This window comes from Oncorhynchus mykiss, chromosome 10, assembly GCF_013265735.2.
Source record: "Oncorhynchus mykiss isolate Arlee chromosome 10, USDA_OmykA_1.1, whole genome shotgun sequence".
Lineage (NCBI taxonomy): Eukaryota > Metazoa > Chordata > Actinopteri > Salmoniformes > Salmonidae > Oncorhynchus > Oncorhynchus mykiss.
Window position 1 is genome coordinate 19,056,765 of NC_048574.1, and position 144,179 is coordinate 19,200,943.

The 144,179-nt window shown below is 41.5% G+C and overlaps 2 protein-coding genes and 1 non-coding gene across 7 annotated transcripts; 2 read left to right on the plus strand and 1 right to left on the minus strand.

The window, feature by feature from the left end:
- The first annotated feature begins 589 nt into the window (after positions 1-589).
- cenatac (centrosomal AT-AC splicing factor) lies at positions 590-9,644 on the plus strand. Of its 4 annotated transcripts, XR_005053596.1 has the most exons (12): positions 592-1,165; positions 1,305-1,471; positions 1,659-1,757; positions 1,855-1,921; positions 2,257-2,319; positions 3,450-3,514; positions 5,762-5,879; positions 5,991-6,021; positions 6,110-6,208; positions 8,483-8,511; positions 9,071-9,203; positions 9,312-9,644. XR_005053596.1 is itself a non-coding variant. In XM_021617664.2 (11 exons), the coding sequence occupies exons 1-11, from the start codon at positions 1,049-1,051 to the stop codon at positions 9,430-9,432; spliced, it is 1,080 nt and encodes a 359-aa protein (XP_021473339.2). In that variant the 5' UTR covers positions 602-1,048; the 3' UTR covers positions 9,433-9,644. The 4 variants fall into 4 exon arrangements, 2 of the variants coding, with proteins under 2 accessions (XP_021473339.2, XP_021473340.2); XR_005053595.1 differs by having other exon boundaries at positions 590-1,165; positions 8,483-9,203; positions 9,312-9,327; XM_021617664.2 differs by lacking the exon at positions 8,483-8,511 and having other exon boundaries at positions 602-1,165.
- LOC110533448 (glutamate receptor ionotropic, kainate 4) lies at positions 9,474-105,383 on the minus strand. Of its 2 annotated transcripts, none has more exons than XM_021617662.2 (20): positions 104,981-105,383; positions 75,461-75,594; positions 73,703-73,867; positions 67,912-68,009; positions 51,798-51,963; positions 50,274-50,452; positions 43,790-43,843; positions 43,186-43,350; positions 41,588-41,740; positions 30,460-30,564; positions 25,639-25,746; positions 21,769-21,951; positions 18,631-18,744; positions 15,929-16,038; positions 13,535-13,708; positions 13,083-13,248; positions 12,667-12,892; positions 11,965-12,093; positions 11,390-11,508; positions 9,474-10,949 (listed from the first exon to the last, which is right to left on the minus strand). In XM_021617662.2, exons 2-20 carry the CDS (start codon positions 75,540-75,542, stop codon positions 10,584-10,586), a joined length of 2,862 nt encoding a protein of 953 aa, XP_021473337.2. In that variant the 5' UTR covers positions 75,543-75,594; positions 104,981-105,383; the 3' UTR covers positions 9,474-10,583. The 2 variants fall into 2 exon arrangements, with proteins under 2 accessions (XP_021473337.2, XP_021473335.2); XM_021617660.2 differs by having other exon boundaries at positions 21,748-21,951.
- On the plus strand, positions 28,869-28,921 carry LOC118937063. Its single transcript, XR_005034461.1, has one exon. It is a non-coding gene; the product is annotated as a U7 small nuclear RNA (small nuclear RNA).
- Positions 105,384-144,179: the final 38,796 nt, after the last annotated feature.

Here is a 144,179-nt window from a genome sequence, read left to right on the forward strand (position 1 = left end):
TAGTCTGCGGTTGAGAGGCCGGTTGGACATACTGCCAAAATTCTCTAAAAATCACATTGAAGGTGGCTAATGGTAGAGAAATTAACATTAAATTATCTGGCAACAGGTCTAGTGGACATTACTGCAGTCAGCATGCCAATTTCATACGCCCTCAAAACTTGAGACATCTGTGGCATTATGTTGTGACAAAACTGCACATTTTAGAGTGGCCTTTTGTCTCCAGCACAAGGTGCACCTGTGCTGTTTAATCAGAAATATGAAGAAAAAAAATAGCATATAATGATGAATGTGTTTTGATGATTTTCTACTATAACATGGGTGACCATTGTTTTTAAGTTGTGAGTGGTGAAACACGAGTCATTATCTGTTCTTTTGATGTTATCTGTTCTTTTGATGTTGAGTCTTTGTCCAAGAAAGTGATGTTTGGGTATATACGTTATACTGTACATGCTTTGGTGCTGAATACATTCTGTTGTTACAGGTGTCAAGCTTATGGGCATATGGCAGCAGTGTGTAGAAGGGAGGTTCCTAGGTGTGAAAAGTATGGTAGGTAGGACTAGATATATTTAAAAAGTGGAGTAGGGTGGTGTTTTTTTTGTGAGTGTAGGATTAGATGGTAGGGTGTTTGTTGCATTTTTTCTAGTGTAAAGGGAGGTATACTCCAGTCTAGTAAGTGGCGGTAATGCAACATTTATTGGATGCCAACCGCCGTTAAACCTTATCGAAGAAGAACGAAGTTCAACGACAATTTGACACGGAAGTGATACAACGGTCTAAATTAGCATTTTGTGTACACACTAGTTCTTACAAAAGCTATTGTAACTAGATATTTTAGTAAGAGCATGGTGTGCAATTGCACCTTATCGATCAATGTATGATAAATAGACGCAATATATTGCACGAGACAGGGCAGGGAGAGCTCGGTTAGCAAATCAACTACAGTAACGTAATCTAGCTAGCCAGATAAACAACCCTGCAGCTTTAGATCAATGCATATTTTGGGGATGGAGTTGGTCTAACGTCTAGAAAACAAAGGGACGTGTCGAAAATGGGTGCATTTTACTGTGCGATATGTAGGCAAACATCTTTCTCCGGAAAAGCACACATCTTCGGAAAAAGTCACCAGAGCAAACTCAAAGTGGTCCTTGTTAAATTCCTCGAGAAGGTAAAATTGGCAACTGCCTGCCTCATCAATGCCAGCTAGCTAACGTTAGCTACGCCTAGCTACTACAAATGTTTGTATCCTGCTCAATGAGATGCAAATCATATAAACTATTCCTGAAAGACATGCCTGTGTTTTACAGGTGAAAGAGGCGCGTCGAACGATAAAAAATCCCCAGGTGGAGAGGTTCGATTGCACTCAGCACAAACGCAAATGTTGGTGTTACTGCTGCGGCCTTGAGGTGGAGAGAGACGTCACTGATGGCGACATCACTGTGTTGTTCGGGGGCTTGTTGGAACACATGGCCAGGTAAGATGCAGTACTAACTAATGTAATTAATGTTCATGTTAATATAAAGATGGGACGCTTTCACGCAGTTTTTATTTGCTTTTCTCTATTAATTAATGGACTTTTCTGATGGCTGGCATTATTATTGACCAATGTGCTTGTAAAAATGTGGTTTGGCATATTTCTCAGGGGTCAATTGTCATTTCAGGCCTGACCACAGGAAGGGCACCCACACATTCTGGTGGGAGAACAAAGCTGATCCCAAATTGAGGGACAAGTTTATAATCACAGAAAATGAAATGGAGAGGTAAGAACTCCTCTACCGTTAGCTAAAAGTTGTTTTAGCCTACAAGTTCACTTTGGAAAATGTGTAATATGCCTCAACCTTTTTGTTTTCATTTTAGATTTAAAACGGAGGTGGCAAAAGCTTTAGGCTCATTTGAGGATAAGGAGGATGGGCTTATCAAGCAGGTAGGACATGAAATAACTTTTAAAGAGTGATATAATTGCATTGTATGACTTTCTAGAGGAAAAAGGGCCACATTCACAAAGCGTCTCAAAGTAGGTATACTGACCTAGGATCAGGTCTCGCCTCTTATTCATTGACTTAAAAGGCAAAACTGATCCTGGAAAGGCACTCCGACTGAGACACTTTGTGAATACGGGCCCTGACGTTTTCCTCTAGAAGACATGTAATGAATGCTCTTTTAGTGACTGAGATGTATTATTAATACTGGTCCATACTGTGAATGTGAGAACTCTGTTCTAGCCATGGTGACATCTGACTGTGGGTGTTTGTCCCCTAGCAAGCCACTCATATCCGAGCTCAGGAACAGCATCGCCAGGAGGTCCTTCAGTCTCTCATAGAGGTTTGTTTACCCAGGATGCAACAACAGTATCCATATCGCTGTGACCTCCCTAGTTTGATCAAGTGTGATATTTGTAGTGCGATGGTATCAAAATTGCACTGTATTCCCTACATGGTGCACTACTTTTGACTAGGACTCATTGTGCACTACTTTTGACCAGAGCTATATGTATAGGGTGCCATTTGGGACAATCTGATACACCTTTTATATTCAATAATGTTTTGTACATACACTGAACAAAAGTATAAATGTAACATGTAAAGTGTTGGTCCCATGTTTCACGAGTTGAAATCAAAGATCCCAGACATTTTCCATACGCACAAAAAGCTTATTTCTCTAAAATGTTGTGCACAAATTTGTTTAAAACCCTGTTAGTGAGCATTTCTCCTTTGTCAAGATAATCCATCCACATGCCTGGTGTGGCATATCAAGAAGCTGATTAAACAGCACGACCATTACACTTGTGCTTGGGACAATACAAAGTCCAATTGTGTTGTGACAACTGCACAATGTCAAGATGTCTCAAGTTTTGAGGGAGTGTGCAATTGACATGCTGACTGCAGGAATGTATACCAGAGCTGTTGCCAGATAATGTTGTTCATTTCTCTACCATGAGCCGCATCCAACATAGTTTTTGAGAATTTGGCAGTACGTCCAATCGGACTCACAACCGCAGCCCATGTGTATGGTGTCGTATGGGTGGGCGGTTTGCTGATGTCAACGTTTTGAAAAGAGTGCTCTATGGGGGTGGTGGGGTTATGGTATGGGCAGGCATAACCTTGGGACAACAAACACAATTGCATTTTCCCGATGGCATGAATGCATCGGTGTGACGAGATCCCGAGGCTCATTTTTAAGGTATCTGTGACCAATAGATGCGTATCTGTATTCCCAGTCATGCGAAATTCATAGATTAGGGCCTAATGAATTTATTTCAATTGACTGATTCCCTTATAGGAACTGTAACTCAGTAAAATTGTTACATGTTGCATTTATATTTTTATTCAGTATAGATGCTCTGATGTAAGTTCACATTTTGTCACATTATTGGAAGCTATGAGGTAAAGTTACGCCATGTTGTTGGAGTCTGGTGTATGAACCACTGTTGGCTTTTCCTGAATCAACCTCAGCCTAAGGCAGAGCTGGAGCTATCGAACACAGAGGGCCCTTGCAACTCAGTGGACGAGGCTTCCAGGTAAGACGTTGTTGTCCTTCTATAAGATGGTGTTAATGTTATTGTACTGTAGTTCTAATGATATACTGGGGTTTGTTCAGTAGGACACTGTAGCAGAATGTTTTGAAGCAGTGAACAAAAAATTGTTTATTGGACAAGTCCAGGTAGTCCCTTCCTGTTTGTCGATTACCCAATCCCAAATTGACCCCTAAACCCCACCCTACTGTGGTTGTTCCACTAAAAGTTTTGTGATTATGCTGAGGTAATTTGTGGTTTAGTATGGTACCCTGTGTCACCACTTCATTGCTCCAGACCAGCGCAAGGGGGAGTTAGAGCACTGATTATGCTTTTGTGTCCTACTGTGTCTCTAATTGATGGGAGATATAAACCTAAATAGAAACTGATAATTGTACATGACTTCAGTATTACTTACTAAAACTTTTACACTAAGGTTTTTATTTTATTTTGTTAGGATTATTTGCTCTTACTGTAGCCCACTCCTGACCGGTCACGTTGTACAGCGCCTGAGTGGCTCAACGTTTAAGACACTGCTAAGCAGTGCAAGCTGTGTTGCTACAGATGCTGGTTCAACACCTGTGCCGGCTTGACTGGGAGACCCATGAGAACTAGGTTTTTGGTTTCTCTCCCTCTAAAAACAGAAATAATTAATTCTAAATAACAAACAGGCTTTATTTACAAATTAGTAACAATGTCTCACCCCATGTTCAAGAATGGCCTTTTTCCTCACTCAATTTCCGTTATTTGAAAACAAAATCATCTCCAAAATAGTATTTTTTTTAAACAAAGTGATTTATTAATTTAGAAGTATATAAAAGCCCCTTGGACATTCTCACAGATATTAACCCTGTTATTAGCAGGACAATAAATATTGGTCATGGCTCCAACTTTCCAATATTCTTTCTGTTGGTCTTTTAATAAATACATTTTTGGGTATCCTGACCTGGACACCATGTACAGTATTATAATATCCCATTATGGGCTATTAGCAGGACAATATACCTTTACCAACACCTCTCTGTATTTATACTTTGTGGATGGGGCCTCCCCAGTGGCGCAGCTGTCTAAGTCACCCCAATGCAAAATGCGTTGCCACAGATGCGGGTTTGATACCCGTGCCGGCTGCCACCGGGAGAACCAGGAGGCGGCTTTTGGTTTTAATTTAGAATCCTCAAATCCTCTATTATTGGCGGAGAGTACCGTAGGCGACATGAGTCTCACTAGTGTTGAGTAATGTTCTGTTTTATTTATTTAAAGAGCATATTGAAGTTAGAAGCAATAGGATTTGAAGCATTTTCCTATAACTATTTCGCGCTGCTCTAAGACAAACATGTGGACTGGTCTCGATAAATCAATTCGATTTTTATTTTGACTGAATCTGTTTGGGTATTTGTTAGACTAAAATTATGGTAGAGAAATGTTATGCTCTTAGTGTAACCTTTTTTAACAAGGCAAGTCAGTTAACAGCCTACTCCTTTGGAAACAGAGGGTTTTTCTTGGAATAGAAACACCATAATATTAAGCAATATTTCTTAATCATTCCCATTTACTATGTTCTTACAAAAGTTTTCTGCTATTGAAGGCTATCAAATGCTTCTCAAAGATGCCCTCTGGTGGTCAAATTAGCACTAACTAGCATTTAATGGTACCAGTGGTTGGCACTTAAATAATGTGCCATAGAATTCTGCAGCACCATGCAACCTGTGCTGCACTACGCTGCAACTTTTAAATGACAAAGCACTGTATGCACTTGTGGAGACCTAAGAGGATATGTATAAGCAATATGGTTAAACGTCCACCTAGCCTATCAGTGAGCAAGTGGAGCTGTCAAATCCTCTGATCCTTAAAAGTGATAAGGGTCTAGTGGTCGATTTGGGATTTCACCTGTTTAGTCCTTAGTTAACATGGCCCAGATGTTTTCCCAAATTGAACCTACAACCTCTAAATCCCATTGCTCGAAGGTCTTTCCAAATGGCTGAAATATCCCCCTATATGTTTTGCCTCACTTAGCTTAGTAAACTAATTTAACATTATTTGCATGGATATTGTAACATACAGTAAAATGTAAATTCAGTTAATCAGGTAGAAGCTGTTGGTACACCATGGACCAGGGCAGATATATTATAGACATCAGGGTCTCCTTGCATTTGTAAAGCTTACAGAATGCACCTGTAAATGGGCTGTATGTAATATTATTCAAGTAATCTGTGTCTTTGTGAGTTCTGTATCACCTAATTTGAACTTTGGCAGTAGCTCTCACTTCAGGGCCCCTGGATCCGATGAGCAGGCCAGGTCTGGTCGGGTCGACCAAATGGTGGCCAGGCAGTGGGCAGGCCCTGGACAGGGCCTGACCTTCATTGGCTACCAGGTACGCTGACACGTTGCTCGTCAATCATGACAACTATATTTTCTCTTCATGAGTAAGTGACCTGTCAAATAATAAAATACTTTACTAATATTATTTCCTTTTGGATGGCAGGATTCATCCAACAGTGGAAATGTTCACACAGGTAATTGAAAATGAAAACGATACTTCAGCATCTATTAGTCACTGTATTGTTGTCTAAGTTGGTGAATAGGTTTTGATGACTGTTGTAGGAGCCATCCCTCCATGGTTACAGGAGGACCCCAATGAGGGCAGGTCTGGGACAATGGAGCAGGCGATCGGTCCATCACTCCAGGACTTCCTCAAACAGAGTAGGTCCTTTAGGGTTCAGACAAACACAGATGAAATCGTGTATGACATATCATTGTCCGTTTTAATCCGACTTAAGTCAACTATTTTTCGGACGAGTTGCATATGTGAAAAGACGGACCATTTTTCCCTTTGTGTCGTTCAATCATTTTCATTGTCATTACTGGATGGATGGATGACACCCATTGAAAAAGCACCGACTCAAACTACCATTTTACAAATCCACCCACTAATTACTTAACTCCTCAAGTAGACAGTTAATTTTTGGGACCACCTGGTGAAAGGGCTCTAAATTCAGTCCGTACTAGGTTTGGTTTTGACCACAGCCCATTTAGTCCTTGGTAGATCAGGGTCGTGTGCAATCTGTAGACCTGGGCTCGTATACCCGATAGCGTTGGAACTTAGGCTTGAATGTTTTTAAAAATGCATCTTTCCCACAACAGAGTAACATGCGTTTCCCAAAACAGCATGCAGAGAGAAGTCAAAGTGCGTCGTTGGAGCATAAGATCAAAAGAAAGGCAGTGCTGCTCTCAGACCAGCTTTGTCAATTAAAATCTTACCTTTAATATAAGAATGCTTTCAATATTTAATGCAGTCATCTCGATTTTCATTTGACATATCAAAATTGCAAAGACATTGGCCATGTATTTATAGTTAACTATGTTCTGAAGTTATCGGTGGTCAGAGAAACGGGTAAACCTTGTGGATCTTCCGATGGCATTGAGGAGTATACCACCTCAGTCACTGGCTTTATCAATAAGTGCATTGAGGACGTCGTCCCCACAGTGACTATGTACTTACCCCAACCAGAAGCCATGGATTACAGGCAACATTCGCACTGTGCTAAAGGCTAGAGCTGCCGCTTTCACGGAGCGGGACCGACGAACCATCACAGGAAAAGCGCCAATACAGGACTAAGATCGATACTACAACAGCTCCAACGCTCGTCGGCTGTGGCAGGGCTTCCAAACCATTAGGACTACAAAGGAAAGCACAGCCGAGAGCTGCCCAGTGACACAAGCCTACCAACACATGCATGTTCCAGATGACTGATCACGCTCTCCACAGCGAGTAAGACCTTTTAAACAGGTCAACTTGTACTCTGAGCATGCGCTGACCAACTGGCAAGTGTCTTCACTGCCCAAGAACACTAACCTGCCTAAATCACTACCGACCCGTAGCACTCATGTCTGTAGCCATGAAATGATTTGGAAGGCTGGTCATAGCTCACAAACACCATTATCAACAGATCCACAGATGATGCAATCTCCATTTCACTCCACACTGCCCTTTCCCACCTGGACAAAAGGAACACCTATGTGAGAATGCTATTCATTGACTACAGCTCAGCGTTCAACACCATAGTGCCCTCAAAGCTCATCACTAAGCCAAGGACCCTGGGACTAAACGCCTCCCTCTGCAACTAGATCCTGGACTTCCTGATGGGCAACCCCGAGGTGGTACGGGTAGGTAATATCTGCCACATGGGTGCCCCTCAGGTGCGTGCTTAGTTCCCTCCTGTACTCCCTGTTCACTCATGACTGCACGGCCAGGCACAACTCCAACACTATCGCTAAGTTTGCTGATGACACAACAGTGGTAGGCCTAATCACCGACAACGAGACCACCTATAGGGAGGTGGTCGGAGACCTGATCGTGTGGTGCCAGGGCAATCTCTCCCTCAACATGATCAAGACAAAGGAGATGATTGTGGATTACAGGAAAAGGAGGACCGAGCACGCCCCCATTCTCATCGACGGGGCTGTAGCAGAGCAGGTTGAGAGCTTCAAGTTCCTTGGCGTACACATCAACAAACAAACCTGGTCCAAGCACACCAAGACAGTTGTGAAGAGGGCGTGACAAAACCTATCCCCCCTTAAAAGACTGAAAAGATTTGGCATGGGTTCTCAGATCCTCAAAAGGTTCTACAGTTGCACCATCAAGAGCATCACTGCCTGGCAACTGCTCGGCCTCCGACCGCAAAGCACGAGAGGGTAGTGCGTACGGCCCAGTACATCATCACTGGGGCCAAGCTTCCTGCCATCCAGGACCTCTATACCAGGCGGTGTCAGAGTAAGGCCCTAAAAATTGTTAAACACTCCAGCCACAGACTGTTCTCTCTGCTACCACATGGCAAGCGGTACCGGAGTGCCAAGTCTAGGTCCAAGAGGCTTCTACCCCCAAGCTATAAGACTCCGGAACATCTAATCAAATGGCTACCCATTGCATTATTTTACTGCTGCCTTTAATTATTTGTTACTTTTCTTTTTTTATAGGTATTTTCTTACGAGCCCTAACCAACAATGTAAGCATTTCAAAGTTCTACACCTGGTTGTATTCGGCGCATGTGACAAGTGCAATTTGATTTTGTTTGTTTAGCGGAGATCTGTGTATAATGTGACGCAGGAGGGCAAAAAAAAAAGCATCTAACGACGCACTTAGCTGTTCTACGAGTGGTCTGAAGCAGGCATTTAGATTACGAGCGTTTTTAAAGTGCAACGTTAATAACTTTGGTTTTAGGAAACCGCTCAGATGTAACGATGCTTTTAACGAACTTGGCCTTAAGATGCTTTTTGGAAACTGGGCCCAGGGCTGTAATTTATTAGTCCAAACAGTTGCAAAATGGTATGATTTACAACTTAAACAAGTCTATTGGACAAATTGAGGTAGGTCCCTCCCCGTTTCGTTTTCTTCCGTTTGAAATGTTTTGCAACAGAATCGGCAAAATGAATACGCGACAATGTTTTGCAATGAAAAAATAACAATGAGCATTTCTTATTGGACAAGTCCAGGTTGTCCCTCTTTTGTTCAGTGCCAAATGAATACAACCCCTGACACTCATGTTGCCATCTCTCCCCACACAGAGGAGCAGGAGAAGCTGAAGAAACTCCCCCCTAACCGGGTGGGGGCAAACTTTGACCATAGCTCCCAGACAGATGCCAACTGGCTGCCCTCTTTCGGCCGGGTGTGGAACAGCGGACGCCGCTGGCAATCCAGGTGATGTACTTGTCCTGCAAAAACTGACTATACAGAGTTTCAATTTACATGGCACATGGAAGTGAAATCATCATCTTGTGTGAATTTAACTTTGTTTTGCTCTACTAGGCACCAGTTCAGAGAGGAAGAGGGACAGACCAACAGACAAAAGAGAAAGAGGGATCAGGGTGCTGAGGGAACAAAGAAACCAAACCGCCTGAACAGTGACTATAGTATGCATTGTACATAGAAATGTTACAGAACAAAGCAGTTAAAAAAACATGACATTTGTTTGGAAACCATGAAAAGCCTTTATTTCAGGATATAATGAACTAGGCTCAATTGTAAATTACCTTTAAATGTCAAGCTCACTATGCCCGTTTCAAATTTGATTCCCGGCCAATGTTTTTGGTACTTGTTTTAAAATAAAATAATGAACTGGACTACAGCCACGCCCCTGTGTCTCACATATGTAGTAGAATGTGGGGAGCGGCATTAGCCGTTAGTTGGGGCTGGGTCTAGTGAAATACTGTCCTAGTGTAAAGCATGCTTCCAGACTGGACCCTGGGGCCTTAGCATGGACCCTGGTCCACTTGTTGGTCTTTGCACTTTATTTCATTAGATGGCGTTTCGCCATCCTCAATCTTTGGGTTCCGTGGTTATTAACCTGTCTGAACATTAATGAAATAAAGTGCAAAGACAGCACTGACCCTGGGCCAGTTGTCCAAGGCCCCAGGGTTCCAGTCTGGAAGCACGCTTTCCACTGAAACCAGGACACTTTCGGTATTGCATTTTAGCTGAAGTCAAGTCCAAAAAGATGGCCGCGTAGAAGTCAAATGTGCAAATAAAACTTGTCATCATTGTACAAAAAACATCCATTAAATTATTCAAGTCATTTTTTTTTGTCACTCACACAGGCAAAGATACATTTTATATTCATCCACTGTCTATAATGTTTCTGGATGATGTGATGCCGTCAGTGCGCAGGTGTAATCGGCTCTCTATAAAACCCGATCTAGACAATCACGAAACGGCATGTGTGTAGAATACACAGAAAACAATGAACGCTGTCACTAGTTCAAACATTCACCTCAGTTGTCAGTGCCACAGCCCCCCTAAACCAGGGATCATCAACTAGATTTTATGTTGAGCAATGGTCAGGGGGCCGGAACATAATTACACATTTGTAAACTGCAAAAACCCCAAACAAATATTTCACTAAAATAATTTCAAACCTTGCTTTTACATGTGTATATGATCACACATCTCTACACTTTAGAACAGGTTTCCAACATTAAAATCACTTGGAGATGTGTTTTCAGTCTTATGTCCAACAAATAATATTTAGTTTTGCTCAAACTTGGGAGGGCCAAATAAAATCACCAGTTGGGGAACCCTGCACTAAACATTCTCCTCTCTGAGGTTTGGTGAGTGTTTTCTGGGTAGCAGTGTTTGCACCCGCAGTCCTTTATATCCCCTGCACTCTGGGCAGATGCGGACGTGAGTGCAGCCCTGTGGACCCAAAATGGCTTCCTGTGCCAGTCTATGAGACTGTGACTCCATAGGACCGCTGCCGCTGTTGTCCATCCCGCACACCATGCCGTTACTGAGGGTGCAAGTGGCTGTCTTGGTCCTGCCATGCTCCTCTGGGAGTGAAGTGTTTGTTTGTAGTAATATCCCTGGGCCTCGTAAACCATGCAGTGCCATACTGTCCTCGCACAGCAGGATCCCATGGAGAGCCCTCAGCATCTCTGTACACATGGACAACTAGAACAGAAAGGGCAGAACCATAAGTCCATCTTTTGAAACGAGATGGATTGCTGGTTATCAGTGCTTTGGTTTAAAGCTTTTTTCCCCTCCCCTTTACATTCTTTGCGAGGTCTAGGTTGAAATTTGTTTAACTTCAGATGTAAAGTTGCATTGTCAAGCAGGTGTGAAACCTTACATACTGAAGAACAAAAGCATAAATGTATGCAAATTGTAAAGTATTTTTGTCTGTCTTTCATTAGCAGCTTTTACCATGAATGCGAACGCCAGGGAAAATGCCTTTAAAAGATGTGTTGTTGGCTGTATAGTGCGCTGCTCTATAACGCTCCTAGGGTTGAATCACGGCCTGAGTGAAGATTGACTTAAGTGGGAGTTAGGATTTGACCCTAAGAGGGCAGCTGGCTACTAAGCTGGGAGAGCAGCTACAGATGACACCTCACCTCTGACCTCGGAGAGTGTTGCTGCACCCAGACAAACTCCAGCCCCGCCATGAACACAGCCAGCAGTAGACCAGACAACAGGACAATAAAGACCCCACCTATATTCTCCATGCCCAGCCCTACCACAGAGAGAAGAGCTCTTAGTGGTTTAATGGTGATAAATTAGGCCGTGATTCAATCCAATCGCGGGTTAAAGGCAATGCGGCTTTTAAAGGCTATTTCAAATTGAGCCAGCATATGCAGTGTTTACCGTGAATGTAAGCTCCGCAAACACAGGAACATGGCCTTTAAAAGCTGCAATGCCTATGACCGGCGATCAGATTGAATCCCAGCCTTACTCTTTTGACATTGATGTGCATCACCATCGCTGTATATAGTTGTTGAATGCTTGGAGATTTTCCCCACAGTGTTGTCTTCTGTTGTGTACTATGTTAAATAAATATACTTGACTTTAAGTCAGCAGATTGTGGTTCCAATTCCAGCAGTTCTATAACTTCAGTTTAGAGACAAGATGCACTGATACTGTATATTTTCTTGTCTATGGACAGTAATTAAGATTGTGTATGAAAGTGTACCCTGTGCTCGACGGTCATCCTCATTGGAACACTTGTCTCCCTGCCACCACTTCCTCTTAAGGATCTCCAGCCTGTTGTCCTCTTGGAGTTTGAGTACGGCCAGGTCGATCTCGTCCCGGTACACTGAGCCTGATAACATAGAATACAGTTTATTATGAATAAACTGCAAATGACTTCAGATCACCTAATTATAGACATTCTGTCAGCAGGGTTGTGTTCAGTTGGCACAAAACGGGAGAAACATTTTGCAACAAAGGCGGTACTATGAACAGAAAACAATGAGAACACTGAAGGTAACTTTCAGATGTTTTCTTTCTCAAAGAGCTACATAACCCGTGTCTGATAATCCTATTATAGACTCAATAAGGCATTTAGAAACTGCACAGATTTATGAAATGGAATAACCCTCTATCCCCTTATACAGACTGTTGCAATAATCAATCTCTCCCTACAAAGGACAGCATATTATAGTCTTGGGCAGAAAAGGGAATAATTTCTTTATGACAAGCGGTCACTGCTCTCGTTTGACCAACTACAGAAGTATGGAATCCCAGCCTCTCAGTTCTTTGTATTTGCAGATATAACACTTTATTCTCTTGGTGCAGCAAACACTGGACGATCCAGAAGGTTCAAAGATTGAAAGTATTTTAAGGCAGTCTGAAAAAAAGTTACATTGTGCACTTCTGAAGATACAGGTCTTACCCAGTGGCATGCCGATGCCGTAGCCTTTGGTGTCCAGCATGCCTCCTATCTGGGTGAGGTTACAGTTGCGCTGGCGGTAGTACTCATTCATGGTGCTCTCCAACAGGTAGGCGTAGTTGGACTTGAGCACCCGGTCGATGCCTTCCTCCGTGCTCTTCACAAACACACTGGTTTGCTTGGCATGCATGAAGTTCCACATGCGCTGGTAGGTCTGGTACTGAGAGTTCTGTGGGCAAGCAAGAGAGATAAAGACAAGGCTGTAAAAAAAAAAAAAAAAAAATCAGTGGGCTATAACCCAGAAGGAAAACTGGTTGAAACAATGTTACTGTGATAGAAGTTTTGTCCGCTGGGAAACTAAGTGTGAGATAGCAAGCATTATGACTCCTTTCTCACACACACACTCTCTCTCTCTCTACCTGGAAGAAGGTCATGGTGGACCCTCCCTGCATGGTGCCGTACTCTATGGTGGTCTGGTCCGCCAGGTCATCCACAGACTCGATGGGCACCTCCATCCTGTGAACGGTGAGGAAGGCAGCCAGGTTGGCTGTGTAGGAGGACACTATGATCAGGGTGAAGAACCACCTGCAGCAGGAAGGAACAGCACAAGCTGCTTAGTACACAGGAAGGCTCTCCATTAAGCGCAAGCTCCATTTGCGTATTGAGGTGCAAGTCTTGTTTAGCGCGAGACAGTCAAATTGGTTCATACAGCGTGGTAAGCATGGAGTGCATCAATACCTGTGTGTGTGTGTATCAATGTGAATGGCCAATGGTTATTTTTGTGTTGGCAAATGTACAACGTCTGTGCGTATTTGCGTGCCGTTGGGTCAATTCAGTCCCTATGTAGGGGTTTCTTGTGTAGTCTACTCACCAGACAGCGCTGAGGCAGCGTGTGGACAGGGCATGGGGGGTGATGGCTGAGCCTTGCTGCATGAACCCCCCTACAGGGAACCACAGACTGTTTCCCAGAGTGTACTGGTTCAGCACCAGTTTACAGGGCCCCCGCAAGCATGGCTCAGAACTACACCACTCATATGGCGTTAGCCTTGGGAATAAAAACCGTGTTGTCATTGTAGGGAAAATTATAGTATACATCTATGATCATGTTGAATAAGCACACAACAGAAGAAAACGATTTGAAAACACGTGAGATAAGATACAACTTATCTAGCTAATTTTAATTTGCCGTTTTCAAATGATTTCCTCCCTTTTGTGCCTACCAGACAGGTCGCAAAATGTGGTGTGGAAAGTAGACAGCAGCTTCAGAATAGAGCACTTGTTGCACTTCCACATCACTGCCAGTACAGATGTGGTCAAATATTTTGGCACCCTTGCACTTTACAATGGAGTGGAATGGTACAGAATGTTCTGTTTTTTATGTCCTTTTCAAAACTGGTTGAATACCACAGTTGAGATATTACAGAGTAAACGAGAATCATTGCCTCTAACCAAATGAATTCGAACTTTGAATAATTTAGTCCAGCCCATTTTTGACATGAAAAATCTCAATTTCAGTTCAGATACATTTGTGTGTGTGTCCTGTGTAGTTGTAAATCAAACGTGTCAACATCCAATGCTTTTTCAATTTCAACCTATTTTAGAATAAATAGTGAATCATGCAAGGGTGCCAGTATATACAGTTGAAGTCAGAAGTTTACATACACCTTAGCCAAATACATTTAAACTCAGTTTTTCACAATTCCTGACATTTAATCCCCGTAAAAAATTCCCTGTTTTAGGTCAGTTAGGATCACCACTTTATTTTAAGAATGTGAAATTTCAGAATAATAGTAGAGTGACTTATTTCAGCTTTTATTTCTTTCATCACATTCCCAGTGGGTCAAAAGTTTACATACACTCTATTATTTGGTAGCATTGCCTTTAAATTGGGTCAAACGTTTTGGGTAGCCTTCCACAAGCTTCCTACAATAAGTTGGGTGAATTTTGTCCCATTCCTCCTGACAGAGCTAGTGTAACTGAGTCAGGTTTGTAGGTCTCCTTGCTCACACACGCCTTTTCAGTTCTGTCCACACATTTTCTGTAGGATTGAGGTCAGGGCTTTGTGATGGCCTCTCCAATACCTTAACTTTGTTGTCCTTAAGCCATTTTGCCACAACTTTGGAAGACCCATTTGTGACCAAGCTTTAACTTCCTGACTGATGTCTTGAGAGGTTGCTTAAATATATCCACAATTTTCCTTCTTCACGAAGCCATCTATTTTGTGAAGTGCACCAGTCCCCCCTGCAGCAAAGCACCCCCACAACATGATGCGGCCACCCCGTGCTTCACGGTTGGGATGGTATTCTTCGGCTTGCAAGCCCCCCCGTTTTAGCCTCCCCCTTTTTCCTCATAACGATGGCCAAACAGTTATATTTTTGTTTCATCAGACCAGAGGACATTTCTCCAAAAAGTACAATCTTTGTCTCCATGTGCAGTTGCAAACCGTAGTCTGGCTTTTTTATGGCGGTTTGGAGCAGTGGCTTCTTCCTTGCTGAGTGGCCTTTCAGGTTATGTCGATATAGGACTCGTTTTACTGTGGATATAGATACTTTTGTACCTCCAGCATCTTCACGAGGTCCTTTGCTGTTCTGGGATTGATTTGCCCTTTTCTAACCAAAGTACGTTCATCTCTAGGAGACAGATCGGGTTTCCTTCCTGAGCGGTATTAAGGCTGCGTGGTCCCATGGCGTTTATACTTGCGTACTGTTGTTTGTACAGATGAACGTGGTACCTTCAGGCGTTTGGAAATTGCTTCTAAGGATGAACCAGACTTGTGGAGGTCTACAATTATTTTCTGAGGTCTTGGCTGATTTATTTTGGTTTTCCCATGATGTCAAGCAAAGAGGCACTGAGTTTGAAGGTAGACCTTGAAATACATCCACAGGTACACCTCAAATTGACTCAAATTATGTCAATTAGCCTATCAGAAGCTTCGAAAGCCATGACATCATTTTCTGGAATTTTCCAAGCTGTTTAAAGGCACAGTCAACTTAGTGTATGTAAACTTCTGACTCACTGGAATTGTGATACTGTGAATTATAAGTGAAATAATCTGTCTGTAAACAATTGTTGGAAAAATTACTTGTGTCATGCACAAAGTAGATGCCGGTACCGACTTGCCAAAACTATAGTTTGTTAACAAGACATTTGTGGAGTGGTTGAAAAAATATTTTTAAGGAATCTTATCTAAGCGTATGTGAACTTCTGACTTCAACTGTACAGTATGACCACATCTGTAGGTGTCAGTGTTGAGCTGCACACTTACCTGGCCACCAGGAAGAGCACACAGCTGACGATCAGGTAGGCCAGCAGCAAGAAGAGCCATACGCCTGGAGAGAAGGGGTCTAGGAAGGACCAGTAGCCTGGTCGACGTGTCTAAAGAAGCAAGAACATAAATAATTTAGCTTGGACAGTACCTACGTTCACTATGTTTTCACTTCGTCCATCTATTGTTTTGAAGCCAGACTGAGAAGCGGAGTGAAACAAATAGTGAAAGTAGTGTTCAGTCTGGATCCACCAGGCTATAAAGCCATTCCATGGAGATTCAACAGTTGCCAGGATAGTTCTATTCACTCATTGATATGGTTGATGAGAAACAGTGAATTGGGGTACACTCAAAGTTTCAGCATAGTTATATATTACATTTATGAGTCAGTATTATGATCTAGTGCCTCTTACAACAGTTGCCACCAACCTGGAGAGCCCAATTGTCACCAACCCTGGTCCTGGAGAGCTTCAGGGTGTGCAGGGTTGTGTTCCACCCCAGAACTCTCACACTGGATTCACCCAATCAAGGTCTTGAGAATTAGTTGATGATTCAAAGCTGGTGTGTTAGCACTAGGTTAGAAGAAAAGGTTGCACTACCTGTAGGCTCTCCAGGATGCTCCGGGTAGAAGTTGCAATATGATCTAGGACAGGGATTCCCAAACTTTTTCACTCGGAGCCCCTCTTCCAGCAATGAGGAACATAGTCACATATTTTTCCATGGGCACAAGCACGGTTCAAGAATTGTGTAAAATGTTGCAGGTTTAAACCGTATTTCCTGCAATTCTACACATTTTGTCATGTATAAGGTGAATTGATGTGATATTTAAGTGACCAAAAAAATTGCGCAAAAAAAAAATGAAATAGAAAAACGTTAGCTGACATGGGCTAGTTGATCTGGACATTTCTGAAAAGTTATAAATAGCTCTCTAAGGTATGCAATGACTAACATGACAAGAGGAACTGATGATGCACTGCCCAATTTTGAAATTGTACCTTATGCATTCTACTATGACAAGAAGAGTAAAAAATATATATACATACATACAGTGCATTCGGAAAGTATTAAGACCCCTTGACTTGTTCAACATTTTGTTATGCTACAGCCTTATTCTAAAATTGATTAAATAGTTTCCCCCCCTCATCAATCTACATACAATACCCCATAATGACTAAGCAAAACAGGTTTGTCGATATTAAAAATAAAATAAAAAGTTAAATAATGAAATATTACATTTACATAAGTATTCAGACCTTTTACTCAGTACTTTGTTGAAGCACCTTTGCAGCAATTACAGCCTTGAGTCTTCTTGGGTATGATGCCACAAGCTTGGCACACCTGTATTTGGGGAGTTTCTCCCATTATTCTGTGCAGATCCTCTCAAGCTCTGTCAGGTTGGATGGGGAGTGACCCTGCTCAGCTATTTTCAGGTCTCTCCAGGAGATGTTCGATTGGGTTCACTCTGGCAGGGCCACTCGAAGACATTCAGAGAATTGTCCCAAAGCCACTCCTGCGTTGTCTTTGCTGTGTGCTTAGGGTCATTGCCCTGTTGGAAGGTGAACCTTCGCCCCAGCCTGAGGTCCTAAGCACTCTGGAGCAGGTTTTCATCAAGGATCTCCCTGTACTTTTCTCTGTTCATCTTTCCCTCGATCCTGACTAGTCTCCCAGTTCCTGCTGCTGAAAAACATCCCCACAGCATGATGCTGTCACCTCCATGTTTCACCGTAGGGATGGTGCCAGGTTTCCTCCAGACATTCAGGCCAAAGAGTTCAATGTTGGTTTCATCAGACCAGAGAATCTTGTTTCTCATGGTCTGAGAGTCCTTTAGTGCCTCCAAGCAGGCTGTCATGTGCCTTTTGCTAAAGAGTGGCTTCAGTCTGGTCACTTTACCATAAAGGCCTGATTGGTGGAGTGCTGCAGAGATGGTTGTCCTTCTGGAAGATTATCCCATCTCCACAGGGGAACTGTGGCCGGGCGGCCAGCTCTAGGAAGAGTCTTGGTGGTTCCAGACTTCTTCCATTTAAGAATGATGGAGGCCACTGTGTTCTTGGGCACCTTCAATGCTGCAGACATTTGCCTTCCCCAGATCTGTGCCTCGACACAATCCTGTCTCGGAGCTCAACGGACAATTCCTTCGACCTCATGCCTTGGTTTTTGGTCTGACATGCACTGTTAACTGTGGGACCTTATTTAGACAGATGTGTACCTTTCGAAATCATGTCCAATCAATTTAATTTATCACAGGTGGACTTTTAATCAAGTTGTAGGAACATCTTAAGGATGATCAATGGGGGCTGCAGGTAGCCTAGTGGTTGGAGCGTTGGGCCAGCAACCGAAAGGTTGCTGGATCGAATCCCTGAGCTGACGATATAAAAATCTGTCATTCTGCACCTGAACAAGGCAGTTAATCCATTGTTCCCCAGTAGGCCATCATAAGAATTTGTTCTTAACTGACTTGCCTAGTTAAATAAAAAGAAATATATGGAATCAGGATGCACCTGAGCTCAATTTTGAGTCTCAAATATGTTTGCACACAGTTTGAGAACTGATCTAGGATCAGCTGCAAAAAAACTGACCCAAGATCAGAGTCTAGGGGCAACTTCATTCTATATTTCCTCCTGGACTAAAGTTGGTTACCATTGTTTAAGATGTTCTCTAAGCAAGGTTTTGTGTGTGTGTGTGTAGGTGTGTGTGTGTCTCACCATGTGTGCTGTGTACATGATGCTGATGCCCAGGGTCATGAAGGGTTTGGAGAAGTCAATGACCTTCTCTCTCTCTGAGGTGATGGTGAGCCCCGCTACAGCCAGGTCAGCTTTCTGGAAGAGATAACATTTAGCCAACTGCAGTGTTAGCCTACTGCAGTTAGCGAAAGGTAAATATGGCAAACCGGTCCTGTGTGGCTCAGTTAGTAGCACATGAAACGTCAGGATTGTGGGTTCGATTCCTGCTGGGGCCCACCCACACAGAAAAATTCAGCATGCGTACTGTTGTTTGTACAGATGAACGTGGTACCTTCAGGCATTTGGAAATTGCTCCCAAGGATGATCCAGACATGTGGAGGTCTACAATTTTTTTTTATGAGGTCTTGCCTGATTTCTTTTTGATTTTCCCATGATGTCAAGCAAGGAGGAACTGAGTTTGAAGGTAGGCCTTGAAATACATCCACAGGTACACCTCCATTTGACTCAAATGATGTCAACTAGCCTAACAGAAGCTTCTAAAGCCATGATGTCATTTTCTGGAATTTTCCAAGCTGTTTAAAGGCACAGCCAACTTAGTGTATGTAAACTTCTGACCCACTGAAATTGTGATACAGTGAATTCTAAGTGAAATAATCTGTATGTAAACAATTGTTGAAAAAAATACTTGTGTCATGCACAAAGTAGATGTCCTATCCGACTTGCCAAAACTATAGTTAGTTAACGAGAAATTTGTGGAGTGGTTGAAAAACGAGTTTCAATGAATCCAACCTAAGTGTATTTAAACTTCTGACTTCAAATGTAGTGTAGTACTTTTACCAGGGCCCCATAAGTGCCATTTTGGGCGTAGCCATACTGTTACCCTAGTGCAGTTTCCATGAGGCAGTAAAAATTCCCATGGCCTCCCATTGGAATGGATCACAAATGACAACACACACACACAGTGCAGTGGGTAGCAAATGAAAGTGCAAAGCAGTGACCCCCATAGATCTTAGTATCAGACCTGGGTTCAAATACAATTTTAAAATGTTCATATACTTTGAGAGTTTGCTCTAGCCTGCCTAGTGATCATAGATGGGCAGGGTTTACAGTTTTGAGGCTATTCTATTGGTTCCATTGCACCAGGCAAACTCATTCAAGCAAAGATAAAGCGTTTGAAATTATTTAAAATAGTATTTGAACACAGGTCTGCTCATTAAAGGATGTGTCCATAAAAGCTTCAGTGATATTACAGAGACCTGGGCCAATAAGTGGAGAGATTGAGGCAGAGGACAAAGTCCTACTGACGTCCCCGTCCTTCTTCTTTATCCTCCGTCACCTCCTCAAATCTGAATTTCCCTCAACTCTGAAATTTCCCTCCAAATTGGAATTTCTCTACAAAAAATTGGAAGGAAAATTGGAAGGAGCGGTGGACAGTATCAACTATATACTGCAATGTATACAGTGTCCTCATAAAGTATTCATACCCCTTGACTTATTACAGCCTTATTTCAAAATTGATTACATTGGGGTTTTTCTCACCCACCTACACACACACACACACACAATACCCCATAATGACTTAGTGAAAACAAGTTTAGACATTTTTGCAAATTTGTGGAAAATTAAATACAGATAATCTCATTTACATAAGTATTAACACCCGAGTCAATACTTTGTAGAAGCACCTTTGGCTGCAATTACAGCATTGAGCCATCTTGGTTATGTCTGTATCAGCATTGGGGACTTTCTTCTTTAAGTTAGATGGGGAGCGGTGGTGAACAGCAATCTTCAAGTCTTTCCACAGATTTTCAATGGGAATTCAAGTCTGGGCTTTCAGATTCTTGTTCTGAAGCCATTGCAGCATTGCTTTGGCTGTATGCTTGGGGTCATTGTCATGTTGGAACGTATATCTTTGCCCCCAGTCAAAGGTTGTTTGCACTCTGAAGCAGGATCTCATTAAATATTTGCCTGTGTTTGGCTCCATTCATTGTTCCCTCTATCCTTACCAGTCTCCTAGTCCATGCCGCCGAAAGACTTCCCCATAGCATGATGCTGCCACCATCATGCTTCACAGTAGGGTTGGTGATTGGGTTCTTAGCACCTCCCTGATCAAGGTCCTTCTTGCCCAGTTGCCCAGTTTGGTCAGTGGGCAGCTTTAGACAGTCTGGGTAGTAACATATTTTTTCAATTTCCCAATGATAGAGACCACTGTGCTCTTAGAAAATTTTAACACTCTAGAAATAGTTTTATACCCTTCCCCAGAAAGAATTGTGATGAAGCACATTTCTCTGAGCTCTACAGACAGTTCCTTGGACTTCATGGTATAGTTTCCACTCTGACATGCACTGTCAACTGTGGGACCTTATATAGACAGGTGTGTTTCTTTTTAAATCATGTCCAAACAATGAAATGGGCCACAGGGGACTCCAGTCAAGTTGTAGTGACATCAAGGATGGTCAAAGGAAATTAGATACACCTGAGCTCAATCTGGAGTGTCATGGCAAAGGGCTGTGAATATTTCTGTAAATGTGATATTTCTGTATTTCATTTTCAATACATTTGCAAACATTTCTAAAAGCATGTTTTCACTTTGTCATTATGGGGTATTGTGTGTAGATGGGTGAGAAAAACATATTTAATACATTTTGCATTCAGGCTGTAACGTGGAGTACGTCAAAGGTTATAAATACTTTCTGAAGGCTGTTGTACCTCAACAGCTAATTCACAATATCTTGATTCTTCATTCAGATTCAATTAAAAATCAAGATATCTTGTTTGGATCCTAACATGAATGTATGTTTATTATCTGTAATGTTATCTTTAAAGGACAATCCCCTTCCAATGACTATTTCAGGAGGATGAGTAGTAAACATATCTTGTGGAATCAGCAAAAACATACTCAGCCATCACCATGTTTTGAGACGTCTTGAGACACAGGTGATGGCTGGGTATGAAACAATAACACTACAACAGGGTTTTTATATCATTTATCTTCTCCTACCTACAGGTGGTATAACTTGTGACTGCAGTACCTGTGACATCAAGACATCACCTTACCCTTACTATACAAACATAAGTGAATAGAGAGGGAGAAGATTTTTAGCCACAATCACACTGCAACACTCACTCAGTGCTCACCCTAGAGATGAGCTCACCCACCATGCCCGTCCAGGTGCCGTTGGCACTGGGCACGCCGTACACGCCGTCCGCCACCAGCCGCAGACGGTAGCTGAAGTGCAGCAGCTCGGCCAGCTCTCGCAGCAAGTCTACACAAAATCCTTCGTAGCGCTCGTTGCCCTCCAGGGCCTGGTGTTCGGGCCTCAGCATCACGTAGGGGTTCTCCTGCATGAAGGGGCATCAGACTGGTGCAAGCTGAGATGTGTGTATATGTGTGTGTGTGTGCAGGGGGGGGGGGCAGTTTGTGCATGTGTTAACGTGAATTCGCATGCACTGGTGTGTCATCACGAAGTGCTTCCGTCATCATGAAGTGCTTCGAGAGGTTAGTCAAAGACCATATCACTCCTCCCTCCCCGACACGCTCGACCTTCTCCAATCTGCCTACCGCCCTGACAGATCCATGGATGATGCAATAGTATTGCACTGCACACTGCCCTTACACACCTGGACAAAAGGAATGCATATGTGAGGACGCTGCTCATCGACTACAGCTTGGCCATCAATACCATAGTGGGTTATAAGCTCATTACAAAGTGCAGAACCCTGGGTCAGAACTCCTCCCTATGCAACTGGGTCCTGGACTTTGATGGGCCACCCTCACTTTACACTGATCCAAAACACGGGGGCCCCACAAGGCTGCGTCCTCAGTCCCCTCCTGTACTCCCTGTACCCACAACTGCGTGGCCTCACACAGTTCCAACTCCATCATCAAGTTCGCTGACGATATAACAGTAGGCCTGATCACCAACAATGACAAGACAGCCTAGAGGGAGGAGATAGGTACTCAGATGACATGGTGTCAGGGAAACAACCTCTCCCTCAACGTTAGCAAAACAAAGGAGCTGATTGTGGACTTCAGGAGGAACCAGGCTGGACACGCCCCCATCCTCATCAACGGGGCCACTGTAGAGCTGATCAATAACTTCAAATTCCTTGGTATACACATCTCAGAGAAGCTGAAATGGTCTAACCCCACGCACCAGGTGTCGCAGGAAGGCCAACAAGGTTATCAGGGACCCCAGCGCCCAAGCCATGTCCTGTTATCCCCGCTTTAATTATTCAGACGGGGGCAGTACAGGAGCATCATGGCAAAAACTGAAAGACTGGCCAATAGTTTCGACCCTTCAAACCATTTGGGTGCTGAATAGCCACTACTCCCCTTATGGACCCTCCCCCACCCCTCATTACTCCCCCTCATGGAAATGTACCCGCCCACACACTCAACTCTCATTTACCTTACCTGCTGCTCCCCTTATGGACATTCTTTCTGCTGCTGCCCTCTCCCCCACCAAAACAACATTCATCACTGTCACAGTTGTTAATATGTGGATAATCTTGTGACAAAGCTTAAATTGAAATTTGTTTTTTATTTTCGTAATAAGGCTTGCTTCCCGCTTATGGCTAGAAAGAAGCTTTTTCAGGCCACTTCTCTCTTTAATTGATTATGGTGACTTGTTGTATATGCATGCAACCTCCTCCGTCTTACAGAGACTGGACTCTGTTTATCATGCATCCTTGCGCTTTATTACAAATGCCAAGTCACTCACCCACCATTGCACATTGTACCAAATGGTAGGTTGGACCTCACTTTATATGCACAGAAAGATACAAATATGTGTTCATCTACAAAGCCCTTTTGGATAAACTCCCTCTTTACCTCTGTAGTCTGGTCTCCTTCACCACCAGCAGTTACCATACCCGGTCTGCTAGGTGGTTGCTACTTAAAGTCCCCAGGACATTCACAGTATTAGGCAAGACTGCCTTCTCTTCTTGTGCACCAGACGCATGGAATAATCTACAATCCATGCTTCATCTAGATATGTTAGTGTCACTGAATGAATTTAACATATTGATGGGAGACTGTTACAGAGAAGTGTAAATGCTTTTTATATCCTGTATCATATTGTTGTATGTTCTAATTATTTAATGTTGTTGCCATCTTGGCCTGGCCTCCCTTGAAAAAGAGACTGGGTGTCAATGGGCTTTTCCTGGTTAAATAAAAGGTTAAATAAAATAAAAAAATATCTAAAAAAAATATATAATAATTTTGTTTTGTTTTTACTCAATGGTCATGCTGCTGCTCCCCCTATGGTCATCCCACCCCCTCAACAGTCTAATCTGCCTCCACCCCAATGGACATTTATTTATTCATCACTGCCACTAAGCTGTCATTATGTATGTATTATGTATCGTGCTATTTATATAGTTGTTTTTATGACAATTTTCCTAATTTTATTTCACTTAATCCTGCATGTTGGAGCTCGAAGTCTAACATTTTCGCTGTACCCTGCAATCAAACCTGCAACCCTGTACATGTGAATATTAACACTCTGAATATGAATGTGTGTATTGTGGTTGAGTGTATTTGCATGGTTCAGACTCAGCACCAAATAATAGCTATCTTGCAAGAGGCTTCAAACTGATGTAACCTTGTGTGTGTGTGTGTGTGGTGTGCATGCCTGTGTCAGAGAGAGAGTGGGAGTGTGTGTGCGTGTCTGTGAGAGAAAGAGAATGGGAGAGTGTGTGCGTGCATGTGCATGCCTGTGTCTGTGAGAGAGAGGGAGTGTGTGCGTGTGTATGCATGTTTGTGTCAGAGAGAGTGGGAGTGTATGTGCGTGTCTGTGAGAGAAAGAGAATGGGAGAGTGGGTGTGCACGTGTGTGTGTGTGCGCACGTGCGTGGGTGTGCACGTGTGTGTATGCCTGTGAGAGAGGAAGTGTGTGTGCGTGTGTATGCATGTCTGTGAGAGAAAGAGAATGGGAGAGTGTGTGTGTGTGTGTGTGTGTGTGTGTTAGGCTAGCCGTGCTAGTGTGATTCATAGGTCTCTCGACCATGACTCCTGCCCTCCCTTGGGTCTCCCTCAGTTCTTCTCTGTGTTTCCATCAGTTTCTGACTAGGCTGCTTTATTAAAGCTCTGAGCCAATGCGTTTCTCTCTCAGTTGAGCCACACACAGTCGTTAATTCACAATATATTTAACTCACTTCATTAAGATAATGACTCAACATTTCCCACCTGTGTTAATTTGAGACTTGAGGTAATGAAGCAGCCTGCTTTAGGTTGCCTGGGATGCCAGATGGGCGGGGTCAGCAGTTTCGCAACTATTCTATTGGTTCCATTGTGCCAGTCAATTAATATGCAAGCTGAAGGCCATGTACAGTAAGCCTATGTATGTAGCCAAGACAACCAAATAGCAATGCCGCACACACACACACACACACACACACACACACACACACACACACACACACACACACACACACACACAGTGTCTACCAATTAAAAATTAAAAACAGTAGCTACCAACTACAGTATTCTGGCTGAATCTACAGTTGATTGAAGGGAAGAGGTTCATTTGATCATTTTTCTGTCTCCATGTAACAAAATGATGAGAAAATTCTAGTCATGCGCCGGTATTTCATACCCAGTGGACCAGGTCAAGCAAACGCAAATGAAGAAGAGACAGAGTCCATGGAGAATGAGCCTTGAGGAATTTCAATTTTTTTAAGGGCACCAATTAGGTTGTACCTCAAATAAGAAGACACGCCAGTCTCTCATCTACCGAGGTCAACGGTGAAAGCGTCTGGAACACTTGGTATGCTTGTGCTTAATTGAGTTGGCAGATGGATTAAAAACAAGAAGAAGGTAGTAAAAAAAGTAGTAGAGCCAAAATCAGTGTCGTGTTCACTAGGAGCGAAAGCAAACAGGCTGAAACGGGGCGGGACTACCTGAAATTGTCCAATAAGAAATGGTTGTTTTCGCTTTCCGTTGCAAAACCTTTTTCTACAGTGTGCACTAATGAATACACCCCTGCAAACGTTGAAATAGTGTGGCGAAAAAATAAGCTGCACTCACCAAGATGGTGGTGATGGTGAGGGTGGTGTTGAACATGGTGCCGGCCATGATGAGGAGGTTGATGTTGCTCTCCATGGACAGACCGTGCTCCGAATGCCACTTACCAACCTGGGAGGGAGGGAGACAGAAAGAAAAGAGGAGATGGGTAGAGGGTTGAAGGAAAGAGATTGAGAGAAACAGGGTGGTGCTGTGCTTTCAAACCAAGGTGCATGCACAGCAAAATGAAGGTGAAAACATATTCAGCAACTCAGTAGTAGAAATTGAGGTATGTTTGAAAAATTCATATGTTATTGTTAAAACCAAAGTGTTTCGGCAAATACCTTCATCAGGATATTTCAGAGTTGCTGAATTTCTTTTCATCTTCAATGTTCTCCTCAGAATAGAAAGTGCAAGCTCATTCAAATTGACAGCTTCCGTCTGAGTGGCCATGGTTGGATTTGAATCAGAATTGAAGATACAGTTGGCTGTCTCATAGGTTTCATCCCAAATGGCATGGTTTCATCCCCTATTCTCTGTGAAGTGCACAACTTTTGACCAAAGTAGTATGAAAAGTAGTGCACTGTTGGGGATTAAGGTGCCATTTGAGAATATAGGGTATGGCTCCTTTCCTTCTCACACCATGCTTTGTGCTGAGTGAGAGGGAAGTGTTACAGTAGTCTTCTATACTGTTAGGGTTGCATAATTCATTTAACTTTTCCAGAATTTCCAGGTTTTCCCAAAATCCGGGTTGGAATATTCCTGGAATCAATAGGGAATAAGAAGGAAATCTGTGAATCCTCCAACTGGGATTTCTGAAAAACTTGTGAATGTTTGTTGAATTTTGCAACCCTAGACACATAAAAAAATAAAAAAAATACTACAGGACATACTTTAGAAATCTGTAGCATACTACACTACACACTGTAGTAGCCCTCGATCATGTGTAGTACTTACCATATAATTCTGTATTAAACTGTAATAAAACATTGTATATATACACTACAGACTGTATTGACATCTTAAGGAGATGATTGTGGACTACAGGAAAAGGAGGACCGAGCACGCCCCCATTCTCATCGACAAGGCTGTAGTGGAGTAGGTTGAGAGCTTCAAGTTCCTTAGTGTCCACATAACCAACAAACTAGAATGGTCCAAACACACCAAGACAGTCGTGATGAGGGCATGGCAAAGCCTATTCCCCCCCAGGAAACTAAAAAGATTTGGCATGGGTCCTGAGATCCTCAAAAGGTTCTACAGCTGCACCATCGAGAGCAGATGAACCATTTGGTTGCGTCACTGCCTGGTACGGCAATTGCTCGGCCTCTGAACGCAAGGCACTACAGAGGGTAGTGCGTACAGCCCAGTACATCACTGGGGCTAAGCTGCCTGCCATCCAGGACCTCTACACCAGGCGGTGTCAGAAGAAGGCCCTAAAAATTGTCAAAGACCCCAGCCACTCCAGTCATAGACTGTTCTCTCTACTACCGCATGGGAAGTGGTACCGGAGTGCCAAGTCTAGGACAAAAAAGGCTTCTAAACAGTTTTTACCCCCAAGCCATAAGACTCAGGTAATCAAATGGTTACCCGGACTATTTGCATTATGTGCCCCCCCAACCCCTCTTTTTACGCTGCTGCTACTCTCGGTTTATCATATATGCATAGTCACTTTAACTATACATTCATGTACATACTACCTCAATTGGGCCGACCAACCAGTGCTCCCGCACATTGGCTAACCGGGCTAGCTGCATTGTGTCCCACCACCCGGAAACCCCTCTTTTACGCTACTGCAACTATCTGTTCATCATATATGCATAGTCACTTTAACCATATCTACATGTACATACTACCTCAATCAGCCTGACTAACCGGTGTCTGTATGTAGCCTCCCTACCTTTATAGCCTCGCTACTGTATATAGCCTGTCTTTTTACTGTCGTTTTATTTCTTTACTTACCTATTGTTCACCTAATACATTTTTTTGCACTATTGGTTAGAGCCTGTAACTAAGCATTTCACTGTAAGGTCTACCTACACCTGTTGTATTCGGGGGACATGACAAATAAACTTTGATTTGATATTTAATTTGCATATAACACATCCATTCCCCTCCCCCATATCCCAATTTCAAATCAGGCTTTATTTGACAAATGAAAATAATAGAGTAAAAATATTTACTACACAACAAACAAGATAAAAAAAGGAAAAGCTAAACATTTGTGTTTTAAGATCTCTTTGAAATAAACTCAGCAAAAAATAAACGTCTCCCTCTCAATGTCAACTGCGTTTATTTTCAGCAAACTTAACATGTGTAAATATTTGTATGAACATAACAAGATGCAACAACTGCGACATAAACTGAACAAGTTCTACAGACATGTGACTAACATAAATTGAATAATGTGTCCCTGAGCAAAGGGGGGTCAAAATCAAAAGTAAGTCAGTATCTGGTGTGGCCACCAGCTGCATTAAGTTCTGCAGTGCATCTCCTCCTCATGGACTGCACCAGATTTGCCAGTTCTTGCTGTGAGATGTTACCCCACTCTTCCACCAAGGCACCTACAAGTTCCAGAACATTTCTGGGGGGAATGGCCCTAGCGCTCACCCTCCGATCCAACAGGTCCCAGATGTGCTCTTCGCTGGCCATGGCAGAACACTGACATTCCTCTCTTGCAGGAAATCACGCACAGAACGAAGAGTATGGCTGGTGGCATTGTCATGCTGGAGGGTCATGTCAGGATAAGCCTGCAGGAAGGGTACCACATGAGGGAGGAGGATGTCTTCCCTGTAATGCACAGCATTGAGATTGCCTGCAATTTGGCCTGTTGACTGGAAATGCTCAACTAGTGTAGTGACACCTCTAACACTACGATGCAGTGCCTTAGACCACTGCGCCACTGAGGAGGACTGGTCTTGGAGGAAGTTGTGAGCATCCAAGCATTTAAATCACTAAGTCTAATTTATCCGTGGAGCTAGAATACTCTGGTGACACAGAAATATAGCAGTGAAAATAAATGCAGTGCTTTATGATAATGCTGCCAAGGGGTAACATATATCAACTGAACAGTATCGGACCCAAAATCGAACCTTGTGGAACGCCATATGTGATATGTATTTTCTCTGAGTTATGTTCACTAAGGGTGACATAAAAAAACTCTCAACCGGTTAAATAAACCAATTTGTGCCAACCATGAGTGAGAAACCCACATGCCAAGTATAGACCATATTATTGTGTTCCCTACAGGTTATGGAAAATGTGCTCTTTTAGTATTTGTCCAGTAGGTTTCCTCAAGGGGAAAGCCCCCACTTCTAACTAGAAGATAATAAAACAAAAACACTATAGCAAATACTACAGTAATGTCTGCAAAAATAACAGTAAATACTATAGTATACTACAGTAATATCCATTAAAAAAACACTACAGTGAATCCTACAGTAATGTCCACAAAAAAACTTGAGTAAATACTAGAGTATATACACACACACAATAGCTTTTAAACTATAGTATTTATACTATAGTAAACTATAGTATTTTTATGTGTGTACCTGCAGGTTAACTATACAGTACACTATACACATAAATAGATATTGGATATGGGTTTGCAAGAGTTTAAGAAATGTATTAATTTGGGTCACACATAATATTCTGGTAGCTTGGGAAAAAATGCAAATGACATTACATCATGCAGTATGCTCCATCCCAAATGTAACCCCTGGTTACAAACACTGCAGAAAGTGCACGTCGTCATACATTTAATTTCATGCGCAAAACACTGCTTCAAAGCCTAAAGATAAATTACTACCTTTACAAGTCATGCCCTGTAGACCAACATTGAAGTTTCCCCCTTTCGACATTTGGATGTCTGATGAAATTTGGCCTGTTGACTGGAAATGCTCAACTACAAATGCTTGCAATTTCATACTTAATCCTTTCACTATTCACAGGTTCCTATTGTAAGATACCTCTGAAAAGAACACTGGCAGGCAGACACACAATGTATTTGTGTCCTATGCAATGCTACAGTATCTAGGGAGGGCACAGCAAATCTGACTTTCCGTGACATCTTTTCATATCACAGAATCAATAATATTGATATTGTCATGTATTCTTAGCCAGAAGGAGACATCTCAGTAAGAAACAGAAAAGTATACATGGGAACAATTAAGAGAACATCTTAAAAGTAAAGAAAACATTTTGGGAAAAAACATTGATAAAACAACAACTAAAAGAGTGATAAAATCCCTGACTACAGGCTATGCAAAAATATTTTTAGAACCTAAATGCCGTCTACACCTCAACCCGACTATGTTGTGAAGCTTGGTTTTTGAAAGCTCTGCCCTAATTTATCTTAATCTTAGTATATAATCTAAAAGCAAATCTAAAAGCTATTAAAAATGTAAAATTAAAATGGTGGAGTCAAACATGTCACATTAACTGGAGGCAGGCATCGTGACAGAATAGCACTGGGCCCTGCATCTATGTCTGCCACGGCTTGTTTACAAATGCACTCTTCATGGTGAGGGATCAAAATAAGTTATTTCAAACATCGTTTCATATGGTAACTTCTTTTTCAAGATGCCTTCATGAAAAATGTACGAGCTAGAGCTCCATCTCACAACTTCCCCTTTAAATGTCTGCCAAATGGCACCTTATTCCCTATTTAGTGCACTACTTTTGACCAGGGCCATGGTCAAAAGTAGGGAACTACATAGAAAATAGGGTGCCATTTGGGACTCAGCCTAAACCTTGGCCTCAGACTGTAGCTCTTTATATATAGTTATACACAGTAAATCCCAGTCTGTTACAAAGTCAGTGGTTATTGTGTGTGCAGTGTAGCTTTACCTGCCTTATCCCCTCTGAGCTGCTCTGTACGACCCTCAGGGCGTAGTTGAAGCGGTGGCCTTTGCTGTTGAACTCTATGTGTCCAGTTAGACCTTCCAATTCTACCTGTCAAAGACAGAGCAAAAGGAGAGGACATACTGGGCTGTGCATCTCAATGAGAGCTCCAAATGGTATTGCATTAAAACATATACAAACACAACACAGTATATATAGTCTCTGTAAACAGCCATTGCTGCTGGGCAGGTCTGCCTCTATGCTATTGGGTAGAGAGCAATCACCGCAGCTGTTCACCCAATGTTAGTGGGTAAATGGACATCATCAAATCAAAACCCAACCTTCAATTTACCTAGTGCGACGCATGGATGTTCCAAACTCTGTTTTAGACGAGACTGACTTTATGACCAAAATGATCAAATTTACACTTCGTAGTCAATTTTGACATGAGAATAACTGTTTCTGACTCATATCGAGTTCATGTTCTTAGGGATTTGTTGCTTTTTAAAAGGCAGTGGCTCTTTAAAGCTAAGGATCCAGATCCTGTTCTTGCGCATGTGTTATTTTACACACACATTCATTTTTCTAATGTAGCTGCTGCTCACAGTCCCCCTCCCTTTACACTCTTCTGAACCATGTTTAGCCAATGTTTGCAATGATGATGAAAAAAGAACATTCAATTGCTAATTAGACTGCAATGGGCAAGTTAATTTTGCATCGCCGGGTGCCATAGTTAATTGCCATATGCTGATATCGTGGCGAGAGTAAATAGCTGCATGTACCTCAGCAGCTAAGAACATAAAATCGCTAGACTGCCTATTTGTGTCATGCTTATGTTTGTACGAACATGTATTTTGTGTAAAACATGTAAATAGCTGTATGCTATGTTACTCCGCTCCTGAAAAAACAAACATGCAATTGTGCTTTTACTTAGTAAGGCATGGAAGGCAATAGTTTGAACAGTTTTGTGTGCAACATGAAGTTTGTAGGATACGCTAGTGACGAGACAAAGGCAGTCAAGTAGGGGGAGTGGCAGTGGAGCACTCAGCACAGCAGCTAATTGGGCAGCGGTGTGGGCACTCAGCTACGTAAAAACAAATATTGTGTGGTTGCTGAAATATCTGTATTTTTAGCGTGGGCAAATTGAGATACAGAAATTCTGTATAGGTAGCCACTCTGTAAAATGTTTACACGCAAAGTAGTGTCTGGACAGAAAGGCACTTCAGAGAATCATGTTTTGGTTGGGAAATCATTGCTTTTAGTGCATATGGTTGACAGTGTGTACTGAGCTATTCTGGAGAGAGCATTCCAAGTTTATGACTAAGAACAGGACAAAGTCAACATGTTGCCGACGCTCATAATCGTATCTTGGCTTGGAGACCTTTACTCCAGGAGCAGTGTGATTCACTAGGGGACAGGCAAATGACAGGCCTGGATAACAGCCCAGATAGAGTGCATACTGTGTGAGAGAGACAGAGCACATTGTGTGTGTGTACATGGGTTGTGTGTGTCAGGGTTGGGCTCAATTCAAATTGAAGTCAGTCAATTCAGAATTGATTTTAATTTAAAATCCCCAAATTTCAAACCTTTTTTTCTCTCAAAGGTTTTTTTACTTGAATTTGTTTAAATGGTTCTACAGACAACAGAACAGGTAGAGGGCAGAACACACACGGATCCCCTACCAAAATCAAACCCACCCCAACCCCCATGCGCTAACAGAACACGCTTCCCCTACCAAATCAAGCCCCACCCCAAAACCAGACTTAAAGCATGCATGAGACAATGAGTAATATAAATCAAATAGTAATTTTTTATTTTAATTTTAATGGAGTTCTGAAATTAGCTGCGTCCATGTCTTCTACAAAGGATAGGAAAGGTTGCCAGATATTATAAAATTAAATTGTTGATCCCTTAACGAGTAGCGTATTTTCTCTAGCTTGAGATGTTGCATAACTTCCTTTATCCAAATGGATAAAAGTAGGAGGAAACCGATTCTTCCACTTAAACAGTGTAAGACGTCTAAATAGAAGAGTAGTAAATGCCAGCATGTTGCCCATAGAACTGTTTAGAGGGGTGTCATGATGTGGCCCTTTCTGGGAGTAGATCGTGGCTTTCCCCTCTCTCACTCTCTCCTACGCACAGGGTCTGTTATCTCAGGTCGTAAATTCCTGGCGGAGACTCTCTTCCCCTTTTCATGCAGAGAGGGAGACCACAGAGTGAATAAAGGATTTCACGTGGCCGAACTCCTACAGTGCCTTGCGAAGGTATTTGGCCCCCTTGAACTTTGCGACCTTTTGCCACATTTCAGGCTTCAAACATAAAGATATAAAACTGTATTTTTTGTGAAGAATCAACAACAAGTGGGACACAATCATGAAGTGGAACGACATTTATTGGATATTTCAAACTTCTTTAACAAATCAAAAACTGAAAAATTGGGCGTGCAAAATTATTCAGCCCCTTTACTTTCAGTGCAGCAAACTCTCTCCAGAAGTTCAGTGAGGATCTCTGAATGATCCAATGTTGACCTAAATGACTAATGATGATAAATACAATCCACCTGTGTGTAATCAAGTCTCCGTATAAATGCACCTGCACTGTGATAGTCTCAGAGGTCCGTTAAAAGCGCAGAGAGCATCATGAAGAACAAGGAACACACCAGGCAGGTCCGAGATACTGTTGTGAAGAAGTTTATAGCCGGATTTGGATACAAAAAGATTTCCCAAGCTTTAAACATCCCAAGGAGCACTGTGCAAGCGATAATATTGAAATGGAAGGAGTATCAGACCACTGCAAATCTACCAAGACCTGGCCGTGCCTCTAAACTTTCAGCTCATACAAGGAGAAGACTGATCAGAGATGCAGCCAAGAGGCCCATGATCACTCTGGATGAACTGCAGAGATCTACAGCTGAGGTGGGAGACTCTGTCCATAGGACAACAATCAGTCGTATATTGCATAAATCTGGCCTTTATGGAAGAGTGGCAAGAAGAAAGCCATTTCTTAAAGATATCCATAAAAAGTGTCGGTTAAAGTTTGCCACAAGCCACCTGGGAGACACACCAAACATGTGGAAGAAGGTGCTCTGGTCAGATGAAACCAAAATTGAACTTTTTGGCAACAATGCAAAACGTTATGTTTGGCGTAAAAGCAACACAGCTCATCACCCTGAACACACCATCCCCACTGTCAAACATGGTGGTGGCAGCATCATGGTTTGGGCCTGCTTTTCTTCAGCAGGAACAGGGAAGATGGTTAAAATTGATGGGAAGATGGATGGAGCCAAATACAGGACCATTCTGGAAGAAAACCTGATGGAGTCTGCAAAAGACCTGAGACTGGGACAGAGATTTGTCTTCCAACAAGACAATGATCCAAAACATAAAGCAAAATTTACAATGGAATGGTTCAAAAATAAACATATCCAGGTGTTAGAATGGCCAAGTCAAATTCCAGACCTGAATCCAATCGAGAATCTGTGGAAAGAACTGAAAACTGCTGTTCACAAATGCTCTCCATCCAACCTCACTGAGCTCGAGCTGTTTTGCAAGGAGACGGAGTCTACAGCCCACACAAGTGGCTCAGGTAGTGCAGCTCATCCAGGATGGCACATCAACGCGAGCTGTGGCAAGAAGGTTTGCGGTGTCTGTCAGCGTAGTGTCCAGAGCATGGAGGCGCTACCAGGAGACAGGCCAGAACATCATCAGGAGACGTGGAGGAGGCCGTAGGAGGGCAACAACCCAGCAACAGGACCGCTACCTCCGCCTTTGTGCAAGGAGGAGCAGGAGGAGCACTGCCAGAGCCCTGCAAAATGACCTCCAGCAGGCCACAAATGTGCATGTGTCTGCTCAAACGGTCAGAAACAGACTCCATGAGGGTGGTATGAGGGCCCGACGTCCACAGGTGGGGGTTGTGCTTTACAGCCCAACACCGTGCAGGACGTTTGGCATTTGCTAGAGAACACCAAGATTGGCAAATTTGCCACTGGCGCTCTGTGCTCTTCACAGATGAAAGCAGGTTCACACTGAGCATGACAATCTGGAGACGCCGTGGAGAACGTTCTGCTGCCTGCAACATCCTCCAGCATGACCGGTTTGGCGGTGGGTCAGTCATGGTGTGGGGTGGCATTTCTTTGGGGGGCCTCCATGTGCTCGCCAGAGGTAGCCTGACTGCCATTAGGTACCGAGATGAGATCCTCAGACCCATTGTGAGACCATATGCTGGTGCGGTTGGTCCTGGGTTCCTCCTAATGCAAGACAATGCTAGACCTCATGTGGTTGGAGTGTGTCAGCAGTTCCTGCAAGAGGAAGGCATTGATGCTATGGACTGGCCCGCCCGTTTCCCAGACCTGAATCCAATTGAGCACATCTGGGACATCATGTCTCGCTCCATCCACCAACGCCACGTTGCACCACAGACTGTCCAGGAGTTGGCGGATACTTTAGTCCAGGTCTGGGAGGAGATCCCTCAGGAGACCATCCGCCACCTCATCAGGAGCATGCCCAGGCGTTGTAGGGAGGTCATACAGGCACGTGGAGGCCACACACACTACTGAGCCTCATTTTGACTTGTTTTAAGGACATTACATCAAAGCTGGATCAGCCTGTAGTGTGGTTTTCCACTTTAAATTTTGAGTGTGACTCCAAATCCAGACCTACATGGGTTGATAAATTTGATTTCCATTAATAATTTGTGTGATTTGTTTGTCAGCACATTCAACTATGTAAAGAAAAACGTATTTAATAAGAATATTTCATTCATTCAGATCTAGGATGTGTTATTTTAGTGTTCCCTTTATTTTTTTGAGCAGTGTAGTTTAGGCTGGGTTCGTGCAGATAACCAACAATTTACAACATTTGGAATGAGACTGACGTAAAGGTAAAGAATAATTCATGAATAGAAGAAGGTTCTATAGGTCTCTTGAGCATCTTAGAAACCGTCTCAAATTGATAACCAGAAATCTGTCGATTTTGGGCATGTCCAAAACATGTGTAATAAAGTAGCAGGAGCCTGTTTACATCAGTCACAAGTGGGATATATTTCTGGTCTAAACTTTGATAATTTTTTACCTTTGACCAATGCAGCCGATTAACTATTTTAAATTGAATTACAGCATGTCTTAGACATATAGATGAAGTATGTATTCTCTGAAGCATACTCTACCAAGTTTTATCTGAAAGTTGTTCACCTAAATCCTTTAACCATTGGTTCTTAAGAGAGCTCAGGGACTCCAGATTGTACGAGTTTAATAACGTAAACAGTGCATTTGGAAGAAATTTAGACCCCTTGACTTTTTCCACATTTTTTTAATGTTATTGACTTATTATAAAATGTATGAAATGTTTTTTTCACCCTCAATCTACACACAATATCCCATAATGACAAAGCAAAAGCAGGTTTTTAGAAAATGTTGGGGTCATCGTCCTGTTGAAAGGTGAACCTACGCCACAGTCTATGGTCCTGAGTGTTCTGGAGCAGGTTTTCATCAAGGATTTCTCTGTACTTTGCTCCGGTCATCTTTCCCTCGATCCTGACTAGTCTCCCCGTCCCTGCCGCTGAAAAACATCCCCACTGCATTATGCTGCCACCACCATGCTTCACCGTAGGGATGGTGCCAGGTTTCCACCATGAGTGACGCTTGGCATTCAAGCGTAGAGTTCAATCTTGGTTTCATCAGACCAGAGAATCTTGTTTCTCATGGACTCCAAGCGGGCTGTCATGTGCCTTTTACTGAGGGGTGGCTTTCATCTGGTCATTACCATAAAGGCCTGATTGTTGGAGTGCTGCAGAGATGAGAGAACCTTCCAGAAGGATTTATTATTTTATTTAATCCATTTTAGAATAAAGGCTGTAACGTAACTTAATTTGGAAAAAGTCAATGGGTCTGAATACTTTCCAAATGCACTGTAGATCAAGCGTATGCCCCCTTTGATATAAGGTTTCACTTTAAAAATAGAATCTAGTAGGTTGGTGTGATGGGAAGTGACAAGAGTATGAAGATACCTGCAATTGCGTAGTTGTGTACCTGAAGAAATGGGATCGAGGAATATTGAACCTTTCAAAAGATGCAAAATCCATATCAATGTACATGTCGTTCAGTGAGGAGATTCCTTTCCCAGACCAGGTATGAAACACCCTGCCTAATACTGATGGAGAGAATGAATAGTTCTTTAATAATGGGGCAGAAGTTGAAAATTCACTGAGACCAAACGATTGCCTGGATTGTTCCAGAATTTTAGAGAATGTTTCTCAATAGGGTTTTTAGTGTATTTGGAAACAGGCTCAGCTAATGCAAGTTTTGAACAGAGCAAGGCAGCTAAGGAGGTGGGTCCATAGGAAGAGATCTTCGGGCCTGTAACATCAGGGATTTCTGTCATCCAATATAGAATGATATTTAGATTAGTGCTAGACTTCCGAAAGAGATCTCTGCAATACGCTTTTACGTAAATTGTTCCAGAAAAAAGCAGATATCAATTTATCTATGGATAAAAAATAAAAAAAACATTGTCAGAAAGATAGGAATACATTGAAATAAGTATAAAAACCTAGTTAATTCTTCCACATTTATAGAGATCTTTGAAATTGTGTGTGACCCAAAAATTTCAATTTCCGTCACTGAAGGGCACATGACTAAAATAGGTTTGCATGGCAGAAGGATTAATAGGCAGCAATTGACTTTGTAGATTAACCTGAGACCCAGATATTTCACCAAATGTCTTTAGTAGAACCTGGATCTCTAAAAGACCAGTTAAAAAAGCCTCAGACATCTATTATATAATGTCATCCACATAAAGTGAAACTTTATTCGAAGAGGGGGCTTAGAGCATACCATTGATAGTGGTGTTATTACATGGCTAAAGGCTCAATTGCAATGGCAAACAGCTGAGGGGATAGAGGACAACCCTGTCTTATCCCACGTAGAAGTTGGAAAGTATCTCTACATTGCAATTCTGTAAAGAAATTGGCCTCTATGAACCACTCAAGTTGTTTTTATTCTCATTATATGTGAAATACATGCTTGCCTCATTGTTGAGGGTAAAGACTGAGGAGTATGATTCCTCAAATATGGAAACCAAGAGAGGAGAGAGTTGATCTGATTATTTTTTTAATAATTAGCTTGGAAGTCCGTCTGGTCCGTCGGATTTACCACCCTGCATAGATTTAATTGCCAACACAATCTCTTCTACAGAGAACTGTTCTTCTAATTCAGCAGTTCTCAGGGTCAACAGTAGGAATATCTAAATTCTCAAAGAAGGTGTCAAGAAAGGTGACATTACCAGTGGATTCCGAAGTATATAATTGTGACCTCTAATTGACCTCTAAATGATCAATACATGTGTTACCCAGCCCATCAGTTCTCAGGTATGGTTTGATTTGCGGTTCTCTGAGCAGCTTTTTTCAGCTTGTCAAGTTGAAAGAAGATCAAACTCTGTATGAAGTGTCAAACGTTGTTTTAGTAAATCTGGGGATGGAGAGTGTGAATATGCCATATCCAAATCAAGATTTATTTGTAAGTTCCCCTAGGTATGGAATATCCTTCCTTAATTTTGCGCTGTACGAAATAATTTGGCCTCTTAGATCAAATCAAATTTTATTGGTCACATACAAGTGATTAGCAGATGTTTTTGCGGTAGTAGCGAAATGCTTGTGCTTCTAGCGCTGACAGTGCAGTAATATCTAACAAAATACACAACATATACCCAATACACACAAATCTAAGTAGGAATGAATTAAGACTATATACATATGGATGAGCGATGTCAGAGCGGAATGGACTAAGATACAGTAGAATAGTATAGAAAACAGTATATACAGTGGGGCAAAAAAGTATTTAGTCAGCCACCAATTGTGCAAGTTCTCCCACTTAAAAAGATGAGAGGCCTGTAATTTTCATCATAGGTACACTTCAACTATGACAGACAAAATGAGAAAAATAAATCCAGAAAAATCACATTGTAGGATTTTTTATGAATTTATTTGAAAATTATGGTGGAAAATAAGTATTTGGTCAATAACAAAAGTTTCTCAATACTTTGTTATATACCCTTTGTTGGCAATGACAGAGGTCAAATGTTTTCTGTAAGTCTTCACAAGGTTTTCACACACTGTTGCTGGTATTTTGGCACATTCCTCCATGCAGATCTCCTCTAGAGCAGTGATGTTTTGGGGCTGTTGCTGGGCAACACAGACTTTCAACTCCCTTCAAAGATTTTCTATGGGGTTGAGATCTGGAGACTGGCTAGGCCACTCCAGGACCTTGAAATGCTTCTTACGAAGCCACTCCTTCGGTGTGTTTGGGTTCATTGTCATGCTGAAAGACCCAGCCACGTTTCATCTTCAATGCCCTTGCTGATGGAAGGAGGTTTTCACTCAAAATCTCATGATACATAGCCCCATTCATTCTTTCCTTTACACGGATCAGTCGTCCTGGTCCCTTTGCAGAAAAACAGCCCCAAAGCATGATGTTTCCACCTCCATGCTTCACAGTAGGTATGGTGTTCTTTGGATGCAACTCAGCATTAATTGTCCTCCAAACACGACTAGTTGAGTTTTTACCAAAAAGTTCTTATTTATACTTTAAGGTGATTTAATTGAGAAAAGGAACCTTAAATCACCCAGTGAAACTTAACATTACAGCTTGCAAAAGTGACCGAGCAACCAGCTGTCCCTCTCATGATATTAGGCCTAGCCATATAAATTCAGGTGGAAAAAGATTACAGATGACAATATACAATAACATTTTTCAAAAAATAGCTAATAAAAAAAAAGGTAGAAGAATAAAAAAAACAGCAACAATACTCTGAAGTCTGGTATGAAAAAGAAACACACTCTGGTCACCTAATAGAACAAGGTAATCCCGACGCAGATATCCACACATAATGTGCTTGTAGTGGGGAACACTAAACCTATCCAGGAGAGAGCCCTGCTGAAATAGTGAAGGGTTTAAAAACAAGTTGCGCATAATAAATAAATAAAAAATACTTATTTACAACTCAAAACTAGGCTATTTTAAAAGAAAGTATAAAACATTTTATAAATCACATCTTACAGCAATACCACTAAGTTGGCAGCAATGTCTTTAATCTTTAAAGAAATGACAAAACCTAATAATACAACTTAGCTTTATCTACCCTGGTTACTGGTACCATCGATAAATAGAAAGCTTTATCTACCCTGGTTACTGGTACCATCGATAAATAGAAAGCTTTATCTACCCTGGTTACTGGTACCATCGATAAATAGAAAGCTTTATCTACCCTGGATACTGGTACCATCGATAAATAGAAAGCTTTATCTACCCTGGATACTGGTACCATCGATAAATAGAAAGCTTTATCTACCCTGGATACTGGTACCATCGATAAATAGAAAGCTTTATCTACCCTGGATACTGGTACCATCGATAAATAGAAAGCTTTATCTACCCTGGATACTGGTACCATCGATAAATAGAAAGCTTTATCTACCCTGGATACTGGTACCATCGATAAATAGAAAGCTTTATCTACCCTGGATACTGGTACCATCGATAAATAGAAAGCTTTATCTACCCTGGATACTGGTACCATCGATAAATAGAAAGCTTTATCTACCCTGGATACTGGTACCATCGATAAATAGAATAAAACTTTGCTTTATCTACCCTGGATACTGGTACCATCGATAAATAGAAAGGAGCATCTTCATGGTAATAAAATAAAACTTTAAAACAAAAGGAGAATTGACTTACCAAAACTAAGGCACTAATGTAACCTAATAATAATAATAATAATAATAATAATATCAACTGATACCACTGGCAACGCTATACAGTATCTACAAAAGAGAGACTGAGTCTGCAGTGGTAGACACATTCGTCCATTACCCTAAATCGCCAAAAATAGGTGAACATTCAGCCATTTGTTTCATCCGACCTCGGTAGAATGTTCGCCTTCTTGAAGGCCATCACCTTACGTGGGTCTAGGAACTCTTTCTCAGTGCTGTTGTATGTTATACGGAGGCGGGTAGGAAAAGCGACACCATACCGAACATCGGTCCATCCACGGAGCAGACTCTTGACATGGTTGAAAGTGGCACGGTCACAAGCAACGCTGGGGGCCTAGTCTGGGAAGACAGAGATGGGTGCTCCGTTGCATCGATGTGGGCCAAATTCTCTGGCACGCCGAAGAACATCAATACAATCCTGATAGTATTGTAGTTTAGCCACAATGTCACAAGGTTTTTCGCCAGGCTTTCTTGCTTGAGAGCCCTGATGTGAGCGGTCTACAAGGACGTCTTTATCGAATTTGAGGGTTTCCTTCAATAACTTTGAGACCGATGAAGTAGAACTTGAGCCAAGGTCCTCAGCTACCCCCATAATCCTGATATTGGATCTTTGCATATGACCTTGTAAATGTATGCATTGTTCCTTTAGGCTACCACATCAGTTTCGAGCTTCTTAACTGTGATTTGTAGCGTAGACATGTCGTCTGTGCATGTTGACAAGCCTTGTTCCATGTCAGAGACCGTTTTCTTAACTGTACAAATGAGTGCTGTATGCTTGGCGAGTTCTTTCTTGACTGCTTGTAACTCCGACTTAATGAAATTAAAGTCCTCACTGAGCGCCTCCTTGAGTTACGACTTGAGTATAGATTAAATGTCCGCTCTGAGGGCAGCAAGAATCTCGGCCTTCAAATCCTCGGTGTAATTTTTTTGCCGAGGGGAGGAGCCACTGTTCCCACTTGTTGAAGAACTCGAGCTCCTCGTCTTGGGTCTAGTATTTTCTCTTTTGTCAGTGACTCCGCTAAACTTAAACTTTCAGGTTATGCGCCATTTACGCACTAAAACAAAAATAAAAGTTGAACAAAGTAAAGCACGTCATTCAAAGGCGGTGTTTCCTAATTATTTGTGGGTCAAAGTGCAAAGAAAGTATTAAATAAATGCAATTTCAGGATGAGCTCGCTTACTAGCGCCCCCCAAATTTAAAAACTTTTGACATACATAGCTTCTCATATTCAGTTTATTGAGAAGTCATTGAAAATGTCATTTTTTCAATCATTGGAATTTCAGATTACCTTCTGAATTGACTGCCTTCAATTCTAATTGACCCCAACCATGGTGTGTGTACACATGCATGCGAGTTGTCAGCGCTCACCATCCGTAGGTAGTTCATCAGGCTGGTGCCGTGCTCCCAGATTTTGGGTGATTGACAGGTTAGCTGTGTGGCGCCCACGCTCTGGCTGCGATTGAGCTCCCTCACAGCGGACACCACCACATGCATGGCATCAAACAGCAGGGCTGGGGAGAGCTGGGGGACAGAGAGAGAGGGGGGTGGGGAGAGATATAGAGAGGAGATGGTAGATGGTTGAAAGAGAGAGGGAGACAGAAAACAGATAGGTAGAAGGTTGATAGAGATATATAGACAAAGGGGAGAGAGACAAGAGGTGATGGGTAGAGGGTTAAAGGAGAGCAAGGAAGAATGAGAGAAAATACAGGGTTGAGAGAGAGAGCAAGATACACACTCAAATGCTGGATTAGGAAATTAGAGAGTCTCGATACTAAGCTTTATATTTAGATATTCCATCCAGTGATAGCGTTTCTCTCTAAGTCTGAAAGAGCTTCATTGTAGGAGTGGGAGGAAACTAAGAAAATAATCCTCCTTAAATGTTCCGCACAATGGCAGGGTGGATTCCAGAAAGATATAACAATACCCATCTGAATAAGGGAAGGTAGCTCGCTTACTGCTGGTGAATACAAAGTAAGCACACAGAGTCGTGTTAGAGAATGGGGAGAGAGAGTAGGCAAATAAATTAATATTCTACAATAGAGTAAAAACAACTTAGTAGTTACAGTAGGAACACAGGAATACAACTCTGTTGTAATGTAACATTGATTAACAAAGCCCAAACTGTAGGGGGAGATTCAATGTGGATTCTTTGTCTCCTTTATGTTGACGTCAGAAAGCACAACACAGCATCTTCAATCCAATGTCCATTAATTAATTAAAAAATCATTTGAAATCACTTAATTCATCAGAATGTGTTGAGGCAAAACTCAAAACCCTAGGGTATTAATTGCACATTCAGCTTGATTGGGAAGAGTGTTGTTGTGCCTTGTGTTCTTTGTGCCATAAACATGCAATTACTTTGGCTGGGGTTAGTTTGAAACCTTAGCCGAGGAGGACTGTTAAATGAGTACATTTGATTGAGTGAATGTACTAAAAGCTTTTAAGCTTTTCATCTGTTGTTGCGAAGCAACTGGGGCTTAGTAGATTTTTTGTGATGTCAAGGCTAGGGAATCACCATGTCAGCTCTTAACAATATATGGTAAGGGGGCATGTGAGCTGCTCAGGCAAAACTCTGGTCCCTAGTAATAGTATTTCCTGGAAGGTCACATGGTCAAGAATATCTCCTAACCCTACCTGTGAATTTGTATCCATCTCTGCTTTCAAGGACTCAATTACGGGAACCATTTGTGAAGTTGCTATGAAAGGCCTATATGTTATTCTTACAAGTAACTGAGCAATCACATACATTTTCCCAAACCATGTAAGGCACAAATATTGGCTGATCGTTTACGTGTTGTTGCCATGTCTTTCTGACCTTGTGTTGTGATGTCTTCCTATGTCTCATATTGTGCCTTTACTTTTATTTATTTAGCCCGCACTTGCCAGGCCGTTATTATAAATAAGAACTTGTGCTTAATTGACTTGCCTGGTTAAATAAAAAACAATAAAAATTGAGCTTTTCTCACCGGGACCCCAGTGAAAGGGGCATGGTCACAGTTTTCCTGCCAGGAGCGGTTGAGACTGAGGAGGAGGTCAGGGAAGTAAGGATGGCTGTGGTTGAGGACAGAGAAGCCAAGGATGTTGACCCAGCGCTTCACCAGGATGTCATCCAACTGCAGCAGAGAGAACTCCTGTATGCCAGAAGAGACACCAGTTCAGCGTGTACATACTGAACAGCACATTCGTTCAACATTCTTTGAGGTATATTTTCCCGTTTGGTGGGTGTGGTGGCCGTGTGAACACTGATCTTTAGGTGGGACTCAAAGCAGTGAGTGATGTATTTTAAGAAAACTCAAAACTTGTGGAAAAGCATACCACACGCAATCACCCTCTGAGCTTTGCTTTCACCTGTTCAGTGCTTTGACATAAATGCAGATGTAGGAAAATGAGACATAAGTAACTAGTCACTATTGAAATGTATGCACAGCTAAAGAACCAGTCTTATCAAGCACGGTTTTGTGTTGAAACAGGCTGTACTTAGAATGAGACACATTGCATACAGAGTAGCACTGAACTCAGTTTTATTGACCTAATTCCATGGTAAAATAATATTTACATCTGGCCTCTTACCATTGTGGTGAAGATGTAGGTGTAGTAGATGGACAGCATCCCCAACTCTGACGCCTGAGAGAGGGAGAGATGGTGGCGGGAAGGAGAGAGATAGAGGGAGGGAGGAAGGGGGGCTGTAGAATCAGTCTGCTTTCACTCACCCCAAAATAGTACATTCTCTCAGCAGTAGTCTACACAGTGGAATATCATTTGTCTAGGGGTCAGTGTATGTCTTAATTTCTGTGCAATGCCTGAGAAACATACTTTCATGAACAAAAGTCAAAGAAAAGGGAGGAGAGTTCCATTTTTGTCTGTGCCCAGAATATATTTCGCATGAGAGACTGTGCTGTCAAATTGGTAATTAAAAATGGCTAAACTTGATAAACACAAACGTTTAACCTCACAACAGATAACACATGATCAGAATTGCAGCCATATGACTTTTAGCCCAGTTTTTGTAGAGCACTAGTACAAATCAAGCTGGTGCACTGGCAGACACACAAGTCAATTGGCTTCTGACAGGCTTGGTCAAAAATCACATTGAGAAAAAGGTTGTCAAGTTTGCTCTGCATCATCTGCCGTCAACACTGAGGCAAACGACAACTTAAAGGCAAACTTTACAACCAGGAGATAAGGAATACGTCTGAAATGGCACCCTATTCCCTATAGAGTGCACTGCATTTGACCAGGGTCCATAGGTCATCATGGTCCTGGTCAAAAGTAGCGCACTATATAAGGAATAGGGTGCCATTTTAGACAAAGCCAAAGAGTAAGAAACCGTAGCTGTGCTTTAGAATATTTCAAACTTTTAGAGTAGTACTTTATCTGCCCATCTTATAAAGGAAATTGATCAGATTTTATAATGAACAAATGTAAGGTTTTTCGAGGGGGAAAAAAATAAATAATAATTTGATAAAGGTTTCTTCTGCATAATGTTTTTCTAGAATTTTAAGGTCAGAATCTGCAGCCAATACATTGTCTCCATACAATGTGGATGGAGATTGTGAAGCGTATTATGTTTTGTTCCAGTTACAATGCCACTATGCTTTTTACATTACCCTCAAAGCAGCCGGCACATAAAACTATTTGGAATGTGTATTTCCTCTACATAATCCACCTGACTTCAATTTGCTGCTTCCTGAATCCACATCATTGGTTAGCTCACAAATAATGATGCCTCAAGCCCGAGCAGCTTCTTGTCTGTAACATAATCAAGAATTTTCACACTAACATGATGTGCTTTTAGGGAAACCACTTCAATTATTACCATTGGAAAGACATCCATTTTATTTTGGGGGATTTTTCAAGTTTATTGGACAGAGAGGCATGGAAGAGGGACAGGAAAGGAGGGAGGAGAGATGATGTGCTAGAGGGGAGTGGGGCTCGAATTCCAACCCACGCCAGCACTGACATACATATAAGTTCTGAAGGCTTGGTAGTAACCGATAGACCACCCCAGGCCACAGTCCGAAACATCTACCTAAACTTCTTGAATAGTAGAGAAAAAATAAACTCTGTATTCCATGTTGTCAGCAGACATTAGTATTCTCTTTATGATGGTTCGGAAATTTGCCTGGGAAAACATATTTTATAGTTTCATATTTTCAAAGTGTTCATTTCCTCCTGTCCCTTGGGATTACTTTAAAGGAAGAGAAAATTCCAAAAACAATGTGACATTTTTACTTGACAACTTTTTACTTTGCAAACCAATCATAAAGCCAGACAAATAAATAAGTCATGCCAATTTTGGTTATTATAAATTCATAAGAACATGACCCAAAGCTTTTCCACGGATCTTTGAAACTTCTATTAGATGCGTAACAGAAGCTGTCTAATACTAGTGCTTACTATTCATGTGTTAAAATAGTAATGTTATTACCAAGCATGCACTTGTAAACAATCAAAAATGCACAACCACTTGTAAATCGTTACCATGTAGGTATTATTGGATACAAACATGCATAGTGAGTCATATAAACAGATATTGAATGGGAAAATGTTAAACATTTATACAATTTGTATAATGTACATGTAATCTGTTACATGTAAGAGATTACAAAAAACATGAACTAATCTGTTATGTTACCAGCAAAAATATTGTAATCAGATTACAGATAGTTTTGAACTACTACATGATTAATTTGAGTATTACTTTTGAGAGAGGATGTTCGTGGAAAAAAAATAATCTGACACTTCTGTTTTCTCAATGACATTCAAATCAACATTGAAAGAAAGGCGCAAGTTAAAGTTTGTTCCGCCTGAGTGAGTCTGACCACAAGTCAGAGACTTGATAACACACCAAATGTGTTTGATGGATCGCGGGAAAAGAGCAGGAATACGCTTTTGTAGGCTACAGTCCAAACTATGTCTTCCAATAGTGCGACTGCTGTCGGCATCCAAAGATTATCCAACTTGAATAAACGTTTGGAGGTAAGGATGACAGCAGTGGTGTAGTCTACGGCGATACCGATATAACTTGTTATTGATATCTACATTGTGCAATGATGTGAATAACACTGCTGCTCTCTCATTTAGCTATTTGCGCCTAACACATTGTGGTTGTGGATGGCTGTTCACAAATCTAAAATGTGTATTTGAACCCAATAATGGTTGAATTAAAGAAGTTTAAGCTGCCTATCAATCATTGTTTTGGAACCAGTGGACAGCCAGTGAAAAATGTGCTCTTGAAATAGCTGCATAGTGCAGATCCCAGTGGTGCTTTTATTTCGCAATCTAATTCATGCTGATTCAAAAAAACAAAAAAATCCATAGGCCTAATGGACACAAGCTCAAACACTTATGATAGATTTAAAGCTCCAATCTGTAGTTGCTCCGCACACACACACTTGAAGTCGGAAGTTTACATACACTTAGGTTGGAGTCAAACTAGTTTTTCACTTAATGCAGCTGGTGGCCACATGTCTGTGGAACTTCAGTTTGTGTCTCAGTTGTTGAATCTTGTTATGTTCATACAAATATTTACACGTTAAGTTTGCTGAAAATAAACGCAGTTGACAGTGAGAGGACGTTTCTTTTTTGCTGTGTGTGTGTGTGTGTATATACAGTTGAAGTCAGAAGTTTACATACACTTAGGTTGGAGTCATTAACACTTGTTTTTCTTGTTAAAATTATTTCATGCTGCCACCCCCGTGCTTCACTGTTGGGATGGTGTTCTCCGGCTTGCAAACATTCCCTTTTCCCTCCAAACATAACGATGGTCATTATGGTCAAACAGTTCTATTTTTGTTTCATCAGACCAGAGGACATTTCTCCAAAAAGTAAGAACTTTGTCCCCGTGTGCAGTTGCAAACTGTTGTCTGGCTTTTTTTATGGCGGTTTTGAAGCAGTGGCTTCTTCCTTGCTGAGCGGCCTTTCAGGTTACGCCGATATAGGACTTGTTTTACTGTGGATATAGATACTTTTGTACCTGTTTCCTCCAGCATCTTCACAAGGTCCTTTGCTGTTGTTCTGGGATTGATTTGCACTTTTTGCACCAAAGTACGTTCATCTCTAGGAGACAGAACGAGTCTCCTTCCTGAGCGGTATGACGGCTGCGTGGTCCCACGGTGTTTATACTTGCGTACTGTTGTTTGTACAGATGCATGTGGTACCTTCCGGCGTTTGGAAATTGCTCCCAAGGATGAACCAGACTTGCGGAGGTCTATCATTTTTTTCAGAGTTCCTGGCTGATTTCTTTTGATTTTTCCATGATGTCAAGCAAAGAGGCACTGAGTTTGAAGGTAGGCCTTGAAATACATCCACAGGTATACCACCAATTGACTCAAATTATATCATTTAGCCTATCAGAAGCTTCTAAAGCCATGACATAATTTTCTGGAATTTTCCAAGCTGTTTAAAGTCACAGTGTATGTAAACTTCTGACCCACTGGAATTGTGATACAGTGAAGTAATATGTCTAAACAAAAATTCAAGCCTGAGCCTGACGAGCCATACATTTTATGAGCCCTACATTAAAGACATTTAATGAATCCAAGCTCATAAAAGCACAAATGATTGTGCCATTATCCAATACATGTATGATATAGGCTACTGCACATTACGCACAACAGAAAATTGCTGCAAATAAACCACTACTGAAGGACACCAAGAAGAAGAGACTTGCGTGGGCCAAGAAACGCGAGCAACGGACATTAGACTGGTGAAAATCTGTCCACTGATGAGTCCAAATTTGAGATTTTTGGTTCCAACCTCTGTGTGGTCTCTGGGAGACGCAGAGTAGGTGAACGGATGACCTCTGCATGTGTGGTTCCCACCGTGAAGCATGGAAGAGAAGGTGCGATGGTGCTTTGTTGGTGACACTGTCTGATTTGTTTAGAATTCAAGGCACACTTAACCAGCATGGCTACCACAGCATTATGCAGTGATACACCATCCCTTCTGGTTTGGGCTTAGTGAGACGATCACTTGTTTTTCAACATGACAATGACCCAACACACCTCCAAGCTGTGTATGGGCTTTTTGACCAAGAAGGAGAGTGACGAAGTGCTGCATCAGATGACCTGGGCTCCACAATCACCCGACCTCAACCTAATTGAGATAGTTTGGGATGAGTTGGACTGCAGAGTAAAGGAAAAGCAGCCAACAAGTGCTCAGCATATGTAGGAACTCCTTGAAAACTGTTGCTGAAGACAGCATTCCAGGTGAAGCTGGTTGAGAGAATGCCAAGAGTGTGCAAAGCTGTCATCAAGGCAAAGGGTGAAGTAATAGTGATGTCGTCACTATTATTCTACAATGCAGAAAATAGTAAAAATAAAGGAAAACCATTGACTGAACAGGTGTGTCAAAACTTTTGACTGGTACTGTGTATATCTCCAACATGTATATATTCTTGAAGAATATAACTTATAAATGCCTCATGAGCTCAGTTCAACTGTCACATTCCATGAGAACTCAAAATATAAGCTTGTTTTTCTCCAATGTTTGTAAACAGTGTAAATGTAAACAAACTTTTTATAGCCTCATAACAGAGTTAAAACAATAAGTTTGATATCATGAATGGTCCATCCTTGCACCCATAGCGCTGTCTATTAATCTGAAAGTGGTTACATTTCTCCAGACCCAACCCTCAGCCTCCATCCTTCCAGACTCATCCCTCCCTCAGGCGGGGCGAATATTTTGTTATCGTTTCATCTGTGGATTTGCCCTTTAAACAGCTGCATATTATCACAATATCAGTGTCACCAACAAAAATGTAAACAATAGGCCTATAGCAAATACAGCATATGGCATTCATTTTTCACATGTAAATAGCTCTTTTCAGTAGTGCTCAAAGCATGCCATTCCATGATCGAAGCATTTATTTTTCAACTCAAATCAATGAGCCCAATCAGTCCTCCATAATAACAAAATCACAATCAACAGAGTAGGGCTGGCTAATAAGTCCTTAGTTTTGGGGTTATGCTCAGGTAAAACAATGTCTAATCTATACTTCCATATTTCCAAGTCCGATTTCTTGAAGATCAAAGGGTATAACATTTATTGGAATGACTGGAATTCTGATAGGCTTTGGTTATTAATGTAAAGATAAAATTTAAATCGTATTATATTTAGTAGAAAGCGATGGTTATAAGAAGCCTACATAACCATCCCATAAAGTAAAATGTAACATCCATATGGCCAGCTATGTAAACTTTAACATTGATGTATCCTGCAATAGATGTCGTTCAATTGGTAACATACATTTTTGTCTTCTTCTAATACCTCTTAAGGGGAAAGCAATCTAAAAGTAACTGAATAATCAGATTAATGAATGTAATCAGATAGGCTACCTGGGGCAGCTGTCGTTCTGCCTGAACAAGGCAGTTAACCCACTGTTCCCTGGTAGGCCGACATTGGAAATAAGAATTTGTTCTTAACCAACTTGCCTAGTTAAATAAAGGTTCAATATTTGTTTCTTTAAGACTAGGTTACTAAGTTTGGGTAGTCAAAAAGTTACGTTACCGATTACAATTTTGGACAAGTAACTGTAACGGATTACCTTTAGAAAGTAACCGACCCAACCCGGTTTGTTTGAACCCAGCTTGTTAGTGTAATGAATGTAGCCACTATTAGTCATACTGTATTCCCAATCCCAAATTGCCCCTTAGACCCAACACTCTATGTACCTGTGGAGATCTGAGAGGATTTGATAGATGTAAGCAATATGGTGAAAATTCCACTGAACCTATCAGATGTCAAGGTAGAAAGATGTATTACCATATCACTAGCTAAGCGTCTATAAGAGGGTACACGTAGCAGTGTACTAGAATATTGGACTGTTGGCTTTCATACTTTTCGAAATCTTAGCGCAGCTCAAGCAATTTCTCCAACTGTCAACACATTCAAATGAATATAAAACGCATACCAGAGATGCGTTGGTTGGGAATTGTGGGAAGGTGTGCGTTCGGGCTGTGCATCCACACGGATGGTGGTCTCAGAGCCGCATAGCTATGTCACAATGGGACACCGAAATATCAGGGAGTAAGAGGCCATTTGGGATGCTTACCCGTTCCAGGATGAGGTGGGACACAGTGGCGTTGGCGTCCACTATGATGGTGTCAGTCTGGTCGTTGCGGATCTCTTTTAGAACAGGCATGGGGTCCTGACTGTCATCCAGCACACGAACAGTCAGCGTCTCCTTAGAGATTAGGAACTGACGCAGTAACTGCTCCAGGTTCATCAAACCTGGGACAACAGCAACAATTGGCCATGAAAGTGTAATATTGTATCCCACAGCCCACAACGTTGATACACTTTCTTATGAACATCAGGTCACTACAATATCATCTGAATATCTTCTATTAAAGCCTAATCGTCTAAGTAATGGCCAGTAGGAGACTATTGCAAAGAATTCTGCCTTTGGTGATAGAAGTACCACATTTTACAACTCAGCTAGTCCTTTAAGTTAATCATAGGAAGTATTTTATCCATACAGCCATTGGAGGTTTATACTATCACTCCTTTGTTGGCCGTATTTCCTTACATATGCTCTAAATGCTTGATTTCTGTATTTTCAAGTCTGTCCAAAAAGACCAGCATACAGTATGTAATTTACCATCTTCAAAATATAACAAAATTGATGCATTGTCATAAGTAAGCAACATCATCTTTCCAGTGCCCAACTAACACTGTGAAAGCAACTTCACTAGGAAATAGGCATTCTATTTTAAGTTAAGATAACATATTGTTATAGAGAAAATACCAGCTGTTAGCCTAAGTATATTTTTAGGCTGGAGGGATTCACCTTATCCACGTTCTATATGGGGCGGCAGCGTAGCCTAGTGGTTAGAACGAATCCCAAGCTGACAAGGTACAAAATCTGTCGTTCTGCCCCTGAACAAGGCAGTTAACCCACTGTTCCTAGGCCGTCATTGAAAATAAGAATTTGTTCTTAACTGACTTGCCTAGTTAAATAAAGGTAAAATAAATATATAAGCATTGGGAACCAAAGCAAAGCTTAACTCATCATTTCACTCTTTCCACACCTGCCCTTGTCTCTGGGTGATATCCCTAAGGTGGCCTGGCTCCATAGGCCTGTCACACAGACGCATGGTGACACACTCACAAACGTCCCAATGACCACGGCAAGACAGAAAAGCTCAATTGGATCAATAATGACCTGCAGATGAATGATGAGTGTGTGATGTGAATGAAACAAATAATAGTCAGCTTTGGGCAGATGAGTGCTTAAGGGGCAGACTGACAGAGATGACTGACCTGCTAGAGGAAGACTGGTGGTTCCAATGGCTCAGTTGGTCAGAAAACAGGCAACACCAATTTTATGAGTCTGCTAAATTACCATCTCACTACATCGCCTCCTGTTGCTGTATATGCAATGAAGTTAAAGTTAAACTGTACAGGGGTATTGTTATCATATAAAACCCAGTGGAATTTCCATTACAGTAATTATATTTCTATGGGTCCATCCATCACAACATAGTTGAGTTCATTGAGTAATTGTATTATAGGATTGTTTACTTAAATGGGAATTTCCAACTAGTAATTTCCATTTCTATGGCTGGCAACTCACAGTCAGCCCTGGCGCAGAGTAGACAGGCGCTGGTGCTGTTGAAGAAGGAGAGCAAGTCCACCACGGCTAGGCTGACATGTGCATTGGTGGGCCGCAGGTCCAGGGGCGAGAAGCGCGGGAAGCGGGCCCTCAGGAGGTCCTCGGGCGCCACCCTCACGTAAGGCACCTGGTGGTGTAATGAAAAGCAAATTAAATCATACCGTAGAACAGGGACTGTAAGTATCAATCTTCTCAGAGTATGAGTGCTGATCTAGGATCAGTTTAGACTTTAATATCATAACGACAATGGACTAAATCATAACTCCGACTCTAAGAGCCTTGGTACATACTAGAGGTCGACCGATTTTTCAATGCCGATACCGATAATTGGAGGACCAAAAAAGCCGATACCGATTAATCGACCAATAAAAAAATAAAAAATTGTAATAATGACAATTACAACAATACTGAATTAACACTTATTTTAACTTAATATAATACATCAATAAAATCAATTTAGCCTCAAGTAGATAATGAAACATGTTCAATTTGGTTTAAATAATGCAAAAACAAAGTGTTGGAATTTGGTGTCAGGAAAATAACCTCACACTCAACGTCAACAAAACAAAGGAGATGATTGTGGACTTCAGGAAACAGCAGAGGGAGCACCCCCCCTATCCACATCGATGGGACAGTAGTGAAGAGGGTAGTAAGTTTTAAGTTCCTCGGCGTACACATCACGGACAAACTGAATTGGTCCACCCACACAGACAGCGTCGTGATGAAGGCGCAGCAGCGCCTCTTCAACCTCAGGAGGCTGAAGAAATTTGGCTTGTCACCAAAAGCACTCACAAACTTCTACAGATGCACAATCGAGAGCATCCTGTCGGGCTGTATCACCGCCTGGTACGGCAACTGCTCCGCCCACAACCGTAAGGCTCTCCAGAGGGTAGTGAGGTCTGCACAACGCATCACCGGGGGCAAACTACCTGCCCTCCAGGACACCGATACCACCCAATGTCACAGGAAGGCCATAAAGATCATCAAGGACAACAACCACCTGAGCCACTGCCTGTTCACCCCGCTATCATCCAGAAGGCGAGGTCAGTACAGGTGCATCAAAGCAGGGACTGATAGACTGAAAAACAGCTTCTATCTCAAGGCCATCAGACTGTTAAACAGCCACCACTAACATTGAATGGCTGCTGCCAACACACTGACTCAACTCCAGCCACTTTAATAATGGGGATTGATGGAATTTGATGTCAAATATATCACTAGCCACTTTAAACAATGCTACTTAATATAATGTTTACATACCCTACATTACTCATCTCATATGTATATACTGTACTCGATACAATCTACTGCATCTTTATGTAATACATGTATCACTAGCCACTTTAAACTATGACACTTTGTTTACATACCCTATATTACTCATCTCATATGTATATACTGTACTCATATATCTTTATGTACATATTCTCTATTCCTTTACACTTGTGTGTATAAGGTAGTAGTTTTGGAATTGTTAGGTTAGATTACTCGTTGGTTATTACTGCATTGTCGGAACTAGAAGCACAAGCATTTCGCTACACTTGCATTAACATCTGCTAACCATGTGTATGTGACAAATACATTTGATTTGAGAAGAACGTAAAAGTGCAATATGTGCCATGTAAGAAAGCTAACGTTTAAGTTCCTTGCTCAGAACATGAGAACATATGAAAGCTGGTGGTTCCTTTTAACATGAGTCTTCAATATTCCCAGGTAATAAGTTTTAGGTTGTAGTTATTATAGGACTATTTCCCTCTATACCATTTGTATTTCATTAACCTTTGACTATTGGATGTTCTTATAGGCACTTTAGTATAGCCAGTGTAACAGTATAGCTTCCGTCCCTTTCCTCGCTCCTCTCTGGGCTCGAACCAGCAACACAACGACAACAGCCACCACATCGAAGCAGCGTTACCCATGCAGAGCAAGGGAAACAACCACCCCAAGGCTCAGAGCGAGAGAAGTTGGAAATGCTATTACCGCGCGCTAACTAGCCAGCCATTTCACTTCGGTCACACCAGCCTCATCTCGGGAGTGGATAGGTTTGAAGTCATAAACAGCGCAATGCTTGACGCACAACAAAGAGCTGCTGGCAAAACGCACGAAAGTGCTGTTTGAATTAATGTTTACTCGCCGGCTTCTGCCTACCACCACTCAGTCAGATACTTAGATGCTTGTATGCTCAGTCAGATTATATGCAACACAGGACACGCTAGATTATATCTAGTAATATCATCAACCATGTGTAGTTAACTAGTGATTATGATTGATTGTTTTTGATAAGATAAGTTTAATGCTAGCTAGCAACTTACCTTGGCTTACTGCATTTGCGTAACAGGCAGTCTCCTTGTGGAGTGCAACGAGAGAGAGGCAGGTCGTTATTGCGTTGGACTAGTTAACTGTAAGGTTGCAAGATTGGATCCCCCGAGCTGACAAGGTGAAAATCTGTTTCTCCCCCGAACGAGGCAGTTAACCCACCGTTCCCAGGCCGTCATTGAAAATAAGAATGTGTTCTTAACTGACTTGCCTAGTTAAATAAAGGTGTAATTTTTTTATATATATAAAAAAATATATATATATATATATATTTTTTTTTTTTAACTCGGTGCCTGAAATCGGCCCTAATTAATCGGCCATTCCGATTAATCGGTCGACCTCTAGTACACACGGTCCCAGGTAACCCTAATAGGGGCGAATCCTAATTTCCAATTGTCAAAAATGTCAGTAAAAGTCAGGATTCACCCCTTAACTACTGATGCAGACTAGATTTTTAGAGTACTCTAGGAAAACACAGTGATCAAATGCGTTAGTGCATTTCAACTGGGTAACTTAAAATGTACCGTTTCTAAGCAGCTGACAAACTAATGCCTTGTGAATGAGAACTATAATACTTAGTTTGATTGTTTTTTATAAGATAAGTTTAATGCTAGCTAGCAACTTAAGTAGTCCAGAAAATATGTATACAAAAGTCTATACAGTATGCTGCAGGAGACAGGAGATGTACTGTGCAGTAAGAATATACTACAGCTATGTTTCGACAAACCAGTGCCTCTCCCCCCTGAACATCCCTTTGAAGCTGCCCACTGAGATGTTTTCAGGACCATGGCCAGCTCCTTCTAGTGCCATACACTGATGAATACTGTATATACATACACACACACACACACACACACACACACACACACACACACACACACACACACACACACACACACACACACACACACAAATAGGTAACTGCCAAAATAAAGGAAACACCAACATAAAGTGTATGTGGGACGTTAGCGTCCCACCTGGCCAACATCCAGTGAGATTGCAGAGCACCAAATTCAAATACAGAAATACTCATTACAAAAATTCAGAAAAGATACAACTATTTTACATAGGTTTAAAGATGAACTTCTTGTGAATCCAGCCAGCGGTGTCAAGATTTCAAAAATGCTTTACGGCGAAAACATACCTTACGATTATTTGACAACATAGCCCAGCAGACAAATCATTACAAACAGTAACCAGCCAAGTAGAAGAGTTACACAAGTCAGAAATAGAGATCAAATTAATCACTTACCTTTGATGATCTTCATATGGTTGCACTCAGAAGACATTAATTTATTCAATAAATGTTCCTTTTGTTTGATAAAGTCTCTCTTTATATCCAAAAACCTCAGTTTTGTTTGCGCGTTTTCTTCAGTAATCCACAGGCTCAAACGCAGTCACAACAGGTAGACAAAAAAAATCCAAATTGTATCCGTAAAGTTCATAGAAACATGTTAAACAATGTTTATATTCAATCCTCAGGTTGTTTTTAGCCTAAATAATCGATAATATTTCAACCGGACAATTAATATCGTAAAAAAAAAAAAAAAGAGGTAAACAAGAAAGACACTCTCTCGTTGCGCGCATGAAAAAGCTCTGTGACACAGCAGGGTCCACTCATTCCGACTGCTCTTACTCCCTCATTTTTCAGAATACAAGCCTGAAACAATTTCTAAAGACTTGACATCTAGTGGAAGGCATAGGAACTGCAATTTGAGTCCTAAGTCAATGGATACTGTAATGGCATTGAATAGAAATCTACAACAACAAAAAAATCCTACTTCCTGAATGGATTTTTCTCAGGTTTTCACCTGTCAAATCAGTTCTGTTATACTCACAAACACTATTTTAACCATTTTGGAAACTTTAGTGTTTTCTATCCAAATCTACCAATTATATGCATATCCTATTTTCTGGGCCTGAGTAGAAGGCAGTTTAATTTGGGAATGCTTTTCATCCAAAATTCCAAATGCTGCCCCCTACCCTAGAGAAGTTAATTGCTTAATTAACTCAGGAACAACACCTGCGTGGAAGAATCTGCTTTCAATATAATTTGTATCCCTCTTTTATTCAAGTGTTTCCTTTATTTTGGCATTTACCTGTAAATAGACTAGCAAGCAGCTGATGTCTTCAAAGTCAATATGGCATCTATAGGGCACACAGGGGGATGATAGAATATGAAGTCACGACTGTAATAAACAGAGCTAGTATCCACTGTAGCTATGGGTGAAAAACCACTTGAGTAGAACCAATAGTTTCCTGCATTGACCCACTAAGTGAATCAACAACACTGTGGCTGGCTAGAAGGTTACACTCATTGGTTACACCTCATCACCATAGGCATAATGTTATAAGTATAGAGTTGACTTCGTGCCTGCCTGCTTCTACCTAGCCCTTAATTGTCTCAGCGGTCCAGTGGTAATGTGTTGCCATACAGCGAGACAGACCATGATAAGCTCCAACAGCTGCTCAGCTCTGCTCACAGCAGGACAATGCTCTGCTTTAATAATAATAAAACATCCCAACGGCCATTAGGCTAGGACACAAGGTGAGACATGGCTAATGGGGGAATTGGCTGAAAACAGTCATTACCGAATCTCATTGAAGGCTCTATTTTTGGCTGGGGGTAAGGAGGTGCAAGTATCAAACGCATGTTAGTTAGACATTTTGTAATGTAAAAACTGGCACACTGGTGTTTTCCAACCCCTAGGCCAGGTTCAATAATTTACCTATCTTCCTTTGAGGAAACAATATTTGAGGTGTGTCCTTACAAATGTGCGCCAATATGGCAATTAAATTTTTTTAAAATTATTATTATTTTTTATTAACAACAAATCAATACAGAAAGTACATGAGGGAACACAAGAATATATAGATTATATACAATGGACAATCGAGCTAGGGGGTACAATATCACACTACAATTACACAAGGACCTTAATTAAGGGACATACATACACTTACAATTCTAACAGATTTTTTGTTAGGAGAGTATTTAACGGTCTTAAAATACAGTTCCATTTCTTTTTGCAGGGTAAGAAAATATGGGTTTTTGTTTGTAAATTTACATTTGTAATGAAATTTAGACAAAAGAAGTGAAATTAATTGCATAAAAATGTTTCAACTTATTTCTATCGTATGTAAAGAATCCAAGCAGTACATCTCTCCACAATAGTGTAAAATCTTCATAAATGTGTTCAATTATAAATCTACTGATGTCTTGCCAGTTTTCTTACATGAATACAATGCCAAAAAAGATGCAACACTGTTTCTGGGCGGTCATTACAAAAGGAGCAATTTGAGTTGATGTTTTCCTTCAACTTCTTCATATAGTGGTTGGCAGGATAATATTTATGAATAATTTTAAAGGAAACTTCCTTAATTTTGTTAACAAGGTATGTGTGTGGCAACATCCAAACTTTTTTCCAACAGATATTATCAATAAATCCATTCCAATAAGGCATGACATCCTGCTGAAACAAGGTTCGTATCGCTCTGTTGTTGAATGGACCTAAAGAGAAACAAATCTTTCCTACTGATGAGTCAACAGGGTCAATAGAATGTAGGCTCTGAGGGTCAGGTCTTGACACGTTCCTGAATAATAGAGCAACACCTGAGGGAATGGCATCTAAAACAATTCCAAAATCTTTAGGTGTTACAGGGACCTTGCAAAGTGATAAGAATTCCTTATAACTGAGTAAAAGGTGAGCCTCTGCATTTACCAGTTGGCTCACCAAAAGGATATTATTTCGGAACCAATATTCTAAAAACAAATAAGTATTTTTATACAATATATCCCGATTATTTCATATATAATATCTGTGTGGAGAAAAATTGTGTTAATAAATTAAGGAAATATGGTAATTTCAGTGAGCACAACTAGGGATATAGAGTACCATACCACTCAGCCATATGAGTCATAATACCCATAAAACCTAGCAATCAAACAAGGAAATGGTTCCAATGGTTTTTCACCATTCATTTTTGCCATAGGGAATTTTAGAAACACTTAAAATAAAGGCCGTGTTTCGTGTAGGCTTACCCTGACGAGACGTTTTGATAACCATGTAACTCTCTCTAGGACAAATTAAATATTATTAGTCACATACGCAAAATACAACAGGTAGACCTTACAGTGAAATGCTTACTTATGAGCCCCTAACCAAAAAAGCAGTTTAAAAAAAATATGAGTATGAATAAGAAATAAAAGTAACAAGTAATTAAAGAGCAGCAGCAAAATAACAACAGTGAGACTATACACAGGGGGGTACCGGTACAGAGTAAATGTGTGTGGGCACCTGTTAGTTGAGGCAATATGTACATGTAGGCAGTTACTAAGGTGACTTTTATCAATATATTTGCCTGTATTTACCCACTCCGCCCCCAAAATGAAATGCTAATGTAGTTATCATAAAATAACCAGTGTTGTGTTCGAGACCACCTAAAGCGAGACCGATCCAAAGCCAGAGCAAATTGAGTCAGAGTCAAGACCAAGACCGGAGAGGGGACAAGGAGTCCAAGAACGAGTTAAGACCAGAAACATCTGTTTTGTCCAGGACCGTAGTCTACACAGACCAGTGCACTATAAGCAATCAGCTCTACAGTAGGCCTTTATATGAACAAGCCATTTGCCACACGGGCCTGCCATCATACCCTTTCAACCTTCCTGTGTTCCAGGCAGTTGCAATAGTGCAACTTTAGATCATTAGAACGAATTCGCAAAAAGCCACAAAATACACCTGAATTTCTGCAAAAATGTAAACACCACTGAAGTCCTCTCACATTTGGAAACTTTACAGTTCTATTGATCAAACAACCATGAAAAGGTAGGCTCTCTTACTCAGTTATGCACATCAACAACTACAAGATCAACAACCAATGCTAGGCAGAGCAGGATGAGTTTAAATCTAATGAAGGAACATTAGATAAACCCTCTAACTTTTTCAGCTAGTTGGCTGTCAAAATTGCGCTGATAAACAATGGGGAATTGTAGCCTCCTCATCCTTCTGCAGCTTGCCATGCTTGTCCCAACCAAGCTAACTGGCTAACGTTAGCTAGCTTGTTAGCGAGATACTTCCAGAAACAAATGAGAGAACGCCTCACTCTGACGATTTTACTTGCCGTAGCAGAGCTGGTTAGCTGTTTACATGTTATCTAGAGCGTTCTTGACTATGTTTCCTGACACCGGTCATATTCAGCGGGTGTTGCGCATTTGTAAATTCATCAGTTCTGTGCTCTGGCACACTTGGAAGAGAGTGCTCTGAAATTGGAGTAGATAAAAAGAGTGAATTTGCGAACGCAAGAGATATGCCAACTGGATAACCAAATGATACCTGCATCTCTAGTTGTGTATATCCACCAGAAAACGATATGAGAAAAGACTCACCCACTCCTCCATTGGCATGACATCCTCTAAGCAGCTAGCTAGCTAACGTTAGGTTCCGTGTTTTAAGCTTTCTACATAAATATATACACTAGCCTATTAGCAACATTTTGACTGACTTGAGATAATTGCCCTTGCTAGTTCGATTGTATTGACATTCTCAGCGTTAGTTACATCTGTCCGTTTTTGACCAGAATATTGAGTCATTGAAACTGAAACAGCGCATCCAGAAAGGAGGCAGCAAACAATGTACCAGGCCAGCTGTGATTTACAACCTGACAGCAATATGTTTTGGACGACCAAGAAATGTATTGGTGAATTATATTAATCATGCATCTATTTATTCTGCCATCAATGCCTTCGTGTACGTCATGGAACGTTGAGTCAAATAAGCTATTATTAAAAACTCTTATAAAGCTGGTTTTGTAGCATAAACTGGGAATTTGATATTTTTTACTGATATTATGATGGTCTCTTTGAAACTTCTTTCCTACCCTACCGGCTTCCGATGTCATCCTTCTGTGAGCCGCTCCATGCCAAAACCATTTGAGAGCTGCACACTCTTGCTGCCTGAAGATGACGTTCTGCAGAAACTAGGCTGTGTACATGTGAATATATTTCACATGCTTTGCGATTGTGTAGGCTACTTTGAAAGAATCAGGAACCTGTCACACACTGAAGGCCTATAGGTTTGCCATTGCCACAGTACCAAACGAGCTCCTCCTTCTCGATAGTGGTTTTGATATGAGGCCAATTTCTTTTAAAAGTACCCCACAGGGTGCTCAACATTGTTATTGTATTTCTGTAGGAGGACAGCCCCTGCTTCTACGTCGCTGGCATCGGTGTACAAAGCAAATGGCCAACGGAAATCCGGAGCTGCTAGCACCGGTGCAGAGCCCAAAGGGTCTTAGCATTTCGTAACCTGATCAGAAGACGAAGGTAGGAAAACAAACCATCAGGAGTGACAAAATCAGACTCTTTGACTTGCTCAGTTAGAGTGACCTGCCAATATCTCTTCAGCAGATCAAACTTGCTAATGTACTTAGCAGTGCCAACACAGTCCACACAATCGTCGACCCTAGGCAAAGGGTACGAGTCTGACTTAGTAATGGTATTGACTTTGCGAAAATCGGGGAAAAAACATCCCCTTTGTTACAAATATACTGTGCGAACTCTACGGACTGTTGCCATGTTGTGCAATGCTGTGCTCAAACATAAACTCTACTTCACTATGGCGCTAACGTACTCCAACGGATTCGTTTTTTCGTGATTAAGGTGTTGCCCTGCAACAACCTCGCTCTCAGCAAGCTCAAAAGGACCTCTTAAATGATGTCCAAACAAGCTCATTCAGACTAAAACCGAGAGATTCCTGAACAACCACGCTGCAATCAGCACAAGGGGCCCTCGGAGTGTGGTGTCAGGAAAATAACCTCACACTCAACGTCAACAAAACTAAGGAGATGATTGTGGACTACAGGAAACAGCAGAGGGAACTCCCCCCTATCCACATTGATGGAACAGTAGTGGAGAGGGTAGTAGGTTTTAAGTTCCTCGGCGTACACATCACAGAGAAACTGAATTGGTCCACCTACACAGACAGCATCGTGAAGAAGGCGCAGCAGCGCCTCTTCAACCTCAGGAGGCTGAAGAAATTCGGCTTGTCACCAAAAGCACTCACAAACTTCTACAGATGCACAAACGAGAGCATCCTGTCGGGCTGTATCACCGCCTGGTACGGCAACTGCTCCGCCCACAACCGTAAGGCTCTCCAGAGGGTAGTGAGGTCTGCACAACGCATCACCGGGGGCAAACTACCTGCCCTCCAGGACACCTACACCACCCGATGTCACAGGAAGGCCATAAAGATCATCAAGGACAACAACCACCCGAGCCACTGCCTGTTCACCCCGCTATCGTCCAGAAGGCGAGGTCAGTACAGGTGCATCAAAGCTGGGACCGAGAGACTGAAAAACAGCTTCTATCTCAAGGCCATCAGACTGTTAAACAGCCACCACTAACATTGAGTGGCTGCTGCCAACACACTGACTTGACTCCAGCCATTTTAATAATGGGAATTGATGGGAAATGATGTATCACTAGCCACTTTAAACAATGCTACTTAATTTAATGTTTACATACCCTACATTATTCATCTCATATGTACAGTGCCTTGCGAAAGTATTCGGCCCCCTTGAACTTTGCGACCTTTTGCCACATTTCAGGCTTCAAACATAAAGATATAAAACTGTATTTTTTTGTGAAGAATCAATAGTCATTTAGGTCAACATTGGATCATTCAGAGATCCTCACTGAACTTCTGGAGAGAGTTTGCTGCACTGAAAGTAAAGGGGCTAAATAATTTTGCACGCCCAATTTTTCAGTTTTTGATTTGTTAAAAAAGTTTGAAATATCCAATAAATGTCGTTCCACTTCATGATTGTGTCCCACTTGTTGTTGATTCTTCACAAAAAAATACAGTTTTATATCTTTATGTTTGAAGCCTGAAATGTGGCAAAAGGTCGCAAAGTTCAAGGGGGGCGAATACTTTCGCAAGGCACTGTATATACTGTACTCTATATCATCTACTGCATCTTTATGTAATACATGTATCACTAGCCACTTTAACTATGCCACTTTGTTTACATACTAATCTCATATGTATATACTGCACTCAATACCATCTACTGTATCTTGCCTATGCCGCTCTGTACCATCACTCATTGATATATCTTTATGTTTATTTTCTTTATCCCCTTACACTTGTGTCTATAAGGTAGTAGTTTTGGAATTGTTAGCTAGATTACTTGTTGGTTATTACTGCATTGTCGGAACTAGAAGCACAAGCATTTCGCTACACTCGCATTAACATCTGCTAACCATGTGTATGTGACAAATAAAATTTGATTTGATTTGACAAGAGGGACCCCTTCATCCCAGTCTCTCAAACTCAAAGCAGTAAGCTCTCAACATAGACTTCAAAGTCTGATAATCTCTCAATAGCACATTGAGACTCTGGGTGGAAGACACTAGAGGGGAAAATTAGTTACACCCAACTGTTGTAGAACTTGCTGGAAGACCTTTGACATGAAATTCAAATTCGGTCTGATTGCACAATCCGCAGAAGTCCAAACGTTGACAATTGTTTCACCAGGGCCTTAATACTGGGAGCTGTGATTTTCCTCAGTGGAATAGCCTCAGGGAAACAAGTAGCCGCACACATGATGGTTACGAGAAACTGGTTACCACTCTTGGCTTCGGGAAAAGGACCAACACAGTCCACCAGAACCCTGCTGAAATAACACACACAGTGGGGCAAAAAAGTATTTAGTCAGCCACGAATTGTGCAAGTTCTCCCACTTAAAAATATGAGAGAGGCCTGTAATTTTCATCACAGGTACACTTCAACTATGACAGACAAAATTAGAAAAAAAATCCAGAAAATCACATTGTAGGATTTTTAATTAATTTATTTGCAAATTATGGTGGAAAATAAGTATTTGGTCACCTAAAAACAAGCAAGATTTCTGGCTCTCACAGACCTTTAAGTTCTTCTTTAAGAGGCTCCTCTGTTCTCCACTGTATTAATGGCACCTGTTTGAACTTGTTATCAGTATAAAATACACCTGTCCACAACCTCAAACAGTCACACTCCAAACTCCACTATGGCCAAGACCAAAGAGCTGTCAAAGGACACCAGAAACAAAATTGTAGACCTGCACCAGGCTGGGAAGACTGAATCGGCAATAGGTAAGCAGCTTGGTTTGAAGAAATCCACTGTGGGAGCAATTATTAGGAAATGGAAGACACACTGATAATCTACCTCGATCTGGGGCTCCACGCAAGATCTCACCCTGTGGGGTCAAAATGATCACAAGAACGGTGAGCAAAAATCCCAGAACCACACGGGGGGACCTAGTGAATGACCTGCAGAGAGCTGGGACCAAAGTAACAAAGCCAACCATCAGTAACACACTATGCCGCCAGGGACTCAAATCCTGCAGTGCCAGACGTGTCCCCCTGCTTAAGCCAGTACATGTCCAGGCCCGTCTGAAGTTTGCTAGAGAGCATTTGGATGATCCAGAAGAAGATTAGGAGAATGTCATATGGTCAGATGAAACCAAAATATAACTTTTTGGTAAAAACTCAACTCGTCGTGTTTGGAGGACAAAGGATGCTGAGTTGCATCCAAAGAACACCATACCTACTGTGAAGCATGGGGGTGGAAACATGCTTTGGGGCTGTTTTTCTGCAAAGGGATCAGGACGACTGATCCATGTAAAGGATGCCATGTATCGTGAGATTTTGAGTGAACCTCCTTCCATCAGCAAGGGCATTGAAGATGAAATGTGGCTGGGTCTTTCAGCATGACAATGATCCCAAACACACCACCCGGGCAACGAAGGAGTGGCTTCGTAAGAACCATTTCAAGGTCCTGGAGTGGCCTAGCCAGTCTCCAGATCTCAACCCCATAGAAAATCTTTGGAGGGAGTTGAAAGTTCATGTTGCCCAGCAACAGCCCCAAAACATCACTGCTCTAGAGGAGATCTGCATGGAGGAATGGGCCAAAATACCAGCAACAGTGTGTGCAAACCTTGTGAAGACTTACAGAAAACGTTTGACCTCTGTCATTGCCAACAAAGGGTATATAACAAAGTATTGAGATAAACTTTTGTTATTGACCAAATACTTATTTTTCACCATAATTTGCAAATAAATTCATAAAAAATCCTACAATGTGATTTTGTGGATTTTTTTCTCATTTTGTCTGTCATAGTTGAAGTGTACCTATGATGAAAATTACAGGCCTCTCTCCTCTTTTTAAGTGTGAGAACTTGCACAATTGGTGGCTGACAATACTTTTTTGCCCCACTGTGTATATATATATATATATATATTAGACACACATACACACACACACTACCGTTCAAAGTTTGGGTCACTTAGAAATGTCCTTGTTTTTTAAAGAAAAGCACAAAAAATCCCTTTAAAATAACATCTCATTGATCAGAAATACAGTGTAGACATTGTTAATGTTGTAAATTACTATTGTAGCTGGAAACGGCATTATCAGCAACCCCTCCTGTGCTCCAGTGGCATGTTGTTGTTTTTTCACCCTTATTTAACCAGGTAGGCTAGTTGAGAACAAGTTCTCATTTGCAACTGCGTTGTGTTAGCTAATCCAACTTTATCATTTTAAAAGGCCAATTGATCATTAGAAAACCATTTGCAATTATGTATGCCACTGCTGAAAATGGTTGTGCTGATTTAAAGAAGCAATACAATTGGCCTTCTTTAGACTAGTTGAGTATCTGGCGCATCAGCATTTGTGGGTTCAATTACAGGCTCAAAATGGCTAGAAACAAAGAACTTTCTTCTGAAACTCGTCAGTCTATTCTTGTTCTGAGAAATGAAGGCTAATCCATGCGAGAAATTGCCAAGAAACTGAAGATCTCGTACAACGCTGTGTACTACTCCCTTCAAAGAACAGCGCAAACTGTCTCTAACCAGAATAGAAAGAGGAGTGGGAGGCCCCGGTGCACAACTGAGCAAGAGGACAAGTACATTAGTGTTTAGTTTGAGAAACAGAAGCCTCACAAGTTCTCAACTGGCAGCTTCAATAAATAGTACCCGCAAAACACAGTTTCAACGTCAACAGTGAAGAGGCGACAGTGCCTTTAGACCACTGCGCCACTCGGGAGGCCCAGGACAAGGTGACTTTTATCAATATATTCAGCTCTATTTACTCTCAGATTCAAAAATGTTAATTAGCGTCAAAGTAGACATCATGCAAGGGTACAAATCCCTGCAAGCTCCTGCATATCATCTCTAGGTGAGACCTTTGCTAACAAGTACTTTGTCAATTTAAAACTTGCACAAGACAAACATGTTTATAATAAACTCAGCAAAAATAGAAATGTCCTCTCACTGTCAACTGTTTATTTTCAGCAAACTTAACGTGTAAATATTTGTATGAACATAACAAGATTCCATAACTGAAACATAAACTTAACAAGTTCCACAAACCTGTGACTAACAGAAATTGAATAATGTGTCCCTGAACAACGGTGGTGGTGGGGGGGTCAAAATCAAAAGTAACAGTCAGTATCTGGTGTGACCACTAGCTGCATTAAGTACTGCAGTGCATCTCCTCCTCATGGACTGCACGAGATTTGCCAGTTCTTGCTGTGAGATGTTACCCCACTCTTCCACCAAGGCACCTGCAAATTCCCAGACATTTCTGGGGGGAATGGCCCGAGCCCTCACCCTCCAATTCAACAGGTCCCAGATGTGCTCAATGGGATTGAGATCCGGGCTCTTCGCTGGCCATGGCATAACACTGACATTCCTGTCTTGCAGGAAATCACACACAGAACGAGCAGTATGGCTGGTGGCATTGTCATACTGGAGGGTCATGTCAGGATGAGCCCGCAGGAAGGGTACCACATGAGGGAGGAGGATGTCTTCCCTGTAACGCACGGGGTTGAGATTGCCTGCAATGACAACAAGCTCAGTCCGATGATGCTTTGAAACACCGCCCCAGACCATGACGGACCCTCCACCTCCAAATAAATCCTGCTCCAGAGGACAGGCCTCGGTGTAATGCTCATTCCTTCGACGATAAACGCGATTCCTACCATCACCCCTGGTGAGACAAATCCGCAACTCGTCAGTGAAGAGCAATTTTTGCCTGTCCTATCTGGTTCAAAGACGGTGGGTTTGTGCCCATAGGCGATGTTGTTGCAGGTGATGTCTGGTGAGGACCTGCCTTACAACAGGCCTACAAGCCCTCAGTCCAGCCTCTCTCAGCCTATTGCGGACAGTCTGAGCACTACTGGAGGGATTGTGCGTTCCAGGTGTAACTCGGGCAGTTGTTGTTGCCATCCCATACCTGTCCGCAGGTGTGATGTTCGGATGTACCGTTCCTGTGCAGGTGTTGTTACACGTGGTCTGCAACTGCAAGGATGATCAGCTGTCCGCCCTGTCTACCTGTCTTAGGCGTCTCGCAATACGGATATTGCAATTTATTGCCCTGGCCACATCTGCAGTCGTCATGCCTCCTTGCAGCATGCCTAAGGCACGTTCACGCAGATCAGCAGGGACCCTGAGCATCTTTCTTTTGGTGTTTTTCAGTAGACAGGCCTCTTTAGTGTCCTAAGTTGTCATAACTGTGACCTTAATTGCCTACCGTCTGTAAGTTGTATGCATGTTCATGAATTTTTATGGGCCATTGAACAAGCATGGGAAACAGGGTTTAAACAATTTACAATGAAGGTCTGTGAAGTAATTTGGATTTCTTCTAATTATCTTTGAAAGACAGGATCCTTATAAAAGGGACGTTTAGATAAAGGCTGTTAAGATTTCCTCTTGAAATCCGACATGTCCGTGGTAAGGACAACTTGGTTGCTGATTGTCCTCCAAGGGTGGTCAGGCAACAAGTTTTGTGTTTGACTGCACGTTTTGCTGTTTTTGGAAGTTAGTTGTGTCTTGATTGGGCTCGTTCCAAGTGGATGAGAGTTATAGAAATGTACGTGATTTTACCTGTTTCTCAAACGTAATTTTTTTTTGTCAGTAAAAAATGTATTGTAAAAAGTATATATACAGTATATAAAAAAAGTTGTCTGTTTTGTCTTGTATGTAATTGTTGACAGACAGACACCATGTTTCTATTGGAAATGGTGACGCATTTAAGTTGATCATGTTGTGAGATGGAAGTAATTTTCTGTTGGCGGTGAGCAAACTTCTTCAACAAAAATATAGGATATATTCAATGTCTAAAGGGGGAATGTATTACAGGCTTTGGTTTTTCCATTTTTATTTTGAGGTTGGACATTAGCATGTGGGGTGCACCGATTGGCATCACCTCGTTAGTCAGTATGTGTTAAACCTGTGCTGGTTTGTCATCTCGTTAGTGGGAAAGTGTTTCACCTGTGCTGGCCCAGGTGATATTTAAGAGTGGCTTGCCCAGTGCTTCAGTTGTCTTGAGAGAGGTGGAGATTTAATGCCTTTTTAGTTGGTACTCCCTATTTGAGTGTTTATCTTATCTTCCCTGTTTTTGTTTTGTTGTACTTTTTGATTTGCTTCCTATCTAAGTTTGGTGTGGGTTTTAATTTTGGACAAATTTAGTGGGTGCTCATGGTGGGTGTCTTTTAGGTCCCAGTTGTTGATAGTGACCTTTCAGTGGATACACCCATGAGTGTCTTTCAGAACCCTTCCTAAAACCCCCACCATTTTGGTTGTGGTCAGTAACTCTTTGTTAGTTCCACCTTCTGTTTGAGCGACATTATTTGGTTTTCTTGCTGGGGAACGTAATACACAGACCGATACCTGCATGTGCACCCATGTTCACAGAAGTGTATTGGTCACACACACACACACCTCTTTCTCTCCACAGATATTACTGATGATGGTGTCGGAAGCTGGGCTAGCAGAGGGTCCCAGGACCGCCAATACTCCCTTAGAGATAATCTGGCACACTGTTGGGAGGGAGAGGAGAAAACAGGGAACCAAATGAGCGTTAACATAGAATTTACAATGGCATTGAATTACACACTAGTTGCATATTGATACAGAGTACAATACAATATAAAAGCAGAATATGAAAGTATTGTTTACTTTTAAAATATACAAGTAAATATGTACATTTTGTTTTCTTGCATGTTTCTGGCAGGTCAATTCTTTTTTTGGCTTGGCTAGCCAGCTCGCTAATTGTTTTTGTTTGAATGATGCGTCTGGACACTGTACCAGCTTTTTTTGTTTCACCTGGCTGCTGGTTCCTGATCTTTTAAAACCATCAATTGAGGAGTTACCTAACGCTTGAGAGGAATGGGAGATGCAGTAGAGGAATGCAGTGCTGAGGCAGAGGGCTCGTAGTGAGGAGGACTGGCTACTACTCTGAACTGTGTGTGGTGTGCTTTCTAGCACCCAGCGCTGCTGAGGCAAACATTGTGAAGGAGGATCTACCATTAGTTTTCATTGAAGGCTAAATAGAAAGACTCCAATCACAACCTAGACATACTGTAGTGTCACCTACATGGGCCCAATATGGAGGGATATCACAACACTACATTATGCAAAAAAACAAAATCTCCCGGAATAAACACTTTTTTTTTTTTAGCATATCAGGCTGACAAGCGTGTCTTGGTTTGAGAGGCGTATCAAAGGGCGCTATCTCCAGAATTGTGTAACCATGTGCAGAGCCTGCGGTCTACGGAATCATACAGTGCGTTTGAAAGTTTTCAGATCCGTTGCATTTTCTACATTGTTACATAACAGCCTTATTCTAAAATATTTTATATAGTTTTTTCCCCCCTCAATCTACACACGATACTCCATAATGTTTTTTAGATTGCTCAGTTTGGCTGGGCAGCCAGCTCTAAGCAGAGTCTTGATGGTTCCAAACTTCTTCCATTTAAGAATGATGGAGGCCACTGTGCTCTTGGGGACCGTATATGCTGCGGAAATGTTTTGGTATCCTTCCTCAGATCTGTGCCTCGACACAATCCTGTCTTAGACCTCATGGCTTGGTTTTTGCTCTGACATGCACTGTCAATGGTGGAACCTTAAATAGACAGGTGCATGCCTTTCCAAATCATGTCCAATTGAACTTACCACAGGTGGACTCCAATCAAGTTGTAGAAAAGTCTCAAGGATGATCAATGGAAACAGGATACACCTAAACTCAATTTCGAGTCTCATAGCAAAGGGTCTGAATACTTATGTAAATAAGGTATCTGTTATTTTCTCTTTATTTTTAATACATTTACATCGCTTGATCGTTATGGGGTATTGTGTGAAGATTGAGGGAGAAAAATAATTAAATCCATTTTAGAATAAGGCTGTAACGTAACAAAATGTGGAAGTCAAGGGGTCTGAATACTTTCAGAATGCACTGTACAGCTTCCATAATTTAATTTGAAGTGTAAATTGGACAATGATGAATCAATACCCTGTTTACAAATTTTCCCATTTACAATGGTCTAGTGGTACACATACTTTCAAGCAGCACTGTATATGAACCCTACAGGGCTGGTCATTATTTTGCTATGAAATAAACATCCGTATCTATACCCCAATTCTTAATAAAGACATTCCAATTAAATTATATTTTCATTGCTAAATAAACCACTTTTGTTAAATAAGCAAACTCAGATTTAATGTGTGCAAAAATATGTGAGCCCCTTCAGTCAATAACTTGTGGCACCTCCATTAGCAGCGACAACTTGGAGTAAATGCCTCCTATAGCCAGTAATCTGACATCTGTTTTGAAGGATTTTTGCCCACCTCCTCCTTACAGAACGCCAATTGAGTGAGACTTGAGGGGTGTCTGGCATGAACTGCCTGCTTCAGGTTCTGCCACAGCATCTCGATTGGATTTAGGTCAGGACTTTGACTTGGCCAAAACACCAATCTTCTTTCTCCTGAGTCATTATTTGGTAGATTTGCATGAATTATTTGGGTCGTTGTCTTGCTGGAAGACCTATTTTCAGCCCAGCTTTAGCTCCTTGACTGATGGCCTTACGTTCTGTTCAAGAATCTCCTGGTATACCTCAGAATTCATGGTTCCCTTAATGATGTGGAGCTCCTCCACAGGAGGAAAAGCAGCCTCAGATCTGGACATTCCCACCACCATGCTTGACTGATGGTTTTCGAGGAACATAGAGGTGTTGATTGTGACCAAAAAGGTCAATTTTGGACTCATCGGTCCACAGAATGGACTTCCAGAAACCTTCAGGTTTGTCCAGGTGGTCTCTGGCAAAGTTAAGGCAGGCAGTTTGTTTCTTTTTTGACAGCAGAGGCTTCTTCCTAGCAAGCGAATTGATGTCATGTTAAAAGCTCTACATTTGTAAATGATTTGGATATCAAATCTTTTTGCGATTTTATATCCTTCCCCAGACTGATGTGCTCTCACTACCCTTTCGGCATGGTGTGCTTTGCATTTACCTGGATAGGTAACACCATCCAGGTAAATGCCCCGCCCAAACTCTTTCCTAACGATCTCTCCTTTGATAGGTTCATTTGGTACCCAATTGTTTACCCACCTGATTCTACTTGACTTAACCAATACAACTTGGGGTTCACTTATTTTGGCACCTGCTCTAATTCCCTTTTTAATTTGTTTTTGTACTACACACATGATTTCCTCTACACCAACATATGGTATTGGTAAATATGAACCTGTTATGTCAGATCAAAAAGACTGGTTCTGATAAAATGAAGATATCATGGTTTAAAAATAAATCTTTAATTGCACAAGGGGTTCACATACTTTCAAGCAGCACTGTGTGTGTGTGTGTGTGTCTGTGTGTGTGTGTATATATATACACTGCTCAAAAAAATAAAGGGAACACTAAAATAACACATCCTAGATCTGAATGAATGAAATATTCTTATTAAATACGTTTTTCTTTACATAGTTGAATGTGCTGACAACAAAGTCACACAAAAATTATCAATGGAAATCAAATTTATCAACTCATGGAGGTCTGGATTTGGAGTCACACTCAAAATTCAATTGGAAAACCACACTACAGGCTGATCCAACTTTGATGTAATGTCCTTAAAACAAGTCAAAATGAGGCTCAGTAGTGTGTGTGGCCTCCACGTGCCTGTATGACCTCCCTACAACGCCTGGGCATGCTCCTGATGAGGGGGAGGATGGTCTCCTGAGGGATCTCCTCCCAGACCTGGACTAAAGTATCCGCCAACTCCTGGACAGTCTGTGGTGCAACGTGGCGTTGGTGGATGGAGCGAGACATGATGTCCCAGATGTGCTCAATTGGATTCAGGTCTGGGGAACGGGCGGGCCAGTCCATAGCATCAATGCCTTCCTCTTGCAGGAACTGCTGACACACCCCAGCCACATAAGGTATAGCATTGTCTTGCATTAGGAGGAACACAGGGCCAACCACACTAGCATATGGTCTCAGAAGTGGTCTGAGGATCTCATCTCGGTACCTAATGGCAGTCAGGCTACCTCTGGCGAGCACATGGAGGGCTGTGCGGTCCCCCAAAGAAATGCCACCCCACACCATGACTGACCCACCGCCAAACCGGTCATGCTGGAGGATGTTGCAGGCAGCAGAACCTTCTCCACAGCGTCTCCAGACTCTGTCACTTCAGTCACATGTGGTCAGTGTGAACCTGCTTTCATCTGTGAAGAGGACAGGGCGCCAGTGGCGAATTTGCCAATCTTGGTGTTCTCTGGCAAATGCCAAACGTCCTGCACGGTGTTGGGCTGTAAGCACAACCCTCACCTGTGGACATGCACATTTGTGGCCTGCTGGAGGTAATTTTGCAGGGCTCTGGCAGTGCTCCTCCTGCTCCTCCTTGCACAAAGGCGGAGGTAGCGGTCCTGCTGCTGGGTTGTTGCCCTCCTACGGCCTCCTCCACGTCTCCTGATGTACTGGCAGCGTACTGGTAGCGCCTCCATGCTCTGGACACTACGCTGACAGACACAGCAAACCTTTTTGCCACAGCTCGCATTGATGTGTACCATCCTGGATGAGCTGCACTACCTGAGTCACTTGTGTGGGTTGTAGACTCCGTCTCATGCTACCACTAGAGTGAAAGCACCGCCAGCATTCAAAAGTGACCAAAACATCAGCCAGGAAGCATAGGAACTGAGAAGTGGTCCGTGGTCACCACCTGCAGAACCACTCCTTTATTGGGGGTGTCTTGCTAAATGCCTATAATTTCCACCTGTTGTCTATTCCATTTGCACAACAGCATGTGAAATTTATTGTCAATCAGTGTTGCTCCTAAGTGGACAGTTTGATTTCACAGAAGTGTGATTGACTTGGAGTTACATTGTGTTGTTTAAGTGTTCCCTTTATTTTTTTGAGCAGTGTATATCTCCCCACCGGAGACCAGGGTTCAATCCCTGTGTCCACTGTCCACCCTTCCTACTGTACACCCTTCCTACTGTCTTCCTTTCTGTCTCCCCGTCTACTTAACTACTGTCTGAATCAAGTATTAAAAGTGAGAATTCCACTTTTAAAAATTGCTTGACATTTCCCGCAATGGCTGTGTCCCAACCAGGGCCAATAGGGCTCTGGTCAAAAGTAGTGCACTATATAGAGAATAGGGTGCTGTTTGGGATCAAGACAAATAGTCAGCAGTCCATTTCTAATCCTGTTTCAGCTGTATCCATTTCCACAGCCAACCAGCCATGGAGAGGCCAAACTGGCCTGGGCCTTTATTGGAACTGGGGAACTGCATTTGTCATTTCCTTCCTGCCGGTCAACTAAAGGGTTACTTCCCAAATGGCACCCTATTCCCCATATAGTGCATAAATAGTATAATGTAGGGTGCCATTTGGGACGCAACCAATATGTTCTCTCAAGGCTTCAGATAAATAAAAAAGACTTTACATCCACTAGACTAGAGCAAGCATTGGAAATGCAGCCAGGTCACCCGTGATACAAGTCAGTATTCGATGTCCATCCATGTCTGAGGATGTTGGGAGATGACATGGAACATGGCCACTAAGGGCAACAGTGAACACTGTTACCTTCAAGTAGGTTTCGGTTTTGCTAAGGCATTTTGGACGGGGATGGCGGATGGGTGTAAACATCTGCTACTCGCGTCAAAGGTTGAATGTTTGAATTCAGCAATAGAAAGTTGTTTTTTGAGATTTTTTTGTTTTAAGCCTATCCCAAACCTTACTTTAACCATTCAGAGTTAATGCCTACACTTAACCATAAACACTTTGAAATTTGACGTTTGGAACAACTTTGAAATTTGTTTGGGAAAACATGGCTGAACATCTAATTCTGACATGAGACTGTTAGAGCTTGTTGTGTAAATGGTACATAGGACAAGGGGATTTGTTTCTAGCTGTAAGTCTTTGGCCGTATCCGAAAGCCTTCTAGTCTACTTACTAAAACTACATACTGTACTAATCACACTACATACTATTTAGAACGTACTGTTTAGTAAAAACGTATGACGAAAGCAACAAATATCAAGTTCATTAGCCTATGCCCTGAGGGAACTTGGTTCCAGTTACAGTTGGAACCTTTGTATTAAAACCTTTTATTTTTAATAAACACCAGCTTTGCCTCTGTCTTGAGCCTCTATGAATTTTCTCTCATCACTGCCCTCCAAGTGTTCTGCCACATAGAAAATACTTCAGTTTTTAGCACTGTATATCATTATCCTGACTTACTGGTGTCCCCTGTCTCGTACTCGCTGTCCCTCAGGAGTTCAAAAATGTCCACCTCCACTTTGCCCATCACAGAGAGGTTACTAACACGGTTGATGCCCTCTTTGGCCAGGGTGATAGCCAGGCGCTCACCACGACTGCACTCCATCGGGTCATCCAGAACAGCAGCTACAAGACACAGGGTGTGTTACGGTTCTGCCATTTGGAGGACTATGCCTAGGGTTGCAAAGTTTTGGTAACTTTCCCCAAATTCCCTGTTTTCCCAGAAATTCCAGTTGGAATATTCCTGGAATCAGGAGGGAATAAGGAATCCTCCAACCAGGTTACCAGCTTTTTAAACCCTAACTATGCCATCAATGCCATAGCCTGGTGCCAGATCAGTTTCTGCTGTATAGCCAACTCCTATGGCCACTATCTTGCCAAACATTACAGTTGAACTGCAACAGTATTCTCCCATTTGTGTTGATTGTGAGGACCTATAGGTTGGTATAATTAACATATTTGGGAAAATATTTTGCAATGAGCGGATTTTTATTTTGTTGATGAACATCTTTTTGGGGTGAATTTCTCCCAAGCATGATCAGTGAGTAGACCTTTTTATTGCTATATTTCTATGGCACAGGCTGTATTTCACAGGCAAAATAGCACAGATCTGTGCAAAATATACTGTCAAAATTATAACAATCTGCAGCATGATTTAATCAATTTTCAACAACAATGTGCATTAAAATTAGGTGTTTTTTTAATCACGAAATGATGCATGCAATACACACAATGCATTTGTGAGTTGCAGTATTTGGAACTCACAATGGATATTAATCCCTTCCCGCCTATGTGAAATATTGTTTATTTTGCTCACTGCTGTTTGCTCATGTAAAATGTCCCCCATTATGCATTTTCTCTAGAGGCAGAGCTAGAACAAAGGAGAGAGACAGACTGCAGTTGTCTGTGATAAAAAGTTTATTATGTTAAATGTCATGGGTTTTCTCTCTTTCCCCAAATGTTATGTACTGAATATGAAATAACACTCTCAGTCCAGTGTGAGGGAGTTCAAAAGTAGTGCAACCTAACAGAAATGCAATGACGGCTTTACTGCTCTCCAATAATGTTACATTCTTTGACACCCCCCCCCACCAACAGTGGGATTTGATTCACTTCATAAGGTAAGCCAATGCTTGGATGGCAAGGAGAGAGGGATACACAGACAAACTTTTAGTTATCGTTCATATACCATTCAGTGAAATGTTGACCTGTATGAGAAGCTTGTCATAGTGAATGTTGCTGTTAAATAAACAAGTTATGCAGGGTCAGACAATGCCCTGTTTTTTTCTGTTATTGTTTCCTTTAAGATAGAAAGCAATTTTCTGCTTCACAAATGCATTCAGTCACTAGAGCGTGCAAGGAAGTGACAGGAGCTCAAATTGAGATTGCTAATAGAAAAGCAACACAAGCCACATTGTAACCGAAGGTGCCAAGTCCTTTGTCACCATCAAACTATATTAGTTAATACAGCACAGTAAGCAGTATACGAGTATTAAATTAAGCCAGTTGTCACATCTCCAAATAGGATGATTTCCAATGTATGCAAATGTCTAATTTAAAGCAATGTTGAGTATTCAGCCAAGCTGTGGTATAAGCAAAAATAGCTCTCACCGATTTTAGTATTTTCCACATTCAAAAAATGCCAAATCCTTAAGGAGTGTTGGCATGATAGTGCACTGCAATTGCACAGGCAGGGGGATAGTTTGGTGCATTACTTACCCAGTCTCAAGGTGAATGGATTGCTGGATATGCGCCCTGCACACATGGCTAAGAGCAGCAGAGCGGCCCAAACCGGGTGCATCTTCTATGACTCCTCATGGGGCTTACCTTGGGGGTGCCCCTCTCACAGCCAGCTGCACACAACAAGAAGAAACCGTCAGCATAGATAGAATAGAGAACTATTCTATTCTCATCAACGCTGTGGTATCCCAGGACTCCCTGGGAAGCAGTGACCATTGTTATTGTGTGTACTATAAATGGACAATGCATAATCAATAACTTATCAACAAATTGGCATACAATGCACTAAATAAAAAAATAGGCCTGTCAAATAAAATGTATTATAAAATGAATTTACTCTACCGCAGCAGCACACAACGGCACCATATTTGGGTCCTCATTCTCAGGTTGTAAGCTGGGAAAAATTTAATGTATTACGCCGTCATAACTATAATACAGCTGCTTCTTTTGTCAAGTGAATAGTAATACACATGCATTATTAACCAGAGAGACAGAACATTCAATGTTTTCATTTGAAAACCTGCTCTGCTCTTTGAGGGTTGTATTACTGGGCAGTCTACCACTAATATGCTGGTAATTCATTTATCACGATGGGGAAGTGGCAATTAAGCAAACACACACAATGCTCAATCAATTCTCCCATATGCAATTACTGCAGATCACCGTGAATGGCTTTAAATGGCCCATGTGTAGGCAGCCATTGGCCTATAGAATACTGAATAGTGGGATGTCCAACCTGGTCTCGGAGCATTTTGTATTATTCTGTATGTAAATCCGAGACACTCTGATTAGTATGATATGTTACGTTTGGTATGGTGTGTATTAATTTGAGGATATGTTCAGAATTTACTAATCTAAAAATGTGTTACGAATTGGCAAACCGAAAATTAGTTAGCTAGGCTAGGGGTTAGGGTTAGCTAAAAGGGTTACGGTTAGGGGAAGGGTTGGCTAACATGCTAAATAGTTGCAAAGTAGATAAAAAAGTATTAAGTAGTTGAAAGGTTGCTAAAATGCTGAAGTTGTCTGTGATGAGATTAGAACTCGCAACCTTTGGGTTGCTAGACGTTTGCATTATATGCAGTTTGTTTTTGCCTTAAGTAACCCTCTTTCTTGTACTTACTTTATCATACAAATTTTAGCGTCCCGGATTTACATCTATGAGACCAGACTTAGATGTCTGTGAGTGTATACCACCTATGCAGTAACAACCTATGTATGTTGTAACAGAGCTTGCACAATAGGCTATAAATTGTTGGACAAAACAGACAAAAAACAGCAAATCGGCTCCAAGTGATTTTAATTTAAGAATCTATTCCCAAGTATTCCCATGCATAATAGAGAGAAACATGTGATTGTATGCAAATGTAAGCAAGGTTTGAAATGATGTATGTTTTAGTCACATATCTGTTTTGGCTTGGTTTGTATAGGGTTACGTTCAACTTTAAAGAAATCACAGACACAGTACCTCAGTTATTATTAAGACATGTAAAATATAGGTACAAAGAGTTTCAAACATCATTCAAGTGCACCTGAGCATGTACAGTGCCCTCAAAGTATTCACACCACTGGACTTTTTCCACATTTTGCTGTGTTACAGCCTGAATTTAAAATGGACTAACTTGAGATTGTGTCACTGGCCTACACACAATACTCCATTATGTCAAAGTGAAATGTATTTTTTACAAATTAATACAAAATTAAAAGCTGACATTTCTTGAGTCAATAAGTATACAACCCCTTTGTTATGGCAAGCCTAAATAAGTTAAGGAGTAAAAATGTGCTTAACATGTCATATAATAAGTTGCATGGCCTCAGTGTGCAATAATCATCTTTAACCTCATCTCTATACCATACACATACAATTATCTGCAAGGTTCCTCAGTCGAGCAGTGAATTTCAAACACAGATTCAACCACAAAGACCAGGAGGTTTTCCAATGCCTCGCAAAGTAGAGCACCTATTGGTAGATGGTTAAAAAAAAATCCTTTGAGCATAGTGAAGTTATTAATTACACTTTGGATGGTGTATCAATACACCCAGTCACTACAAAGATACAGGCAATCTTCCTAACTAACTAATCTTGCTAGAGAGGAAGGAAACTGCTCAGAGATTTCACCATGGAGCCAAACAGTTAGTTTTATCCTGTCACAGCCATTAAAATCTGAGGATGGATCAACATCATTGTGGTTACTCCACAATACTAACCTAAATGACAAAGTGAAAAGGAAGCCTGTACAGAATAAAAATATTTCAAAACATGCACCCTGAGTGGAATAAGGCAGTAAAGTAATACTGCAAAAAATGTTTGGGGCAAATCCAACACATCACTGAGTATCACTCTGAATATTTTCAAGCATGGTGGTGGCTGCATCATCTTATGGGTATGCTTGTCATCGGCAAGGACTAGAGAGGAAAACCTGGTTGTCTGCTTTCCATCAGACACTGGGACAAATTCACCTTTCAGCAGGACAATAACCTAAAACACAATGCCAAATATACACTGGAGTTCCTTACCAAGAAGACATTGAATGTTCTTGAGTGGCATAGTTACAGTTTTGACTTAGTTTCGGCTTGAAAATCTAAGACAAGACTTGAAAAGGACTTTCTAGCAATGACAGAGCTTGACAGAGAACCAACTTGACAGAGCTTGACAGAGAACCAACTTGACAGAGCTTGAAGATTTTTTTTATATAGAATAATGTGCAAATATTGTAAAATCCATGAAGCTCTTAAAGACTTACCCAGAAATACTCACAGCTGTAATCACTGCCAAAGGTGATTCTAACATGACTCAGGGGTGTGAATACTTATGTAAATTAGATTTCTTTATTTCATTTTCAATAGGGGGAAAAATAATTGAATACATTTTGAATTCAGGCTGTAACACAAAATGTGGAATAGGGTCAATGGGATATGAATACTTTCTGAAGGCATGTGACAATTTTACTTAAAGATCCCAATGCAGCTGTTTTCATCTCAATATCACATTATTTCTGGGTAACAATTAAGTACATTGATCATTTTCAATTCGAATGGTCAAAAAGAAACAGAAATAGCTTCTTAGCAATTTCTCAAGCAAGAATTTAGCTAGGACTGTGTATTTGTATGTAATTTTCCCTTTTTGGGGGAAATTGTAAAGTCCCTTTTTGTGGCATCTGACCACACTACCGAACAGTAGTCCAGGTGCAACAAAACTAGGCCCTGTAGGACCTGCCTTGTTGATTGTGCTGTTAAGAAGGTAGAGCAGCACTTTATTATGGACATACAGTGCCTTGCGAAAGTATTCGGCCCCCTTGAACTTTGCGACCTTTTGCCACATTTCAGGCTTCAAACATAAAGATATAAAACTGTATTTTTTTGTGAAGAATCAACAACAAGTGGGACACAATCATGAAGTGGAACAACATTTATTGGATATTTCAAACTTTTTTAACAAATCAAAAACTGAAAAATTGGGCGTGCAAAATTATTCAGCCCCCTTAAGTTAATACTTTGTAGCGCCACCTTTTGCTGCGATTACAGCTGTAAGTCGCTTGGGGTATGTCTCTATCAGTTTTGCACATCGTGAGACTGACATTTTTTCCCATTACTCCTTGTAAAACAGCTCGAGCTCAGTGATGTTGGATGGAGAGCATTTCTGAACAGCAGTTTTCTGTTCTTTCCACAGATTCTTGATTGGATTCAGTTCTGGACTTAAATTTCGCCATTCTAACACCTGGATATGTTTATTTTTGAACCATTCCATTGTAGATTTTGCTTTATGTTTTGGATCATTGTCTTGTTGGAAGACAAATCTCCGTCCCAGTCTCAGGTCTTTTGCAGACTCCATCAGATTTTCTTCCAGAATGGTCCTGTATTTGGCTCCATCCATCTTCCCATCAATTTTAACCATCTTCCCTGTCCCTGCTGAAGAAAAGCAGGCCCAAACCATGATGCTGCCCCACCACAGTGGGGATGGTGTGTTCAGCTGTGTTGCTTTTACGCCAAACATAACGTTTTGCATTGTTGCCAAAAAGTTCAATTTTGGTTTCATCTGACCAGAGCACCTTCTTCCACATGTTTGGTGTGTCTCCCAGGTGGCTTGTGGCAAACTTTAAACAACACTTTTTATGGATATCTTTAAATGGCTTTCTTCTTGCCACTCTTCCATAAAGGCCAGATTTGTGCAATATACGACTGATTGTTGTCCTATGGACAGAGTCTCCCACCTCAGCTGTAGATCTCTGCAGTTCATCCAGAGTGATCATGGGCCTCTTGGCTGCATATTTGATCAGTCTTCTCCTTGTATGAGCTGAAAGTTTAGAAATAGAAATATTTTTGTATCCAAATCCGGCTTTAAACTTCTTCACAACAGTATCTCGGACCTGCCTGGTGTGTTCCTTGTTCTTCATGATGCTCTCTGCGCTTTTGACGGACCTCTGAGACTATCACAGTGCAGGTGCATTTATACGGAGACTTGATTACACACAGGTGGATTGTATTTATCATTATTAGTCATTTAGGTCAACATTGGATCATTCAGAGATCCTCACTGAACTTCTGGAGAGAGTTTGCTGCACTGAAAGTAAAGGGGCTGAATAATTTTGCACTCCCAATTTTTCAGTTTTTGATTTGTTAAAAAAGTTTGAAATATCCAATAAATGTCGTTCCACTACATGATTGTGTCCCACTTGTTGTTGATTCTTCACAAACAAATACAGTTTTATATCTTTATGTTTGAAGCCTGAAATGTGGCAAAAGGTTGCAAAGTTCAAGGGGGCCGAATACCTTCGCAAGGCACTGTATGTTTTTCCAGGAGCAGACTATGCTCAATAATGTATAAAGCCACACTGAAGTCTTAACAAAATAGCCTCCACAATCTTTTTATCATCAATTTCTCTCAGCCAATCATCAGTCATTTGTGTAAGTGATGTGCTTGTTGAATGTCCTTCTCTATAAGCATGCTGAAAGTTTGTTAATTTGTTTACTGTAAAATAGCATTGTGTCGGATTAAACACAATTGTGTTATTCTTCACTATTCTTAGAGGAATGACTTTTGCTTCCTTCCAAGCCTGGGGGCACACTTTCTGGTAGGCTTAAATTGAAAATATGGCAAATATGAGTGGCAATATCGTCCGCTATTATGCTCAGTAATTTTCCATACAAGTTGTCAGTCCCGGTGGCTTTTCATTGTTGATAGACAATAAAAATTCACCTCTTCCACACTCACTTTACAGAATTCAAAATTACAATGCTCGTCTTTCATATAATTTGGTCAGATAGACTTGAATGTGTAGTGCCAGTGTTTGTTGCTGGCATGTCATGCCTAAATTTGCTAATCTTGCCAATAAAAAATAATTAAAGTTGTTGGCAATATCAGTTGGTTTTGTGAGGAATGAGCCATCTGGTTCAATGAATGATGGAGCTTAGTTTTCCTCTTTACACAACATTTCATTTGAGGTGCTCCAAAACGTTTTACTTTAAATCTGTCATTTATCTTTGTTTCATAGTGTAGTTTATTCTTTTTATTCAGTTTAGTCACAGGATTTCTCAATTTTCAATACATTTGCCAATCGATTGTGCAGCCAGACTTATTTGCCATTCCTTTTGCCTCATCCCTCTCAACCATATAATTTTTCAATTCCTCATCAATCCACAGGGATTTAACAGTTTTTACAGTCCCTTTCTTAATAGGTGCGTGCTTATTAGTAACTGGAACAAGCTATTTCATAAATGTGTCAGTGTCTGTTTGCTCCTCATTATACACCATGGACCAACAACATAGGAATCACTACAAAACTTATTTTATGACCTCTTATACACTATATTAGGCCCAGCCTTTGGAACTTTTGTTTTCCAAGTTATGGCTACTATATTGTGATCACTACACCCTATAGATTTGGATACAGCTTTCAAGAAAATGTCTACAACATTAGTAAAGACGTGATCAATATATGGTGATTTCATTCCTGTGCTGTTTGTAACTACACTGGTAGGTTGACTGATAACCTGAACCAGGTTGCAGGCACTGGTTACAGTTTGAAGCTTTTTCTTGAGTGGGTAGCTTGAAAAAATATACCTCTGTTTATCACATACATTATCAAGCATTTCACACATGTTACCCAGATAATGACTGTTAGCACTTGGTGGTCTATTACTTCAACAGTGAGAGATGAGATCCTGAGATCCTCTAATCTTTACAGGAATGTGGTTATGAATATAAACAACACCTCCCATTGGCATTTATATATTTTCTGTAAAAGTTATAACCTTGTATTGCTACCACTGTATCATCAAAGGTATTATCTAAGTGAGTGTCAGAGATAGTCAGAATAGGAATGCCATCTGTTACTAGCAAATTATTGATTTCATGAACCTTGTTTCTTAAGCTACATATGTTAACGTGGGCTATTTTGATTACTTTTCTTCTGGGATGTTTACTTGTTTTTATTTCTTTACTGAGAAGCTTAGCAGAAGTAGATATGCTCATGTTATTTATGTTAGTGCAAGGTGAGCTGCACACAGTGGACTTCCTCCTAGGGCACACCTGCTCAGTGCTAACAGTATACATTTGGTTCATATGCACATGATTACTGCATAAAATAGCTGTAGGATCAGCAGAGGCATTCAGGGTAGTTCGAGGGACATACATTAGGTTACTTACATTGTCTACCAATGCCGTTGGTGTAATGTACATCTTCTGAAGCATTATGACAACTCTGCGTCACAATGGTAGAGATTAGCTGGGCTTGGGTCATTGATAAGTCATTGTCTCAACACAGCCTTATAATGCTGTGAAAGGATCCAGGAACCCAAATGATTTGGGTGGATTCTATCCTCCTCATAAAACTTGTTTTGTTTCCAAAAGGTATTGAAATTGTCAACAAAATTACACCCATTGAGATGTAATAACCACATAGCCAGTTGTGGCAGTGGTCTGAGTGGGGAGGGGATAACTGAAATCTAGCTGATATTGGTCTATTAAATAATGTACCACCTGGTGATGTCACCAGGCATGCCAAAACTACATCCCACCAAAAGAGCCTGAAATTTCAGGCGGCCTTTTCAAAAAGAGACAATGACTAACACCTGCCTCTGATTGAGAACCATATCAGGCCCAAACACAGAAACAGACAAACTAGACATCCAACATAGAATGCCCACTCAGATCACACCCTGACCAAACAAAACATAGAAACATACATACAAAGCAAACTATGGATTTAAATTAATCTCCTGTATTTTATTTACTATACAGTGGCTTGTGAAAGTATTCACCCCCCTTGGCATTTTCCTATTTTGTTGCCTTACAACCTGGAATTAAAATACAATTTTGGGGAGGTTTGTACCATTTGATTTACACAATATGCCTACCACTTTGAAGATGCAAAACATTCTTTATTGTGAAACAAACAAGAAATAAGACAAAAAAATGAACTTGAGCGTGAATAACTATTCACCCCTCCAAAGTCAATACTTTGTAGAGCCATCGTTTGCAGCAATTACAGCTGCAAGTCTCTCGTGGTATGTCTCTATAAGCTTGGCACATCTAGCCACTGGGATTTTTGCCCATTCTTCAAGGCACAACTACTCCAGCTCCTTCAAGTTGGATGGGTTCCGCTGGTGTACAGCAATTTTAAGTCATACCAAAGTCCGGGCTTTGACTAGGCCATTCCAAGACATTTAAATGTTTCCCCTTAAACCACTCGAGTGTTGCTTTAGCAGTATGCTTAGGGTCATTGTTCTGCTGGAAGGTGAACCGCCGTCCCAGTCTCAAATCTCTGGAAGACTGAAACAGGTTTCCCTCAAGAATTTCCCTGTATTTAGCGTCATCCATCATTCATTAAATTCTGACCAGTTTCCCAGTCCCTGCTGATGAAAAACATACCCACAGCATGATAATGCCACCACCATGCTTCACTGTGATGGTGTTCTCAGGGTGATGAGAGGTGTTGGATTTGCGCCAGACATAGCGTTTTGCTTGATGGCCAAAAAGCTCAATTTTAGTCTCATCTGACCAGAGTACCTTCTTCCATATGTGTGGGGAGTCTCCCACATGCCTTTTGGCAAACACCAAACGTGTTTGCTTATTTTTTTCTTTAAGCAATGGCTTTTTTCTGACCACTCTTCTGTAAAACCCGGCTCTGTGGAGTGTACAGCTTAAAGTGGTCCTATAGACAGATACTCCAATCTCTGCTGTAGAGCTTTGCAGCTCCTTCAGGGTTATCTTTGGTCTCTTTGTTGCCTCTCTAATTAGTTGCTTCTCTGATTAATTCCCTCCTTGAGTTTTGGTGGGCGTCCCTCTCTTGGCAGGTTTGTTGTGGTGCCATGTTCTTTCCATTTTTTAAATAATGGATTTAATGGTGTTACGTTGGATGTTCAAAGTTTTGGTTATTTTTTATAACCCAACCCTGATCTGTACTTCTCTACAACTTTGTACCTGACATGTTTGGAGAGCTCCTTGGTCTTCATGGTGCTGCTTGCTTGGTGGTGCCCCTTGATCTTATTTAGGGGCTTCATAGCAAAGGGGGTGAATACATATGCACACACCACTTTTCCGTTTATTTATTTTTTAATTTGAAACTAAGTCTTTTTTTAATTTCACTTACCAATTCTGACTATTTTGTGTATTTCCATTACATGAAATCCAAATAAAATCCATTTAAATTACAGGTTGTAATGCAACAAAATAGGGGAAACGCCAAGGGGGATGAATACTTTTGCAAGGCCCTGTAAGCACTTATATTCCTACCTTTTTGACTTGTTTAACTCCCAGTATCAAATGTCTGCCAATGTTGAATGTTATGGTTAAAGTTTGACGTCAAACTGGGCCAAGGGCCCACTGATAATATCCATGACACTATGTAATTCTGTAACCGCTGATATTGTCTTCCTCCCGGGCTGGTATTTACAGAACACTTGATACTGTTGGATTAGAATATAAAGGGTCTTTCTCCAAGAGGTCCGCTATACATTTTTTATCTGCTTTATAAATAGAACCCAGGAAAATATGTTTAATATATTTAACCTTTATTTATCCAGGCGAGTCAATTAAGAACAAATTATTGTTTACAATGAAGGCCTGGTAAAAAGGTATCGCTATTTTCTTCTCATAATGTAGCATTCCGCCTAACAGTGTATAGGATCACATAAATATGAAAACAAACTGATTTTGGGACATTTTTGGAAAGCAGTCGAGTGCGTGGCTGAACCCTGTCTAGTGTGTAGCACAGCCACTTTCCTAATAAAATATTTTTGTAGGAAGAATGCCAGGACAAACTTTCTTATGGATTCATTTAACCGTTACCAAGGTAGGACTGCAATCTAACTTTTGTGGGAAATACAGTATGCTAGCTAGTCAGTGGTGTAAAGTACTTAAGTAGTACTTCAAACTATTTTTAGTTAAGTATTTGTTTGGGGTATCTGTACTTTACCTTACTATTTATATTTATTACAACTTTAACTTTTACTCCACTACATTCCTAAAGAAAATATGTACATTTTTCTTCTATACATTTTTCCTGACACCCAAAAGTACTTGTTACATTTGGAATGTGCAGGCAGGACAGCAATATGGAATAATTCACCACCTATCAATAGGTGGGGCTCACTAAACACATATACTGGATTTGTAAATTATGTCTGAGTGTTGGGAGTGTGCCCTTGTCTGGCAGTAACAAAACAAGAAAATGTTGATGTATACTTTACTTTAACTCAAGTATGACAATTCATTTTTTCCACCACTGTACTTAAGTATATTTAAAACCAGATACTTTTAGACATTTACTCAAGTAGTATTTTACTCGGTGACTCACTTTTACTTTAGTAATTTTCTATTAAGGTATCTTTACTTTTACTCAAGAATGACAATTGAGTACTTTTTCCATCACTGTAGCTAGGTAAGTTTTGGGTGTCTGTTGAAAAATGGTCTACTAACTTTATGATAATAGTTCATATGGGTAACATATTCTCATGGGTTTATATTATTTTAAATTTTTTGGTGGTTTTTATTTTTGCATCGTGCTCTCAATGTGTCCGTTGGCATTAACATTAGCTGCCAGCTGCCTCCCAGAGCATGTGGAAGGCAATAGTGCTCAGCTAGCTGGCTAACCTTGGGCTGGCTTTGCAAGGTAATACATTGGAACAACCATTGCTTGTGGTAATAAAAAACACTGCAGTCATTGTCATGTACAGGCAGCATTTTGGTTTAAATGAAAATCCTATGGAGGCTATTTGGAAACAATAGCAAGTCTGCGTTGGAAATTCAACAATGTAAAAGCGAAGCAGCATACTCCTCTTGCTAATCTTGGCCTGTCCTTATATATAAAAATGAATGATTCCCACAGCTCTACAGTATTAAACACATTATGGCTGCAATCAAAAGATAAAATGCCAATGACATCTCTATTTGCATAATGAAACTACCATTTTGGACGTTAACCTTTAAGTTAATGGATCTGCGAGAGTCATGCTACTGGCTTAGTTGGTAGCATGGCGTTTGCAACGCCAGGATTGTGGGTTACAGTAGATTCCCATGGGGGACAAGTATGAAAATGTATGCACTCACTACTGTAAATCACTTTGGATAAGAGTGTCTGCTAAATGACTAAAGAATGCGATCCTGGCTCCAAGATACCAAAGTTCAAATTCAATGCCTCCGAATTGATATGCAGGGCCATGGTCCGATGTCTCTAACATGAGAATACTCTCAGCAGAGATTAGGAACATTGTTGAGAGGACACCGTGAGGAATTAATGAAGTTTTGGAGACGAAATGTTGACATTGACACTTCTGAAGTAAGGAAAGCTTAGGGAGCTCAGAAACCCAATGGACTGTGGAGCCGTGACACATCATTGAACGAAGTAAGGACCTATTTGAAATAAGACTTAATTGGACTCTTTAATTTGCATTTCATTATGCATAACTGTTTTACAGACGTGATTTTGCCATTTCAGATTAACCACTTTAGAAGATTAGCGGGCACAATATTAGTGGCTATTTCATGAACTAAAAAGAGGTTGTGGCTTTGAAATTCAATCAAATTTGAAATAATGTTCCCTTATTGCAACCTTTCACCCAAGCTGTTGTTGGTTGTAAATCAAGTGCAGGGTTCCATGCCGGAATCTCATCAGTATTCATTAAAACTAATTTGATGAAGCAAAAGGTGATCCTGAGATAATATTTTGTTCTGCTGGGCAGCAGTGATACACCCTGTGACTGATCTCAAACATCTCCCCTTCAAGTGAAGAGGAAATGCAGTACACACTGCCATGACCCTGATTGAAGACGCACATTAAATAATATCCACAGGAGAAAGAAAACACGGTGAGAAAATCCCGAGCAAGCTGCAGGAGACAGATATAGCTGATACATCTCCGGGCTCATCCCCCATCTGTGGTGTTTGACTCTCCCTGGAAATAAATAGTGGTGTGAAGAATCACCTTTTTAATATGCGGACTGCATAAACAGAAACAAGACAGGTGGTGGGATTCACAATAGGATTAAGCTGAACAGGAAGATACTAGGACTGTGATATCAGTTTTGTGCAGCGAAATGTCACTAATGCAACTCTAATACAGCCTTTCTGGTGCAAACTATTTCTGACAAAGTTCAATTTCTGGCTAGATAGCAGAGAGCAAGAGTTATTTTCAATATTGATGTCTGGCTAAAAATGTGAGTCAAAATGCAGGGTTGGAGCAAATTGTTGCCAGAAAGCCCTTTAGTCTAACAATCCAGCTGAGGTTTGAAGACACAATCCTCTTTGGCTATGCCTCCATGTGGTGTGGTGACATGGCATCATACCAAAAAGCATGGCTGGGTGAATTTGATCCCTCTCATCTAGCAGCTATTCAACCAAATAGTTTACTTCTGCAGCCATTACCACTTTACAGTGGTGTGCTTTCATCCAGGTCTTATTGGTCAGGAGGAAAATAGTAATCTCTGAACCAAGAACCCAATTTCGCATGCGCTAGCTAGCTAACATGATTTACTTCTGGGAGAGGAAGTGGCTGAATTTAAACTAATAGAAACAGCAGATTCTGCTCCTCCCCAGTACAGAACCACTATGAACATGACCAAAGACACTTATTGATAAGACCGGGAACAATTAGAATTTCCCATAGGAAATAAATTCACTTAACCGTCATGTTAACACTAGTTGGGCTTGTGTGTTTGTCTACCGGATAGCTACCACAGTGCCACCAACGAGAATCAGCCTTAGCAAAGCATCTGCACATGTGCACAGGGATTTCCCCCGCTCTAGAAACATTATTTTCCTCACAATGATTGTATCCATTAACTTGTAGGTTGTTGGGTTTTAATGAAAAGAGGTGTCTTATGAGAAGTTCGATAAAATATGACAAACCCTATTTACACGTTTGGCAATGTTTGATCGGAGGAATAGGTCTATACGCTCTTCCACCAACCCCTGCGTGGCTGGTTGTCATACTACAATGCAAAAAAGTGTGACGGCTAACGCTAACAAGCTAAGCCATATTTTTTTTACTTTACAGTTAAACTTCCCACCTCCTCTTCAAGCACCACTTTGATTCCCAAACTGGGGTACATGTAACCCGGCCATCGGGAGTACGCCAAATCAAAATGTGATTCACTTTAAAAAAAAATATATATATATATATATATATATATATATATATATATATATATATATATATATATATATATATATATATATATATATATATATATATATATATATATATATATATATATATTTCCAAACAGTCCATTTATATTTTCTAACTGGGCTATACATTTGGGTGTTTTTTTTTTCTCGCCTGAGTAGTCTCGTTTCACTGCCAAAAGTGTCAATTGAAATATCAAAATAATAACACAATGTCAAATACAGGTAGCCTAGTCAAATAATTAACATACAATCACATTAACCGTTACTCTCTCGCGGGAATTCCACTAACGGTCCGCATGTAGCCAAACATAGCTGCTGCTCATGTTGGTATCTGTACTGATGGCGCAAGCCATGACAGACATAGTGGAGTGGCATGCAAGTAGTTGCTCCCAAAGCCACTTGGGTACACTGCAGCATCCACCGAGAGGCTCTTGCTGCCAAGGGAATGCATGACCGCTTGAAAGACATTTTGGACACTACAGTGAAAATGGTTAACTTTGTTAAAGCAAAGCCTCTGAACTCTCATGTATTTTCTGCACTATGCAATGTTATGGGCAGCAATCATGTAATGCTTTTACAACATACATAACTGCGCTGGTTATCAAGGGGCAAAGTATTGACACATTTTTTTTTAATTGAGAGATGAGCTTAAAGTTTTCTTTACTGACCATAATTTTCACTTGTCTGTCCGCTTGCATGATGACGAGTTTCTCACACGACTGGCCTATCTGGGTGATGTTTTTTCTTGCCTGAATGATCTGAATCTAGGATTACAGGGACTCTTTGCAACTATATTTAATGCAGTACAAAAATGAGACTATGATTAAGCAGTTGGAGCTCTTCTCTGTCTACATTAACAAGGACAACACTAAGGTTTTTCCATCAATGTATGATTTTTTTTCTGTGTGCAAATGAACTCAAGTTTACGGACAATATCAAATGTGATATAGCGACGTACCTGAGTGATTTCGATGTGCAATTACGCAGGTACTTTCTTACGGATGACACAAACAACTGGATTCGTTATCCCTTTCATGCCATGCCTCCAGTCCACTTACCGATATCTGAACAAGAGAGCCTCATCGAAATTGCAGCAAGCGATTCTGTGAAAATTTAATTTAATCAGAAGCCACTGCCAGATTTCTGGATTGGGCTGCGCTCAGAGTACTCTGCCTTGGCAAATCGCGCTGTTAAGACACTTATGCCCTTTGCAACCACGTACCTATGTGAGAGTGGATTCTCGGCCCTCATTAGCATGAAAACTAAATACAGGCACAGACTGTGTGTGGAAAATTATTTATACATTTTTATTTCACCTTTATTTAACCAGCTAGGCCAGTTGAGAAGTTCTCATGTACAACTGCAACCTGGCCAAGATAAAGCAAAGCAGTGCAACACAAACAACACAGTTACACATGGGATAAACAAACATACAGTCAATAACACAATAGAAAAAAATCCATATACAATGTATGCAAATGTAGTAAGATTAGGGAGGTAAGGCAATAAATGGCCATAGTGGCAAAATAATTACAACGTAGCAATCAAACACTAGAGTGATAGATGTGCAGAAGATGAATGTGCAAGTAGAGATACTGGGGTGCAAAGGAGCAAAAAATGTTTTTTTAAATATGGGGACAAAGTAGTTGGGTGCTACGGGTGGGTGCTGCTATCGTTACCAGTGAGCTGAGATAAGGCGGGGCTTTACCTAGCAAAGACATATAGATGACCTGGAGCCAGTTTGTTTGGCGACAAATATGAAGTGAGGGCCAGCCAACAAGAGCATACAGGTCGCAGTGGTGGGTAGTATATGGGGCTTTGGTGACAAAATGAATGGCACTGTGATAGACTACATCCAATTTGCTGAGTAGAGTGTTGGAGGCTATTTTGTAAATGACATCGCTGAAGTCAAGAATAGGTAGGATATTCAGTTTTACGAGGGTATGTTTGGAGGCATGAGTGTTGGATGCTTGAACTGTTTGGGCACAGACATGGATAGCATGACAGAACTCTGCAGGCTATCTCTGCAGTAGATTGCAACTCCACCCCCTTCAGCAGTTCTATGTTGGCGGGAAATGTTGTAGTTGGGGATGGAAATTATAGAATTTTTGGTGGCCTTCCTAAGCCAGGATTCAGACACGGCTAGAACATCAGGGTTGGCGGAGTGTGCTAAAGCAGTGAATAAAACAAACTTAGGGAGGAGCCTGCTGATGTTAACCTGCATGACACCAAGGCTTTTACGGTTACAGAAGTAAACAAAAGATAGTGCCTGGGGAATAGGAATGGAATTGGGGGCTACAGGGCCTGGGTTAACCTCTACATCAACAGAGGAACAAAGGAGGAGTAGGATAGGGTACGGCTAATGGCTATAAGAACTGGTCGTCTAGTGCGTTGGGGACAGGGAATAAAAGGAGCAGATTTCTGGGTGTGGTAGAATAGATTCATGGCATAATGTACAGACAAAGGTATGGTAGGATGTTAGTACAGTGGAGGTAAACCTAGGCGTTGAGCGACGATGAGAGAGGTTTCGTCTCTTGAGGCACCAGTTAAGCCAGGTGAGGTCTCCGCATGTGTGTGGGGTAGGACAAAAGAGCTAACAAAGGCATTTTGAGTGGGACTGAGGGCTCTATAGTGAAATAAAACAGTAAGAACTAGCCAAGACAGCAGTACACAAGGCATATTGGCATTAGAGAGAGGCATAAAGCAAACACAAGTGTTGATCAGGAGAGCTAAGACAACAACGGGTAAATGACGATGAATGGGCAGAGCGGGTTAGTTAGGTACATACAGGACCTGAGTTCGAGGCTGGGGCCGACAGGTAAACAAAATTAGGTACCGTGTTATGAAACGGTCTAGGGGGAATCAGCTGTGTAGCCGAGTGATCATAGGGTCAAAAGAGCAGCAATACGTGAGTCAGGGTGCCATTCGGCAGACACCACTACAATAGGTGAGCAGGGAACACAGCGTTCAGAAAAGCTAGCAGCTCGGCGCTAGTAGATGGTTCTTCGGCGACATTTTAACAGAATAGCCTGTTGAGACCCCCTCGGACTGTTATGTCGGTAGACCAGTCATGATGGATCGGCGGGGCTCCGTGTCGGCAGTTAAGGGTCCGGGCCAATTGGCAAAATAGGTATTGTAGCCCAAGAATTGGCTGAAGGACCTCTTCGGCTAGCCGGGAGATGGGCCTAGCTCGAGGCTAGCTCCAGGCTAACTGGTGCTTGCCAGTTAGCTAGGAGTAGCCACTCAGATAGCAGCTAGCTAGCTAGCTAGCAAATTCATTTTGATCTATCAAATAACTGATGGACACAGTAATATTTCAGTAGTGAAATTAGGTTTATTGGATTAACAGAAAATGTGCAATATGCATCAAAACAAAATTAGACAGGTGCATAAATTTGGGCACCCCAATAGAAAAATCACATTAATATTTAGTAGAGCCTCCTTTTGCTAAATTAACAGCCTCTAGATGCTTCCCATAGCCTCTAATGAGTGTCTGGATTCTGGATGATGGTATTTTTGACCATTCCTTACCAAACATCTCCAGTTCAGTTAGGTTTTATGGTTGCCGAGCATGGACAGCCTGCTTCAAATCATCCCACAGATTCTCAATGATATTCAGGTCTGGGGACTGGGATGGCCATTCCAGAACATTGTTTTTGTTCCTCTGCATAAATGCCCGGGTAGATTTTGAGCAGTGTTTTGGGTCGTTGTCTTGTTGAAATATCCAGCCCCGGCATAACTTCAACTTTGTGACTGATTCTTCAACATTATTCCCAAGAATCTGCTGATATTGAGTGGAATCCATGCGACCCTCAACTTTAACAAGATTCCCAGTACCGGCACTGGCCACACAGCCCCACAGCATGATGGAACCCTCACCAAATTTTACTGTGGGTAGCAAGTGTTTTTCTTGGAACGCTGTGTTCTTTTGCCGCCGTGCATAACGTCCCTTGTTATGAACAAATAACTCAATCTTTGTTTCATCAGTCCAAATGTGCGTTTGCATACCTCAAGCGACTCTGTTTGTGGCGTGTGTGCAGAAAAGGCTTCTTCCGCATCACTCTCCCATACAGCTTCTCCTTGTGCAAAGTGCGCTGAATTGTTGAACAATGCACAGTGACACCATCTGCAGCAAGATGATGTTGTAGGTCTTTGGAGGTGGTCTGTGGGCTGGTTTTGACCGTTCTCACCATCCTTCACCTTTGCCTCTCCGATATTTTACTTGGCCTGCCACTTCTGGCCTTAACAAGAACTGTGCCTGTGGTCTTCCATTTCCTCACTATGTTCCTCACAGTGGACACTGACAGCTTAAATCTCTGCGATAGCTTTTTGTAGCCTTCCTCTAAACCATAATGTTGAACAATCTTTGTTTTCAGGTAATTTGAGAGTTGTTTTGAGGCCCCCATGTTGCCACTCTTCAGATGAGAGTCAAAGAGAACAACAACTTGCTTGATTGGATGCACTTGTCTATGAAGTTCAAGGCTTAATGAGCTCCACAAACCAATTGTGTGTTCCAATTAATCAGTGCTGAGTAGTTACAGGTATTCAAATCAACAGAATGACAAGGGTGCCCACATTTTTGCATAGCCTATTTTTCACGTCTGATTTAATTTCATACAACTTAATATTGCTACACTAAAAATCTTTGTCTGGACAATACCCCAGTACTCAGCTTTTATTAGAAAATGAACGGCATGCCACTGTGATCATTTTCTGTGACGACAGAGTAAATTATTATGCAGCCTCAGAGGGGTGCCCAAACTTTTTCATACGACTGTATGTGCATCCTTTCAAGCACATCCTTCTCATTAACCTGTTGTGAGTTATTCACAATTTTCGATTAACAAATAACATTTTATATTTAATGGTTAAATAAAGAGCACAATTATTGCTTATTTTAATTTGTGCCCTGGTCCTTTAAAGAGCTCTTTGTCAATTCCCACGAGCCGGCTTGTGACGCACTCATTCTTATGTTTAATAAATGTGTGTGTTTGGGTGACAGGCTTACAATGATGGCAAAAAACAACATTTGAGAGTGCGCTGACCCTGGTGCTAGAGGGGGTACGCAGCTGGAGGTTGAATGTTTGAAGGGGTACGGGACTGTATAAAGTTTGGGAACCACTGCTCTAAAGAATCAGTCGCGCTGTGCACATCATTTTAGATTTTTCCACCTGAATCTCAGATTCATCAAAGTTCACTGACAGATTTCCAAGTTTTAAATAAGACTGTTACAAGACATTATCATAATACCCACAATGCATGACCTTTTCTAAACTGTTATCAGGTAACACACAGTTAAACTACAATATGAGCCATTTGAAAACAGCAAATATTGCACCTGGAATGACATGCATTGGGACATTTTATACAAAGAGAAGTGAAATGGTTTAGGAAAGGGATGATTATTTACAAGGCTCCATTTCAAGATGTTTATTGATTTACATGATTTGATTTCAATTCTACAGTCATGAAAGTGCCTCAGGAAACGTGGTGTCAGCATAAGCCAAAACACAGAAACTGCAGAGGGACGGTGTTAGACTGGGGAACAGAATGGCAATAGTACTCTACTCTCTTTGGCAGCGGAAAACGTGACTGAAATGAGGAACAGTCAGCCCACGTCATCGACTCAAATCTTCAGGGCATTGGCAGGCCAAGACAATTTAATTTTAAAGTCCCAGGAAGGCAGGCATATTATCACAGTCATTATAAAGCTTCTAGCTTGCAGCCTAACAATAAAGAACCTATGGATAAACATTCAATAGATTTATTGGCATGAATAATCAATGGTTTGTGCAATAGTGAGTAACAGGTCTTTTCATTTTAGACACAATATGGCCAAGAATGTGGAACGAGCCTGATATACAAAGTTATTCTAGATGTCACCATTACTTCAAGGCATTAGTATTCGAAAGTTAATGAAAGACAACTAATGACGGTGTCCAGAAAGTCAGCAAGTATAGTAATGTTCCTTTAACACAATATCCTGAGATGTAGGCTATTCAAAATGGCAACTTTTAATTAAACTTTTAATCCAATTCAAGATGTCTATGTTCCTTACTTATAAGATAACAACATGATTTTTCCGACGTGCTTGATGCTTTGTAGTCTTTAACTGAATCTTTAAAAAATGTATGAAAGCACAATAGACCAAAGTATTACCTATTTTAGTGGAAAAAAATCTTAACAAAATATAAATTTACATGATATTAGCTACGGTGGTGCACTCTAAATATAATGTACAGATTTCATATCAAATCATTTTAACAATACAATTATGAACAATTTCTTTGGTCTAGGTCTAAGGTGCATTTGAGTTCTAGATGTTGCATATTTCCAACGTGACCAAATTTGCAATTCTCGAGGCCTTCACTCCACAGTTAAGCAAGTAAGGCTCTCCATTTTTAGGTTCTCTATATTCATACCTGTCATATCTCTTAGCCATCAGACCATGCTAGTCCTTGAGACACTGCTTTGATCTCAGCCTCAGTACAGTGCTGCAGCTTCCTTGGTTCAGGTAACTTCAAACGCGTTCATCAGTTCAGGTCGACACGTCTTCCCTACCAGACAGTAAGTCAGTCACATGGTTGAAGAATGGGTTTAGATCACCCTTAGAGTACTGTACTCACAAGCTGCATGACTGACAATGTCTTATAACCCTCTCATTACCTAAAAGTAAAAATAATCTATTTTAAAATAATATACTACTTTGCATAACATGAATAACCAGCTCCTCAAACATCAAAGGCATTATGGCAAAGCAGGTGGCAGGTTGGACACAAGATAATTAAAGGTACTAAATATATTCTAATATCTCTATCAAACTGGTTTAATACCCTGCCTCGTGTTAGAAACACTAGGTTTTCATTCACAATGGGGATGAAGGATATCTTTTATATCCTAGAGTTCTCCCAAAGCAAACATTAGGCTACAAAAATTATAGACAGCTGCCACCTAGGTTTTTTGTTGTTTGAATCTTTCTCCACACAGAATGAATAACAGCTTTCAAGCCACATGAAATTCTTTCTTCCCAAGATACAGAGGTGTGTCTTTTCGAAGACACTCGTCAGATAATTATTTAAATGGTTGAATAAAGAAAATGTCCAAATCTGAAGAGCCTTTTTAAATTTAAATATCATGAAGTATACATGAGACCCACCAAAGATCACCTCTGTTGGATTTCCTCAGGTAGACTCTTCTCCATTAGAACTATGTTTCCTTTCAACCTAGAACTTTTGATTTTCAGAGACATTAATTAATATCGGCCCATCTTGAGTGAGGCACATAACCCTAATCAGTGCCGATTTTAGCATGTAAATCTTGGTGGGGCAAACTCTGCGACAAGCGGTGCCCACAAACATTTAGGGCCTACATAAAGCTGTCCCAACAGCAGAGCTTTCTTTCCAGCACAATGGAGTGAATCATTACCACCGCTACACTTGGCTATCAGCGGAGCCTTGTCTGGTAGCGACACAATTCATTCAGCCTCATTTACTGCCTTTTTTAAAAACATAGCTGATACGGCTGACCATATCTCCCTGGCATATTACATCATTTATGCAGCAGCACATAAGACATTTTTGGACTCCCCTTGTTGTGTGCGGCAGTCCTTCATTGGCAAATTTTGACATCAAAGAAAAATATTGTTGGATTGTTGGATGACCATTCAAAACATATTTTCCCAGTCTGACTTCCCAGTTGCAATGCTTGCGGTTAGCCAAGGTCACCGATTCCCGCCAAACAACTCATTGTTGAATTTGCGATTTACAACTTGTTGTGAAATGTTTATATCCAATGGCCGATGAGCACCGATATGTTTTATCATACTTTCTCTTCATTATTTCTCTTCATATGACAAGGATTAAAAATGATTTGCCAGTAGACTTGATTCACGATGATGACTGCTAGCTAAGATTGTGCAAGTTTTTTATTTTTTTTATTTAACCAGGTAGGCTAGTTGGGAACAAGTTCTCATTTGCAACTGCGACCTGGCCAAGATAAAGCATAGTAATTCGACACATACAACAACACAGAGTTACACATGGAATAAACAAAACATATTCAATAATACAGTTAAACAAAAGAAAACAAAAAGTCTATATACAGTGAGTGCAAATGAGGTAAGATAAGGGAGTTAAGGCAATAAATAGGCCATGGTGGCAAAGTAATTACAAAATAGCAATTAAACACTGGAATTGTAGATGTGCAGAAGATGAATGTGCAAGTAGCGATACTGGGGTGCAAAGGAGCAAGATAAATAAATAAATACTGTATGGGGATGAGGTAGGTAGATAGATGGGCTGTTTACAGATGGGATATGTACAGGTGCAGTGATCTGTGAGCTGCTCTGACAGCTGGTGAGGGAGATATGAGTCTCCAGCTTCAGAGATTTTTGCAGTTCGTTCCAGTCATTGGCAGCAGAGAACTGGAAGGAAAGACTACCAAAGGAGGAATTGGCTTTGGGGGTGACCAGTGAGATATACCTTCTGGAGTGCGTGCTACGAGTGGGTGCTGCTATCGTGACCAGTGAGCTGAGATAAGGCGGGGCTTTACCTAACAGAGACTTGTAGATAACCTGTAGCTAGTGGATTTGGCGACGAGTATGAAGCGAGGGCCAACCAACGAGAGCGTACAGGTCGCAATGGTGGGTAGTGTATGGGGCTTTGGTGACAAAACGGATGGCACTGTGATAGACTGCATCCAGTTTGTTGAGTAGAGTGTTGGAGGCTATTTTATAGAGGACATCACCGAAGTCGAGGATCGGTAGGATGGTCAGTTTTACGAGGGTATGTTTGGCAGCATGAGTGAAGGATGCTTTGTTGCGATATAGTAAGCCAATTCTATATTTAATTTTGGATTGGATATGCTTAATGTGAGTCTGGAAGGAGAGTTTACAGTCTAACCAGACACCTAGGTATTTGTAGTTGTCCACGTATTCTAATTCAGAGCCGTCCAGAGTAGTGATGCTGAATGGGCGAGCAGGTGCAGGCAGTGATCGGTTGAATAGCATGCATTTAGTTTTACTTGCATTTAAGAGCAGTTGGAGGCCACGGAAGGAGAGTTGTATGGCATTGAAGCTCGTCTGGAACACAGTGTCCAAAGAGGGGCCAGAAGTATACAGAATGGTGTCGTCTGCGTAGAGGTGTACCAGAGCAAGAGCAACATCAGTGATGTATACAGAGAAGAGAGTCGGCCAGAGGATTGAACCCTGTGGTACCCCCATAGGTCTGGAGGTCTGGACAACAGGCCCTCCGATTTGACGCATTGAACTCTATCAGAGAAGTAGTTGGTAAACCAGGCGAGGCAATCATTTGAGAAACCAAGGCTGTCGAGTCTGCCAATAAGAATGTGGTGATTGACAGAATCGAGAGCCTTGGCCAGGTCGATGAACATGGCTGCACAGTAATGTCTCTTATTGATGGCGGTTATAATGTCGTTTAGGACCTTGAGCGTGGCTGAGGTGCAACCATGACCAGCTCTGAAACCAGATTGCATAGTGGAGAAGGTACGGTGGGATTCGAAATGGTCGGTAATCTGTTTGTTAACTTGGCTTTCGAAGACCTTAGAAAGACAGGGTAGGATGGATATAGGTCTGTAGCTGGTTGGGTCTAGAGTGACACCCCCTTTGAAGAGGGGGATGATCGCGGCAGCTTTCCAATCTTTGGGAATCTCAGACGATACGAAAGAGAGGTTGAACAGGCTAGTAATAGGGGTTGCAACAATTTCGGCAGATAATTTTAGAAATAGAGGGTTCAGATTGTCTAGCCCAGCTGATTTGTAGGGGTCCTGATTTTGCAGCTCTTTCAGAACATCAGCTATCTGGATTTGGGTACAGGAGAAATGGTGGGGGCTTTGGAGGGTTGCTGTGGAGGGTTCCGGGCAGTTGACCGGGATAGGGGTAGCCAGGTGGAAAGCATGGCCAGCCGTAGAGAAATGCTTATTGAAATTCTCAATTATAGTGGATTTATCGGTGTTGACAGTGTTTCCTATTCTCAGAGCAGTGGGCAGCTGGGAGGAGGTGCTCTTATTCTCCATGGACTTTACAGTGTCCCAGAACTTTTTTAGTTAGTACTACAGGATGCAAATTTCTGTTTGAAAAAGCTAGCCTTAGCTTTCCTAACTGCCTGTGTATATTTGTTCCTAACTTCCCTGAAAAGTTGCATATCACGGGGGCTATTCGATGCTAATGCAGAACGCCACAGGATGTTTTTGTGCTGTACAAGGGCAGACCGGTTCTATATTTTTTAAATGGGGCATGCTTATTTAAGATGGTGAGGAAGGCACTTTTAAAGAATAGCCAGGCATCATCTACTGACGTGATAAGGTCAATGTCATTCCAGGATACCCCGGCCTGGTCAATTAGAAAGGCCTGCTCGCAGAAGTGTTTTAGGGAGTGTTTTACAGTGATGAGTGGTGGCCGTTTGGTCGCAGACCCATTACGGATGCAGGCAATGAGGCAGTGATCGCTGAGATTTTGATTGAAAACAGCAGAGGTGTATTTGGAGGGCGAGTTAGTTAGGATGACATCTATGAGGGTGCCCGTGTTTATGGATTTGGAGTTGTACCTGGTAGGTTCATTGATCATTTGTGTGAGATTGAGGGCTTCAAGCTTGGATTGTAGGATGGCCGGGGTGTTATGCATGTCCCAGTTTAGGTCACCTAGTAGCACAAGCTCAGAAGATAGATGGGGGGGGCAATCAATTCACATATGGTATTGAGGGCATGCTGGGGGCAGAGGGAGGTCTATAGCAAGCGGCAACAGTGAGAGACTGGTTTCTGGAAAGGTGCATTTTTAGAAGTAGAAGCTCGAATTGTTTGGGTACAGACTTGGATAGTAATACAGAACTCTGCAGGCTATCCTTGCAGTAGATTGCAACACCGCCCCATTTGGCAGTTCTATCTTGGTGGAAAATGTTATAGTTAGCGATGGAGATTAAGGTTTTTGGTGGTTTTCCTAAGCCAGGATTCAGACGCGACTAAGACATCCGGGTTGGCAGAGTGTGCTAAAGCAGTGAGTAAAACAAACTTAGGGAGTAGGCTTCTAATGTTAACATGCATGAAACCAAGGCTTTTACGGTTACAGAAATCAACAAATGAGAACACCTGGGGAGTGGAGCTAGGCACTGCAGGACCTGGATTAACCTCTACATCACCAGAAGAACAGAGGAGAAGTAGGATAAGGGTACGGCTAAATGGTATACGAACTGGCTGTCTAGCACGTTCGGAACAGAGTAAAAGGAGCAGGTTTCTGGGCACGATAGCATAGATTCAAGGCATAGTGTACAGACAAAGGTAAGGAAGATGTGAGTACATTGGAGGTAAACCTAGGCATTGAGTAATGATGAGAGAGATATAGTCTCTAGAGACGTTTATACCAGGTGATGGCATATGTAGGACGTGGGACAACATGGTTGGTTAAGGCATATTGAGCAGGGCTAGAGGCTCTACAGTGAAATAAGACAGTAATCACTAACCAGGACAGTAATGGACGAGACATTGATATTAGAGAGAGGCATGCGTAGCCAAGTGAACATATGGGTCCAGTGAGTGGTTGGGCTGACTGGGAACACGGCGATTCAGACAGGTAGTAGGCCGGGGCTAAACAAGCTAGCAGTTAGCAGACCGGGGCTGGCAAGCAAGCAGTTAGCAGGGGCTAGCAGTTAGCAGACTGGGGCAAGCCTTCTAGCAATTAACAGACCGGTGCTAGCAAGTTAGCCTTTGGGGGACGTCGTGATGGGGGTAAGTCTGTTTTTGCCTCTTCGTGTGGTGACGTCGATAGACCAGTTGTGGAATTAGTAGGGTTCCAAGTAGCTCTTGGTAGCTAGCAGGCCTAGCTGGTTAGCAGAATGGGCCTTCAGCGGGTGTCGCGCCTGAGGGGCCTGTTGGAATCTTTGGGCAGATTATGTCGGTATTCCAGTTGTAGAGGATCGGCGGGGTTCCGTGCCCCGTACCGGCAGTAGAAGGGGTCCGGATATTGTAGCCCATGAGTGGGCTTCGGTGGTAGCACAGGAGCCCTGGCGGGCTAGCTTCAGGCTAATTGGTGCTTGCTCCAGGATGGAAACGCTAGCCAAGAGTGGTCACCCGGGATTGCGGTTAGCTAGTTGCGAAGATCCAGATGAAAATATTCAGAGTTTGTGGTAGGAATCCGGGGAAATGGAGAGAAAAATAGGTCCGTTATGCCCTGGTTTGAAACGCGTTGTACGAACTGGCGAGAGCTTTCCGAGCTAAAGGTTAGCTGATGACCTCTAGCAATGGTTTGCTAACTGATAGCTGGTAGGTAGTTAGCTAGCTAGCTTCAGTTGAGGTATTCCAGTTTGGAGGTAAATAGAAATACTTTAGAAAAAAGCAGATCCACGCAAGGTGGGTTGCAGGAGAGTATTTAGAAGTTGAGGTTTAAGAAATTATTTTTGTGTCCAACAGTGTAAGTATCCATGGCTCGTTACCAAAAAACAATTATAACAGATTATCACTATAACAGCTGGGAAATACATTAGCTACCATTGCCATGTTGCTGACTGAGGAAAGATGCTTGGCTTTAATTGAGTCCACACATATAGATAATGCAGAATAGAATTCTTGAAATGGCTGGAGTCTGGAGTTACAAGGAGAGAGGTGATTTATTGGACAAGGGACATTTTGGGGAGCTGCTTAAATATTCTCTGAAATATGACCTGTGGCAAATAAGGACAAAATAAAAAAGCAGTCTTTTCTCAGAGGTCAAAAACCTTTCCAGTAAATTGGGTGTGTGGATGAGGAGGCCTGGTCATTGAAGCTGATCACTGATATCCTGCTACACTTGACGTCAAGTTTATTTTACCAGAAAATAATGAATTAAGGTCTCTATAAAGTCAGTCCTCCAATGTTTACAATGGTGACGTCTGAAGAGTGACAACCAGCCTCAAGCTCTACTGCTCCAGCACTGAGGTGGGAGCAGAGTGACTGTACCAACGGCAAAGGATCTTAAAAAGTAAGTACAGGGGTGTGCAAAACTGGCTTGTACCACAGTTGCAACCTAAATGAGTCTTAATGGCAGGGCCTGTATTCATAAACACGAGGCACTTTATCTTGGACCATTTTTGCATTTTAGATCATAATTAATATGATTACATGGGAGCTAGTCTCTTTTTGATAGAAAATGGTTAACATAGAAAAATCTAATGTGTGCATAAATGTATCCTTTACAAGACTAAAACTGTAAAACAACTGTCAATACTGTTTGCTTGCACAGTGTGGCACCCTTTTTGTGCTTCATCACTAGAGGCCTGCAAATATTAAATGTATACTTTGAAGTTCCTTAAATTCATTGTAGGTGTCCAAAAAAACAAGATGTTTTTCTGGGAGTCTAGTCAAACCTTCTGTAGTAATTACACGTGCCTGCAATAAATTAATACAACAATAGATTAGTCCCCTAAGTGCTAAGTGCTCCAGAACATTGTTTTTATTTCTAACCATTGCTCTTCTAGACAATAAGATTTTTCAGCATGTCAGCAATCATAATTTGTCATTAAGGCTTATTTACATTAAACGTGCCCCAAAGTAAACTGCGCTGTCAATCAAAACCTCATTGGATAATGGACACTGAACTGCCTGATTCATCCGCAGTGGGAAAAACCTGGTTGAAAGACGTCTGTATGACGTCTTTTAAAGAACTCTTATTCTGGTCGCAAACATGTTTTATGACCAGAATACTACGTATTTTTCTGACCACCATACGACCAGCTGGTGATAATTCTGACCACTATATTATTTGCTACCGGTATAATGTACTGGTCATAGTTAAGACTTCATCATAACCTGGTAATGACCACCTGACTACAGCTTATTACCTACTGTAAAAAGTATTGCAGGGGATAAAGTTGGATATTGAAAACATTGTTCATTACATTTATTTGTTTCCATAGTTACCAATTAGTTTCAATCTGCAAAACATTCTTACATTTAAAATAAATCAAACAATTCTATGCACATCTGCATACAGTAATTCTTTCATAATTTACCCACAGACATTACATGCATAGAAAGACTGGGGCAGAGTATATGAAGGCGTATTGCTTTTTATTATTGATGATTATTAAGATTGGTGTGGTGGGGAAGATCCTCATCAATGACCTCTGAGCAAAGAAGGTGATCTGGAGCGCAATGGCCCTTTTGAAGAGTGGTGTGATGGGTCAGATCTGCAGTGATGAGAATCAGTGCATTAGAACTTTATCGATTTAGAGATTTTTTAACTAGTTATAGCTTAGAGATGTCTTCAAACAAGAGCAACTTGCTCATTTACATACTTTAGGTCCTCCTCCACCACAGCGGTCAGGTGCACATTTTAGGACTTTACCGACGGCCCGCAACAAACTGCCAATCTACTTAGAAAAGTAAAACAAGAATGCATGAGGACATGGATGACCACTTAGCAGTCAAATATTAGTATTATTATTTGTGCAAATTTCGAGAAACTGTTGTTTTCCAGCTGTGTTGTTGTGTAGCCTACCAGGCGCTCTGTCCCAATGGCCGTATGGAATGTTGACGCTTGAGCAAGAAGGCTGCCTGCATGCAGAGATCTATTGCTGCGGCAAGGCATAGTTTCAAATCCAAGTTTAAGTTGAAACTGATATGCCTACCTGCTTATTTAGATACAGAAATGTAAATAAAATGACTGCACGTATTTATGTTAATTGCTTAAAAACCTTACGGGAAAATTTAATTGTCATACTGTATTTCCAGGGTCAAATTAAGGTGCGATAATTTTACTAATTATTGGTGGAAATAAATGGGATAAAAATATTTCGGGGGTAAATCATGGTGTATTATATAGGATAATGAAATAAAATACATAGGCCTATTTGTTAAATTCTGAAAACAAATTTCGTCATAATAGAACATCAAAATTGAATTCAATGGAACAGAAGGAAATGTGCGGCAAAACAGTGCAATTACACAGACAAAAGATGACCATTAGAAAACAAAACATACCTAAACTACCACCCAGTAAGCAAAATTATGTTGAAAAGACGTCAGACATTGACATGTGTAAGCAGTAAGTTCCAGACATTGCCATGTGTAAGGGAATAAGGTATGTAAGCCCATGTGTAAGCAGTAAGAATTTGTTCTTTACTGACTTGCATAGTTAAACAAAGGTTAAATAAAATTATATAAAATAAACGTGCCTTTCAGGTGCTGAATGAAAGTTTAGAAAATATAATTTCTGGATGTTGAAAAAATATCTTATACGGACGTTGAAAATACGTATTTTCAGTACGTTGAATTTGGGTGCTGAATGAAAAGGTGAAAATATGTATTTTCCGGACGACAAAAATACGTATTTTCAAGACACTGAAAAGGCATAATTTACAGAAGTTGAAAATACATATTTTTCGGAAATTAATTCTATGGCCAAATTTCAACTGCACATACATTCAATTAAATAAGCATTATATCACAATAATAATTTTTCAAGCCTCTTGATATTAAAAAAAAAGTATTGTTATTATTGTTTCCATCGGTCACATGCACTTATGTTAGCTTTTTCAAAAGCTTTGAAACTGGCAGCAATGATGTTCAAAGTAGTCCAAAAAACTCATATTTCAAACATCCAGCCTGACAAAGGATACATTTTATGCCTCACCATTAAGTTAGATATTGCCAATACATATTAACAAAGGCGTGCACATTTGGTTTTGATATTTCATGTTTAATATTCATGTAAGATTTAGTCATTATTACAGAATAAACCAACAGACCCCTTCAACTAGAATAACGTTTTTGTTTATCTACCTTAGTTGAATGCACTGACTCTAAGTTGCTCTGGATAAGAGTATCTGCTGAATAAACAAAATGTAAATGTAAAAACAAACACTTGCAAAGTATGCTGGGTATTATTCGAATGCCCTTGGACCCCAAGCCAGTACAAATTTGTTCGGTGCGATCCAAATCATAGACATCTAGGTTGTTTCACAAGTTTGAATATTACAGTAGAGCATAGTACAGTATGGTACAGAACAGTAAGGTTTTATTCAGTAGAGTAGGGTACAGTACACTATACTTTACTCTAGTGTGCTTTACTATATTGTACTATACTTTACTGTACTGTGTACTGCACTCTGCTGTGCTCTACTGTACTGTATGTACTGTGCTGTCCAAACTTGTGAAACATAGTTGTCTAAGATTGGTTCAGATTTTGTCTGAACCAGACCAAATCTGAACCAATGATAGACTTCTATGTTTGGGCCAAATCAATTATAGACTATGTTTCGGCCAAATATAGGCCGGACCGGACGTCTGTGGACATTGAGCTCAAGGCCAGTCCAAACCAGACAAAATCTAAACCAAACATCGAAGTCTATGATTGGTCTGGACCAAAAAATTACGTCCTTGGACGTTGAAATCAAGGCTGGTCCAGACTGCACCAAAAACGTTGGTATAAGATGTCATGAAAAATACGCCTTTATTACTACTTATGCCCCCTTGAGTTCTTTCCTGGCAGGGCTTATATTCTGAAGTGACAAGTTTCCAATGAGATAGTTAATAGTCTTGTAAACATTATATTAAATGCATATGTTATCTCGCCTATACAAATAATACATTTTTTTCTCCTTTTTGTCATGGTTTGTAATGTGGAGCCTATAAGGAAAGCATTTATCTAATGTAAAGCATTTATTTTATCTTCATTGTCAAATCATGCACTACAGATTCTTATTCGATTTTTCTTTCACACATTATCAACTTGTGCATAGAAGATACAAATCAAAATGTATTTTTCTTTTCCATACGGGAACCACTCCATATGCGAAAATAATAGTTCAGATGTGGGGTATATCACAAAAACTTAAACTGAAAAAGAAGCATCCATGAACAAATTACTGTCTTTACCGGCGGCTGCTTACCCGACCATTCATAAGATGACGTTTCCCGCTTGTTTTACGGCTTGAGTTTTTGGTTGGGTATTTATTTGTCTTGATTTCTTGCACCTGCTGCTGTTGAATAGTGGAAATGTTTAAATTTCCGTGTCAGTCTGTGTGCAACAACCTGTGCATGTCTATTGCTGTCTGGAAGTTAAGGGTCTCCTGAGAGAACGCGAGAAAAATCTTCGCATCAAAGCATGATGAGGTTGTTGATCATTTCTGCCATGTCCAGATAGATAGAATCGAGCTGATGAAAATCAAGCCATTCCGGTCTCAGTGTTGTGGGTTTTGCTCACGGTAGGCTACTACTCTTCCTCTCGTTGCCGTGGATAAAGAAGAGTGAATGCCACGGGTAAATATCCACGCAGTTTCAAGCTCCTGCCGCGCAGAGAAGCCACTCAGCTTTCGACTGAAGACATATACCGTTGTCTGTCTCATCTTACTAATAAATCTAGTCAAAACCATGCATGGCGCAGCCCGGCAAATATGCATGTCCTGATGAGTAGGCAAAGTCAATGAACTGTTAAGTAGGCTATTATTCAGAAATCTAATTGGAATTGAGATGACTTTACTCTGTAGCAGTATCCTATTGAATATTCTGAATATTCTGTGAAGAGCACTCTGCTAAATTATTTCCCACACTGATTTAACATAGTCTAAGATAAGAGAGTACCATTCAAAAGTTTGGACACACCTACTAATTTAAGGTTTTTGTTGTGAAACTGTGAAATAACACAAATGGAATCATGTAGTAACCAAAAACGTGTTAAACAAATCAAAATATATTTTATATTTGAGATTCTTCAAAGTAGCTACCCTTACCCATGATGAAAACTTTGCACACTCTTGGTATTCTCTCAACCAGCTTCATGAGATAGTCACCTGGAATGCATTTAAATTAACAGGTGTGCCTTGTTAAAAGTTTATTTATGGAATTTCTTTCCTTATTAATGCGTTGGAGCCAATCAGTTGTGTTGTGACAAGGTAGGGTGGTATACAGAAGATAGCCCTATTTGAAAAATACCAAGTCCATATTATGGCAAGAACTGCTCAAATAAGCAAAGAGAAATTACAGTCCATCATTACTTTAAGACATGAAGATGAATGGAAAATGTCAGTCAATCTGGAAAATGTCAAGTGCAGTCGCAAAAACCATCAAGGGCCATGATGAATCTGTCTCTCATGAGCACCGCCACAGGAAAGGAAGACCCAGAGTTACCTCTGCTGCAGAACACAAGTTCATTAGAGTTAACTGCACCTTAGATTTCAGCCCAAATAAATGCTTCACAGAGTCAAGTAACAGACACATAACACATTTTCAGAGGAGACTGCGTGAATCAGGCCTTCATGGTTGAATTGCTGCAAAGAAACCACTACTAAAGGACATCAAGAAGAGACTTGCTTGGACCAAGAAACACAAGCAATGGACATTAGACTGGTGGAATTCTGTCCTTTAGTCTGATGAGTCCAAATTTGAGATTTTTGGTTCCAACCTCCGTGTCTTTGTGAGACGCAGAGTAGGTGAATGGATGAGCTCTGCATGTGTGGTTCCCACCGTGAAGCATGGAGGAGGAGGTGTGGAGGTGCTTTGCTGGTGACACTGTCAGTGATTTATTTAGAATTCAAAGCACACGTAACCAGCATGGCTACCACAGCATTCTGCAGCGATACGCCATCCCATCTGGTTTGCACTTAGTGGGACTATAATTTGTTTTTCAACACACCTCCAGGCTTTGTAAGGGCTATTTGACCAAGAAGGAGAGTGATGGAGTGCTGCATCAGATCACCTGGCCTCCACAATCCCCTGACCTCAACCTAATTGAAATGGTTTGGGATGAGTTGGACCGTCGGATTTTAGCAGACAAACATTGGGCAATAGCACGCTTGATGGCCTGGATGAGGATGAGAAAAATAACCCCAACTCCCACTATTGGAAGTATCATGCTCACCAAAAAACTCCCCCATGTACCGAATGTGGAAGATAACCACATGACTGAGCCTAAAACATCTGGATTGTAATCATGATATTTAGCGCCCTCAGTCCTGATTTTTGTATTAGGTCAGTTATTTATTCAGAATTATCAGGAATGTAAGTACAGCATTCAGCACCAATAACAGCACATCTACCCCCTTGTGAAGACATAGGATAATCAAGGGCCAAACGATTTTGCATCACCACAGTCCGAATGGCAACCATCTCAGCCGTAATTAACTCAAGACTCTCAGTTGTTCTATTTGCTAGGATTTCCAAAGAGTTAGCCATATTAACCTCTCTGCGCACTGAACCCGTTAGCGGGATTAAATTCGACAACATACGGTGATCGCTACATAAATAGTCATATTAAACATTCATGAAAATACAAGTGTCTCACTTGGGTCGAAAGCCTAGAATCTTGCTAATCCAACTGCGTTGTCAGATTTTTAAAAAGGATTTACTGCGAAAGAATACGATGCGATTATCTGAGAACAAAGCCCCATAAAAAAAACTTTTTCACCCAGCACAGGCGTAACATCACAAATTGCAATAAAATAAATAGTTTACCTTCGACTGGTTTGTTTGTAACACAACCAAACGTGATGGGTCATTTCGCGGGACGTATTGACTGAAAGAAACCGATTTGAAGACAACAAGTAATGACATCATTGTGCACCAATGATATGACCTCTGACTGTATTTTAACCCAATGACCACTGATAGTCTTGACATCTAGATGGGTAGATAGCCTATGAGCTGAGGTAAACGGCAATATGTAATGGTTGTGTTGGAACACCAACCCATGTAGTAAACTCCAGCGTAAAGAGGGTCATTCGCCATTGAAGATTCATACCGGAAGGAGCCACGCATGTAACGCACAGCATTATTTTGGTAAAGCGCATCTTCAGCTGTTTATATATCAATCAGTATGACGACTAAGTCAGGGAAAGCTAAATCTAAGTCTAGATATACAGATGTACACACAATTTTAGAAGAAACTGATCGGGAAAGCGAGATTGTTGGAGGACGATTCATTTAGCGATTCCCAAATGGAGGAATATTTTTTGAACGGAGAGGACATCGTTTTGGACTGGTAAGTTCTTCTCATGCTAATGCCGTTGCTTGAAATTAATAATATAAAATAATATTTGTGATTTTTTAAACATTTTAGTAGCAATATATAAAAATGAAATGTGTAAAGTACACGTTGGCTGTACATTGTGGGTGGGGGTATGTTTGTATGTACTGTATGTGTATGACCCATAGCCTGTTTGTGTGTGTATATATACATATTGTGGATTAGAGGGAGCATGGCCGAGATGCGTGTCTGCCGCTCCACCCCACCCCCACATGAAAGACAAAGTGAAATGGAGACAGTAGATCTAGCTGGTCTGTCATAATATAATAGAGACAGTAGATCTAGCAGGTCTATAATAATATGTTCAACCTTATGTTCCCTGTACTCTCTCATATATATATATATATATATATATATATATATATATATATATATATATATCTGTTGATACAGGGCTCATATGTGAATCTATTCTAACTGAACATTTTCTTTCACAGTGACACTGACTCTGAATGGGAGCCCCCAGTGCCAAGGTGTCCATCCCCCACTGAAGCTGGTTCTTCCAGCCGGACACCTGTTGTCTCAGCGCTACTGGGGCATGGACCGCAAAAAATGTCCCCATTCCAACTGCAATAAAGGACTACAAGAGCATGGGAGGTGTGGACCTGTCAGATGCGCTGATAGGCTATTACAATGTTCTCCATAAGATGATGAAATGGTATAAGACTTTCGTCTATCATTTCATCGACATTGCTGTGGTGAATGCATTCATCCTACACAAGGAAATGGCTAAGAGCTGTGGAAAGCCCCCCCCATCTCACAGCTAGCCTTCAGAGAGCTGCTCATCAAGGAGTTTGCTGGCTACAGCACCACTGCACCACGTTCTGTCCCTTCTGTTCCTGCCACAAGTGTTCACCTACCCACATGTATTTCTGCAGGCATGGCTGTGCCTCATTGCCAAAAGGGCACAGCATGGAGGCGTCGCTGTGTTCTTTGCAAAATGAAGTCCCCCATCACCTGCACCACATGCTTGGTGACCCTCTGCTTTACAGCAGAAAGAGACTGCTATGGCACCTGGCATCAGCAGCACAATATTGGGTCTTCCAAATATTGAAAGTGTTATTTTGTAAATGTTTTTTTTTTCCTTGTTAGGGGGTGTATTAGAATACCATTTTGGTATTTTGTATATACACACTGCTCAAAAAAATAAAGGGAACACTAAAATAACACATCCTAGATCTGAATGAATGAAATGTTCTTATTAAATACTTTTTTCTTTACATAGTTGAATGTGCTGACAACAAAATCACACACAAATGATCAATGGAAATCAAATGTATCAGCCCATGGAGGTCTGGATTTGGAGTCACACAAAATTAAAGTGGTAAACCACACTACAGGCTGATCCAACTTTGATGTAATGTCCTTAAAACAAGTCAAAATGAGGCTCAGTAGTGTGTGTGGCCTCCACGTGCCTGTATGACCTCCCAACAATGCCTGGGCATGCTCCTGATGAGGTGGCGGATGGTCTCTTGAGGGATCTCCTCCCAGACCTGGACTAAAGCATCCGCCAACTCCTGGACAGTCTGTTGGTGGATGGAGCGAGACATGATGTCCCATGGGCATGTGTAGTAACTAGGTAAGGTGGTCGATGATTAGTGTCATTTAGAATTTCAAATGAAGGTACTGCAGAACTAGGTACTCTCACATGTTGATACTCAACATTCTCACCCCAATTAACATCTCTCCATATCCCCAACATTTCACTCTGGTTATAAGGAATTGCCCTTAAAATGAAATATCAGCCCTTGATGTGAATGGTGCATACGTACAAACCTAAGAACTACTTTGATTGACTACTGTGGCATAGTGTAGAGAGGGCTAGAAATGTATTGACGCCCAGTGTCCCTCATCCTGCTGACATTTCTCTGTGTTAGAAATGGAAACACCACCCACATCCTGTATTAGGAGGAAACTCGCAAGGAATATAATTTCAAACATCCTTCACTTGTCACCAAGGCAATAATATTCAATCGTCCTATTGTCAAGGTAATCAATCACAAAGTCCTTCAAAAGTGACCAGCTCTTCCACACTGGTATCAGTCCCACAGATAACAATTACACATTTTGCCAGTAATGAGGAATTATTCCACTGGTTGCACTTCACCGGTGATCTTGTATCGTTTCAGGTACAGTCAAGGGATATTGCTGCAGCCTCAGATGATAGATTCTCATAACATGTAAAGACAGAAACAAAAAAGTGAAAGTAAACCCTCTTAATTAAGGATACCCCCTTTTTTAAAATGTTCACCTAAAATGACACACCCAAATCTAAATGTCGGTAGCTCAGGCCCTGAAGCAGGGATATGCATATTCTTGGTACCATTTGAAAGGAAACACTTTGAACGTTGTGGAAATGTGAAAGGAATGTAGGTGAATATAACAGATTAGACCTGGTAAAAGATAATACAAATAAAACAACTTTTTTTTTCTACCATCTTTGCAATGCAAGAGAAAGGCCATAATGTATTATTCCAGCCCAGGTGCAATTTAGATTTGGTCCACTAGATGGCAGCAGTGTATGTGCAACGTTTTAGACTGATCAAATGAACCATTGCATTTATGTTAAAAATGTTGAGTCAAGACTGCCCAAATGTGCCTAATATGTTTATTGATAACTGTTCATGTTCAAAATTATGCACTCTCCTCAAATAATAGCATGGTATTCTTTCACTGAATATTGGACAGTGCAGTTAGATTAACAAGATTTTAAGCTTTCTGCCAATATCAGATATGTCTATATCCTGGGAAATTCTTGTTACTTACAACCTCATGTTAGCTCAACAGTCCCGTGAAAGGGACACCGATCCCAAAAAAGGAAAGTAACATGTCCTGGTTTCAAGAGATGCTTACTTAGATTTCCCTAGGTAATCATGTCCCGATTTTCTGGAAAATGTTAGACATTTCACCTATTATCCACTAAATATTAGCAGATTAGTTACAGATGGGAGCAAGACAGGCAGTGTGTACACCTTGTTTGAGAGGTACAGTTCATTATGGGTATAGATCAAGGATGGACAACTTTGATGGGGGTTGGAGTCACAAAAAATCTGAACTCACTCATCATGGGGAGCCGCAGTTGCGCCACCACATCTGATCAAATCAAATGTATTTATTTATATAGCCCTTCGTACAGCAGCTTATCAAAGTGCTGTACAGAAACCCAGCCTAAAACCCCAAACAGCAAGCAATGCATGTGTAGAAGCACAGTGGCTAGGAAAAACTCCCTAGAAAGGCCAAAACCTAGGAAGAAACCTAGAGAGGAACCAGGCTATGAGGGGTGGCCAGTCCTCTTCTGGCTGTGCCGGGGTGGAGATTATAACAGAACATGGCCAAGATGTTCAAATGTTCATAAATTTCCAGCATGGTCAAATAATAGGTCTGGGACAGGTAGCACGTCCGGTGAACAGGTCAGGATTCCATAGCCGCAGGCAGAACAGTTGAAACTGGTGCAGCAGCACAGCCAGGTGGACTGGGGACAGCAAGGAATCATCCTGCCAGGTAGTCCTAAGGCATGGTCCTAGGGCTCAGGTCCTCCGAGAGAAAGAGAGCATACTTAAATTCACACAGGACACCGGATAAGACAGAAGTACTCCAGATGTAACAAACTGACCTTAGCTCCCCGACACAAACTACTGCAGCATAAATACTGGAGACTGAGACCGAAGGGGTCAGGAGACACTGTGGCCCCATCCGATGATACCCCCGGACAGGGCCAAACAGGAAGGATATAACCCCACCCACTTTGCCAAAGCACAGCCCCCACACCACTAGAGGGATATCTTCAACCACCAAGTTACCATCCTGAGACAAGGCCGAGTATAGCCCACAAAGATCTCAGCCAAGTCACAACCCAAGGCGGGGCGCCAACCCAGACAGGAAGATCACATCGGTGACTCAACTCACTCAAGTGACACACCCCTCCTAGGGACGGCATGAAAGAGCACCAGTAAGCCAGTGACTCAGACCCTGTAATAGGGTTAGAGGTAGAGAATCCCAGTGAAAAGAGGGGAACCGGCCAGGCAGAGACAGCAAGGGCGGTTCGTTGCTCCAGAGCCTTTCCGTTCACCTTCACACTCCTGGACCAGACTGCACTCAATCATATGACCCACTGAAGAGATGAGTCTTCAGTAAAGATTTAAAGGTTGAGACAGAGTCTGATACATTAGATTTTTTGTAGTTTTAACGTAAATTCCGTGCAATTCTACACATTATGCCATGGGGTGTAGAGAGAAAATGTTGCTGTTATAAAGCAAGTTTACTGCAATTCTACATAGTTTGCCATGAAAGATTTTGCAATTTTAGAATTAATTTCATGCAATTTGACACATTTTGCCATAGGGTGGAGAGAAATGTTTACAGTTTTTAATATGATATCTGATAAAGTCAATGGGGGCCCCCGGGCGGTAATTTGACCATGATTACTACAAGTTTAGATAGCTGGCCGCTAGGACTAACTTACCAATCTAAAACATTTTAGCTGACATGGACTAATTGAGTAACAAGAAATCTTGCAATATGCCTTTGATGTATTTTGGAGAAGAGTAGTCAACATCATAATTTATTTTTTAAATACATTTTACCCCCCTTTTCACCCCAATTTTGTGATATCCAAGTGGTAGTTACGATCTTGCCTCATCACTGCAACTTCCCAACAGGCTAGGGAGACGCGAAGATTGAGTCATGCGTCCTCCAAAACAGGACCCCTCAAAATGGTGGAAAATTCATAATTGCGGACCTAAGTCCTTGAGGCAAATTTGTTCCTTGTAGAGGGACCTATGTACCGAATTTCAGGACTTTAGGTCTCACGGGATGAGGGGTGTGTACTTTCAGTTGCTTGTTATAGCTTCACCATGTGGCTCATTAACATGGCATTGCTTAAGAGGGTGTATCCCTTGGACCTTTACCTTTTGCAAAGTCTTAAGCTCTAAGAATAATAATGCCAACAAATACAATAGGGTTTGCTGCTGAAACGCTAATAATAGCCATGTTTGGGTGAGAAGATGCACAGAAATGAAACCGACTACATCGTGCCCAGTGTTGAATAAGTACAGTGAGGTGAACAGACTAGAATCCGGATCTAGTGCATGATAGATTGGACTGACAGCGAGACCCGCTCCACTGAGGCCCGAGCTGTAGAAAAGAAAGATGTTAAGGAGAGCTGTAATTAAAGCTAGCGTGAGTGACTATGCTGCATGCTCCGAGAGAGCTGAGCAGTGGGGTATTCAAACTTAATGATCATGTCCTTCACGCCCCATTGCTTTACGGCTCTTTAAATGAAAAATGATTTTAGAAGAAATGAAAGTAAAGTATTTAAGTTGCCTTGGTTGGCGTCAAAGGTATCTGAATACAGACAATATTTGTCTTGATTCAGGTGAGCTGGCTAGGCACCAGACACATTTTCTATTCTATTTTCTATGTGAAATTGCAGGGCAATGCAACTTGAAGGAATTCGTTTATTTTCAGAGGGAGGTGCATTACCTGTTCATTTAGATGGCCAATGGATATCTACAGGACATTTGTTTTGTGCGCATAGAAATAAATGTGAACATAAACACGCACAGACACCCACTCTACATTGGTTTCTGTTGGTTAAAGCGGTGACAGCCCTTTCAAAGAAATAAGAATGAATTATACAGGTCTGTACGTCAAGGACATTCAGTGTACTGTATTCCAACCACACACACATCTTAAGTGAAGAACTGAATTCTCTTTGTGCTTGTTCGTGGGCTCACATCTCCTCACCCACTCGATCACCTCAAATTAATCTCTGTCTGTCTGTGAGTGTGTCTGTGTGTGTGTGTCTTATGGTCCCACAATGATCCTTATGTTCGGCTTTTAATTTGGAATTCAATGAAGTAGCTGTCATTGTTCCTCATCACTCTAACACCCAGCCACAGATCTCACAATTACCATTTGAATGATCCTGCGTCATGAGAGATTCAACAAAGAATCACAGCTCTCCACGTTAAAGGTCATTCTGAATCTTAGTCCTTGGCTCATGCTAGCCCTTTTCAGCGCAGTGAACTACAGTGGCTATCACTTGATAAAATGGTAATTCAGCTGAAGCTGGGATTGGCCCATAAAATAGTGTATGTTACACTCCCCCAGTATCGAAATAACTATTTTACTACTGTTAGGAACTCTCATTCTTAAGCCACGAGAGGCAGTGCCACAGATTGTGCCATGTCCATTCAAGAGTGGTACTGGCCAGAACACGTGTGTGTGTGTTATATATATATATATATATATATATATGGCAGTGGTGAAGAACAAACGGTTTCTGACATTCTTCGGTTCAAACACTCCCGCAAGGCTTGGTTAATGTTGAGATAGCCTCATAGCCAAGTGGAAAGCCAATCTGCGCTAGTGTATGGATTTCTTGTGTATATTTTCTTTTTTTTTGTATATATGTAAATGTGGACATTGTGCATGATTGAATGTTTGGCATAGAGTGCCCATGTCACTTGTTTTGCTCTGCAGCCTCTTGCTTACCAATAGAGGACCACAATGGAAACAAGTATTTTACTTTGTGTATACAATCCTCTTAAATTTTGGTACATGTATTAGACGCCTGGTGTGGCTTCTTTGTGTATTTTAAATTGTCAAATCAAAGTGTATGTCTTTGGCATCCACAGGCAAAAACATTACTTCATGTTCAGCATCACAGCACTTTCTAAAGGTCTTCTTTTTTCCCCTGCCATTTCATACAGTGTAACATTATATTCCCCTCTCCCGCTTCATGATTAAAACATAAGAGTGTGACAGGAAAGGAGAGTGTATAAAATGCCTTTGATCCTATTAGCAATGCTGAGACACTTTCTCCATGCGAGTCTGGAGGTGTGCTGTTTTACTATCGCCCATCATGGATTATTTCAAAAGGCTCCTGGATCTCTAGTGTCAGAGACCCGTAGGTCATGGCCACAGCATGGTTGTATGATCATGTGGGACAACCATAGAAATAGAATGGGGACAATGCCGCAACATGAATGGGCAGGATTTTATTAAAGTATAGACTGTATCAGTAGCAGAGAGCATTTCCTCCCTCAAAGGTCCAAAAGAATTTGCTATGTGAGAATGCTGTTCATCGACTACAGCTCAGCATTGTACACCATAGTACCCTCCAAACTCGTCATCAAGCTCGAGACCCTGGATCTCGACCCCGCCCTGTGCAACTGGGTACTGGACTTCCTGATGGACTGCCCCCAGGTGGTGAGGGTAGGTAACATCTCCACCCCGCTGATCCTCAACACTGGGGCCCCACAAGGGTGCGTTCTGAGCCCTCTCCTGTACTCCCTGTTCCCCCATGACTGCGTGGCCATGCACGCCTCCAACTCAATCATCAAGTTTGCGGACGACACAACAGTGGTAGGCTTGATTACCAACAACGACGAGATGGCCTACAGGGAGGAGGTGAGGGCCCTTGGAGTGTGGTGTCAGGAAAATAACCTCCCACTCAACGTCAACAAAACGGAGATGATTGTGGACTTCAGGAAACAGCAGAGAGAGCACCCCCCCTATCCACATCGATGGGACAGTAGTGGAGAGGGTAGTAAGTTTTAAGTTCCTCTGCGTACACATCACGGACAAACTGAATTGGTCCACCCACACAGACAGCGTCGTGAAGAAGGCGCAGCAGCGCCTCTTCAACCTCAGGAAGCTGAAGAAATTCGGCTTGTCACCAAAAGCACTCAAATTTTTACAGATGAACAATCGAGAGCATCCTGTCGGGCTGTATCACCGCCTGGTACGGCAACTGCTCCGCCCACAACCGTAAGGCTCTCCAGAGGGTAGTGAGGTCTGCACAACGCATCACCGGGGGCAAACTACCTGCCCTCCAAAACACCTACACCACCCGATGTCACAGGAAGGCCATAAAGATCATCAAGGACAACAACCACCTGAGCCACTGCCTGTTCATCCCGCTATCATCCAGAAGGCGAGGTCAGTACAGGTGCATCAAAGCTGGGACCGAGAGACTGAAAAACAGCTTCTATCTCAAGGCCGTCAGACTGTTAAACAGCCACCACTAACATTGAGTGGCTGCTGCCAACACACTGACTCAACTCCAACCACTTTATTAATGGAAATTGATGTAAAATATATCACTAGCCACTTTAAACAATGCTACTTATTATAATGTTTACATACCCTACATTACTCATCTCATATGTATATACTGTACTCGATACCATCTGCTGCATCTTGCCTATGCCGTTCTGTACCATCACTCATTCATATATCTTTATGTACATATTCTTTATCCCTTTACACTTGTGTGTATAAGGTAGTAGTTTTGGAATTGTTAGGTTAGATTACTCGTTGTTTATTACTGCATTGTCGGAACTAGAAGCGCAAGCATTTCGCTACACTCGCATTAACATCTGCTAACCATGTGTATGTGACAAATAAATGTGATTTTATGGCTCACTATACAAATAGAGACACCAACAATGGAAGCTCTATTAAACATTTCCCTCCTTTTTCAGCACCTAGACCTACTGTATATGTGGATGCAGACTTTAAGATTGCATTCCAAAAGACACCTTATTCTTAATGTAGTGCACTACTTTTGACCATGGGCCCAGCTAATTTCAGGTGCTAAGCATGAGTCTGGAAACAAACACTTTATCGGTGTTGTGTTTTGGGAAATCAGAGTTCTCACATCACAAGTTGTTTGCATATGATAAGCCGTGGGAGTAGAGGGAGGGGGACGAGTGGCCTTTAGTCACCTAAGCTTCTGTTGCTTTAATTGAAAATCTCACCTCCTGCTGTTTTCACGGCGGGATCCTGTCAGGGAATAGAGGACAAATTGGATTTTCGAAACATTAGCTGCATATAAATAACTTAAAGAAGATACAAATTGAGTGGGCTGACAGTCATGATGTATTCAAGGGAACTTAGGCACACGGTCATTTTGATCTCACCCTTAATAAGGGCACACACCATAACGCATGTTGGCCATGCACAGCCCTATGCAGTAGCTCACCTTTGTGGGTGTCGACGAGCTGTGGTGATTCTAGATCAGGGCTGCCCAACCTGTTGCTGGAGAGCTACCGTCCTGTAGGTTTTCGCGCCAACCACTGTAGTAACTAACCTGATTCAGTTTCTCAACCAGCTAATTATAAGAATCATGTGTGCTAGATTAGGGTTGGAGTGAAAACTTTCAGCACGGTACGTGTTTGGGAACATGATTTGTTCTTTTATTTAACTAGGCAAGTCAGTTAAGATCAAGTTCTTATTTACAATGACATCCTACCCCGCCCAAGGTTAGGGCAACCCTGATCTGGCCCTCAAAATTGTGAAAGACTCCAGCCACCCAAGAAATACACTGTTCTTTCTACTACCTCACGTCAACCAGTACTGGAGCGCCAAATCCTGGACCAAAAGGCTCCTGAACAGCTTCTACCCCCAAGCCAAAAGCTTGCTGACAATTCATCAAATGGGTACCTGGACTATTTACATTGACCCCTTTTTTTGTTGCACTGACGCTACACTCACTCGACTCTACTCTCACACACACACACACACACACACACTACACTGACACTCCAACACACACATGCATATTGACGACACACACTCGCACTCCTCACATGCGGTGCTGCTACTCTTATCTTGTCTGATTGCCTAGTCACTTTTACCCCTACCTACAGTACAGTGACTTTAGAAAGTATTCAGACACCTTGACTTTTTACTTATTATGTTGTGTGAATTGAGATTGTGTCACTGGCCTACACACAATACATTAATGTTTAGAAATCTATTTAAAACGAACAGCTGAAATATCTTAAGTCAATAAATATTCAACCCCTTTGTTATGGCAAGTCTAGACAAGTTCAGGAGTATTAAGAAGTCCCATAATAAGTTGCATGGACTCTGTGTGCAATAATCGTGTTTAACATTATTTTTCAATGACTACCTCATCTCGAGGGCAGCCCGAGTGGCACAGCGGTCTAAGGCACCGCATCTCAGTACTAGAGGTGTCACTACTGTTACCCTGGTTCGAATGCAGGCTGTATCACGACCGGCTGTGATTGGGAGTCCCATAGGGTGGTGCACAATTGGCCCAGCGTTGTCCGGGTTTGGCCGTCATTGTAAACAAGAATTTGTTCTTAACTGACTTGCCTAGTTAAATTTATGTTAAATATAATATAAAAAAATTACAATTATCTGTAAGGTCCCTCAGTCGAGCAGGGAATTTCAACCACAAAGACCAGGGAGGCTTTCCAATTCTTTGCAAAGAGCACCTATTGGTAGAAAAGTTTTTTAAAAAGAAGACATTGAATATCCCTTTGAGCATGGTGAAGTTATTAATTACACTTTCGATGGTGTATCAATACACCCAGTTTCCGGAGAGGAAGGAAACCGCTCAAGGATTTCACCATGAGGCCAATGGTGATTTTAAAACAGTTAGAGTTCAATGGCTGTGACAGGAGAAAACTGAGGATGGATCAACAACATTGTAGTTACTCCACAGTACTAACCTAAATGACAGAGTGAAAAGAAGGAAGCCTGTACGGAATAAAAATATTCCAAGGCATGCATCCTGTTTGCAATAAGGCACTAAAGTAAAACTGCAAAAAAGTGGCAAAGACATTAACTTCATGTCCGGGGCAAGTCCAACATTATTTTATTTAACTAGGCAAGTCAGTTAAGAACAAATTCTTATTTTAAATGATGGCCTAGGAACAGTGGGTTAACTGACTTGTTCAGGGGAAGAAACAGATTTTTACATTGTCAGCTCGAGGAGTCGATCTTGCAACCTTCCAGTTACTAGTCCAATGCTCTAACCACTAGGCTACCTGCCGCCCTAACTCTGAGTACACTCTTAATATTTTCAAGCATGGTGGTGGCTGCATAATGTTATGGGTATGTTTGTCAATGGCAAGGACTAGGGAGTTTTTAGGATCAAAAGAAACGGAATAGAGCTAAGCACAGGAAAACCTGGTTCAGTCTGCTTTCCACCAGACAATGGGAGACAAATTCAACTTTCAGCAGGACATTAACCTTTAAACACAAAGCTAAATATAAAATCAAGATGACATTGAATGGGCCTCCCGAGTGGTGCAGTGGTCTAAGGCACTGCATCGCAGTGCTAGCTGTCCCACTAGAGATTCTGGGTTCGAGTGCAGGCTCTGTCGCAGGCAGCGACTCATGTGGTGGGCTGGGCGCAGTGCACACTGACAGTTGCACGGTGTCTCCTTTGACACGTTGGTGTGGCTGGCTTCTGGGTCAAGCGGGCATAGTGTCAAGAAGCAGTGCGGCTTGGTTGGGTTGTGTTTCGGAGGACGCACGGCTCTCGACCTTCGCCTCTCCCAAGTCCGTACGGGAGTTGCAGCAATGAGACAAGACTAACTACCAATTGGATACCATGAAATTGGGGAGAAAAGGAGTTTTAAAAAAAGATGACATTGAATGTTCTTGAGTGGTGCAGTTTTGACTTAAGGCGGCTTGAAAATGGCTTTCTGGCAATGATCAACAAAAAACTTTACAGAATAATCTGCAAATATTGTACAATCCAGCTGTACGAAGCTCTTAGAGACTCACCAGCAAATACTCACAACTGTAAATCGCTTCCAAAGGTGATTTTAAGATGTACTGACTCAGGGGTGTGGATACTTAGTGGGACAAAAAAAGTATTTAGTCAGCCACCAATTGTGCAAGTTCTCCCACTTAAGATGAGGCCTGTAATTTTCATCATAGGTACACTTCAACTATGACAGACAAAACGAGAGAATTTTTTTTAGAAAATGTTATGAATTTATTTGCAAATTATGGTGGAAAATAAGTATTTGGTCACCTACAAACAAGATTTCTGAGGAATGGGCCAAAATACCAGCAACAGTGTGTGAAAACCTTGTGAAGACTTACAGAAAACGTTTGACCTCTGTCATTGCCAACAAAGGGTATATAACAAAGTATTGAGATAAATAAGTATTTGGTCAATAACAAAAGTTTTCCACCATAATTTGCAAACACATTCATTAAAAATCCTACAATGTGATTTTCTGGATTTTTTTTTAGTTGAAGTTGAAGTGTTGAAGTGTACCTATGATGAAAATTACAGGCCTCTCTCATCTTTTTAAGTGGGAGAACTTGCACAATTGGTGGCTGACTAAATACTTTTTTTGCCCCACTGTATGTAAATTAGATCTCTATTTCATTTCCAATACATTTTCAAAAATGCCTAAAGACATGTTTTCCTTTCGTCTATATGGGGTATTGTGTTTACATGGTGAGAGCATTTTTTTATCCATTTTGAATTCAGGCTGTAACAACAAAATTTGGAATAAATCAAGCCAAGGCAATCTGACAATCTGACAGCACAGTTGCAGTCATCAACATATTATGCTTCTAAACAGTGCTACAATGTACAGTCGTGGCCAAAAGTTGAGAATGACACAAATATTAATTTTCACCAAGTCTGCTGCCTCAGTTTGTATGATGGCAATTTGCATATATTCCAGAATGTTATGAAGAGTGATCAGATGAATTTCAATTAATTGCAAAGTCCCTTTTTGCCATGCAAATGAACTGAATACCAAAAAAACATTTCCACTGCATTTCAGCCCTGCCACAAAAGGACCAGCTGAGTGTTGACGAGGACAAGACTGGAGGTCACTCTGTCATGCTGATTGAGTTTGAATAACAGACTGGAAGCTTCAAAAGGAGGGTGGTGCTTGGAAACATTGTTCTTCCTCTGTCAATCATGGTTAACTGCAAGGAAACATGTGCCGTCATCATTGCTTTGCACAAAAAGGGCTTCACAGGCAAGGATATTGCTGCCAGTAAGATTGCACCTAAATCAACCATTTATCAGATCATAAAGAACTTCGAGAGCGGTTCAATTGTTGTGAAGAAGGCTTCAGGGCGCCCAAGAAGTCCAGCAATCGCTAGGACCGTTTCATAAAGTTGATTCAGTTGCGGGATCGGGGCACCACCAGTACAGAGCTTGCTCAGGAATGGCAGCAGGCAGGTGTGAGTGCATCTGCATGCACAGTGAGGCAAAGACTTTTGGAGGATGGCCTGGTGTCAAGAAGGGCAGCAAAGAAGCCACTTCTCTCCAGGAAAAACATCAGGGACAGACTGATATTCTGCAGCAGGTACAGGGATTGGACTGCTGAGGACTGGGGTAAGTCCATTTTCTCTGATGAATCCCCTTTCCAATTGTTTGGGGCATCCGTAAAAAAGCTTGTCCGGAGAAGACAAGGTGAGCGCTACCATCAGTCCTGTGTCATGCCAACAGTAAAGCATCCTGAGACCATTCGTGTGGGGTTGCTTCTCAGCCAAGGGAGTGGGCTCACTCACATTTTTGCCTAAGAACACAGCCATGAATAAAGAATTGTACCAACACATCCTCAGAGAGCAACTTCTCCCAACAATCCAGGAACAGTTTGGTGACAAACAATACCTTTTCCAGCATGATGGGGGACCTTGCCATAAGGCAAAAGTGATAACTAAGTGGCTCAAGGAACAAAACATTGATATTTTGAGTCCATGGCCAGGAAACTCCCCAGACCTTAATCCCATTGAGAACTTGTGGTCAATCCTCAAGAGGCGGGTGGACAAACAAAAACCCACAAATTCTGACAAACTCCAAGCATTGATTATGCAAGAATGGGCTGCCATCAGTCAGGATGTGGCCCAGAAGTTAATTGACAGCATGCCAGGACAGATTGCAGAGGTCTTGAAAAAGAAGGGTCAACACTGCAAATATTGACTCTTTGCATCAACTTCATGTAATTGTCAATAAAAGCCTTTGACACTGTTTGTAATTATACTTCAGTATTCCATAGTAACAGCTGACAAAAATATCTAAAGACACTGAAGCAGCAAACTTTGTGGAAATTAATATGTGTCAATCTCAAAACGTTTGGCCACAACTGTAGATGATACCATGATTACGGAGAATCCTGAATTAATTGCAAATAATGATGAGTGAGAAAGTTAGATGCACAAATATAAAACCCTACCATTACAATAACAGGGGAGGTTAGCATTTTGGGGGGCTATGATATTAGTGCCTCCTAACTTTCTTACTCATTATTCATGATTCATTCAGGATTATCCGTAATCATGGTATCATCTCTATTAAATGTAAAAGAGTTTAGAAACATATAAAGTGTTCTACTTGGAACCAAAAAGGGTTCTTCAAAGGATTGTTCTATTAGGACAGACAAAGAACCATTTTAAGGTTCTAGATAGCACATTTTTTCCTAAGGGTGTATTGTACACAAAATCTGAAACATAACCAAAACAAACAGCAAATTCATCCAACAAATCTGTAGTCGCAAGCTTTATGTAGTCATTGCGTGCTATAAATATGGGACCAAATTCTTTTTACTACTTTAATACACACACTGAGTGAATTTGTCCAATGGGGCAGTATGTACAAAATGTGTTATAATTCTAAACAGTTCACCCAATATGGATGTCAATGCACTCAAATTAAAGCTGACAGTCTGCACTTCAACCCCATAGTCATTGTATAATTTTCAAATCCAATGTGCTGGAGTACAGAGCCAAAACTACACAAATGTGTCACTGTCCCAATACTTTGAGCTCACTGTGTTTATCTATTTCATTTTTCAGAAATTAGCAAACATTTCTAAAAGCATGTTTTCACTTTGTCATTAAGGGGTATTGTTTGCAGAAGGGTGAGAAACATATGTGGAATAAGTCAAGGGGTATAAATACTTTCTGAAGGAACTGAACATGCACTTACAGTTGAAGTGGGAAGTTTACATACACTAAGGTTGGAGTCATTAAAACTCATTTTACAACCAGTCCACAAATTTCTTGTTAACAATCTGCAGTTTTGGCAAGTCGGTTAGGACGTCTACTTTGTGCATGACACGAGTCATTTGTCCAACAATTGTTTACAGACAGATTAGTTCACTGTATCACAATTCCAGTGGGTCAGAAGTTAACATGCATTAAATTGACTGTGCCTTTAAAATTCCCCAAAATTATGTCATGGCTTTAGAAGTTTCTAATAGGCTAATTGACATAATTTGAGTCAATTGGAAGTGTACCTGTGGATGTATTTCAAGGCCTACCTTCAAACTCAGTGCCTCTTTGCTTGACATCATGGGAAAATCAAAATAAATCAGCCAAGTCCGACGTCCACAAGTCTGGTTCATCATTGGGGGCAATTTCCAAATGCCTGAAGGAACCACGTTCATCTGTAAAAACAACAGTACGCAAGTATAAACACCATGGGACCACGCAGCCGTCATACCGTGTTCTGTCTCCTAGAGATTAATGTACTTTGGTGCGAAAAATGCAAATCAATCCCAGAACAACAGCAAAGGACCTTGTGAAGATGCTGGAGGAAACAGGGAAAAAAGTATCTACCTAGAAGAAAAAGAAACGCACACCTATTTAGGCGAGGTGCTGGCTAGCGGAGTAGAAAACTTGAAAATAAAAGAGAGCCGCACACTCTAGGAGCTCAGATGCAAAAATATAATTATCAACGTTTCGACAGCCAAGCTGTCTTCATCAGGGTATAATCACAAACACTGCGGGATGACTCGTTAATGTAGTGTCAAAAGACACCGGTGTCTGTAATCATGGCCAAGAGTGGCCTAATATCATTGGTTAATCATCAAATGTTAAAATGGCATACAAAGAACAGCATACAAACAACAAATGGATAGCATACGATCATAAATTCATTTGACTACAAAAGCTTACAAACATTTACAATGGCAAAGTCACAATAATCACAAGAATGTTACAAAACCTCCAGGGCGCCCTATTGTAGCGGGCATTGATGCAGTAACGGCCCCTCTATCTACTTTTGTTGACTTTTTTATTAGACCACTCGCAGAACAGCTCCCCTCCTTTGAAAAGGACAGCAGCAGTATGATCTCTATCATTGAATCTCTTGATCCTCTCCCGGAGAATAACTTGTTAGGTACTTTTGATGTTGAGTCGTTATACACAAATATTCCACACGAGGGCGGTATTGAAGCTATGGAACATTTTCTTCTGCAACGTGACCCTAATGAACTACCTTCCAGTGCATGCATTATAACATTGGCTGAAATAATAGTACTCACACATAACTATTTCATGTTTCTAAATTATTTCTTTATTCAGACGAAGGGTACTGCTATGGGATCCCCCATGGCTCCTAACTATGCTAATTTGTATGTGGGTTACATGGAGAAACAGTCTATTTTCAATCCTCTCAAAAATGTTTTCTTGCCTAACATCATTATTTGGAAACGGTATATTGATGATATTTTTGTTCTATGGAGGGGTGATGCAAAACAGCTCCAGGCGTTCCATGCTTTTCTTAACTCCTGTTCTGAGCATCTGAGATTTACTATGCAATCTGATAAAAGGCAAATCAGTTTTCTTGATCTTCTGATCTTGTGTGAAGATAATGTTCTATACACGGGTCTTTACAGGAAGCCTACTGATCGTAACAGTTTGTTGAGGGCTGATAGTTGTCACCCACTTCCCTTGAAAAATAGTTTGCCCTAAAGCCAATTCTGTCGAATCAAAAGAATTTGCAAAAACCAATCAATTTCGACAGAAATGTGGCTGAGATGCAAAGAAAGTTCAAGGACAGGGGCTACAAAATTGATCAGATTAATATTGCCATTGAGAAAATTCAAAATAAAACGAGACATTACTTTTTTCGAGGTCAGTCTCGCAAAAAGACGCATTATTGTGTTCTAACTACCCGCTATTCAAAGTGTTCTGAACAAATTAAGGGAATTGTTTGTTCATAAACATTGGCACATTCTAAAATCCGATGATAGTCTCGGTAACGTGTTTTCGGTTTTTGGTCGTATTCTCGCGGGGCAGAAATCTCAGTGACCAATTGGTACATTCTGATTTACCACCCCAAGATATTCCTGAACAATGTCTATTTGTGCCCCTACTGGATGGAAATTACAAATGTAATGGCTGTGCTCAATGCAATGGCACTGAATAAATAAATGTAGATACTTCAAACACCCACAAACAGGGAAATAGATCCCAATCAAAGGTGTTATTATGTGCTCCACGAAGGCAGTTATTTATCTTATGACTTGTCCTTGTGGTAAACATTATGTGGGTAAAACAAAGCGTGAATTAAAAGTACGTATCTCAGAGCATCCTAGCAGTTGCAGCCCACTTCTTGGAGGTAGGCCACTCGATTTTGTCTCTGCGTTATATTGGCATCGAACATTTTCAAAAAAGTATCTATATCTACAGTAAAATGAGTCCTATATCAACATAACCTGAAATGCATCTCAGCAAGGAAAAAGCCACTGCTCCAAAACCGCCATAAAAAACTGCACATGGGGACAAAGATTGTACTTTTTGGAGAAATGTCCTCTGTTCTGATGAAACACAAATAGAACTGTTTGGCCATAATGACCATCATTATGTTTGGAGGAAAAAGGGGGAGGCTTGCAAGCCGGAGAACACCATACTAACCATGAAGCACGGGGGTGGCAGAATCCTGTTGTGGGGGTGCTTTGCTGCAGGAGGGACTGGTGCACTTCACAAAATAGATGGCATCATGAGGGGGGACAATTATGTGGATACATTGAAGCAACATCTCAAGACATTAGTCAGGAAGTTAAAGCTTGGTCGCAAATGGGTCTTCCAAATGGACAATGACCCCAAGCATACTTCCAAAGTTGTGGCAAAATGGCTTAAGGACAACAAAGTCAAGATATTGGAGTGGCCACCACAAAGCCCTGACCTCAATCCTGTAGAAAATCTGTGGGCAGAACTAAGAAAGCGTGTGCGAGCGAGAAGGCCTACAAACCTGACTGTCAGGAGGAATGGGCCAAAATTCACCCAACTTATTGTGGGAAGCTTGTGGAAGGATACCCAAAACGTTTGACCGAAGTTAAACAATTTAAAGGCAATGCTTCCAAATACTAATTGATTGTATGTAAACTTCTGACCCACTGGGAATGTGATGAAATAAATGAAGCTGAAGTAAATGTGACATTTCACATTCTTAAAATAAAGTGGTGATCCTAACTAACCAAAGACAGGGATTATTTTATATGTATGACTTTCGTACTTTTTAGCTCTCCATTGTTAGGAAAGGGCTCGTGAGTAAGCATTTCACAATAGTCTGTACCTGTTGTATTTGGCTCATGTGACAAATACAATTGTATTTGTTTTAATTTGATTTAAAGACATCCTAAGATTTGGCAAGTATAAATACGATAAATACACACACTAAAGGTAAAAAAATATATTCTGAGCAAAATAGTGTTCTATAGACACAACTACAAACTTCAACGAGTAGGGCATTCAAGGAGGTCTGATGGGGATTTGTGATCTCACCGCCTCCCCCTTGCTTTAGGAACAATAGAGGAGCAACAGAGAACAACAGGGGAAAGGCTCCCCCACCCCCAGCCACTTGTGCCATGTCATAAGGATACCTGGACCACCTATTGAGATTTTGTTGAGTAAATCAGGTGATAAATGAGCTCAAAAGGAGACTGGAGTAGGACTTTAAACCTTGACAATGTTAAGACTACACACCTCGATTGTCCTTTGCCCCTGTTAACATTATTAACACCAGTCGTAGAAAGTACCATACTGTCATTGATTATTCAGATTTTCATATTGAGCCCTAATAACAATTCTAGATGCTATTAAAATTATAGTTTTGTAGAATCAAGCACAGTTGGTCAGTGCCACCTTAATTAGGTAGGACGGGTTCATGGTAATGGTTGGAATGGAATCAAGACAAGCTAACCACGCAAATGGAATGAATCACTGTGTTTCACAACTGATCCGAATAAGATGGCCCTGCAGGGATGTTCGTTGGTGTGGAGCTTTTACATTTTTTTAAACACTTTTTCGGTTGTGATGCTGGGAAAACGGGCTATCGATTCCCCATTTGTTCCTTACTGCTCTTGTCCCTGTCGGGCCCCCCAGGTTTTCATCAGTCTGTAATGGAGAAACAGTGGAGATGAATGAGCCCGACACACTGATTCAGCTCAGACTCATATCAGCTCTACACCTGCACTCTTGCTGATGGCTGGCTCAACCTCCAGAGTTATGAATATCCATCCCTCTTGCAGCCAGTCCCAATAATGAGATGCCAGCGAAGCAGAGCAGGCGTGAAAAACGGCAACAAAAACAATAGACAGGCAAGCCATTCCAAATGCACAATCCAATATTCAATGGCTCCAATCTTTTTCAAATCCAATGGATTATTGTTGCCACCAGCGCCATGTCGATCTTGTTGCAAAGCACCACCAGCTCTCCCTAGACTTTATCTCATTTGGCCATTTTGGGAAATGAGCTACAATAAGCAGACAGACGAGGTTGATTGATGCAAGACGGGTCAGTTAGGCAGACTGGGACAGTGGCTGCAAAAGAAACACCCTTGAGAAATGGGAGACGTTTTCTGAAGATGTAGCTGTCGTCTTCCGTAGCTGTCGTGCAGCACCAATGCTGGGAGTCACTCAGTAAAGGGAGATACACCCCACAAAACCGCTGCCCTATATTCTTAACTACATCCCAGAAGAATCAGTGGCTACATCCCAAATGGTAATAAAGGTTAAAAAAATATATATAAAAAAAATAGTTCAGTAGCGGTGCGTGGGTGAAATCACGTTTACATACATCTTAGCCAAATATACAGTGCCTTGCGAAAGTATTCGGCCCCCTTGAACTTTGCGACCTTTTGCCACATTTCAGGATTCAAACATAAAGATATAAAACTGTATTTTTTTGTGAAGAATCAACAAGTGGGACACAATCATGAAGTGGAACGACATTTATTGGATATTTCAAACTTTTTTAACAAATCAAAAACTGAAAAATTGGGCGTGTAAAATTATTCAGCCCCTTTACTTTCAGTGCAGCAAACTCTCTCCAGAAGTTCAGTGAGGATCTCTGAACGATCCAATGTTGACCTAAATGACTAATGATGATAAATACAATCCACCTGTGTGTAATCAAGTCTCCGTATAAATGCACCTGCACTGTGATAGTCTCAGAGGTCCGTTAAAAGCGCAGAGAGCATCATGAAGAACAAGGAACACACCAGGCAGGTCCAAGATACTGTTGTGAAGAAGTTTAAAGCCGGATTTGGATACAAAAAGATTTCCCAAGCTTTAAACATCCCAAGGAGCACTGTGCAAGCGATAATATTGAAATGGAAGGAGTATCAGACAACTGCAAATCTACCAAGACCTGGCCGTCCCTCTAAACTTTCAGCTCATACAAGGAGAAGACTGATCAGAGATGCAGCCAAGAGGCCCATGATCACTCTGGATGAACTGCAGAGATCTACAGCTGAGGTGGGAGACTCTGTCCATAGGACAACAATCAGTCGTATATTGCACAAATCTGGGCTTTATGGAAGAGTGGCGAGAAGAAAGCCATTTCTTAAAGATATCCATAAAAAGTGTTGTTTAAAGTTTGCCACAAGCCACCTGGGAGACACACCAAACATGTGGAAGAAGGTGCTCTGGTCAGATGAAACCAAAATTGAACTTTTTGGCAACAATGCAAAACGTTATGTTTGGCGTAAAAGCAACACAGCTGAACACACCATCCCCACTGTGGTGGGGCAGCATCATGGTGGTGGCAGCATCATGGTTTGGGCCTGCTTTTCTTCAGCAGGGACAGGGAAGATGGTTAAAATTGATGGGAAGATGGATGGAGCCAAATACAGGACCATTCTGGAAGAAAACCTGATGGAGTCTGCAAAAGACCTGAGACTGGGATGGAGATTTATCTTCCAACAAGACAATGATCCAAAACATAAAGCAAAATCTACAATGGAATGGTTCAAAAATAAACATATCCAGGTGTTGGAATGGCCAAGTCAAAATCCAGACCTGAATCCAATCGAGAATCTGTGGAAAGAACTGAAAACTGCTGTTCACAAATGCTCTCCATCCAACCTCACTGAGCTCGAGCTGTTTTGCAAGGAGGAATGGGAAAAAATGTCATTCTCTTGATGTGCAAAACTGATAGAGACATACCCCAAGTGACTTACAGCTGTAATCGCAGCAAAAGGTGGCACTACAAAGTATTAACTTAAGGGGGCAGAACAATTTTGCACGCCCGATTTTTCAGTTTTTGATTTGTTAAAAAAGTTTGAAATATCCAATAAATGTCGTTCCACTTCATGATTGTGTCCCACTTGTTGTTGATTCTTCACAAAAAAATACAGTTTTATATCTTTATGTTTGAATCCTGAAATGTGGCAAAAGGTCGCAAAGTTCAAGGGGGCCGAATACTTTCGCAAGGCACTGTATTTATTTAAACTCAGTTGTGCACAATTCCAGACATTTAATCAGAGTAAACCTTCCCTGTCTTAGGTCAGTTGGGATCACCACTTTATTTTAAGAATGTGAAATGTCAGAACAATAGTAGAGATTGATTTATTTCAGCTTTTATTTTTTTCCATCAGGTCTACAATTTTCTTTCTGAGGTCTTGATTGATTTCTTTTGATTTTCCCATGATGTCAAGTAAAGAGGCACTGAGTTTGAAGGTAGGCCTTGAAATACATCCACAGGTACACCTCCAATTGACTCAAATTATGTCAATTAGCATATCAGGAGCTTCTAAAGCCATGACATAATTTTCTGGAATTTTCTAAGCTGTTTAAAGGCAGTCATTTTTAGTGTATGTAAACTTCTGACCCACTGGAATTGTGATACAGTGAATTATAAGTGAAATAATCTGTCTGTAAACAATTGTTGGAAAAATTTGTGTCATGCACAAAGTAGACGTCCTAACAGACTTGCCAAAACTGCAGATTGTTAACAAGAAATTTGTGGAGTGGTTGAAAATGACTTTTAATGACTCCAACCTCAGTGTATGTAAACTTCCGACTTCAACTGTATGTTTGTTTCATCACAAAACCGGAGAGCAACATCTGCCTGGTGAAATCCACAATGCAAATATTGCATGTAACAAACAGTTATCACCGGCAGCATATCTCAAGATGGCGCCGACAGACATGGCAGCTCTCCTTCTAGCTCCTAAGCAACTTTGCAGTATTTTTTTTTTTGTGTGTTATTTCTTACATTGTTAGCCCAGAAAGCTTTTTTGTGTTATTACATACACACTCAAGGCCATGCTCAAGGTCCTAAATGATATCATAACCGCCATCAATAAAAGACTGTACTGTTCAGCCGTCTTCATCGACCTGGCCAAGGCTTTCGACTCTGTCAATCACTCATTCTTATCGGCAGACTCAATAGCGTTGGCTTCTCAAATGACTGCCTCGCCTGGTTCACCAACTACTTCTCAGATAGAGTTCAATGTGTCAAATCGGAGGGTCTGTTGTCCAGACCTCTGGCAGTCTCTATGGGGGTGCCACAGGGTTCAATTCTCGGGCCGACTCTTTTCTCTGTATATATCAATGATGTTGCTCTTGCTGCTGGTGATTCTCTGATCCACATTTATGCAGACGACACCATTCTGTATACTTCTGGCCCTTCTTTGGACACTGTGCTAACAAACCTCCAAACCAGCTTCAATGTTAGTTAAACTAAATGCATGCTCTTCAACCTATTGCTGCCTGCACCCACCCGCCCGACTAAGAATGCGGTGATTGACAGAGTCGAAAGCCTTGGCCAAGTCAATGAAGACGGCTGCACAGTACTGTCTTTTATCGATGGCAGTTATGATATCGTTTAGGACCTTGTGCATGGCTGAGGCGCACCCATTACCCGCTCGGAAACCAGATTGCATAGTGGAGAAGGTATGGTGGGATTCGAAATGGTCGGTGATCTGTTTTTGGCTTTCTTGGCTTTCAAAGATTTTAGAAGGGCAGGGCAGGATGGATATAGGTCTATAACAGTTTGGGTCTACAGTGTATCCCCCTTTGAGGAGGGGGATGACCGCGGCAGCTTTCCAATCATTGGGGATCTCAGATGATACGAGAGGTTGAACAGGCTAGTAGTAGGGGTGTTTCCTAGCCTCAGTGCAGTGGGCAGCTGGGAGGAGGTGCTCTTACTCTCCATGGACTTTACAGTGTCCCAAAACATTTTGGAATTAGTACTACAGGATGCAAATTTCTGTTTGAAAAAGCTATCCTAAGCTTTCCTAACTGACTGTGTATATTGGTTTCTGACTTCCCTGAAAAGTTGCATATCGCGGAGGCTATTCGATGCTAATGCAGAACACCACAAGATGTTTTTGTGCTGGTCAAGGGCAGTCAAGTCTGGGGTGAACAAAGGGCTATATCTGTTCTTAGTTCTAAAATCTTTGAATGGGGCATGCTTATTTAAGATGGTGAGGAAAGCACTTTTAAAGAGCAACCAGGCATCCTCTACTGACGGGATGAGGTCAATATCCTTCCAGGATACCCGGGCCAAGTCGATTAGAAAGGCCTGCTCGCTGAAGTGTTTTAGAGAGCGTTTGACAGTGATGAGGGGTGGTCGTTTGACCAGGCAATGAGGCAGTGATTGCTGAGATCCTGGTTGAAGACAGCAGAGGTGTATTTAGAGGGCAATTTGTTCAGGATGATATCTAAGAGGGTGCCCATGGTTATGGATTTAGGGTTGTACCTGGTAGGTTCCTCTATAATTTGTATGAGATTGAGGGCATCTATCTTAGATTGTAGGACGGCCTGGGTGTTAAGCATATCCCAGTTTAGGTCACCTAACAGTACGAACTCTGAAGATAGATGGGGGCAATCAATTCATATATGGTGTCAAGGGCACAGCTGGGGGCTGAGGGGGGTCTATAACAAGCGGCAACAGTGAGAGACTTGTTTCTGGAAAGGTGGATTTTTAAAAGTAGAAGCTCAAATTGTTTGGGCACAGACCTGGATCGTATGACAGAACTCTGCAGGCTATCTCTGCAGTAGATTGCAACGCCGCCCCATTTGTCAATTCTATCTTATTGGAAAATGTTGTAGTTGGGGATGGAAATTTCAGGATTTTTGGAGGCCTTCCTAAGCCAGGATTCAGACACGGCTAGGACATCAGGGTTTGCAGAGTGTGCTAAAGCTCCTCCTTAGGGAGGAGGCTTCTAATGTTAACATGCATGAAACCAAGGCTTTTATGGTTACAGAAGTCAACAAATGAGATTGCCTGAGGAATGGGAGTGGTGCTAGAGGCTGCAGGGCCTGGGTTAACCTCCATATCACCAGAGGAACAGAGGAGGAGTAGGATAAGTGTACGGCTAAAGGCTATAAGAACTGGTCGTGTAGTGCGTTCGGTACAGAGAGTAAAAGGAGCAGATTTCTAGGCGTGGAAGATTAGATTCGAGGCCTAATGTACAGACAATGATATGGTAGGATGTGAGTACAGTGGAGGGAAACCTAGGCATTGAGTGACGATGAGAGGTTTTGTCTCTAGAGGCACCAATTATGCAAGGTGAGGTCACCGAATGTGTGGGGGGTGGAACCAAAGGGCCCAGTTAAGGCATATTCGGCAAGGCTGGGGCTCTACAGTAAAATAAGACAATAATCACTAAGCAAAACAGCAACAGACAAGGCTTATTGACATTAGGGAGAGGCATGTGTAGCTGAGCGTTCATAGGGTCCAAAGGGTAGCAATAGATTCAATAGTCGCTACTACGCTAGGCGAGCTGGAGACACGGCGATTCAGACAGCTAGCGGGCCGGGGCTAGCACATGGGCCTCCAGCGACATTGCAACGGAAGAACCTGTTGAAACCACCTCGGACGATTACGTCGGCAGACCAGTTGTGATGGATCGGCGGGGCTCCGTGTCGGCAGTAAAGGGTCCAGGCCAATTGTCAACATAGGTATTGTAGCCCAAGAACTGGCTGGTGGACCTCTTCGGCTTGCCGGGAGATGGGCAAAGCTTGAGGCTAGCTCAAGGCTAACTGGTGCTTACTTCGGGACAGAGACGTTAGCCAGGAGTAGCCTCTTGGATTGCAGCTAGCTAGCTGAGATGATCTGGTGTAAAGGTTCAGCGCTTGCGGTAGGAATCTGGAGATTTGATAGAGAAAAGCAGTCCGATATGCTCTGGGTTGATATCGCGCTGTGCAGACTGGCAGGTATTGACCGAGCTGAGGCTGACTGATGTCCGAGTTAACGGTGATGACCGCTAGCCGTGGCTAACTGACTACTAGCTAGTAGCTAGTTAGCTGGCTAGCTTCTGATGGGGGTTCCGGTTCTAAAGTATAGAAAATAGCAGATCTGTACCACATTGGGTGAGGCGGGTTGCAGGAGAGTATATTCAGTCCGTAGACTGAGATTAAAATGTATACGAGAAAAAAAACTATATTTACACGGGACAGGACAAGACAAAACACATGTCTGACTGCCTGGAACGAATAAACACCTTCAGCACCCGATGTCACAGGATGGACAAAAATATCATCAAGGAGATCAACCACCCAAGCCACTGCCTGTTCACCCCGTACTATCCAGAAGGCGAGGTCAGTACAGGTGGATTAAAGCTGGGAACGAGAGACTGAAAAACAGCTTCTATCTCAAGGCCATCAGACTTTGACATGGAATCACTAGTCACTTTAATAATGTTTACATACTGCCTTATTCATCTCATATGTATATACTCTACTGTATTTTTATCAATGCCACTCCGACATTGCTCATCCTAATATTTATTTCTTACCTCCATTCTTTTACTTTAGATTTGTATGTATTGTTGTGAATTGTTAGATACTACTACACTGTTGGAGCTAGGAACACAAGCATTTCACTGCAAACGCAAAAACATCTGCTAAATATGTGTATGTGACCAATATCATTTTATTTGATGGTTTACTAAACAACTACTGATTTAGAACAACGGAGTTACCACAAGTCAGCAAAAGACAACAGGAGCACTGCCTCAGCTATTCAATTTAAATCAAATCTAATTTTATTTGTCACATGCGCCGAATACAACTGGTGTAGACCTTACCGTGAAATGTGTACTACAAGCCATAACTCTTATTTTTCTAAAAACTGCATTGTTGGTTAAGAAAAATATTTACTAAATAAACGAAATTTAAAAAATTAAGAGCAACAATAAAATAGCAATAACAAAGCTATATACAGGGGTTACCGGTACCGAGTCAATGTGCAGGGGTACAAGTCAAATAAAATAATTTATCACATACACATGTTTAGCAGATGTTATTGTGGGTGTAGTGAAATGCTTGTGTTTCTAGCTCCAACAGTGCAGTAACATCTAACAAGTAATATCTAACAATACACACAATCTAAAATAATGGAATTAAGAATATATAAATATTTGGACGAGCAATGTCAGAGCGGCATAGACTAAGATGCAGTAGAATAGGACAGAATACAGTATATGCATATGAGATGAGTAATACAAAAATATGTATACATTATTAAATTGATTAGTGTTCCAATTAAATATATGGCCAGTGATTTTAAGTCTGTACTGAACTCGCCTTCTGGGTGATAACGGGGTGAACAGGCAGTGGCTCAGGTGGTTGTTGTCCTTAATTATCTTTTTTTCTTGTGACATTGGGTGCAGTAGGTGTCCTGGAGGGCAGGTAGTTTGCCCCAAGTGATGCGTTGGGCAGACCGCAGGTTAGTCGAGGTAATATGTACAGGTAGGGTAGGTAGGGTAAAGTGAATATGCATAGATAATAAAGTAGAGTAGAAGCAGCATAAAAAAATAGGGGGGTGGGGGTAAATGCAAATAGTCTGGGTAACCATTTGATTAGCTGTTCAGCAGTATTATGGCTTGGGGGTAGAAGCTGTTAAGAAGCCTTTTGGACCTAGACTTGGCACTCCAATACCGCTTCCCGTACGGTAGCAGAGAGAACAGTCTATGACTAGGGTGGCTCGAGTCTTTGACAACTTTTAGGGCCCTCCTCTGACACTGCCTGATATAGATGTCCTGGATGGCAGGAAGCTTGGCCCCATTGATGTACTGGGCCATACACGCACTACCCTCTGTAGCGCCTTGCGGTCGGAGGCCGAGCAGTTGCCATACCAGGCGGTGCTGCAACCAGTCAGGATGCTCTCGATGATACAGTTGTAGAACTTTGAGGATCTGAGGGCCCATGCCAAATCTTTTCAGTCTCCTGAGGGGGAATAGGAGATTTAGTGTCCTTTTCACGACTGTCTTGGTGTGTTTGGACCATGTTAGCTTGTTGGTGATGTGGACACCAAGGAACTTAAAGCTCTCAACCTACTCCACTCCAGCCCCGTTGATAAGAATGGGGGTGTGCTTGGCATCCTTTTCCTGTAGTCCACAATGTTCTCCTTTGTTTTGATCACGTTGAGGGAGAGGTTGTTGTCCTGGCACCACGCTGCTAGGTCTCTGATCTCCTACCTATAAGGTGTCTCATCGGTGTCAATGATCAGGCCTACCACCGCTGTGTCGTCTGCAAACTTAAAGATGGTGTTGGAGTCGTGCTTAGCCACATACTCATGGGTGAACAGGGAGTACAGGAGGGGACGGAGCACACACCCCTGAGGGGCCCCAGTGTTGAGGATCAGTATGGCAGATGTGTTGTTGCCTACCCTTATCACCTGGGGGCGGTCCGTGAGGAAGTCCGGGTTGCAGTTGCAGAGGGAGGTGTTTAGTCCCAGGGTCCTTAGCTTAGTGATGAGCTTTGAGGGCACTATGGTGTTGACCGAGCTGTAGTCAATGAATGGCATTCTCATGTAGGTGTTCCTTTTGTCCTGGTGGGAAAGTGCAGTGTTTAGCAATGATGGTGTTGATGTGAGCCATGACTGGCCTTTCAAAGCACATGGCTACAGACGTGAGTGCTACGGGTCGGTAGTCATTCAGGCAGGTTACCTTGGTGTTCATGGGCACAGGGACTATGGTTTTCTGCTTGAAACATGTAGGTATTACAGACTCGGCCAGGGACAGGTTGAAAATGTCAGTGACACTTTCCAGTTGGTCAGCGCATGCTTGTAGTACACTTCCTGGTAATCCGTCTGGCCCCGCGGCCTTGTGAATTTTGACCTGTTCAAAGGTCTTACTCACATCGGCTACGGCGAGTGTGATCACAGTTGTCTCATGCATGCTTCAGTAATGCTTGCTTCGAAACGCGCATAGATGTCGCTTAGCTTTCCTGATAGGCTTGTGTCCATGGGCAGCTTGCGGTTGGGCTTCCCTTTGTAGTCCGTAATAGTTTGCAAGCCCTGGCACATTGGACGAGTGTCAGAGCCAATCTTAATCCTGTATTTATGCTTGCCTGTTTGATGGTTCGTCTGAAGGCATAGCCAGATTTCTTGTAATCAACAAGGCTATATATGTTTAGTTTAATACCAGTGGTGGAAAATGTACCCAATTGTCATACTTGAGTATGAGTAAAGATACCTTAATAGAATATTACTCAAGTTAAAGTGAAAGTCACCCAGTAAAATACTACTTGAGTAAAAGTAAAAGTATATTAGTTTTAAATATACAGTACTTTTTAAGTATCAAAAGTAATGTAATTGCTAAAACATACTAAAGTATCAAAAGTAAAAGTATAAATAATTTCAAATTCCTTATATTAAGAAAACCAGATGGCACTATTCTTGTTTTTTACAGATACAGGACCAACTCCATCACTCCAAAGCATTTGTGTTTATTGAGTCCACCAGATCAGGGGGAGTTGGGATGACCAGGGATGTTCTCTTGATGAGTGCATGAATTGGGCAGTTTTCTTGTCCTGATAAGCATTCATTATGTAACGAGGACTTTTGGGTGTCAGGGAAAATCTATAGAGTAAATGTTGGAATATAGTGAAGTAAAAGGTGTCAAAAAGATGAATAGTAAAATAAAGTAATGTACGGATACCCAAAAAAACGACTTAAGTAGTACTCGAAGGTATTATTACTTAAGTACTTTAAACCACTCTTTAATACACTGAAAACAAACATAAAAGATGCTAAATATCATGTGGCTGTTAATGGTATTGATTCCTGTGTGTGAATGCGTGCATGCATGCTTGAGCGAGTAAAACTAAAAATGTTGACTCACCCTACTTGTAGGCTAGTTGAACTCCAATGCCATTCTCCTCTTTCATGTTGGCACATTTAAAAAAAAACATTTACATGTTTATTTTATTTACCCTTTTTATTTCACTAGGCAAGTCAGTTAAGACAATTGTTATTTGCAATGATGGCCTACCAAGAGGCAAAAGGCCTCCTGCGGGGACGGGGGCTGATATTAAAAATATAAATACATAAAATACAATTATAGGACAAAACACACATCACAGCAAGAGTGACACTACATAAAGAGAGACCTAAGACAACAACATAGCATGGTATCAACACAACATGGCAGCAGCACAACATGGTAGCAGCACAAAACAGGGTACAAACATTGTCTTCCACAACAGCACGAAAGGAAAGAAGGTAGAGACAACAATACATTGCGCAAAGCAGCCACAACTCACAGTAAGATGATTGATGATGATTGAGTCTTTGAATGAAGAGATTGAGATAAAACTGTCCAGTTTGAGTGTTTGTTGCAGCACATTCCAGTCGCTAGCTAGCTAGTAAACTGAAAAGACGAGCGACCCAGGGACTTGTACTTTGAGGACCTTTAACAGACTGTGACTGGCAGAACGCGTGTTGTATGTGGAGTATGAGGGCTGTAGTAGATATCTCAGATAGGGGGGAGTGAAGCCTAAGAGGGTTTTATAAATAAGCATCAACCAGTGGGTCTTGCGACGGGCATACAGAGTATAGAGTGCAGTGATGTGTCCTATAAGGAGCATTGGTGGTAAATCTGATGGCAGAATTGTAAAGTACATCTAGCTGGTCGAGAGCACCCTTACCTGCCAATCTATGAATTACGTTTCCGTAATCTAGCATGGGTAGGATGGTCATCTGACTCAGGGTTAGTTTAGCAGCTGGGGTGAAAGAGGAGCGATTATGATAGAGGACACCAAGTCTAGATTTAACTTCAGCCTGCAGCTTTGATATCTGCTGAGAGAAGGACAGTGTACCGTCTAGCCATACTCCCAAGTACTTGTATGAGGTGACTACTTCAAGCTCTAAACCCTCAGAGTTAGTAATCTCACCTGTGGGGAGAGGGGCATTCTTCATACCAAACCACAGGACAGGGCAGAGAAAGCTTTTTGGATACTAAGAAAGCTTTGTTGTAGAACGTTTAACACAAAATCCAGGGAGGGGCCAGCTGAGTATAAGACTGTTTCATTCGCATATAAATGGATGAGAGAGCTTCCTACTGCCTGAGCTATGTTGATGTAAACTGAACTGAACTCTTTGAGAGAGGTAGTTAGCATACCAGGCCAAAGACCTATCAGAGACACCAATACTCCTTAGCTGGCCCACAAGAATGGAATGGTCTGCCATATCAAAAGCTTTGGACAAGTCAATAAAAATATTAGCACAACATTGCTTAGAATCAAGGGCAATGGTGACATCATTTAGGACCTTTAAGGTGGAAAAATTACCCAATTGTTATACTTGAGTAAAAGTATAGGTACCTTCATGGGGCACACTCTAACACAAAGACATTATTTACAAAATATGTATTTGTGTTTAGTGAGTCCGCCAGATCATAGGCAGTAGGCAGTGGATGACCACGTGTTCTCTTGATAAGTGCTTGAATTTCACAATTTTCCTGTCCGGCTAAGCATTCAAAATGTATGGAGTAAAAAGTACAATATTTTATTTTGGAATGTAGGGAAGTAAAAGTAAAAGTTGTCAAAAATATAAATAGTAAAGTACAGATAACCCCCCAAAATACTTCAGTAAAAGTACTTTAAAAGTACTACTTAAGTACTTTACACCATTGGCAGTGATACATCCATAACCTGAGCGGAAACCAGATTGCATACCAGAGAGAATACTATAGACATCAAGAAAGCCAGTCAGTTGATTATTGACACGTTTTTCTAACACTTTTGATAAACAGGGCAAAATAGAAATAGGCCTATAACAGTTATCTCCCCCTTTAAATAAAGGATGAACCGTGGCTGCCTTCCAATCAATGGGAACCTCCCCAGAGAGGAGAGACAGGTAAAAGGTCAGAGATAGGCTTGGCGATGATAGGTGCAGCAACCTTAAACTTGGCCCCCAAAAAACATCTGTGTCAGATGGTTTTGACCCTTTCTTCTTTAATAATGCTCAGACCCTTTTTTCAATTTCGCCTAAAATGACATACCCAAATCGAACTACCTGTAGCTCAAATCAAATAAAATGTATTTATATAGCCCTTCGTACATCAGCTGATATCTCAAAGTGCTGTACAGAAACTCAGCCTAAAACCCCAAACAGCAAGCAATGCAGGTGTAGAAGCACGGTGGCCAGGAAAAACTCTTAAATTCACACAGGACACCAGATAGGACAGGAGAAGTACTTCAGATATAACAAACTGACCCTAGCCTCCCGACACATAAACTACTGCAGCATAAATACTGGAGGCTGAGACAGGAGGGGTCAGGAGACACTGTGGCCCCATCCGATGACACCCCCGGACAGGGCCAAACAGGAAGGATATAACCCCACCCACTTTGCCAAAGCACAGCCCCCACACCACTAGAGGGATATCTTCAACCACCAACTTACCATCCTGAGACAAGGCTGAGTATAGCCCACAAAGATCTCCGCCACGTCACAACCCAAGGGGGGGCGCCAACCCAGACAGGAAGATCACATCAGTGACTCAACCCACTCAAGTGACGCACCCCTCCTAGGGACGGTATGTAAGAGCCCTAGTAAGCCAGTGACTCAGCCCCTGTAATAGGGTTAGAGGCAGAGAATCCCAGAGGAAAGAGGGGAACCGGCCAGGCAGAGACAGCAAGGGCGCTTCGTTGCTCCAGAGCCTTTCCGTTCACCTTCACACTCCTGGGCCAGACTACACTCAATCATATGACCCACTGAAGAGATGAGTCTTCAGTAAAGACTTAAAGGTTGAGACCGAGTTTGCGTCTCTCACATGGGTAGGCAGACCATTCCATAAAAATGTAGCTCTATAGGAAAAAACCCTGCCTCCAGCTGTTTGCTTAGAAATTCTAGGGACAATTAGGAGGCCTGCGTCTTGTGACCATAGCGTACGTGTAGGTATGTACAACAGGACCAAATCAGAGAGATAGGTAGGAGCAAGCCCGTGTAATGTTTTGTAGGTTAGCAGTAAAACCTTGAAATCAGCCCTTGCCTTGACAGGAAGCCAGTGTAGGGAGGCTAGCACTGGAGTAATATGATCAAAGTTTTTGGTTCTAGTCAGGATTCTAGCAGCCGTATTTAGCACTAACTAAAGTTTATTTAGTGCTTTATCCGGGTAGCCGGAAAGTAGAGCATTGCAGTAGTCTAACCTAGAAGTGACAAAAGCATGGATTCATTTTTCTGCATCATTTTTGGACAGAAAGTTTCTGATTTTTGCAATGTTACGTAGATGGAAAAAAGCTGTCCTTGAAACAGTCTTGATACAGTGCCTTGCGAAAGTATTCGGCCCCCTTGAACCTTGCCACATTTCAGGCTTCAAACATAAAGATATAAAACTGTATTTTTTTGTGAAGAATCAACAACAAGTGGGACACAATCATGAAGTGGAACGACATTTATTGGATATTTAAAACTTTTTTAACAAATAAAAAAATGAAAAATTGGGCGTGCAAAATTATTCAGCCCCCTTAAGTTAATACTTTGTAGCGCCACCTTTTGCTGCGATTACAGCTGTAAGTCACTTGGGGTATGTCTCTATCAGTTTTGCACATCGAGAGACTGACATTTTTTCCCATTCCTCCTTGCAAAACAGCTCGAGCTCAGTGAGGTTGGATGGAGAGCATTTGTGAACAGCAGTTTTCAGTTCTTTCCACAGATTCTCGATTGGATTCAGGTCTGGACTTTGACTTGGCCATTCTAACACCTGGATATGTTTATTTTTGAACCATTCCATTGTAGATTTTGCTTTATGTTTTGGATCATTGTCTTGTTGGAAGACAAATCTCCGCCCCAGTCTCAGGTCTTTTGCAGTCTCCATCAGGTTTTCTTCCAGAATGGTACTGTATTTGGCTCCATCCATCTTCCCATCAATTTTAACCATCTTCCCTGTCCCTGCTGAAGAAAAGCAGGCCCAAACCATGATGCTGCCACCACCATGTTTGACAGTGGGGATGGTGTGTTGCTTTTACGCCAAACATAACGTTTTGCATTGTTGCCAAAAAGTTCCATTTTGGTTTCATCTGACCAGAGCACCTTCTTCCACATGTTTGGTGTGTCTCCCAGGTGGCTTGTGGCAAACTTTAAACAACACATTTTATGGATATCTTTAAGAAATGGCTTTCTTCTTGCCACTCTTCCATAAAGGCCAGATTTGTGCAATATACGACTGATTGTTGTCCTACGGACAGAGTCTCCCACCTCAGCTGTAGATCTCTGCAGTTCATCCAGAGTGATCATGGGCCTCTTGGCTGCATCTCTGATCAGTCTTCTCCTTGTATGAGCTGAAAGTTAAGAGGGACGGCCAGGTCTTGGTAGATTTGCAGTGGTCTGATACTCCTTCCATTTCAATATTACCGCTTGCACAGTGCTCCTTGGGATGTTTAAAGCTTGGGAAATATTTTTGTATCCAAATCTGGCTTTAAATTTCTTCACAACAGTATCTCGGACCTGCCTGGTGTGTTCCTTGTTCTTCATGATGCTCTCTGCGCTTTTAACAGACCTCTGAGACTATCACAGTGCAGGTGCATTTATACGGAGACTTGATTACACACAGGTGGATTGTATTTATCATCATTAGTCATTTAGGTCAACATTGGATAATTCAGAGATCCTCACTGAACTTCTGGAGAGAGTTTGCTGCACTGAAAGTAAAGGGGCTGAATAATTTTGCACGCCCGATTTTTCAGTTTTTGATTTGTTAAAAAAGTTTGAAATATCCAATAAATGTCGTTCCACTTCATGATTGTGTCCCACTTGTTGTTGATTCTTCACAAAAAAATACAGTTGTATATCTTTATGTTTGAAGCCTGAAATGTGGCAAAAGGTCGCAAAGTTTAAGGGGGCCGAATACTTTCGCAAGGCACTGTATGTTCTTCAAAAGAGAGATCAGGGTCCAAAGTAACGCCGAGGTCCTTCAGTTTTATTTGAGACGACTGTACAACCATTAAGATTAATTGTCATATTCAACAGATGATCTCTTTGTTTCTTGGGACCTAGAACAAGCATCTCTGTTTTGTCCGAGTTTAAAAGTAGAAGGTTTGCAGCCATCCACTTCCTTATGTCTGAAACATATGCTTCTAGCGAGGGCAATTTTGGGGCTTCACCATGTTTCCACCATGTTTCACCATGAAATGTACAGCTGTGTGTAATCCGCATAGCAGTGAAAGTTAACATTATGTTTTCGAATGACAAACCCCAAGAGGTAAAATATATAGTGAAAACAATAGTGGACCTGAAGCAAGGACATGCATATTATTGATACCATTTGAAAGGAAACACTTTGACGTTTGTGGAAATGTGAAATTAATGTAGGACAATATAACACATTAGATCTGGTAAAAGATAATACAAAGAAAAAAAGCATGTATTTTATCAAATGCAAGAGAAAGGCCAAAATGTACTGTTCCAGTTTAGGCACAATTTTAGATTTTGGCCACTAGTAGGCAGCAGTGTATGTGTAAAGGTTTAGAATTATCTAATGAACCACTGCATTTCTGTTCCAAATGTTTTATCAAGTCTGCCCAAATGTGCCTAATTTGTGTATTAATACATTTTCAAGTTTGTGACTATGCACTCTCCTCAAACAATAGCATGGTATTCTTTCACCGTAATAGCTACTGTAAATTGGACAGTGCCGTTAGATTGACAATAATTTAAGCTTTCTGCCCATATCAGATATGTCTATGTCCTGGGAAATGCATGCATACTTATTTTCCACCATAATTTGCAAATAAATTCATTACAAATCCTACAATGTGATTTTCTGGATTTCCTTTCTCATTTTGTCTGTCATAGTTGAAGTGTACCTATGATGAAAATGACAGGCCTCTCTCATCTTTTTAAGTGGGAGAACTTGCACAATTGGTGGCTGGCTAAAAACTTTTTTGCCCCACTGTATATGATGAACAAAGTAGCAGTAGCGTAAAAGAGGGGTTGGCGGGTGGTGGGTGGGACACAATGCAGATTGCCCGGTTAGCCAATGTGCGGGAGCACTGGTTGGTCGGCCCAATTGAGGTAGTATGTACATGAATGTGTAGTTAAAGTGACTATGCATATATGATAAACAGAGAGTAGCAGCAGCGTAAAAAGAGGGGTTGGGGGGGCCACACATAATGCAAATAGTCCAGGTAGCCATTTGATTACCTGTTCAGGAGTCTTATGGCTTGGGGGTAAAAACTGTTGAGAAGCCTTTTTGTCCTTGACTTGGCACTCTGGTACAGCTTGCCATGCGTTAGTAGAGAGATCAGTCTATGGCTGGGGTCTTTGACAATTTTTAGGGCTTTCCTCTGACACCGCCTGGTGTAGAGGTCCTGGATGGCAGGCAGCTTAGCCCCAGTGATGTATTGGGCCGTACGCACTACCCTCTGTAGTGCCTTGCGGTCAGAGGCCGAGCAATTACCGTACCAGGCAGTGATGCAACCAGTCAGGATGCTCAAGTTGATGCAGCTATAGAACCTTTTGAGGATCTCAGGATCCATGCCAAATCTTTTTAGTTTCCTCAGAGGGAATAGGCTTTGTCGTGCCTTCTTCATGACTGTCTTGGTGTGTTTGGACCATTCTAGTTTCTTGTTGATGTGGACACCAAGGAACTTGAAGCGCTCAACCTGCTCCACTATAGCCCCGTCGATGAGAATGAGGGCGTGCTCGATCCTCCTTTTCCTATAGTCCACAATAATCTCCTTAGTCTTGGTTATGTTGAGGGATAGGTTGTTATTCTGGCACCACCCGGCCAGGTTCTCTGACCTCCTCCCTATAGGCTGTCTTGTCGGTGATCAGGCCTACCACTGTTGTGTCGTCTGCAAACTTAATGATGGTTTTGGAGTCATGCCTGGCCATGCAGTCGTGGGTGAACAGGGAGTACAGGAGGGGACTGAGCACGCACCCCTGGGGAGCTCCAGTGTTGAGGATCAGTGTGGCAGGTGTGTTGCTACCTACCCTCACCATCTGGAGGCGGCCCGTCAGGAAGTCCATGATCCAGTTGCAGAGGGAGGTGTTTAGTCTTAGGATTCTTAGCTTATTGATGA

What these genes read in the sequence shown, in the direction of transcription:
- cenatac (XM_021617664.2), top strand. Translation starts at nt 1,049, where the DNA reads ATGGGTGCATTTTACTGTGCGATATGTAGGCAAACATCTTTCTCCGGA. An exon ending in TCCTTCAGTCTCTCATAGAG is followed by an intron (nt 2,320 to 3,449) that starts GTTTGTTTACCC and finishes AATCAACCTCAG; the next exon opens with CCTAAGGCAGAGCTGGAGCT. An exon ending in TGACCTTCATTGGCTACCAG is followed by an intron (nt 5,880 to 5,990) that starts GTACGCTGACAC and finishes TTTGGATGGCAG; the next exon opens with GATTCATCCAACAGTGGAAA.
- LOC110533448 (XM_021617660.2), bottom strand. Translation starts at nt 75,542, where the DNA reads ATGCACCCGGTTTGGGCCGCTCTGCTGCTCTTAGCCATGTGTGCAGGG. An exon ending in CCTACATCTTCACCACAATG is followed by an intron (nt 43,351 to 43,789) that starts GTAAGAGGCCAG and finishes TCTGGCATACAG; the next exon opens with GAGTTCTCTCTGCTGCAGTT. An exon ending in TGGGTGAGCTCATCTCTAGG is followed by an intron (nt 18,745 to 21,747) that starts GTGAGCACTGAG and finishes TATCTCTTCCAG; the next exon opens with AAAGCTGACCTGGCTGTAGC.